This window comes from Muntiacus reevesi, chromosome X (genome assembly GCF_963930625.1).
Source record: "Muntiacus reevesi chromosome X, mMunRee1.1, whole genome shotgun sequence".
In the NCBI taxonomy this organism is placed as follows: domain Eukaryota; kingdom Metazoa; phylum Chordata; class Mammalia; order Artiodactyla; family Cervidae; genus Muntiacus; species Muntiacus reevesi.
This window is the reverse complement of record NC_089271.1, coordinates 1137490-1281668: the sequence shown is the minus strand read 5'-3', so window position 1 is coordinate 1281668 and position 144179 is coordinate 1137490. Positions and strand designations below refer to the sequence as shown.

The following is a 144179-nucleotide window of genomic DNA, read 5'->3' as shown; positions in this document are numbered from 1 at the left end:
GTCGGATACAACTGAGCAACTAACACACACACACACACACACAAACACACACACACACAGGGAAATTAAAGGTGCAGCTTTCTGAGGAAATGCCAGACTCTTTTCTGTGGAGGATGCACAATGTTTTACCACCACTGGGAACACCTAGATGTTCCAAAGTCTCCACACCCCCACCAACACTTGTTATCAACCCTATTTTGATCCTAGTGAGAATAACATCTCACTGTGATTTTGCGATCCATTTCGTGAAGCACTTGGGTTTGCTTTAAACATCTGTCCGTCAGCCACAGCCTCCACAACCCTATCATTGCTGCTGTTTAATCACTCAGACCAACCCTTTTCAACACTATAGGCTGTAGCCTGCCAGGCTCCTCTGTCTGTGGGATTCTCCAGGCCAGAATACTGCAGTGGGTTGCCATGTCCACTTCCAGGGCATCTCCCTGACCCAGGGGTGGAACTCACGTCTCTTGCCCATGCAGGCAGATGCTTCACCATGGAGTATCCTGGGAAGACCCCATAAAACTTAAAAAAACCTCAACTTTTGTTTCTCTAGGTAGATATACTCCTAAGTATTTTATTCTTTTTGTTGCAATGGTGAGTGGTATTTTTTTCTTAATTTCTCTTTCTGTTTTCTCATTCTTAGTGTATAGAAATGCAAGGGATTTCTGTGTGTTAATTTTATATCCTGCAACTTTACTATATTTGTTGATTAGCTCTAGTAATTTTCTGGTAGTCTTTACGGTTTTCTATGTAGAGGATCATGTCATCTGCAAACAGTGAGAGTTTCACTTCTTCTTTTCCTATCTGGATTCCTTTTACTCCTTTTCTGCTCTGATTGCTGAGGCCAAACAAAAGACCTATACATAGAAAACTATAAAACACTGATGAAAGAAATCAAAGAGGCCACAAACAGATGGAGAAATATACCGTATTCATGGATTGGAAGAATCAATATTGTCAAAATGGCTATACCACCCAAAGCAATCTATAGATTCAATGCAATCCCTATGAAGCTACCAACGGTATTTTGCACAGATCTAGAACAAATAATTTCACAATTTGTGTGGAAATACAAAAAACCTCGAATAGCCAAGGTAATATTGAGAAAGGAGAATGGAACTGGAGGAATTAACCTGCCTGACTTCAGACTATACTACAAAGCCACAGGCATTAAGACGGTATGGTCTGGCACAAAGACAGAAATGCAGATCAGTGGAACAGCACAGAAAGCCCAGAGATCAATCCACGAACCTATGGACACCTTATCTTCGACAAAGGAGGCAAGAATATGCAATGGAAAAAAGACAACCTCTTTAACAAGTGGTGCTGGGAAAACTGGTCAACCACTTGTAAAAGAATGAAACTAGAACACTTTCTGACACCATACACAAAAATAAACTCAAAATGGGTTAAATATCTAAATGTAAGACCAGAGACTATAAAACTCCTAGAAGAAAAGATAGGCAAAACACTCTCCAACATAAATCACAGTAGGATCCTCTATGAACCACCTCCTAGAATATTGGAAATAAAAGCAAAAATAAACAAATGGGACCTAGTTAAACTTACAAGCTTTTGCACAACAAAGGAAACTATAAGCAAGGTGAAAAGACAGCCCTCAGATTGGGAGAGAATAATAGCAAACAAAGCAACAGACAAAGGATTAATCTCAAAAATATACAAGCAACTCCTGCAGCTCAATTCCAGAAAAATAAATGACCCAATCAAAAAATAGGCCAAAGAACTAAACAGACATTTCTCCAAAGAAGACATACGGATTGCTAACAAACACATGAAAAGTACTCAACATCACTCATTATCAGAGAAATGCAAATCAAAACCACAATGAGGTACCATCACACGCCAGTCAGAATGGCTGCTATTCAAAAGTGTACAAGCAATAAATGCTGGAGAGGGTGTGCAGAAAAGGGAACCCTCTTAGATTGTTGGTGGGAATGCAAACTAGTACAGCCACTATGGAGAATAGTGTGGAGATTCCTTTAAAAACTGGAATTAGAACTGCTATATGACCCAGCAATCCCACTCCTGGGCATACACACCGAGGAAACCAGATCTGAAAGAGACACGTGCACCTCAATGTTCATCGCAGCACTGTTTATAATAGCCAGGACATGGAAGCAACCTAGATGCCCATCAGCAGACGAATGGATAAGGAAGCTGTGGTACATATACACCATGGAATATTACTCAGTCATTAAAAAGAATTCATTTGAATCAGTTCTAATGAGGTGGATGAAACTGGAGCCCATTATACAGAGTGAAGTAAGCCAGAAAGATAAAGACCAATACAGTATTCTATTGCATATATATGGAATTTAGAAAGATGGTAACGATAACCCTATATGCAAACCAGAAAAAGAGACACAGATGTAAAGAACAGAATTTTGGACTCTGTGGGAGAAGGCGAGGGTGGGATGCTTCGAGATAATAGCATCAAAACATGTATATTATCTAGGTTCAAACAGCTCACCAGGCTAGGCTGGATGCATGAGACAAGTGCTCGGGCTTGGTGCACTGGGAAAGCCCAGAAGAATCGGGTGGAGAAGAAGGTGGGAGGGGGGATCGGGATGGGGAATACATATAAATCCATGGCTGATTCATTTCAATGTATGCCAAAAGCCACTACACCATTGTAAAGTAATTAGCCTCCAAATAATAAAAATAAATGGAAAAAAATAAAAACTCAACTTGTGGTGGGGCAGCCTCATCTCTGCCCACTCACCTGAGTCAGGAAGTCACTCACCTGAGGTTGGCTTCTTGGTGGGCTCTGTGGACAGAGAACATACATGTGATAAGCCCTGAGGGTTTTAGTGTGGCTCAAAAAAACAATCATTAAAGTCCTAATTTTAAAAAATGAAAATCTCAAGGCATTAACAAAGATATGATCAGTGTGGTTCAGTTGCTCAGTCGTGTCCAACTCTTAGCGACCCCATGGAATGCAGCACGCCAGGTACCAACACAAATGTCATTCCATGTTCGAGGGGGTGGGCGTCTCAAAGGACAAAAGGTCCCTTCAAATGCAAGCCCACCAGTGTTCCCTAGAGCAAATGCAAACCCACCAGTGTTTCCTGGAGCTGTGCAGGAGTTGAGGGTTGGAGTAAAGCTTCTCTGAGTTGTCCTTAGGAAGGCATCCTGAACCCACCCCACCTGGACCCGCAAAGAAGCTGACGCGGGCTGCCAGAGGCACTTACCCGTGTTGTTGAGAGCATCCGCCAAATCAAAGTCACCATTCTCACCTATGAGAACACACAGGGCGTCAGTCACAGCGACATGGAACAGGCCACCCGGGTTTCCGTTGCCCCAGCTGCCCAGAAACTCCCCCCAAACCACTCCCAGCACTCTGAGCTCAGCAGCGAAGAAGAGTTCCACTTCCCCTGGGCTGGGTCTGTCCAACGACATCTTATCCCTAGATTTCCCTGCGGGCTCTGCACACAGCAAAAGAAATCCGTGAAGGAAGATAACTGCACCCTCATCCTTTTTTAAATTAAACTATAGTTCATTTCTGGGCTTCCCTGGTAGCTTAGATGGTAAAGAATCTGCCTGCCATGAAGGAGAGACCCCGGTTCAATCCTGACTTGGGAAGATCCGCTGGAGAAGGAAATGGCAACCCACTCCAGTATTCTAACCTGGAGAACCCCATGGACAGAGGAGCCTGGTGGGGTAGAATCCATGGGGTTGCAAAGAGTTGGACATGACTGAGATAAAGGGGCCGGCAGAAGATGACATGATTGGATGGCATCACCGACTAGATGGACATGAGTTAGAGCAAGCTCCAGGATTGGGTGATGGACAGGGAGGCCTGGGGTGCTGTGGTCCATGGGGTCGCAGAGAGTCAGACACGACTGAGCGACTGAATAACATCTGACGATGACTCGAGGTCACGGGGGAAGCGGCCCCTGGTTGTCATGGGTGTGGCGCTCTTTGCAGAGCCCTGAGCGTGACTCAGACCAGGCGAATTCCACCAGGGCCCCGCTCCCCCGCCCGCGTGGCATGGAGCCGATCTTGTCCTGCAGGCCTGGCTGGAGTCTACCAGCCTCACTCTGGTCGCTGGAGGGGCTGCAGCCAACATCCTACCTCCCCTGCTCCCCTGCCACATGCATCACGTTTTAGCCCCGCTCCATCAGATCCTAGACCCGCCCCGTCAGATTCTAGCCCCGCCCCCACATCCTAGCCCCGCTCCATGACGTTCTAGCCCCACCCCCGTAACAGTCTGTCCAAGGTCTAGCCCCGCCCCATTCCTGTCTAGCCCCGCCCCCACCATGGTCTCGTCCCGTCCCCACCACGTGCTAGTCCTGCTCCACTAAGTTTAGCCCCTCCCCAAAATGGTATAGTCCCGCCCCGTCCCGGTATGACCCCACCCAGTTACTGACTAGCCCCGCCCCCTGATGTTCACATCGCTCTGAAGATACCAATTCAGGGGCTCAATATCGGGGGGATGGGGTGTGGGAGACGCAACTCCCCCGGAGCACTTATTTCTACCAGCTTTGTTTTTCCCCTCAGAGCCTAAGGACGGGGCTTGGAACTCAAGGTGTTTCCCATCTGCTTTCTTTAGCAGGCCCGGCAGATTCTGAACAATCCCAAATGTGTTCTGGGTTCGCCACGTGGGTTCCCATGGCTGTCCTCCTGGGAACCTGGGTTGAAAACGACTCAGGCTGGTGGGTGGGAGATCTTAGTGTCAAACCCCAAACCCCCTTGAGAATGAAAGTGAAGTCGCTCAGTGATGTCCGACTCTTCGCAACCCCATGGACTGCAGCCTACCAGGCTCCGTCATCCATGGGACTTTCCAGGCAAGAGTACTGGAGTGGGTTACCACTGCCTTCTCCCAGTGTGTACGAAATGAAGTACTGAAATGACGATTCCATTGGTCTTTAAATGCCAGCTGGATACTTTTGGGTGGGGTACTAGTAGAAAAGAATTTAAGGCAAACCAGTAGCTAAGATATTTCCAACCAAACCTCCTTCCCCTCCAAAAAGAGCTATTTAGGATGGATTTTAAAATATATATATACGTATATATTTGTATTGATGGCTGTGCCAGGTATTTGGCACATGGGATCTAGTTTTCTGACCAGGGATCGAGCTAGGGCCCTCTGCATTGGGAGCTTAGAGTCTCCACCCCTGGAAAACCGGGGAACTCCCGGAGGGATTTTTAAGACAAAACTTGCCTGGGGTCGGGACAATTCACTGGGAAAGGGGGATGGCTCCCCACTTCAGCCTTTTGCCTGGAGAATCACATTGAGAGGAGTCTGGCGGGCTACGGTCCATAGTCCATAGTCTAAAAGAGCCTCGAAAAGTCTCAAGGAGTCAGATACAACTGAGCGACTTAGCGTGCAACAGATGGATAGACAGTCAATGATAACTAGATACATGGATCACAGGGACTAGATGATAATTAGAAAGGCAGATGAGAGATATAGTTAGATGCTAGAAAAATAGATATAGGATTGTAATAATTACATTGAAAAATAGAAGATAGAATATATAAACATAGATGGTAGATACACTGATAGATACACTGATGAACTGACAAATGCATTGACAGACACACGGATAGACACGACAGGTACACAGGGAGATGGCGTCTCTAGTGCTCAGGCAGGATTTCTCAACCTAAGCAGGGTTGACATTTGAACCTGGTTGACAGACAGCCTGTTCTGCAGGGGCGTCCGTGCATCAGAAATCATTCAGCCGCATCCCTGGAAAAGTGAAAGTCACTCAGTCGTTTCCGACTCTTTGCGACCCCGTGGACTATAACAGTCCATGGAATTCTCCAGGCCAGAATACCAGAGTGGGTAGCCTTTCCCTTCTCCACGGGATCTTCCCAACCCAGGAATCAAATCCAGGTCTCCCGCACTGCAGGCCGATTCTTTCCCAGCTGAGCTACCAAGGAAGCCCAAGAATAATGGAGTGGGTAACCTATCCCTTCTCCAGGGGATCTTCCCAACCCAGGAATTGAACCCGGGTCTCCCGCATTGCAGGTGGATTCTTTACCGAATGAGCTATGAGGGCAGCCCAAGGCACAGGGCCATCTGATGATAGCAGTGCCCGCCCAGTGTTGACCACCAAAAATGACTCCAGATGGTGCCAAGTGTCCCCAGGGGGAAACATCACTCATGGCTGAGCATGGCTGGCTGCATGAAGCGACACACGTGCATGTGATTTCTGCATCTCCTGGGTGAGAGACACATCAATACTATGGAACCACAGAGCAGATATTTCCCTGTAGCAGAGATGCTTGAGGCTCAACCCAACGGTTAACCAGATGGCTGGGGGCTCAGACGTCACCTCTCGAAAGAAATCCCAATTCAACGAGCATGGCCAGGATGTTTCCCAGAATTCAGCTCCCTGTTAACGTTTTTCCTAGTAGTCACGGACGGACATGAGGGCTGGACTGTAAAGAAGGCTGAGTGCCAATGAATGGATGCTGTTGAACTATAGTGTTGGACAAGACTCCTGAGAGTCTCTTGGACTGCAAGGAGATCCAACCAGTCCATCCTAAAGGAAATCAACCTGGAATATTCATGGGAAAGACTGATGCTGATGGAAACTCCAATTCTTTGGCCACCTGATGGGAAGAACTGACTCATTGGAAAAGACCCCCATGCTGGGAAACAATGAAGGAAGGAGGAGAAGGGGACGACAGAGGACGAGATGGTTGGATGGCATCACTGACTTGATGGACATGAATTTGAGCAAGCTCCGGGAGATGGTGATGGACAGGGAAGCCTGGTGTGCTACAGTCCACGGGGTCAAAAAAGAGTCAAACATGACTCTGCAACCGAACAGCAACGAATGACATTGAAAGAAAAATTTTTAATTCCTAACCTACAACACATTTCACTCTTAAGCACCTCCCAATCCTCAATGCCTTAGAATTTGAATATCCAAAGGACCAACTATGCATCTCCAATTGCTATTAAATCCTGCCCTCTTTGGGTTAATTATAGTTTTCTGAGCGAGGCCCCTCCCTGCTTCTGTTCCCCAACATGCCAAGATGGGGAAGAGCCCATGTTGGAGTTTCGGATTTAAACAACTCACATGCTTTTAATTTGCCAACCGGAGGGCTGACATCGAGGGAATAAATATCTAAAACAACGTGAACCGAGGCTGTCCTTCCCGCAAAACCGCGTCTGTGGCGACAGGGACCCATCCCGCTGAACCCAGCCGCGTCTCAGCTCCGTGGCCTCCCTACAGAACTCCAAAAGCCACTCAGACTGCTGATAGAAAGCGAGGAAGTACAAAATCTCAACCCGCCCCAGGGACATGGGTCACTTTTTCCGTGCGTGCCAAACCCAGAGATCAAAACCCGAGAACAACAACAACAAAAAAAAAATCAACCCGCAGCTCACTTCTGTTTGTTCCCAGCCTACAGATCTGGGTCCATTCCCCCGGACACACCCCAACGTGGTACCTGATCCTTTTGTTCACTGCTCACCGCCATCAGACCGGGGTCGTCTTTTGCTTTCTACACTCTGGCAGTTTACAGCCATTTCCTGAGCCACTTCGGTCTGAGATGGAGTGGATTATTTTTTTCTCAGCAAGCAGATAGAAAGGCACACCCAAGCACCTCTTCGGGAGCCAGCCCTCCCTTACCTCGGACCCGCAGCAGAAAGCAGAGGAAGGTGAGACAGAAGAGACCCCGCCATGCCTCCATCCTTGGTCTCCGGCAGGTGGGCAGGTGGGCGGGCTGGGCGATCCGGCCACCCCACCTTTGACGGGCAACACCGTTCTGACTCCTGCCGTCTCGCATCGAGAGGGAAAGAGGAAAGAATAAAAAGTTTGAAGCAGTCTACATCCTCTCTGCCGGTAAGTGATGAGCAGGGCGGTGCTGAACTCCCCAGCCTGGAGCCCGCCTGTGGGGACCAGCTCCTACACGCCCACTTCAGGGAAGGCACCTCCCTCAGCTACGCTGGGCCAACCACCTCCGGGAAAGTGGGCAAATTGGCGACCGCCCGGTGCCAGTGGGCACCCTGGGTTGTAGGGTGTTCTGGCTCTGTGCTCCAAACACGTGGGAAGAGCCCCAGAATCAAAGCTGCCAAACTCAGGCCTAAGCAAGAGATTCCTGACCCCAGCAGAGGAGGAGGGGTGTCATTCCCAAGACCCTCGTGCAGGGAGACGCCAGACCCAGAGCCCAGAACAGCCCAGAGACTGAGACATGTGTCTCAGTGTGAGTTGCTAAGCCGTGTCTGATGGTAGCCCACCAGGCTCCTCTGCTGTGGGGATTCCCCAGGCAAGGATACGGGAGTGGGTCTCCATGCCCTCCTGCAGGGGATTCTTTACTGTCTCAGCCACAAGGGAAGCCCACGTTTAATGTCTGCTTTTTTTTCTTTTCTTTTTTTTTTTGCAACTCAGTTATCGTGGTAGGTGGCGGGGCAGTGAGGGTCAGCGGCGGGGATGGTGGGGGCCAGCAAACCCAATTTCACTTGGTCCTCCTGCTCTGACACCTGATTAATGGTAAAGAACGCACCTGCCAAGGCAGGAGACGCGGGTTCAACCCCTGGGTAGGGAAGATCCCCTGGAGGAGGACATGGCCACTCACTTCAGTACTTTTGCCTGGAGCATCCCATGGACAGAGGAGCCTGGTGGGCTGCAGTTCATGGGGTCACAGAGTCGGACACGAGTGAACTACTCGGTTCAGTTCAGATCAGTCGCTCAGTCATATTCCACTCTTCGCGACCCCATGAATCATAGCAGGTCAGGCCCCTCTGTCCATCACCAATTCCGAGAGTTTACTCAAACTCCTGTCCATCGAGTTGGTGATGCCATCCAGCCATCTCATCCTCTGTTGGCCCCTTCTGCTCCTGCCCCCAACCCCTCCCAGCATCAGGGTCTTTTGCAATGAGTTAGCTCTTCGCATGAGGTGACTCAGCTACTAAAGGACACAAAACCCACTTGTGGGCCTTGGAGGTGCTTCTAGACGGGGGCAAATTCCTTCTTTTCCTCAATAGAAGTAAATTTGGGTGACAACGTGATGCTAGTCTCAGGCATGCAGCAACTCATTCAGCTATACACGTATATGTATATTCTTTCCCAGATTGTTTCCCATCCTACATTATTTTACTGAACCTAGTTCCCTGTGTCTACATTAGGACCTTGTCACTGACCTGCAGGGGAAAAAAAAAAAAAAACAGTGCATTCTCTTTGAGAGAGACTCTAGGAACACAAAGCCGGGCAGACCAGTGGTCATGGAGAGGCAGAGAATTTTGAGGATTTTCAAGTCAAAGCGCGGGCATCAGGTGAGATGAACACGGCAGTCACTGTGTTTCTTGACTTGGAAGGCCGACTCTGTGGGTCTCAGAAGACCTGGAAAAGAATTAACTTCTCTGCCCCGCCCGGCTTCCCAGGGGGAAGTGAAGTGAAGTCGCTCAGTCGTGTCCGACTCTTGGCGATGCTGTGGACAGTAGACCACCATGCTCCTCTCTCCATGGGAATATTGCAAGCAAGCATACTGGAGTGCGTTCCCGTTTCCTTCTCCAGGAGATCTCCCCAAACCAGGGATCAAACCCAGGTCTCCCGCCTTGTAGGCAGACGCTGTGCCCTCTGAGCCACCTGCCTGGGAATGCAGGAAACATATAAGAGACGTGGGTTTAATTCCTGGGTGGGGAAGATTTCCCCAGGAGGAGGGCATGGCCACCCACTCGTCTCCTTGCCTGGAGCATCCTCCAGGCTTCAGAAGAATTCCCTTCGAACCAGAGAGAGGCCCTGCTTGCCCAATGCTGGGAAAGTCATCACACCGCAGACCAATGAGCCTGCTCTGGCTTCGAGGATGCTCCTCCGCAGCAAAACCACGTGGGAGGGAGGATCCCCCACCCACGCTCCTACCCACCACCGTCACACCCTGAGGATGTCTGGGGAGGACCCACATCCACCGAGGGATGTGCAGAGCAGCGCTGGGCCCCATGAAGTGGGCTGGAGGGAGAGAAAGCACGTGGAATTAAAAAAAATAAATAAACCAAAATGTGTCTGCCGCAAGCCCCCTCCCAGTTGACCTGGAGGACATGCTGGGTCTCAGATGGGAAAGATATGCTGGGTTAAGGGGGAGGGTGTTGTAAATGCCAGGAGGTTGGGGTACTCCTTGACGTGGTAGCAGCCCTGAGACCTGTCTCGGAAGCCCGCGGGTGGAGACGGGGTGCGTTAGGGAGTTCCCAGGAGCCGCAAGGGTGTGACGTCGGCAGGGGAAACATCCCCAGATTGACTTGCTGCAACTAGAGCTCAGGGCATGCCCAGGAGAAGGTGGGTCATAAGGATGGACACGGGTCTTGGGGGGCATTTGATGACAGCAGGAGACTCAGCAGCAGGTGCCCCTTGGCCCCCGAGAGGGCCTGCCTAAGTCCAGAGCTCAGCTGTCCATGGGATGCTCCAGGCAGGAACTCTGGAGTGGGTTGCCGTTCCCTTCTCCAGGGGATCTTCCTGACCCAGCGATCGAACCCAGGTCTTCTGCACTGCAGGCAGGCTCTTAACCATCGAAGCTGGGGCTTTCCTGGGTGGAAAATCGGTGCAAAAATAGCTACTACTGGTTCCACTATGTTTGAAGCCCTGCATGGTGCAGTTAGAACTACTTTATGTTTTCAAGCGGGTGTTACCAATCCAAGAGGAGAGGAATAAATTAAAAAAATCATTAATTCCCAGGAATGTCCAGGAATTTAGTGGATGCTATAAATTGCTTTTCAGATCTGTGGGGGAAAACATGGATTAGTCAATAAATGGTTTGCCAATAGTGGGATTTTCCCAAGATGGTTTGAAAAAAAAAGAAACAACATGTCAAGGAATCTGTTCCTCATTATCGTGATAAAAATGCATTCCTAGGGGATAAAACAGTCTACTCAAAATATATTTTAATTAAAGAAAGACCATAAAAATTTTATAAAACAACACGAGCAGATTTTTTGTTTTGTTTTTTAAATAATATGAGTATGTGTGCATGCTAAGTTACTTCACTCATGCCCAACACTTTGTGACCCTATGGACTGGAGCCCACCAGGCTTGTCCATCCATGGGATTCTCCAGGCAAGAATACTGGAGTGGGTTGCCATTTCCTCCTCCAGGGGATCTTCCTGACTCAGGAATGGAGCCCAGGTCTCTTATGTCTCCTGCATAGGCAAGTGTGTTCTTTACCACTAGCGCCACCTGGGAAGCCCTAATATCCATATGGCTGATGCTTTTCTAGGTATGAAAACAAGCCCAGGAACCGTTCACTAAGTTCACTACACAAAAATAATAAATGTGAAGGGCGAAAAATATGACTTCAGAGTTAAAAGGTGGAGCATAAAGTGAAAAAGCACATTGGCTACTTATGTCAAGTCATATCTTTAATATGTGAAGAGCTCCTACAAATCAATCAGAAGTAACACATACAGGCAAGCAGCATATTCATTTCCTTCAAACACAGAATGGCAATGGGTCTCCCACACACAGATTCTCAATCTCACTTGTGTTAAGACAAATGTAACATAAACACAGTTGATGGGATATCTTCTTCAACTCAGAGGCTGGCACCGATCGGAAAGTTTGCTCAGCGGTGAGTAGACAGATATGACATCAATGGGGTGTATTGTAAATTTGCAGAACCTCTATAGGGGGTGTTTGGGCAATGTCCATAAAAATTAAATATACACATGCTTTTTTTTTTCCCCCTTCGCAAAGCCACCTTCAGGCATTGATGTAACACATACATTGCACAAAACCGAGCTTCCAAAGCTATTCACTGCAGCATCTCACAGCAAAAACTTCACCAGAGTTTACATGGGCTGATCAAATCTATTATGACCAGGACTTGTAACAAATCTTCTCTGGTATAACTTGACATTGATTTCAAAACCTGTTGGAGTGTGATTTCCTTATACAGGAGTTCCAAAATGATTTTAAAAGCAATCATCAGGCCAAGCATTTACTCATCAAACCACCCAATTGAAACTCAATTTTTCAAAAGGCCCCACCTTTGATAAATTCCTATTCATTTTAATGTCAACAAGAAGTTGAACTGTGTCTACAACCATGTACATACACTGTCCATAATAAAAGCCCAGTTGACTTCTTTCTTACGTGTATAGATTCAGGAATGAGTCACAATTTCCACTACTTAACCTTCTCACTATTCTGTTGCTTAAAGAGACATTTATGCTTATGGTATGATTGTGATGCTTATAAAAATGTCAACAGAGTTACAAAGACTTTACACATTTTTTTCTTTTTATGAAGCAAGTCACAGCAGACTCTGAGGACTCATGGGGGTGAATGTGGACACTCTCTGCTAGCTTTGTAACAGGGTGACCTGAGCTAGTTAGCAAGAGGACATGAGCATATTGATTAATCCAGCCCTCAGCTCTTGACAACTGGTCGACCCCTTCCATTGACTGAAGACATTTATTTGTGTTCTGTCCTGTAGAACCCAGATGTCACATCCACCCCTGCACACACCTGGGCCACAGGCATTCGTCTTATGAAGTGGTGAACGGATATGATAAATACTCAATCTTCATTTTTAAAAATCATTTCATATATGCAAAAACTATCATAGTGTCAAAGAGAGAGCAAGTTCAAGAGACAGATGGTGGTCTCCAGGAATACCTTCAGAAGGAAACTCCCAATGCTTTTCAACAATGATGGGAGGAGGGTTCGTGGAGAGAGGGGGGTTGAGCCTTCAATAGCAGGGGGATGGCTCAGTTGCAAACTGCCCCACAAAACAACTGACAAGAGTGTCTGAGCTTCCAGACAGGAAAGACCCAGAATTCATGACCTATATGGGGTTGGCCAAAAAAATCGATTGCGAGCTTTTCATGAGATGTTTCAGAAAAACCCAAAGGAACTTTTTGATGGAGGAGGAAATGGCAACCCACTCCAGGATTCTTGCCTGGAGAATCTCACGGACTGAGGAGACTGTTGGGCCTACAGTCCGTGGGGTCGCAAAGAGTCGGGACACAACGGAGTGATTAGGCAACACCCTGATGGCCGCCCCTTCCCAGGTCGGCTGGTTTGTGAGGGCAGCCCACACAAGGTCTGCTGACAACATCCCTTTGCATCCACAGTGAGTGCTGTGAGGCACACAATGGTTCTTCACACCATTATCAGTAATGAGATTAAGTCTTCACTCTTAACTGCTGATTCTCTGGATAACTACCCTAAGAGCTTTATGCAAGCAGGCGTGTGCTACGAGAAAATTAGGGAATCAACCTCTTATTTCAGGAGAGGGAAGTCTATGGGTGGGGTTCAGCCCTTCCACAACATCAAGGCTTCCATGCTTTCCGAAATAGACAAAACACCAAGCAAAGCCCTCATATGGGGTTGTCCAAACGCTTCGTTCGATGAACACGTTGCTCAGTACTGTTGTGGCTGTAAACGAACAACATGTCTTTTATTTTTGCTTAAAACCAAGTGAAACGTTTTGGGCAACTCAACACATATAACCTGCATTTTGGAAGCTGTGTGGCATGTGCATTATCGTGAGTGGAGGAACCACTTTTAAAGGCAGAGAGTGAAACGTTTTGGCCAACTCAACACTTAAAAGCGTGCATTTTGGACGTCGTGCAGCGTCTGCATTGTCGTGAGTGGAGGGACTGCTTTTAAAGGCAGAGAAGTCATCGCTGATAGCAAAGAGAAGAGCAAGCACTCAGTCCACACTCTAAGATGCTAGAAAGTATAGGAGACTGTCTCTCACAAAACAGTGTGGCCCTCTAGTTAAACCAAGCTCTCCTGTGGAAGCTGATAAATGTGTAATAAAGATCATAAAATACAGATTCCTGGCATTTACCTACATGGATGATGCAGGAAAGAATCTGATGCAGGGGAGAAGGGCTGCTAATAAATATTTCCTCCACAATGTCATCAACTGGAGAAGGGAATGCAACCCACTCCAGCATCCTTGCCTGCGAAATCCCATGTACAGAGGAGTCAGGCAAGCTACAGTCCCCGGGGTTGCAAAGATTCCACCAAGACTTAGGAAGGAAAGCGCCACCACCAATGTGAGCAAAGAAGGGAAGGAACAGATAAAAGCAAATGCCAGAAATGAAGAGCTAGTGCTTAGGGTGACGTCTCTCTTACAGAAAAGGGATCTGGGAATCCACGTCACTAGTTTCACGAAGTTTCCAACAGGCTTCTTTAAAAGGCACCTCCCAGAAAGACATTTACGTAAATAGGACTTGATTTCTAAATTTCTTTTTATTAATCTGGTGTGAAAAAAAAATTCATGAGAAATGAAAGAACCTTTGAAGAAACTTGTTTGAGGCTTCACGCCCACTCCATTAAAGAGTCAATGGTCAGGAGAGGTTTCAGAAGCATTCCATTTACAGGCAGTTTGTAAACGGTCCAGAGTTTTCGCTTGGGGAACCTTGGTGGCGTTCGAACGATGACGGCTGGGAACTTGGCGACTTGGGTGGGACTTGGCGACTTGGTTGGGGCTTGGCGATTGGTCAGTCGGTCGGACGTTCCCTGCACTCATGGGTAAACCCCCTCAGGGTCGTGGAGAAGGTGAGTGTGATTCCCCCCTCCCCCCGTGGATGGGAAACTGACCACAAATAAGTTTCAATAGCCCAGCATGGTGGAGAGGGACGTGGTGGAGCGGGGGAGTGGGGAGTAAAGCATCCCAGCGTTAAAATGAGGAATCAAACATGAGCGAAGGCACAGACAAACCCGGGCAAGTTCCCGGTGGGTCATAGCTCCTCCAGCCCATCTCTGGAGAGGCTCAGCACGCAAGCTTGCAATCCCACTGCGAGTTACTTGACTGCCAAACGTCTTTATCTCTCCAGTAGAGTCTGTTGAACTGCAGAGAACAAACACACAAGAACAGATGCTTCTTTTTTCTGGTCCAAGGCATGTCCAGGCCCCCCCACCACCATGTGAGCGGGAGGGCAGGGCAGCGGTAGGAGGAAGTGAAATAGCCACGGTGGGGATGCAGCTGGGGGTGACAGCGGGTGATGATGGGAGGGTGACAGGCTCACCCTATCTCACCTGCTGGCTCAGCGATGGTGAAACAGATCTCCATGTTGACCTCGCCTTCTTCACCTGAAAGCAAGAACAAAATGTGCCAGAGGCGGGGACCGGGGGGAGGTGAATACAAAGACCACACACCCCTTCACCATTCTCAGCATCAATCGGCATCGCCCCACTCAGCTTCCTCCCCAGCCCCTCCAGGAAAGCAGAGGAAGCGCCCTGGTCTTCAGGGTGTGAAGGGCCCTCGCTAGGGTCCTTGCTGTTCACTCTTTTGCTTTTCCGAGTTCGTCTTTTTATTTCCAAATTTCTATTCCTCGATTTCTCAAACACACATTGACACCAAGAGGATCAACATACCGCCACCCACCCAAACCGTCCCCAGAAAGGATCTGTGAGCATAGGATCCTTGACTCAGAATTCAAGTGTGAGGAGACAGAATTCAAAATACAGGAGAGGGAGAGGGTGTGCAGAAGGGACGGCCTGGGAGTTTGGGGTCAGCGGATGCCAACTCTTATATACAGGATGCACGAACAGCAAGGTCCTACCACAGAGCCCAGGGGGCATCTATTGACTATCGTGGGATAAGGCAGCACCAAAAAATAAAATATAACAGAGACACGAACAGAATACCGAGTCACTTCGCTGCAGAGCAGAAACCAACACAACACTGTAAATCAACGACGCTTCAATAAAAGCAAATCAAACAGAAAAACACATGATATTCCCCGTCAACACTTCAATAAACTCTAAAGCAGACCAAAAAAAAAAAAAAAAAAAAAACAACCAAAATACACGAGAGATTCCCAGTCAAAACGTGTTTATTCGCATTTGAGTCAGTGCGAATGAGATGGATGAACCTGCTATACAGAGTGAAGTAAGTCAGAAAGAGAAAGGTAACTATCGTATATTAACGCATACAGAGTTAGTCACTCAGTCTAACCCATGGATAGAGGAGCCTGGCGGGCTACAGTCCACTGGGTCACAAAGAGTGGGACATGATGCAATCACAGAGCATGCACTCACGCTAACTGGGATGCAGGCTTTATTTCATCAAAACCAGGAACACTTCCTTCACAGACACAGATGGGAGGAGAGGAGCCAAGATGGAGGAGGAATAGGATGGGGAGACCACTTTATCCCCTACAAATTCATCAAAAGAACATTTGAACGCTGAGCAAACTTCACAAAACAACTTCTGACCGCTAGCAGTAGACATCAGGCACCCAGAAAAGTAGCCCATCATCTTCGAAAGGAGGTAGGACAAAATATAAAAGATAAAAAGAGAGACAAAAGAGCTAGGGATGGAGACCCATCCCGGGAAGGGAGTCATAATAGAGAAAGTTTCCAAACACCAGGAAATGCTCTCACGGGTGGGTCTGGGGTCCAATGGCCAAGACCTGCCCTCCCAATTCAGGGCACCCGGGTTCCATCCCTGACCAGGGAATCAGATCCCATTTGCCAAACTAAGACCTTGTACATCCAAATAAAATAAAAAAGAAATGGAAACAGTGATTCACTTCCATTAAAGCCTTACTCTTTGAAGCTCTTTTTGCTAGATCTAGGAGAAGCAAAATGAAAAAATATATATATACATATATATATATATATATATATATATATATGTATGTATATATATTTGGCTTCTGTTCCACTCCAGCCTCGCCTCAATTCTAATTGTAGATCTTTTACAAGTATCTCCTGGACCTCGGGTCATCTGTCCATTTGGGCACCTCTGGATGCTCAGCCTTCTGCCAGTCTAGCACACCTTCCTGAGAGGGGCCAGATGGAAGGCGCCCACTCCTGCATGGGAAATAAGATGCCATCAGGCAACCCTTACCCTCCTCTGGCAAACAGAGGGCTATAGAAAGAGCTACTTATCTTAGATTTCCGCATCCAAATGCCCATGTTGGACTGTAAATTTCAGGCTACAAACCGTGTCTGTGGATTTGAATCTCTGGAATGCTGGAAGGTGAAGGGTCTAACTCCAACCCTCGGTGATGACTTTGCCTCCATCAGCATCAACTCAAGTCTCCTTGAGAGTTTCCCAAGATCCCTCAGGAAGCAGGCCCTGAGGCAGTCCCAACATCAGTTGGCAGACGACACAGTAAGGACTCAGGACTGTACACGGGATGAGAAGGTCAAATACCTCAAGTCTCCTCCCAAGAAGAGGCGTAGCCACGGCCCACAGGGCCCCCACAAACCATATCACAACCCGCTCCTCTAGTGGTTCTGAAAGCAAGACCTAGACAAGAGCCTTCCAGAGATGTTGGACAGAGGTCAGTTGTGTTCAAAGTAGCAGAGTTCGCTGATGTCAACACAAATCCCAAGTTAACAGGACTTGAGGACAAGTGCCGAAACGCCCAGCGACAGAGCTCCAATCACCATGTGAGATTCTCCACATTCCCCCTACAAACTGTCTATACTGTCCACTGTTTTGAGTACCTCCTGATACTGGGTTCCTGCAAAAAGTGAACCACTTGCCCAGTATTTCCACTGTAATTCCCTTGGGTCAAGAAAACAATATGGCTGTTGTCCTAACGAAGACGAGCTGTGTGAGTCGCTCAGTCGTGTCTGACTCTCTGAGAGCCTATGGACTGGAGCCCTCCAGGCTCCTCTGTCCATAGGATTTTCCAAGCAAGAATACTGGAGTGGGTTGCCATTCCCTTCTCCAGGAGATCTTCCCAACCCAGGGATCGAACCCGGGTCTCCTGCATTGCAGGTGGATTCTTTACCACTGAGCCACCCGGTGGGGATAAAAAATGGATGAGGTTGACTGCAAATTTAAGTAACAACACATGCATCATAACAGATAACGCTCCTTCCGCACTCTCTGCCAGGCAACCTGTCCAGACTCACACACAACCTGACTGGTCATCACCAAAATCTAAAGCACAGACCATCACTTCTCCTCATTACGTAAAAACCACCCAAAGTGGCATGGTTAGTAACTTGAACAAGCTCACAGGGCTAGACACAGAAAGTGCCAAAATCGAAGCTGCCGTGTCAGATCCCGGTTTTCTAGCCATGTCAGGGACCCTCAGCCACCATCCCTGTGATTTGTGCCAAACGGAGCTCTGCTTCTGTTTTAGCTTTTTTTTATATATAAACGGTAGCCAGACTCCCTGGAAGAGAGGTGGCAGTGAGCGCCTCACCGTCCTCTCTGAAGCACAGAAGATTCTGCTGGTAGGCGTAGAAGCTGGAGATGGCTCCTCCCAAGGCCACCACGACAGCACCCACTATCCAGGAGATCACGCCTGGCGATTTGGCTGTGGGGAAAAGCACAGGGCGCTGTGAAGGGGAGGAGGGAACACTCATGGGGGTGACCATGGAGTCGGGGGTGGGATGGGCGGTCTGGTGGCCCCGCCCAGAGGAAGACGACAGGGCTGAGCACTCAGATGTGGCTCCGCAGGGGAGCCACAGAGGGAAACCCGGTGGAGGGGACCCAGCGGGGAGCACTCAGAGGGTGTGTGACCTCCCCCAACCAAACTCCCAGGACTTCAGTTCAGTTCAGCGCTCAGTCGTGTCCAACTCTTTGCCACCCCATGGGCCGCAGAACACAAGGACTCCCTGTTCATAAGCAATTCCCGGAGCTTGCTCAGACTAAAGAGTATCGAGTCAGTGATGCCATCCTACAACCTCATCCTCTGTCGTCCTCTTCTCCTCCCGCCTTCAATCTTTCTGGATTGGAAAATTGGGTTTGTTCCAGTGAGTCACTTCTAAGCATCAGGTGGCCAAAGTAATAGAGTTTCAGCTGCAGCATCAGTCCTTCCAATGGACATTTGGGGTCGATCTCATTTAGGATGGATTGGATGGATCTCCTTGAGTCCCAAAGGACTGTGCATGTTAAAGGGTAGACCAGCCCAAGTGTCATCTGGCCAGTTACCCCTGTAGCCCCCACATACATCACATTCCATACTCTGGCCCCCAAAATTACTACAGTTCCCAGGGGTCCATTCAGTCAAAGCTAGCACAATACCTCTGTCTCCTGTCCTGCCCGACTCCCACACATCTGTAGACTGTGCCTTGGAGATGTCCCCTCCAGGATCACTCATTCCAACTTCCACCCGGCCCCAATCCTGTGTGAGTCCTCTGTCCTGGCCAGAGTGAAAAAGCCTTAGTCGCTTCAGTCGTGTCCGACTCCTTGTAACAACACGGACTCTAGCCCCACCAGGCTCCTCTGTCCATGGGATTCTCCGGGCCAGAAAACTGCAGTGGTGTGCCATTTCCTGCCTCAGGGGATCTTCCCAACCCAGGGATCAAACCCACATCTGCTGCATTGCAGGTGGAGTGTTTATCCGAGGACCACCAGGGAAGGCCCCTCTACTCCAGAATGGGAGACTGAAAGTCAGGCACATCCCGCTCCTTGCGACCCCAGGGGACTCCATGGGATTCTCCAGGCCAGAATACTGGAGTGGCTTGCCATTTCCTTCTGCAGGGGAATCTTCCCAACCCAGGGATGGAACCCAGGGCTCCCGCCTGGCAGGTGGATTCCTTAACAACTGAGCCATCAGGGAAGTCCAAGACGATGGGAGAGGGTAGCCTAGCCCTCCTCCAGCGGATCTTCCCATCTCAGGAATTCAACTGGGGTCTCTTGCATTGCAGGCGGACTCTTCAGCAGCTGAGACATCAGGGAAGACCCTGTCCTGCCAAGGACCCCATGAATCCGTGTGTCACAGCTGATTCTTGTCTGGGGCGAACCTCTCCTCCCTCACCTCCAGTCCACCAGAAGGGAAGCACCCGTGGCCTTCACATACGTCCCTCAAACACCCACATGTCCCGCAAACGGCATGAGGTCCTGCAAACACTCATATGTCTGGCAAACGGCAATACTGCCGCTCTGCCTCGGTCCTGGGCCAGAAGGCTCAGAAGGTCAGGTCTATTGCTTTCTTCTTCCCCATAGCCGTGGGGTGGGCTGGGTGGGTTCACCGTCACCCTGCTCTGGTGTCAGCCGTCAGACTCCCAAGAGGCTGGCCTCTGTCATCCCAGCGACACACGGCCGACTCCCAGTGGCCGCACTCCAGGCCTTCCCTGCGGGCCGTCACGGGTTCGGCGGGGCCCCACTGAAGGCTTCTTGGGGGTGCAGGCTGTGCTTTCTCTGCTGCTCTCTTTCGAGGCTTGAGTCAACAGAAAGGGCGCTGGCGCTGGGGAGCAGAGGCTCCAAGCACCGCAGACAGCTCTCAGAGCCCAAGCATCTTTCAGCTCCAAATCGGTCCCCAGAGCCCCAGGCATCTTCCAGCTCCGAGGCGGTCCCCACATCTCCTTCCCTGATTCCCGTGGGACGGGCCGTGTGAAACGGAGCTTCTGCACGCCCACACAGAGAGAGCAGGTGGTCCCTAAATGCCCTCAACAGAAACAAAACCAGGACTGCCCCGGCCCCTCCGCAGACACATGGGGAGCCCACTTCTCGGAGAACAGTGTGACCCACCCCTGGGCCCTACCTTGTGGGTTGTTCTGTCTGAAGACGTGTGGACCTGGAAGGGGACAAACACATGTCAGACGCGTATTCGAAAGAGCTGGGCCCGGGCTGCCTGCTGCTGGGAGGCGGGCACTGCATCCAAGCGGGGAGGGGACGGGGGTGGAGACCGACGGACTGAGGCTGTCACCTCTCGGCCTAGGGATACTCACAAAGGCGAGCACAAGAGGCACGTGCACACACCCATATACACACATGCACACACCCATATACACACGTGTACACACACAGAACATCCCATATACACACAAACCACATAAACGCATGCACACACAAACTCCTGATATACACTCATATACATACATGCACACACACAGAGCACATATCCATACACACACATGCACACACACAGCAAACACCCATATACACGCATGCATACACACAGCATTCCACATGCACAGACACTCATAAACACACATCCACACACACATCACACAGTCAGGGAGCACACACCCAGATACACACATGCACACATCACACATACACACAGCACACACCCATATTCACACGTGCACACACACACAAATTCCCACATGCAAACACAAACATCCCACAAAAACACATAAACACACAGCCACACACACACATCCCACAAGCCCACATACACACACATCCATGTACACACGTGCACACACACAACATCCCACATATACACATACACAGACACCCATATACACGCAGTTGAGTTCAGTTGCTCAGTCGTGTCCGACTCTTTGCGACCCCATGGGCCGCAGCACGCCAGGCCTCCCTGTCCGTCACCAACTCCCGGAGCTTGCTCAGACTCATGTGATTGAGTCAGTGATGCCATGCGACCATCTCATCCTCTGTCGTCCCCTATTCCCCCCGCTCTCAATGTTTCCCAGCAACAGAGTCTTTTCCAGTGAGTCACTTCTTCGCATCAGGTGGCCTAAGTATTGGCGTTTCAGCTTCAGCATCAGTCCTTCCAATGAATATTCATGGTCAGTCTTCTTAGGATGGACTTGATGGATCTCCCTGCAGTCCAAGGGAGTGTGGTATTCAAGTGCAGACCGAGTCCAGGGGTCACCCGGCCAGTGTCCCCTGTAGCCCCCACATCCATCACATTCCATACTCTGGCCCCACGAATTACGACAGTTCCCGGGGGTCCATTCAGTCAAACCTAGCACAACTCCTCTGTCTCCTGTCCTGCCCGACTCCCACACATCTGTAGACTATGCCTTGGAGATGTCCGCTCCAGGATCACTCATTCCGTCTTCCAGCCCACCCCAATCCTGGGTGAGTCCTCTGTCCTGGCGAGAGTGAAAAAGTCTTAGTCGCTTCAGTCATGTCCGACTCCTTGTGACCCTACGGACTGTAGACCCACCAGGCTCCTCTGTCCATTGGATTCTCCGGGCTAGAGTACTGCAGTGGTTTGCCATTTCCTGCTTCAGGGGATCTTCCCAACCCAGGGATCAAACCCACATCTCCTGCATTGCAGGTGGAGTGTTTATCCGAGGACCACCAGGGTAGGCCCCCTCTCCACTGGAAAGGAAGACTGAATGTCAGTCACGTCTGATTCCTTGTGGCCCTAAGGGACTCCATGGGATTCTCCAGGCCAGAATACTGGTGTGGCTTGCCATGTCCTTCTCCAGGGGAATCTTCCCAACCCAGGGATGGAACCCAGGTCTCCCGCCTTGCAGGTGGATCCCTTACCAACTGAGCCACCAGGGAAGCCCAAGACTACGGGAGTGGGTACCCGAGCCCTCCTCCAGCGGATCTTCCCAACTCAGGAATTGAACAGGGGCCTCCTGCAGTGCAGGCGGATTCTTCAGCAGCTGAGGTATCAGGGAAGACCCTGTTCTGCCAAGGACCCCATGAATCCGTGTGTCACACCTGATTCTTGTCTGGGGCGAGCCTCTCCTCCTCCACCTCCAGTCCACCAGACGAGAAGCACCTGTGGCCTTCACATACGTCCCTCAAACACCCACATGTCCTGCAAACGGCATTACGTCCTGCAAACACCCATACGTCCGGCAAATGGCAATACTGCCGCTCAGGCTCAGTCCTGGGCCAGAAGGCTTAGAAGGTCAGGTCTATCGCTTTCTTCTTCCCCATAGCCGTGGGGTGGGCTGGGTGGGTTCGCCGTCGCCCTGCTCTGGTGTCAGCCTTCAGATTCCCAAGAGGCTGGCCTCCGTCATCCCAGTGACACACGGCCGACTCCCAGTGGCCGCACTCCAGGCCTTCCCTGCGGGCCGTCACGGGTTCGGCGGGGCCCCGCTGACGGCTTCTCGGGGGTGACGCTGTGGTTTCTCTGCTGCTCTCCTTCGAGGCTTGAGTCAGTGAAAGGGGCGCCGGCACTGGGGAGCAGCAGCTCCAAGCACCGCAGACAACTCTCAGAGCCCAAGCATCTTTCAGCTCCCAATCGGTCCCCAGAGCCCCAGGCATCTTTCAGCTCTGAGGCGGCCCCCACATCTCCTTCCCTGATTCCCGTGGGACGGGCCGTGTGAAACGGAGCTTCTGCACGGCCACACAGAGAGAGCAGGTGGTCCCTGAATGCCCTCAACAGAAACAAAACCAGGACTGCCCCGGCCCCTCCGCAGACACATGGGGAGCCCACTCCTCGGAGAACAGTATGAACTACCCCTGGGCCCTACCTTGTGGGTTGTTCTGTCTGAAGACGCGTGGACCTGGAAGGGGACAAACACATGGTCAGACGCGTATTCGAAAGAGCTGGGCCCGGGCTGCCTGCTGCTGGGAGGCGGGCACTGCATCCAAGCGGGGAGGGGACGGGGGTGGAGACTGAGAGGCTGAGGCTGTCACCTCACGGCGTAGGGATGCTCACAAAGGCGAGCACAAGAGGCACGTGCACACACCCATATACACACATGCACACACCCATATACACACGTGTACACACACAGAACATCCCATATACACACAAACCACATAAACGCATGCACACACAAACTTCCGATATACAGTCATATAGACACATGCCCACACATAGAGCACACATCCATATACACACATGCACACACACAGCAAACACCCATATACACACATGCATACACACAGCATTCCACATGCACAGACACTCATAAACACACATCCACACACACATCACACAGTCAGGGAGCACACACCCATATACACACCCGCACACACACACATCACACACAGACACACCCATATGCACACATCACACATACACACAGCAGACACCCCATTCACACGTGCACCCACACACAAATTCCCACATGCACACACAAACATCCCACAAAAACACATAAACACACAGCCACACACACATATCCCACAAACCCACATACACACACATCCATGTACACACGTGCACACACACAACATCCCACATATACACATACACAGACACCCATATACACGCAGTTGAGTTCAGTTGCTCAGTCGTGTCCGACTCTTTGCGACCCCATGGGCCGCAGCACGCCAGGCCTCCCTGTCCGTCACCAACTCCCGGAGCTTGCTCAGACTCATGTGATTGAGTCAGTGATGCCATGTGACCATCTCATCCTCTGTCGTCCCCTATTCCCCCCGCTCTCAATGTTTCCCAGCAACAGAGTCTTTTCCAGTGAGTCACTTCTTCGCATCAGGTGGCCTAAGTATTGGCGTTTCAGCTTCAGCATCAGTCATTCCAATGAATATTCATGGTCAGTCTTCTTAGGATGGACTTGATGGATCTCCCTGCAGTCCAAGGGAGTGTGGTATTCAAGTGCAGACCGAGCCCAGGGGTCACCCGGCCAGTGTCCCCTGTAGTCCCCACATCCATCACATTCCATACTCTGGCCCCACGAATTACGACAGTTCCCGGGGGTCCATTCAGTCAAACCTAGCACAACTCCTCTGTCTCCTGTCCTGCCCGACTCCCACACATCTGTAGACTATGCCTTGGAGATGTCCGCTCCAGGATCACTCATTCCGTCTTCCAGCCCACCCCAATCCTGGGTGAGTCCTCTGTCCTGGCAAGAGTGAAAAAGTCTTAGCCGCTTCAGTCATGTCCGACTCCTTGTGACCCTACGGACTGTAGACCCACCAGGCTCCTCTGTCCATGGGATTCTCCGGGCCAGAGTACTGCAGTGGTTTGCCATTTCCTGCTTCAGGGGATCTTCCCAACCCAGGGATCAAACCCACATCTCCTGCATTGCAGGTGGAGTGTTTATCCGAGGACCACCAGGGTAGGCCCCCTCTCCACTGGAAAGGAAGACTGAATGTCAGTCACGTCTGATTCCTTGTGGCCCTAAGGGACTCCATGAGATTCTCCAGGCCAGAATACTGGTGTGGCTTGCCATTTCCTTCTCCAGGGGAATCTTCCCAACCCAGGGATGGAACCCAGGGCTCCCGCCTTGCAGGTGGATCCCTTACCAACTGAGCCACCGGGGAAGCCCAAGACTACGGGAGTGGGTACCCGAGCCCTCCTCCAGCGGATCTTCCCAACTCAGGAATTGAACAGGGGCCTCCTGCAGTGCAGGCCGATTCTTCAGCAACTGAGACATCAGGGAAGACCCTGTTCTGCCAAGGACCCCATGAATCCGTGTGTCACACCTGATTCTTGTCTGGGGTGAGCCTCTCCTCCCCCACCTCCAGTCCACCAGACGAGAAGCACCTGTGGCCTTCACATACGTCCCTCAAACACCCACATGTCCTGCAAACGGCATTACGTCCTGCAAACACCCATACGTCCGGCAAATGGCAATACTGCCGCTCAGGCTCGGTCCTGGGCCAGAAGGCTTAGAAGGTCAGGTCTATCGCTTTCTTCTTCCCCATAGCCGTGGGGTGGGCTGGGTGGGTTCGCCGTCGCCCTGCTCTGGTGTCAGCCTTCAGATTCCCAAGAGGCTGGCCTCCGTCATCCCAGTGACACACGGCCGACTCCCAGTGGCCGCATTCCAGGCCTTCCCTGCGGGCCGTCACGGGTTTGGCGGGGCCCTGCTGACGGCTTCTCGGGGGTGACGCTGTGGTTTCTCTGCTGCTCTCCTTCGAGGCTTGAGTCAGTGAAAGGGGCGCCGGCACTGGGGAGCAGCAGCTCCAAGCACCGCAGACAGCTCTCAGAGCCCAAGCATCTTTCAGCTCCAAATCGGTCCCCAGAGCCCCAGGCATCTTTCAGCTCTGAGGCGGCCCCCACATCTCCTTCCCTGATTCCCGTGGGACGGGCCGTGTGAAACGGAGCTTCTGCACGGCCACACAGAGAGAGCAGGTGGTCCCTGAATGCCCTCAACAGAAACAAAACCAGGACTGCCCCGGCCCCTCCGCAGACACATGGGGAGCCCACTCCTCAGAGAACAGTATGAACCACCCCTGGGCCCTACCTTGTGGGTTGTTCTGTCTGAAGACGCGTGGACCTGGAAGGGGACAAACACATGGTCAGACGCGTATTCGAAAGAGCTGGGCCCGGGCTGCCTGCTGCTGGGAGGCGGGCGCTGCATCCAAGCGGGGAGGGGACGGGGGTGGAGACCGAGGGACTGAGGCTGTCACCTCTCGGCCTAGGGATACTCACAAAGGCGAGCACAAGAGGCACGTGCACACACCCATATACACACGTGTACACACACAGAACATCCCATATACACACAAACCACATAAACGCATGCACACACAAACTTCTGATATACACTCATATACATACATGCACACACACAGAGCACATATCCATACACACACATGCACACACACAGCAAACACCCATATACACGCATGCATGCACAGAGCATTCCACATGCACAGACACTCATAAACACACATCCACACACACATCACACAGTCAGGGAGCACACACCCATATACACACCCGCACACACACACATCACACAGACACACACACCCATATACACACATCAGACATACACACAGCACACACCCATATTCACACGTGCACACACACACAAATTCCCACATGCACACACAAACATCCCACAAAAACACATAAACACACAGCCACACACACACATCCCACAAGCCCACATACACACACATCCATGTACACACGTGCACACACACAACATCCCACATATACACATACACAGACACCCATATACACGCAGTTGAGTTCAGTTGCTCAGTCGTGTCCGACTCTTTGCGACCCCATGGGCCGAGGCACGCCAGGCCTCCCTGTCCGTCACCAACTCCCGGAGCTTGCTCAGACTCATGTGATTGAGTCAGTGATGCCATGCGACCATCTCATCCTCTGTCGTCCCCTCTTCCCCCCGCTCTCAATGTTTCCCAGCAACAGAGTCTTTTCCAGTGAGTCACTTCTTCGCATCAGGTGGCCTAAGTATTGGCGTTTCAGCTTCAGCATCAGTCCTTCCAATGAATATTCATGGTCAGTCTTCTTAGGATGGACTTGATGGATCTCCCTGCAGTCCAAGGGAGTGTGGTATTCAAGTGCAGACCGAGCCCAGGGGTCACCCGGCCAGTGTCCCCTGTAGCCCCCACATCCATCACATTCCATACTCTGGCCCCACGAATTACGACAGTTCCCGGGGGTCCATTCAGTCAAACCTAGCACAACTCCTCTGTCTCCTGTCCTGCCCGACTCCCACACATCTGTAGACTATGCCTTGGAGATGTCCGCTCCAGGATCACTCATTCCGTCTTCCAGCCCACCCCAATCCTGGGTGAGTCCTCTGTCCTGGCGAGAGTGAAAAAGTCTTAGTCGCTTCAGTCATGTCCGACTCCTTGTGACCCTACGGACTGTAGACCCACCAGGCTCCTCTGTCCATTGGATTCTCCGGGCCAGAGTATTGCAGTGGTTTGCCATTTCCTGCTTCAGGGGATCTTCCCAACCCAGGGATCAAACCCACATCTCCTGCATTGCAGGTGGAGTGTTTAATCCGAGGACCACCAGGGTAGGCCCCCTCTCCACTGGAAAGGAAGACTGAATGTCAGTCACGTCTGGCTCCTTGTGACCCCAAGGGACTCCATGGGGTGCTCCAGGCCAGAATACTGGTGTGGCTTGCCATTTCCTTCTCCAGGGGAATCTTCCCAACCCAGGGATGGAACCCAGGGCTCCCGCCTTGCAGGTGGATCCCTTACCAACTGAGCCACCGGGGAAGCCCAAGACGATGGGAGTGGGTAGCCTAGCCCTCCTCCAGCGGATCTTCCCAACTCAGGAACTGAACAGGGGTCTCCTGCATTGCAGGCGGATTCTTCAGCAGCTGAGGTATCAGGGAAGACCCTGCTCTGCCAAGGACCCCATGAATCCGTGTGTCAGAGCTGATGCATGTCTGGGGCGAACCTCTCCTCCCCCACCTCCGGTGCACGAGAAGGGAGGCACACGTGGCCTGCACACATGTCGCTCAAACACCCACACGTCCCGCAAACGGTATACGTCTCGGAAACGGCATTACGTCCGGCAAACGTCATTACGTCCCGGAAACACCAACACCGCCCACAAAAGGCACTACGTCCCGCAAACGTCATTACGTCCCGCAAACGTCATTACGTCCCGCAAAGGGACATTACGTCCCACAAAACCCATACGTCCGGCAAACGACAATACCGCAGCACTTCCTGGGTCCCGGGCGGAAGGATTAGAAGGTCAGTCTATCGCTCTCTTCTCCCCCAAAGCCCTGGGGTGGGCCGGGTGGGTTCACCGTCGCCCTGCTCTGGTGTCAGCCTCCATGTTCCCAAGAAGCTGGCCTCTGTCATCCCAGCGACACACGGCCGACTCCCAGTGGCCGCACTCCAGGCCTTCCCTGCGGGCCTTCACGGGGTCGGCGGGGCCCCGCCTGGGGGCTTCTCGGGGGTGAAGGCTGTGGTTTCTCAGCTGCTCTCCTTGGAGGCTTGAGTCAGTGAAAGGGGCGCCGGCGCTGGGGAGCAGCAGTTCCAAGCACCGCAGACGGCTCTCAGAGCCCAAGCATCTTTCAGCTCCAAATCGGTCCCCAGAGCCCCAGGCATCTTTCAGCTCTGAGGCGGCCCCCACATCTTCCCTGATTCCCGTGGGACGGGCCGTGTGAAACGGAGCTTGTGCATGCCCACACAGGCAGAGCAGGTGGTCCCTGAACGCCCTCAACAGAAACAAAACCAGGACTGCCCCGGCCCCTCTGCAGACACATGGGGAGCCCACTCCTCGGACAACAGTTTGACCCACCCCTGGGCCCTACCTTGTGGGTTGTTCTGTCTGAAGACGCGTGGACCTGGAAGGGGACAAACACATGGTCAGGCGCGTATTCGAAAGAGCTGGGCCCGGGCTGCCTGCTGCTGGGAGGCGGGCACTGCATCCAAGCGGGGAGGGGACGGGGGTGGAGACTGAGAGGCTGAGGCTGTCACCTCACGGCGTAGGGATGCTCACAAAGGCGAGCACAAGAGGCACGTGCACACACCCATATACACACGTGTACACACACAGAACATCCCATATACACACAAACCACATAAACGCATGCACACACAAACTTCCGATATACACTCATATACATACATGCACACACACACACAGAGCACACATCCATATACACACATGCACACACACAGCAAACACCCATATACACGCATGCATACACACAGCATTCCACATGCACAGACACTCATAAACACACATCCACACACACATCACACAGTCAGGGAGCACACACCCATATACACACACGCACACACACACATCACACAGACACACACACCCATATACACACAATAGACATACACACAGCACACACCCATATTCACACGTGCACACACACACAAATTCCCACATGCAAACACAAACATCCCACAAAAACACATAAACACACAGCCACACACACACATCCCACAAGCCCACATACACACACATCCATGTACACACGTGCACACACACAACATCCCACATATACACATACACAGACACCCACATACACGCAGTTGAGTTCAGTTGCTCAGTCGTGTCCGACTCTTTGCGACCCCATGGGCCGAGGCACTCCAGGCCTCCCTGTCCGTCACCAACTCCCGGAGCTTGCTCAGACTCATGGGATTGAGTCAGTGATGCCATGCGACCATCTCATCCTCTGTCGTCCCCTCTTCCCCCCGCTCTCAATGTTTCCCAGCAACAGAGTCTTTTCCAGTGAGTCACTTCTTCGCATCAGGTGGCCTAAGTATTGGCGTTTCAGCTTCAGCATCAGTCCTTCCAATGAATATTCATGGTCAGTCTTCTTAGGATGGACTTGATGGATCTCCCTGCAGTCCAAGGGAGTGTGGTATTCAAGTGCAGACCGAGCCCAGGGGTCACCCGGCCAGTTTCCCCTGTAGCCCCCACATCCATCACATTCCATACTCTGGCCCCACGAATTACGACAGTTCCCGGGGGTCCATTCAGTCAAATTTAGCACAACTCCTCTGTCTCCTGTCCTGCCCGACTCCCACACATCTGTAAACTATGCCTTGGAGATGTCCGCTCCAGGATCACTCATTCCGTCTTCCAGCCCACCCCAATCCTGGGTGAGTCCTCTGTCCTGGCGAGAGTGAAAAAGTCTTAGTCGCTTCAGTCATGTCCGACTCCTTGTGACCCTACGGACTGTAGACCCACCAGGCTCCTCTGTCCATTGGATTCTCCGGGCCAGAGTATTGCAGTGGTTTGCCATTTCCTGCTTCAGGGGATCTTCCCAACCCAGGGATCAAACCCACATCTCCTGCATTGCAGGTGGAGTGTTTAATCCGAGGACCACCAGGGTAGGCCCCCTCTCCACTGGAAAGGAAGACTGAATGTCAGTCACGTCTGGCTCCTTGTGACCCCAAGGGACTCCATGGGGTTCTCCAGGCCAGAATACTGGTGTGGCTTGCCATTTCCTTCTCCAGGGGAATCTTCCCAACCCAGGGATGGAACCCAGGTCTCCCGCCTTGCAGGTGGATCCCTTACCAACTGAGCCACCAGGGAAGCCCAAGACTACGGGAGTGGGTACCCGAGCCCTCCTCCAGCGGATCTTCCCAACTCAGGAATTGAACAGGGGCCTCCTGCAGTGCAGGCGGATTCTTCAGCAGCTGAGGTATCAGGGAAGACCCTGCTCTGCCAAGGACCCCATGAATCCGTGTGTCACAGCTGATTCTTCTCTGGGGCGAACCTCTCCTCCCCCACCTCTGGTGCACGAGAAGGGAGGCACACGTGGCCTGCACACATGTCGCTCAAACACCCACACGTCCTGCAAACGGTATACGTCCGGCAAACGTCATTACGTCCCGGAAACACCAACACCGCCCACAAAAGGCATTACGTCCCGCAAACATCATTACGTCCCGCAAAGGGACATTACGTCCCACAAAACCCATACGTCCGGCAAACGGCAATACCGCAGCACTTCCTGGGTCCCGGGCGGAAGGATTAGAAGGTCAGTCTATCGCTCTCTTCTCCCCCATAGCCCTGGGGTGGGCCGGGTGGGTTCACCGTCGCCCTGCTCTGGTATCAGCCTCCATGTTCCCAAGAAGCTGGCCTCTGTCATCCCAGCGACACACGGCCGACTCCCAGTGGCCGCACTCCAGGCCTTCCCTGCGGGCCTTCACGGGGTCGGCGGGGCCCCGCCTGGGGGCTTCTCGGGGGTGAAGGCTGTGGTTTCTCAGCTGCTCTCCTTGGAGGCTTGAGTCAGTGAAAGGGGCGCCGGCGCTGGGGAGCAGCAGTTCCAAACACGGCAGACGGCTCTCAGAGCCCAAGCATCTTTCAGCTCCAAATCGGTCCCCAGAGCCCCAGGCATGTTTCAGCTCAGAGTCGGTCCCCACATCTTCCCTGATTCCCGTGGGACGGGCCATGTGAAACGGAGCTTGTGCATGCCCACACAGGCAGAGCAGGTGGTCCCTGAACGCCCTCAACAGAAACAAAACCAGGACAGCCCCGGCCCCTCTGCAGACACATGGGGAGCCCACTCCTCAGAGAACAGTATGAACCACCCCTGGGCCCTACCTTGTGGGTTGTTCTGTCTGAAGACGCGTGGACCTGGAAGGGGACAAACACATGGTCAGGCGCGTATTCGAAAGAGCTGGGCCCGGGCTGCCTGCTGCTGGGAGGCGGGCACTGCATCCAAGCGGGGAGGGGACGGGGGTGGAGACTGAGAGGCTGAGGCTGTCACCTCACGGCGTAGGGATGCTCACAAAGGCGAGCACAAGAGGCACTTGCACACACCCATATACACACATGCACACACCCATATACACACGTGTACACACAGAGAACATCCCATATACATACAAACCACATAAACGCACGCACACACAAACTTCCGATATACACTCATGTACACACATGCACACACACACACAGAGCACACATCCATATGCACACATGCACACACACAGCAAACACCCATATACACACATGCATACACACAGCATTCCACATGCACAGACACCCATAAACACACATGCACACACACATCACACAGTCAGGGAGCACACACCCATATACACACCCGCACACACACACATCACACACAGACACACACACCCATATACACACATCAGACATACACACAGCACACACCCATATTCACACGTGCACACACACACAAATTCCCACATGCACACACAAACATCCCACACAAACACATAAACACACAGCCACACACACACATCCCAAAAACCCACATACACACACATCCATATACACACGTTCACACACAGCCCATATACTCACAGACACACACACCCATATACACACGCACACACACACAACATCCCACATACACAGTACACACACACCCATATACACACAGTTGCCTTCAGTTGCTCAGTCATTTCTGACCCTTTGTGACCCCATGGGCCGCAGAACGCCAGGCCTCCCAGTCCATCACTAATTCCCGGAGCTTGCTCAGACTCATGTCATCGAGTCAGTGCTGCCATCCAACCATCTCATCCTCTGTCGTCCCCTTCTCCTCCCGCCTTCACTCTTTCCCAGCATCAAGGTCTTTTTCAGTGAGTCACTTCTTCGCATCAGGTGGCCAATAATTGGAGTTTCAGCTCCAGCATCAATCCTTCCAATGAATATTCAGGGTCAGTCTCCTTTAGGATGAACTGGTTGGATCCCCTTGCAGTCCAAAGGAGTGAACGTATTGAAGTGCAAACCAGACCCAGGGGTCACCCGGCCTGTTACCCCTGTAGCCGTCACATCCATCGTTTCCATACTCTGGCCCCACGAATTACTACAGTTCCTGGGGGTCCATTCAGTCAAAGCTAGCACAACACCTCTGTCTCCTGTCCTGCCCGACTCCCACACATCTGTAGACTGTGCCTTGGAGATGTCCCCTCCAGGAGCACACATTCCATCTTCCAGCCCACCCCAATCCTGGGTGAGTCCTCTCTCCTGGTGAGAGTGAAAAAGTCTTAGCCGCTTCAGTCATGTCCGACTCCTTTTGACCCCACAGACTGTAGCACCACCAGGCTCCACTGTCCATGGGATTCTCCCGGCCAGAATACTGCAGTGGTTTGCCACATCCTGCTCCAGGGGATCTTCCCAACCCAGGGATCAAACCCACATCTCCTGCATTGCAGGTGGAGTGTTTATTCGAGGACCACCAGGGGAGGCCCCCTGTCCTACCGAAAGTGAAAATGAAAGTCAGTCACGTCTGACTCCCTGCGACCCCATGAGACTTCATGGGATTCTCCAGGCCAGAATATTGGAAAGGCTTGCCATTTCCTTCTCCAGGGGAATCTTCCCAACCCAGGGATGGAACCCAGGGCTCCCGCTTTGCAGATGGATTCTTTAACAACTGAGCCACCAGGGACGCCCAAGACTACGGGAGTGGGTAGCCTAGCCCTCCTCCAGCGGATCTTCCGAACTCAGGAATTGAACAGGGGTCTCCTGCATTGCAGGCGGATTCTTCAGCAACTGAGATATCAGGGAAGACCCTGTTCTGCCAAGGACCCCATGAATCTGTGTCACACCTGATTCTTGTCTGGGGGGAACCTCTCCTGCCCCACCTCCAGTCCACGAGAAGGAAGGCACTCGTGGCCATCACATACATCCCACAAACAACCACATGTCCCGCAAAGGCAATACATCCCGCAAACACACATACGTCTGGCAAACGACAATGCTGTGGTGCTGACTGGGTCCTGGGCCTGAAGCCTTAGAAAGTCAGCTCTATCTCTTTCCTCTCCCTCAAAGCCCTGGGGTCTGCTGGGTGGGTTCACCGTCACCCTGCATTGGTGTCAGCCTTCAGATCCTCAAGAAGCTGGCCGTCATCATCCTAGTGACACACGGCCAATGCCCGCTGCCCGCACTCCAGGCCTTCCCTGCGGGTTGTCACAGGGTGGGTGGGGTCCCACTGGGGGCTTCTCTGAGGGTGAAGGCTGTGGTTTCTCTGCTGCTCTCCTTCGAGGCTTGAGTCAAGGAAATGGGTGCCGGTGGTGAGCAGCAGCAGGTCCAAGCACCGCAGCCAGCTCTCTGAGCCCAAGCATCTATCAGCTCCAAATCGGTCCCCAGAGCCTCAGGCATCTTGCAGCTCCTCACCAGTCCCCAGAGCCCCAGGCATCTTTCAGCTCTGAGTCGGTCCTCACCTCTCCTTCTCTGACCCCTGTGGGATGGAACCTGCCCGAAAGGAGCTTCTGCACGCCCACACAGAGAGAGCAGGTGGTCCCTGAACGCCCTCAGCAGAGAAATACCAGGGCTGCTCTGGCCCCTCTGCAGACACGTGGGGAGACCATCCCTCGGAAGACCAAGCGCCCCGCCCCTGGGCCCTACCTTGCTGGTTGCTATGTGTAGATAAGCCATCTCCACCTGGAAGGGAACAAACACATGGTCATGCGTGTATTCAGAAGAGCTGGGCATGGGCTGCCTGCTGCTGGGAGGCGGGGATTGCATCCAAGTGGGGAGGGGGGCATTGCATCCAAGTGGAGAGGGGACGGGGGTGGAGACCGTGTGGGTGAAGCTGCAACCTTAGGGCTTAGGGATGCACACAAAGGCGTGCACAAGAAGCACATGCAGACACCCATATACACACATGCACACACATCACACATACACACAGCACACACCCATATACACACATGCACACACATCACACATACACAGAGCACACACCCATATACACACATGCACACACATCACACATACACACAGCACACACCCATATGCACACATGCACAAACAACATCCCACATGCTCACACACACCCATATGCACATATGCACATACATTACAGATACACACAGAACACACCCGTATACACATGTGCATGCACACAGAACATCCCACATACACACAGCCGTATTCACACGTGCACAGACAGACCTCAAACAGACACACACACGCACACATATACACACATGCACACACATCACACATACACACATCACACACCCATATACACACGTGCACACACAACATCCCACATACACACAGCACACCCATATACACACATGCACACACATCACACATACACACAGCACACACCCATATTCACACGTGCACACACACACAAATTCCCACATGCACACACAAACATCCCACAAAAACACATAAACACACACCCACATATACACAGCCACACACACACATCCCAAAAACCCACATACACACACATCCATATACACACGTGCACACACATCCCATATACTCACAGACACACACACCCATATACACACGCACACACACACAACATCCCACATACACAGTACACACACACCCATATACACACAGTTGCCTTCAGTTGCTCAGTCATTTCTGACCCTTTGCGACCCCATGGGCCGCAGAACGCCAGGCCTCCCAGTCCATCACTAATTCCCGGAGCTTGCTCAGACTCATGTCATCGAGTCAGTGCTGCCATCCAACCATCTCATCCTCTGTCGTCCCCTTCTCCTCCCGCCTTCACTCTTTCCCAGCATCAAGGTCTTTTTCAGTGAGTCACTTCTTCACATCAGGTGGCCAATAATTGGAGTTTCAGCTCCAGCATCAATCCTTCCAATGAATATTCAGGGTCAGTCTCCTTTAGGATGAACTGGTTGGATCCCCTTGCAGTCCAAAGGAGTGAACGTATTGAAGTGCAAACCAGACCCAGGGGTCACCCGGCCTGTTACCCCTGTAGCCGTCACATCCATCGTTTCCATACTCTGGCCCCACGAATTACTACAGTTCCTGGGGGTCCATTCAGTCAAAGCTAGCACAACACCTCTGTCTCCTGTCCTGCCCGACTCCCACACATCTGTAGACTGTGCCTTGGAGATGTCCCCTCCAGGAGCACACATTCCATCTTCCAGCCCACCCCAATCCTGGGTGAGTCCTCTCTCCTGGTGAGAGTGAAAAAGTCTTAGCCGCTTCAGTCATGTCCGACTCCTTTTGACCCCACAGACTGTAGCACCACCAGGCTCCACTGTCCATGGGATTCTCCCGGCCAGAATACTGCAGTGGTTTGCCACATCCTGCTCCAGGGGATCTTCCCAACCCAGGGATCAAACCCACATCTCCTGCATTGCAGGTGGAGTGTTTATTCGAGGACCACCAGGGAAGGCCCCCTGTCCTACCGAAAGTGAAAATGAAAGTCAGTCACGTCCGACTCCCTGCGACCCCATGAGACTTCATGGGATTCTCCAGGCCAGAATATTGGAATGGCTTGCCATTTCCTTCTCCAGGGGAATCTTCCCAACCCAGGGATGGAGCCCAGGTCTCCCGCTTTGCAGATGGATTCTTTAACAACTGAGCCACCAGGGAAGCCCAAGACTACGGGAGTGGGTAGCCTAGCCCTCCTCCAGCGGATCTTCCGAACTCAGGAATTGAACAGGGGTCTCCTGCATTGCAGGCGTATTCTTCAGCAACTGAGATTTCAGGGAAGACCCTGTTCTGCCAAGGACCCCATGAATCTGTGTCACACCTGATTCTTGTCTGGGGGGAACCTCTCCTGCCCCACCTCCAGTCCACGAGAAGGAAGGCACTCGTGGCCATCACATACATCCCACAAACAACCACACGTCCCGCAAAGGCAATACATCCCGCAAACACACATACGTCTGGCAAATGACAATGCTGTGGTGCTGACTGGGTCCTGGGCCTGAAGCCTTAGAAAGTCAGCTCTATCTCTTTCCTCTCCCTCAAAGCCCTGGGGTCTGCTGGGTGGGTTCACCGTCACCCTGCATTGGTGTCAGCCTTCAGATCCTCAAGAAGCTGGCCGTCATCATCCTAGTGACACACGGCCAATGCCCGCTGCCCGCACTCCAGGCCTTCCCTGCGGGTTGTCACAGGGTGGGTGGGGTCCCACTGGGGGCTTCTCTGAGGGTGAAGGCTGTGGTTTCTCTGCTGCTCTCCTTCGAGGCTTGAGTCAAGGAAATGGGTGCCGGTGGTGGGCAGCAGCAGGTCCAAGCACCGCAGCCAGCTCTCTGAGCCCAAGCATCTATCAGCTCCAAATCGGTCCCCAGAGCCTCAGGCATCTTGCAGCTCCTCACCAGTCCCCAGAGCCCCAGGCATCTTTCAGCTCTGAGTCGGTCCTCACCTCTCCTTCTCTGACCCCTGTGGGATGGAACCTGCCCGAAAGGAGCTTCTGCACGCCCACACAGAGAGAGCAGGTGGTCCCTGAACGCCCTCAGCAGAGAAATACCAGGGCTGCTCTGGCCCCTCTGCAGACACGTGGGGAGACCATCCCTCGGAAGACCGTGCGCCCCGCCCCTGGGCCCTACCTTGCTGGTTGCTATTTGTGGATAAGCCATCTCCACCTGGAAGGGAACAAACACATGGTCATGCGTGTATTCAGAAGAGCTGGGCATGGGCTGCCTGCTGCTGGGAGGCGGGGATTGCATCCAAGTGGAGAGGGGACGGGGGTGGAGACCGTGTGAGTGAAGCTGCAACCTTAGGGCTTAGGGATGCACACAAAGGCGTGCACAAGAAGCACATGCAGACACCCATATACACACATGCACACACATCACACATACACACAGCACACACCCATATACACACATGCACACACATCACACATACACACAGCACACACCCATATACACACATGCACACACATCACACATACACAGAGCACACACCCATATACACACATGCACACAGAACATCCCACATGCTCACACACACCCATATGCACATATGCACATACATTACAGATACACACAGAACACACCCGTATACACATGTACATGCACACAGAACATCCCACATACACACACCCATATGCACACGTGCACATACAAACCTCAAACACACACACACACACGCCCCCATATACACACATGCACATACACAACATCCTACATATAAACAACACAGTGACACACTCATATGCATACATGTACACACATGCAACACAGCACACACCCACATATACAATGCAGCATACAGGAACATAGATACATGCACACACTTGCTACACACTGACAAGCCCATGTCTGTATGTATGCATATAGAGCTCAAGCACACGTCCACAGACACACATCAGCACAGCCACACACACACAGGCAGAGTGCACACAAGTATCACAGGATCTGTGCCCATGTGGACATGAGCACAGACACACACATGCATACCTCCACACGTGTGTGCACAGGACACTCCCACACATGTACATATGAATACACAAGAGCTACACATACATCCACGTGCACACATCCGCCCTGCCCCACACACCCACAGCACACACACACATGCACGTGTCCTTCAAGTTCATATGCATGCATGCACAGACACACAGCACAAAGGCACATGTGAACATCACTCCACATGTATAAACACAAGCACCCGTGCGCCCACCCAGCCACATGCACACAAATGTACATGCAGGGACACAAACATGTCCACACGCGTGTGCACAGGCAGTAACATGCGTGAGCAAGCCTTCATTTCTTGGAAGGATTGTGACCCGCCTGCCATGCAAACCCTTCCCCAGCTTCAGTGCACAGTGAGGACACCGCTCAGAGAGCCAGGCGGTCAGGCAGCGCCCATGCGGGGGTTAGCTCCTCAGCAGCAGAACTTCTCCTGGTTTGGCTTTTACGAAAGTCCTCCTTTACCATGTTTAGAGCCAGGGAAGCTGGGTCTGTTGTGCCCTCCTCGTCCTGCAGGATAGAAAGGCCATGTGAAGAGGAAGATGATGCTCGGAAATGCCGGAAACATCCCCAAAGGAAGCTTCAAGAAAGACAGTACCCCAGAAGAGAGGCTGTGACATCCGGGCCAAAGGCACCAGCCTGATTCTCCCCGAGCCAGAGGAAGAGACAAATGCGCCCCAGTACATTCCCTGGCCGCACCGAGTCGGGCTGAGCTCACCTTGCAAGTTCAACAGGTCTGCAAATGCCAGGGGCATGCTGACCCCCAGCCACAGAGAAAGGGGGCTTGCCTGAGCTCAAAACCCCACTTCTAAGTGCATCCAGGGAAAAGTCCAAAGCCAGGCAGCAAACAGTCATCTCAGCGAGTGAGGAATGAAGGAGCTTTCTCCACACCTTGTTATGTTCCCAGGTCAAATTTTTTTCCTGTTTTTGACTGCATGCAGGATATGCAGGATTTTAATCCCCTGACCAGGCACTGATCTCAGGTCCTGCCAGTGAAAGCCAACAGTCCTTATGGTTGGACTACCAGGGAAGTCCCCGGGGAGTAATTTTGAAAAGAGATTCCATGGGGGCTCAGCATGGTATAGAATCCGCCTGCAGTGCAGGAGACCCCGGATTGATCTCTAGGTCGGGAAGATTCCCCTGCAGGAGGCCATGGCAACCCACTCCAATATTCTTGCCTGGAGGCTCCCATGGACAGAGGAGTCTGGAGGGCTACAGTCCATGGTGTCGCAAAGAGTCAGAGATGACTGAGCGACTAAAGAGCACCAACAACTAAATTTACGAAGTGTCACATGACTACTTGGTACGCCCGAAGCTAAGCGAATGTTTCATGCAGATTCTATCTCAGCTGAGAAACATGAATCCCATGCATTTTGCTTTTCTGGCTCAATTTTCTCCCAAGTTCACTTACAGCAACAGAGACCCTCTGGAGATTTCAGGATCTATCCCTCGCTTTGAGGAAAGCTCAATATAGACAAGAATGGAGTTTATTTCTCCTGGGGTAAATTCCTTTTGTTCTTGGCATACTGCACTATCCACATAAAGAATCCGCAATTCCTGGGGCTGTTCTCTCCCTAATGAAGCTTGCAGCCCGGGGCTCTGTGTCTTGTTACCTGGACAGAGGGGTGTGGGGTCAGCCCCTGGACACCTGGAGGACTGTAGGAAGCCAAGTTGAGGGCCAGCAGTGAAGTGGCCGACACCCGAGACCCAGGAGGACACTCTAATGGGAGCCCCGGAAAAGCCCACCCAGCCCCGCCACCCCACGGGCCCCAGCGTTGCGTGTAGCGGGCCTGTTACCGTAGCTGTAGTGACCCGGCTGGTATCCGCCTCTACTGCCGCCTCCTGCAGGAGAGAAGAGGGATGTGATGGCCATTCGGAGCAAGAACCTTGGGGTCCAGCAGGCATCCACCCAGTTGGCACCAAAGCCAGACCCAAGAGTCACCCCGTAAAGAGCGCTGGATGTTGTTCAGTCGCTCAGTCGTGTCTGACTCCTTGTGACCTCACAGACCACAGCACGCCAGGCCTCCCCGCCTACCACCAACTCCTGGAGCTTGGTCAAACTCATGTCCATTGAGTCGGTGATGCCATCCAACCATCTCATCCTCTGTCGTCCCTTTCTCCTCCTGCCCTCAACCTTCCCCAGCATCAAGGTCTTTTCCACTGAGTCGTCTGGAGCCCTATGTGGGGGGAAAGCTCAGGACCCTACAGAAGATGCTCTAGGGAGTCCCTCCCCCAGAATCGTGGCTTCTGGATTGAAAAACTCATGCCACAAACAGCCCTTCAGAAAGCTGTGTGTCTTCAGAGATTATACATGCCAACACTCTCACGCCAATCCAGAGCTTCAAAGTAACACAGGCGTACTCCCCACCTCCAGGGACCCACTTGTATCATGTTATATGTCAACTGTAACACACTAAAAATACATTGTGGGGGGAAGATACAGAGACACACTTGCAAAAGTTTGTACCGACACAGTATCTGTCTAAAGATGGGTGTGTGCCTATGTGTTCAGTTGCTCATTCGTGTCCAACTCTCTGATCCCGTAGACTGTAGCCCATCACACACACACACACCCCAGGCTCCTCTGTCCATGGGATTCTCCAGGCAAGAATACAAGAGTGGCTTGCCATGCCCTCCTTCAGGGGATCTTCCTGACTCAGGGATGGAACCCAGGTGTCCTGCATTTCAGGCAGATTCTCTACTCCTGAGCCACCTGGGAAGCCCACAGAGAGAAACTTAGGAGTACAGATAGATATACACCTAGAAATAGATAAACATACAGTTATAGATGTACGTATAGGTTTGGATAGATAGAAATAGCTACAGGTATTTGTATAGATATAGATATAGATATAGATAGATGTAGACATAAATGTACAGGTGGGTTTCCTTGATAGCTCAGCTGGTAAAGAATCTGCCTGCAATGCAGGAGACCCAGATTCAACTCCTGGGTCATGAAGATCTTCTGGAGAAGGGATAGGTTACCCACTCCACTATTATTGGGCTTCCCTGGTGCCTCAGATGCGAAAGAATCTGCCTGCAATGAAGGAGACCTGGGTTCAATCCCTGGGTTGGGAAGCTCCCCTGGAGGAGGGCATGGTAAACCATTTCAATATTCTTGCCTGGACAAGAATTCTTGCCTCTGATGCTCTGTCCAATGTCAAATTGATAGAGGGGCCTGGCAGGGTATAGTCCAACGGGTCACAAAGAGTCTGACACGACTGAGCAACTAACACACACACACACACACACACACACACACACACAGTTGCTTCACAGCGTTGTGTTCCTTTCTGCTGTACGGCAAAATGAATCTACTAAGCATTCGTATAAGTCGCTTCAGGCCTGTCTGACTCTTTGCAATCCTGTGGACTGTAACCCGCCAGGCTCCCTGTTCATGCGACCCTCCAGGCAAGAATACTGGAGTGGGTTGCCGTTCCCTTCTCCACGGGATCTTCCCCGACCCAGGGATCAAACCTACGTCTATTAAGTCTCCTGCATTCTGTACCAGGCTGGGAAACCCACATAAGTCCCAGCAAATAGAAATTCATTATTCAGGGCCACCACCACCATTTCAAAGGCACTAGATTCTAGCAGAGTTGAAAAACAAAAGCCAGAAAGTAATCTTCCTCTGTCCCTAAATGCATCAGCCGCTGGAGTCGGGAGTCACACACAGTCCCCTCCCAAGCCTGAGGCTGGCCCCGCGAGCTGCCGGGTGCATGAGTCTCCCAGGACCTGAATAGTGACTCATGTTACAGGACGGCTAGCATCTTAGATTCTCCTGGTTCCACAGGAGGGAAGCCCATGAAAATATGCTCAAGTTTCAAAAAAAAAAAAAAAAAAAACAACTATGCAAGAAACAGCCCCCATTAGACCAGCAGAAACATCACTTTGCCCAGAAAGGTCTGTATACTCAAAGCTCTGGTTTTCCTAATGGTCATGTAAGGGTGAGAGAGCTGGACCATAAGGAAGGCTGAGCACCAAAGCATTGATGCTTTTGAACTGTGGTGTTGGAGAAGACTCTTGAGAGTCTCTTGGACTGCAAGGAGATCCAACCAGTCCATCCTAAAGGAGATCAGTCCTGAATATTCATTGGAAGGACTGATGATTAAGCTGAAGCTCCAATCCTTTGGCCACCTGATGGGAAGAACTGACTCATTGGAAAAGACCTGGATCCTGGGAAAGATTGAAAGCAAGAGGACAAGGGTTCGACAGAGGACAAGATGCTCGGATGGCATCACTGACTCTACGGACACGAGTTTGAGTAAGCTCCGGGAGTTGGAAAAGGACAGGGAGGGCTGGCATGCTGCGGTCCATGGGGTCTCAAAGAGTCAGACATGACTTAGCAACAGAACAACAACAAAGGCTTCATTTGGCCTCCATGACCTTCCCCGAGTTCCAGTGGGCAGGGTCAAAGCCGTTCTGAAATGAATGAACATTCTTACTTCCACTGTTGTAGGGATTTCCAGGCGGTGGGGGTTGCAAGGGCCTCAGGTTGGTGTGGTTACCTGTGGGGAAAACCACATTGCTAGTTTAGAACAGAAAAATGTCCTTCCATTGGAATCAGCTTATAAAACAAGAATATAAGCTTGACAGTAGATTTTATATTTCATTCACCGTTGGTGCTCATGAAATATAGATTGTCGCTGATTAGCTTATAACTACTTAGACGCTAGAAGCAGAACCTGAAAACTTAGACCTTGAAAAGACTACATACACACAGTTACAAAGCTGCTTGGCATTTGTAAAGGATGTAAGAAGCAAACAAAAACTGTTTACTCCTTGAAGGCGTGGGTTTGACCCCTGAGTTGGCAAGATCCCCTGGAGGAGAATACGGCATCCCACTCCAGTATTCTTGCCTGGAGAATCCACATGGACAGAGGAGCCTGGCGGGCTACAGTCCCTGGGGTCACAAAGTATCGGACACAACTAAGCAACTGACACACACACACACACAGGGAAATTCTCTGTGCAGATTTCTGAGGCAACGCCAGACTCCTTTCTGTGGAGGCTGCACAATTTTCCACCCCTACCTGGAACACATAAACGTTCCAAGTCTCCACACCTCTGCCGACACTTTTTATCATCCTTATTTCGATTTTAGCCATGCTAGTGAGAATAACATCTCACTGTGATTTTGTGATCCATTTCGTGAAGCACTTGGGTTTGCTTTAAACATCTGTCTGTCAGTCACAGCACCACAACCCTATCATTGCTGTTCTTTAGCCCACCAGGCACCTCTGTGGGATTCTCCAGGCCAGAATACTGCAGTGGGTTGCCATATCCTCGCCCAGGGCATCTTCTTGACCCGGGGGTGGAACTCATGTCTCCTGCACTGGCAAGTGGATTTTTCACCACAGAGCATCCTGAGAAGACTCCATAAAACTTCAAAAACCACAGCTTTTGGTGGGGCATCCTCATCTCTGCCCACTCACCTGAGTCAGGAAGTCACTCACCTGAGCTTGGCTTCTTGGTAGGCTCTGTGGACAGAGAACATATGTGCGATAAGACCTGAGACTTTTTGTGTGCTTCAAAAAACAATCATTAAAGTCCTAATTTAAAAAAATGAAAATGTCAAGGCACTAACAAAGATACAATCAGTGCGGTTCAGTCACTCAGTCGTGTCACACTCTTTGCAACCCCATGGACTGCAGCCCACCAGGTACCAACACAAATGCCATTCTCTGTTTGAGGGGGCAGGCTTCTCAAAGGACAAAGGTTCCTTCAAATGCAAGCCGACCAGAGGCCCCTGGAGCAAATGCAAGCCCACCAGTGTTCCCTGGAGCTGTGCGGAGGTTGAGGGGTGGAGTAAAGCTTCTCTGAGTTGTCCCTAGGAAGGAATCTTGAACCCACCCCACTTGGAGCCGCAGAGTAGCAGACGCGGGCTGCCAGAGGTACTTACCCATGTTGTTGAGAGCTTCCGCCAAATCAAAGTCACCATTCTCACCTATGAGAACACACAGGGTGTCAGTCACAGCAACATGGAACAGGCCACCCAGGTTTCCTTTGCCTCAGCTGCCCAGATAGCTCCCCCCAAACCCATTCCCAGTACTCTGACCTCAGCAGAGAAGAAGAGTTCCACCCCTCGCTCCAGCTCACCTGGGCTGGGTCTGTCCAACCAACATCTTATTCCTAGCTTTCCCCGCAGGCTCTGCCCACAGCCAAAGAGATCCATGAAGGAAGATAACTGCACCCTCATCCTTTTTTAAATTAAACTATAGTTCATTTCTGGGCTTCCCTGGTAGCTTAGATGGTAAAGAATCTGCCTGCCATGAAGGAGAGACCCCGGTTCAATCCCTGACTTGGGAAGATCCGCTGGAGAAGGAAATGGCAACCCACTCCAGTATTCCAGCCTGGAGAACCCCCTGGGTAGAGGACCTGGTGGGCTACAGTCCACGGGGTCGCAAAGATTCGGATACAACTGAGCAACTAACACACACACACACACACACACACACACACACACACACACACAAACACAGGGAAATTACAGGTGCAGCTTTCTGAGGAAATGCAAGACTCTTTTCTGTGGAGGATGCACAATTTTTAACCCTCACTGGGAACATCTAGATGTTCCAAAGTCTCCACACCCCGACCAACACTTGTTATCATCCCTATCTTGATCCTAGTGAGAATAACATCTCACTGTGATTTTGCGATCCATTTCGTGAAGGACTTGGGTTTACTTTAAACATTTGTCCATCAGTCACAGCCTCCACAGTCCTATCATTGTTGCTGTTTAATCACTCAGACCAACCCTTTTCAACACTATAGGCTGTAGCCTGCCAGGTTCCTCTGTCTGTGGGATTCTCCAGGCCAGAATACTGCAGTGGGTTGCCATGTCCACTTCCAGGGCATCTCCCTGACCCAGGGGTGGAACTCACGTCTCCTGCACATGCAAGCAGATGCTTCACCATGGAGTATCCTGGGAAGACCCCATAAAACTTAAAAAAACCTCAACTTTTATTACTTTAGGTAGATATACTCCTAAGTATTTTATTCTTTTTGTTGCAATGGTGAGTGGTATTTTTTTCTTAATTTCTCTTTCTGTTTTCTCATTCTTAGTGTATAGGAATGCAAGGGATTTCTGTGTGTTAATTTTATATCCTGCAACTTTACTATATTTGTTGATTAGCTCTAGTAATTTTCTGGTAGTCTTTAGGGTTTTCTATGTAGAGGATCATGTCATCTGCAAACAGTGAGAGTTTCACTTCTTCTTTTCCTATCTGGATTCCTTTTACTCCTTTTCTGCTCTGATTGCTGAGGCCAAACAAAAGACCTATACATAGAAAATTATAAAACACTGATGAAAGAAATCAAAGAGGCCACAAACAGATGGAGAAACATACTGTATTCATGGATTGGAAGAATCAATATTGTCAAAATGGCTATACCACCCAAAGCAATCTACAGATTCAATGCAATCCCTATCAAGCTACCAACGGTATTTTGCACAGATCTAGAACAAATAATTTCACAATTTGTGAGGGAATACAAAAAACCTCGAATAGCCAAAGTAATCTTGAGAAAGGAGAATGGAACCGGAGGAATCAACCTGCCTGACTTCAGACTATACTACAAAGCCACAGTCATCAAGACAGTATGGTACTGGCACAAAGACAGAAATATAGATCAGTGAAACAGAATAGAAAGCCCAGAGATCAATCTACGAACCTGTGGACACCTTATCTTCGACAAAGGAGGCAAGAATATACAATGGAAAAAAGACAACCTCCTTAACAAGTGGTGCTGGGAAAACTGGTCAACCACTTGTAAAAGAATGAAACTAGAACCCTTTCTAACACCATACACAAAAATAAACTCAAAATTGGTTAAAGATCTAAATGTAAGACCAGAGACTATAAAACTCCTAGAAGAAAAGATAGGCAAAACACTCTCCAACATAAATCACAGCAGGATCCTCTATGATCCACCACCGAGAATATTGGAAATAAATGCAAAAATAAACGAATGGGACCTAGTTAAACTTACAAGCTTTTGCACAACAAAGGAAACTATAAGCAAGGTGAAAAGACAGCCCTCAGATTGGGAGAAAATAATAGCAAACAAAGCAACAGGCAAAGGATTAATCTCAAAAATATACAAGCAACTCCTACAGCTCAATTCCAGAAAAATAAATGACCCAATCAAAAAATGGACCAAAGAACTAAACAGACATTTCTCCAAGAAGACATACGGATTGCTAACAAACACATGAAAAGTACTCAACATCACTCATTATCAGAGAAATGCAAATCAAAACCACAATGAGGTACCATTACACGCCAGTCAGAATGGCTGCTATCCAAATGTCTACAAGCAGTAAATGCTGGAGAGGGTGTGGAGAAAAGGGAACCCTCTTAAATTGTTGCTTGGAATGCAAACCAGTACAGCCACTATGGAGAACAGTGTGGAGATTCCTTTAAAAACTGGAATTAGAGCTGCTGTATGACCCAGCAATCCCACTCCTGGGCATATACACCGAGGAAACCAGATCTGAAAGAGACACGTGCACCCCAATGTTCATCACAGCACTGTTTATAATAGCCAGGACATGCACGCAACCTAGATGCCCATCAGCAGACGAATGGATAAGGAAGCTGTGGTACATATACACCATGGAATATTACTCAGTCATTAAAAAGAATTCATTTGAATCAGTTCCAATGAGGTGGATGAAACTGGAGCCCATTATACAGAGTGAAGTAAGCCAGAAAGATAAAGACCAATAAAGTATTCTAACGCATATATATGGAATTTAGAAAGATGGTAACTATAACCCTGTATGCAAACCAGAAAAAGAGACACAGATGTAAAGAACAGAATTTTGGACTCTGTGGGAGAAGGCGAGGGTGGGATGCTTCGAGAAAACAGCATCAAAACATGTATATGATCTAGGGAGAAACCGCTCACCAGGCCAGGCTGGATGCATGAGACAAGTGCTCGGGCCTGGTGCACTGGGAAAACCCAGAGGAATCGGGTGGAGAGGGAGATGGGAGGGGGGATTGGGATGGGGAATACATATAAATCCATGGCTGAATCATTTCAATGTATGCCAAAAGCCACTACACCATTGTAAAATAATTAGCCTCCAAATAATAAAAATAAATGGAAAAAAATAAAAACTCAACTTGTGGTGGGGCAGCCTCATCTCTGCCCACTCACCTGAGTCAGGAAGTCACTCACCTGAGGTTGGCTTCTTGGTGGGCTCTGTGGACAGAGAACATACATGTGATAAGCCCTGAGGGTTTTTGTGTGGCTCAAAAAAACAATCATTAAAGTCCTAATTTTAAAAAGTGAAAATCTCAAGGCATTAACAAAGATATGATCAGTGTGGTTCAGTCGCTCAGTCGTGTCCGACTCTTTGCGACCCCATGGAATGCAGCACGCCAGGTACCAACACAAATGTCATTCCATGTTCGAGGGCCGGGCTTCTCAAAGGACAAAAAGTCCCTTTAAATGGAAGCCCACCAGTGTTCCCTAGAGCAAATGCAAGCCCACCAGTGTTCCCTGGAGCTGTGCATGGGTTGAGGGTTGGAGTAAAGCTTCTCTGAGTTGTCCTTAGGAAGGCATCCTGAACCCACCCCACCTGGACCCGCAAAGAAGCTGACGCGGGCTGCCAGAGGCACTTACCCGTGTTGTTGAGAGCATCCGCCAAATCAAAGTCACCATTCTCACCTATGAGAACACACAGGGCGTCAGTCACAGCGACATGGAACAGGCCACCCAGGTTTCCTTTGCCCCAGCTTCCCAGAAGTTCCCCCCCAAACCACTCTCAGCACCCTGAGCTCAGCAGAGAAGAAGAGTCCCAGTTCCCCTGGGCTGGGTCTGTCCAACCACATCTTATTCCTAGATTTCCCCACGGGCTCTGCACACAGCAAAAGAGATCCATGAAGGAAGACAACTGCACCCTCATCCTTTTTTAAATTAAGCTACAGTTGATTTCTTGGCTTCCCTGGTAGCTCAGTTGGTCAAGTCTGCCTGCCTTGGAGAGACCCCGGTTCAATCCCTGACTTGGGAAGATCCGCTGGAGAAGGAAATTTCAACCCACTCCAGTATTCTAACCTGGAGAACCCCATGGACAGAGGAGCCTGGTGGGGTAGAATCCATGGGGTTGCAAAGAGTTGGACATGACTGAGATAAAGGGGCCGGCAGAAGATGACATGATTGGATGGCATCACCGACTAGATGGACATGAGTTAGAGCAAGCTCCAGGAGTGGGTGATGGACAGGGAGGCCTGGCGTGCTGTGGTCCATGGGGTCGCAGGGAGTCGGACACAACTGGGTGACTGAATAACATCTGACAATGACTAAAGGTCACGGGGCCCCTGGTTGTCACGGGTGTGGTGGTCTTTGCAGAGCCCTGAGTCTGACTCACAGACCAGGCGAATTCTACCCAGGGCCCCCCCGCCCGCTTGGCATGGAGCCGATCGTGTCCTGCAGTCCCTGACTGGAGTATACCGGCCTCACTCTGGTCTCTGTAGGGGCTGCAGCCAACATCCTACCTCCACCGCCCCCTGCCACATGCATCACGTTCTAGCCCCGCTCCATCAGATCCTAGACCCGCCCCGTCAGATTCTAGCACCGCCCCCACATCCTAGCCCCGCCCCATCACGTTCTAGCCCCACCCCCGTAACAGTCTGTCCTCGGTCTAGCCCCGCCCCGTTCCTGTCTAGCCCCGCCCCCACCATGGTCTCGCCCCGTCCCCGCCACGTGCTAGCCCCACTCCACTAAGTTTAGCCCCTTCCCAATACGGTATAGTCCCGCCCCGTCCCGGTATGACCCCGCCCAGTTACTGTCTAGCCCCGCCCCGACTGTCTAGCCCCGCCCCCTGACGTTCACATCGCTCCCAAGATACCAGTTCAGGGGCTCAATATCGGGGGGATGGGGTGTGGGAGACGCAACTCCCCCAGAGCAATTACTTCCACCAGCTTTGTTTTTCCCCTCAGAGCCCAAGGATGGGGCTTGGAACTCAAGGTCTGTTTCCCATCTGCTTCCTTTAGCAGGCCCAGCAGTTTCTGATCAATCCCACATGGGTTCTGGGCTCACCACGCGGGTTCCCATGGCTGTCCTCCTGGGAACCTGGGTTGAAAACGACTCAGGCTGGTGGGTGGGAGATCTTAGCGTCAAACCCCAAACCCCCTTGACAGTGAAAGTGAAGTCGCTCAGTGATGTCCGACTCTTCACGACCCCATGGACTGCAGCCTACCAGGCTCCTTCGTCCATGGGACTTTCCAGGCAAGAGTACTGGAGTGGGTTACCACTGCCTTCTCCCAGTGTGTACTAAATGAAGTACTAAAATGAAGACTCCATTGGTCTCTAAATGCCAGCTGGATACTTTCGGGTGGGGTACTAGTAGAAAAGAATTTAAGGCAAGCCAGTAGCTAAGATATTTCCAACCAAACCTCCTTCCCCTCCAAAAAGAGCTATTTAGGATGGATTTTAAAATATATATATATGTATATATTTGTATTTATGGCTGTGCCAGGTATTTAGCACATGGGGTCCAGTTCTCTGACCAGGGATCGAGCTAGGGCCTCCTGCATTGGGACTTAGAGTCTCCACCCTTGGACCACCGGGGAACCCCCGGAGGGATTTTCAAGACAAAACTTGCCTGGGGTGGGGACAGTCCCCTGGGAAAGGGGGATGGCTCCCCACTTCAGTCTTTTTGCCTGGAGAATCACACTGAGAGGAGTCTGGTGGGCTGTGGTCCATAGCCCTTAGTGTCAAAGAGCCTCAAAAAGTCTCAAAGAGTCAGATATAACTGAGCGACTTAGCGTGCAACAGAGGGATAGACAGTCAATGATAATTAGTACTTGGATCACAGGGACTAGATGATAATTAGAAAGGCAGATGAGAGATATAGTTAGATGTTAGAAAAATAGATATAGGGTTGATAATAATTACATAGAAAAATAGAAGATAGGATATATAAACATAGATGGTAGATACACTGATAGATACACTGATGAACTGACAAATGCATTGACAGACACATGGATAGATATGACAGGTGCACAGGGAGATGGTGTCTCTAGTGCTCAGGTGGGATTTCTCAACCTCAGCAGTGTTGACATTTGAACCTGAATGATGGACAGCCTGCACTGCGGGGTGTCTTGTGCATCAGAAAACTTTCAGCCGCAACCCTGGAAAAGTGAAAGTCACTCAGTCGTGTCCGACTCTTTGCGACCCCGTGGACTATAACAGTCCATGGAATTCTCCAGGCCAGAATACCACAGATGATAGCCTTTTCTTTCTCCAGGGGATCTTCCCAACCCAGGGATCAAACCCAGGTCTCCCGCACTGCAGGCCGATTCTTTCCCAGCTGAGACACCAAGGAAGCCCAAAAATAATGGAGTGGGTAACCTATCCCTTCTCCAGGGAATCTTCCCAGCCCAGGAATTGAACCCGGGTCTCCCACATTGCAGGTGGATTCTTTACTGAATGAGCTATGAGGGCAGCCCAAGGCCCTGGCCCATCTGATGATATCAGTGCCCTCCCAGTGTTGACCACCAAAAATGACTCCAGATGGTGCCAAGTGTCCCCAGGGGGCAACGTCACCCATGGCTGAGCATGGCTGGCTGAGTGAAGCGACACACGTGCGTGTGATCGCTGCACCTCCTGGGTGAGAGACACATCAATACTACGGAACCACAGAGCAGATATTTCCCTGAAGCAGAGGCGCTTGAGGCTCAATCCAACGGTTAACCAGATGGCTGAGGGCACAGACATAACCTCTCGAAGGAAATCCCAATTCCACGAGCATGGCCAGGATGTTTCCCAGAATTCAGCTCCCTATTAACGTTTTTCCTAGTAGTCGTGGACGGACATGAGGGCTGGACTGTAAAGAAGGCTGAGTGCCAAAGAATGGATGCTGTTGAACTGTAGTGTTGGACAAGACTCCTGAGAGTCCCTTGGACTGCAAGGAGATCCAACCAGTCCATCCTAAAGGAAATCAACCTGGAATATTCATGGGAAAGACTGATGCTGACTGAACCTCCAATCCTTTGGCCACCTGAGCGGAGGAACTGACTCATTGGAAAAGACCCTGATGCTGGGAAAGTTTGAAGGAAGGAGGAGAAGGGGACGACAGAGGATTAGATGGTTGGATGGCATCACTGACTTGATGGACATGAATTTGAGCAAGCTCCGGGAGATGGTGATGGACAGGGAAGCCTGGGGTGCTACAGTCCACGGGGTCAAAAAAGTCAGACATGACTCTGCAACCGAACAGCAACGAATGACATTGAAAGAAAAATTTTTAATTCCTAACCTACAACACATCTCACTCTTAAGCCCCTCCCAATCCTCAATGCCTTAGAATTTGAATATCCAAAGGATCAACTATGCATCTCCAATTGCTATTAAATCCTGCCCTTTGTGGGTTAATTATAGTTTTCTGAGCAAGGCCCCTCCCCGCCTCTGTTCCCCAACATGCCAAGATGGGGAAGAGCCCATGTTAGAGTTTCAGACTTCAACAACTCACATGCTTTTAATTTGCCATCCGGAGGGTTGATATTGAGGGAATAAATATCTAAAACAACGTGAACCGAGGCTGTGCTTCCTGCAAAACCCCGTCTCTGGCGACAGGGACCATTCCCGCTGAAGCCAGCCGCGTCTCAGCTCCGTGGCCTCCCTACAGAACTACACAAACCACTCAGACTGCTGATAGAAAGCGAGGAAGTACAAAACCTCAACCCACCCCAGGGACACGGTCACTTTTTCTGTGTGTGCCACACCCAGAGATCAAAACCTGAGAACAACAACAACAACAAAAAACCCACAGCTCACTCCTAAGTGTGTTCCCAGCCTGCAGATCTGGGTCCATTCCCCCGGACACCCCTCATCGTGGTACCCGATCCCCTTGTTCACTGCTCACCGCCATCAGACCGGGGTTTCTTTTGCTTTCTACACTCTGGCAGTTTATAGCCATTTCCTGAGCCACTTCGGTTTGAGATGGAGTGCTTATTTTTATCTCACAAGCAGATAGAAAGGCACACCCAAGCACCTCTTCAGGAGCCAGCCCTCCCTTACCTCGGACGTGCAGCAGAAAGCAGAGGAAGGTGAGACAGAAGAGACCCCGCCATGCCTCCATCCTTGGTCCCCGGCAGGTGGGCGAGTGGGTGGGCTGGGCGATCCGGCCACCCCACCTTTGACGGGCAACACCGTTCTGACTCCTGCCGTCTCGCATCGAGAGGGAAAGAGGAAAGAATAAAAAGTTTGAAGCAGTCTACATCCTCTCTGCCGGTAAGTGATGAGCAGGGCGGTGCTGAACTCCCCAGCCTGGAGCCCGCCTGTGGGGACCAGCTCCTACACGCCCACTTCAGGGAAGGCACCTCCCTCAGCTACGCTGGGCCAACCACCTCCGGGAAAGTGGGCAAATTGGCGACCGCCCGGTGCCAGTGGGCATCCTGGGTTGTAGGGTGTTCTGGCTCTGTGCTCCAAACACGTGGGAAGAGCCCCAGAATCAAAGCTGCCAAACTCAGGCCTAAGCAAGAGATTCCTGACCCCAGCAGAGGAGGAGGGGTGTCATTCCCAAGACCCTCGTGCAGGGAGACGCCAGACCCAGAGCCCAGAGCAGCCCAGAGATTGACACGTGTGTCTCAGTGTAAGTTGCTAAGCCGTGTCTGACAGTAGCCCACCAGGCTCCTCTGCTGTGGGGGTTCTCCAGGCAAGGATGCGGGAGTGGGTCGCCATTACCTCCTGCAGGGGATTCTTTACTGTCTCAGCCACAAGGGAAGCCCACGTTTAATGTCTGCTTTTTTTTTTTTTTTGGCAACTCAGTTATCGTGGGAGGTGGCGGGGCAGTGAGGGTCAGCAGCGGGGATGGTGGGGGCCAGAAAACCCGCTTTCACTTGGTCCTCCTGCTCTGTCACCTGATTAGTGGTAAAGAACGCACCTGCCAAGGCAGGAGACGCGGGTTCAATCCCTGGGTCAGGAAAATCCCCTGGAGGAGGACATGGCAACTCACTCCAGTACTCTTGCGTGGAGCATCCCATGGACAGAGGAGCCTGGTGGGCTGCAGTTCATGGGGTCACAGAGTTGGATATGAGTGAACTACTCGGTTCAGTTCAGTTCAGTCGCTCAGTCATATCCGACTCTTTGCGACCCCATGAATCACAGCATGTCAGTCCCCCCTGTCCATCACCAGCTCCCGGAGTTTACCCAAACTCATGTCCATCGAGTCGGTGATGCCATCCAACCATCTCATCCTCTGTCGTCCCCTTCTCCTCCTGCCCCCAATCCCTCCTAGCATCAGAGTCTTTTCCAATGAGTCAGCTCTTCGCCTGAGATGACTTAGCTATTAAGGAAAAACAAAACCCACTGTGGGCTTTGGAGGTGCTTATAGACGGGGGCAAATTCCTTCTTTTCTTCAATAGAAGTAAATTTGGGTGACAACGCGATGTCAGTCTCAGGCATGCAGCAAGTGATTCAGCTATACACGTACATGTATATTCTTTCCCAGATTCTTTCCCATCCTACATTATTTTACTGAACCTAGTTCCCTGTGTCTACATTAGGACCTTGTCACTGACCTGCAGGAAAAAAAAAAAAAAGAGTGCATTCTCTTTGAGAGAGACTCTAGGAACACAAAGCCGGGCAGGCCAGTGGTCATGGAGAGGCAGAGAATTTTGAGGACTTTCAAGTCAAAGCGCGGGCATCAGATGAGATGAACACGGGAGTCACTGTGTTTCTTGACTTGGAAGGCCGACTCCGTGGGTCCCAGAAGTGATTTGGAAAAGAATTAACTTCACTCTCCCGCTCGGCTTCCCAGGTTCAAGTGTAGTGAAGTCGCTCAGTCGTGTCCAACTCTTTTCGACCCTGTGGACTGTAGACCACCATGCTCCTCTCTCCATGGGATTATTCCAAGCAAGCATACTGGAGTGCGTTCCCGTTTCCTTCTCCAGGAGATCTCCCCGAACCAGGGAACAAACCCAAGTCTCCCGCCTTGTAGGCAGACGCTGTGCCCTCTGAGCAACCCGCCTGGGAATACAGGAAACATATAAGAGACGTGGGTTCAATTCCTGGGTGGGGAAGGTTTCCCCTGGAGGAGGGCATGGCCACCCACTCCAGTCTCCTTGCCTGGAGCGTCCTCCAGGCTTCAGAAGAATTCCCTTCAAACCAGAAAGAGGCCCTGCTTGCCCAATGCTGTGAGAGCCATCACACCGGATACCAATGAGCCTGCTCTGGCTTCGAGGATGCACCTCCGCAGCAAAACCACGTGGGAGGGAGGATTTCCCCCCGCCACGCTCCTACCCACCACCGTCCCACCCTGAGGATGTCTGGGGAGGACCCACATCCACCGAGGGATGTGCAGAGCAGCGCTGGGGCCCATGAAGTGGGCTGGAAGGAGAGAAAGCACGTGGAATTAAAAAAATAAATAAACCCAAATGTGTCTGCTGCAAGCCCCCTCCCGGTTGACCCGGAGGACATGCTGGGTCTCAGATGGGAAAGATATGCTGGGTTAAGGGGGAGGGTGCAGTGAATGTCAGGAGGTTGGGGGACTCCTTGACGTGGTAGCACCCCTGAGACGTGTCTCGGAAGCCCGCGGGTGGAGACAGGATGCGTTAGGGAGCTCCCAGGAGCTGCGAGGGTGTGGCGTGGAAGGGAAAACATCCCGACTGACTTGCGGCAACTAGAGCTCGGGGCTTGCCTGGGAGGTGGGTCATAAGGATGGACACGGGCCTCGGGGGGCATTTGATGAGAGCAGGAGACTCAGCAGCAGGTGGCCCTTGGCCCCCGAGAGGGCCTGCCTAAGTCCACAGCTCAGCTGTCCATGGGATGCTCCAGGCAGGAACACTGGAGTGCGTTGCCGTTCCCTTCTCCAGGGAATCTTCCTGACCCAGCGATCGAACCCAGGTCTTCTGCACTGCAGGCAGGCTCTTAACCATCGAAGCTGGTGGCTTTCCTGGGTGGAAAATCGGTGCAAGAATAGCTACTGCTGGTTCCACTATGCCTGAATCCCTGCACGGCGCAGTTAGAACTATTTTATATTTTCAAGCGGATGTTATCAATCTTTTTCTTAAAGGATTCAAGAGGAGAGCAACAAATTAAAAAAAAAAAATCATTCCTTCCCAAGAAGTTCCAGGAATTTAATGGATGCTGCAAATTGCATTTCAGATTCATGGGGGGAAACATGGCTTAGTCAATAAATGGTTTGCAAATACTGGGATTTTCCCAAGATGGTTTGAGAAAAAAAGAAAGAACATGTCAAGGAATCTGTTCCTCATTATCGTGATAAAAATGCATTCCTAGGGGATAAAACATTCTACTCAAAATATATTTTAATTAAAAAAAGACCATAAAAATTTTATAAGACAACACGAGCAGATTTTTTGTTTTGTTTTTTTTAAATAATATGAGTATGTGTGCATGCTAAGTCACTTCACTCATGCCCAACTCTTTGTGACCCTATGGACTGTAGCCCACCAGGCTCGTCCATCCATGGGATTCTCCAGGCAAGAATACTGGAGTGGGTTGCCATTTCCTCCTCCAGGGAATCTTCCGGACCCAAGGATGGAACCCAGGTCTCTTAGGTCTCCTGCATCGGCAAGTGGGTTCTTTACCACTAGCACCACCTGGGGAGCCCTAATATCTGTATGGTTAATGCTTTTCTAGGTATGAAAACAAGCCCAGGAACCGTTCACTAAGTTCACTACACAAAAATAATAAATGTGAAGGGCGAAAAATATGACTTCAGAGTTAAAAGGTGGAGCATCAAGTGAAAAAGCACATTGGCTACTTATGTCAAGTCATATCTTTAATATGTGAAGAGTTCCTACAAATCAATCAGAAAAGGACCAGGAACACATACAGGCAAACAGCATATTCATTTCCTTCAAAACCAGAATGGCAATGGGTTTCCCACACACAGATTCTCAATCTCACTTGTGTTAAGACAAATGTAACATAAACACAGTTGATGGGATATCTTCTTCAACTCAGAGACTGGCACCGATCAGAAAGTTTGCTCAGCGGTGAGGAGACAAATCTGACATCATTGGGGTGTATCGTGAATTTGCAGAACCTCTATAGGGGGTGTTTGGGCAATGTCCATAAAAATTAAATATACACATGCTTTTGTTTCCCCCTCACAAAGCCAGCTTCAGGCATTGATGCAACACATACATTGCACTTGCATGGAGCCACAAAACCATGCTTCCAATGCTATTCACTGCAGCATCTCACAGCAAAAACTTGACCACAGTTTACATGGGTTGATCAAATCTATTATGACCAAGACTTGTAACAAATCCTCTGCTGGTATAAATTGACATTGATTTCAAAACCTGTTGCAGTGTGATTTCCTTATACAGGAATTCCAAAATGATTTTAAAAGCAATCATTATGCCAAGCATTTACTCATCAAACCACCCAATTGAAACTCAGTTTTTCAAAAGGCCCCACTTTTGATAAAGTCCTATTCATTTTAATGTCAACAAGAAATTGAGCTGAGACTACAACCATGTACATACATTGTCCATAATAAAAGCCCAGTTGACTTCTTTCTTACATGTATAGATTCAGGAATGAGTCACAATTTCCACTACTTAACCCACTCACTATTCTGTTGATTAAAGAGACATTTATGCTTATGGTATGATTGTGATGCTTATAAAAATGTCAACATTATTCACAGAGTTACAAAAAGACTTTACACATTTTTTTTTCTTTTTTTAAAGGAAGTCACAGCAGACTCTGAGGACTCATGGGGGTGAATGTGGACACTCTCTGCTAGCTTTGTAACTGGGTGACCTGAGCTAGTTAGCAAGAGGACATGAGCATATTGATTAATCCAGCCTTCAGCTCTTGCCAACTGGTCGACCCCTTCCACTGACTGAAGACATTTATTTGTGTTCTGTCCTGTAGGACCCAGATGTCACATCCACCCCTGCACACACCTGGGCCACAGGCATTCATCATATGAAGCGATGAGTGGATATGAGAAATACTCAGTCTTCATTTTTAAAAATCCTTTCATATATGCAAAAACTATCATAGTGTCACAGACAGAGCAAGCTCAATAGATAGATGGTGGTCTCCAGGAATACCTTGAGAAGGAAACTCCCAATGCTTTTCAACAATGATGGGAGGAGGGTTCGTGGAGAGAGGGGGCTTGAGCCTTCAATAGCAGGGGGATGGCTCAGTTGCAAACCGCCCCACAAAACAACTGACAAGAGTGTCTGAGCTTCCGGGCAGGAAAGACCCAGAATTCATGACCAATATGGGGTTGGCCAAAAAAATCGATTGTGAGGTTTTCATGAGATGTTTCAGAAAAACCCAAAGGAACTTTTTGATGGAGGAGGAAATGACAACCCACTCCAGGATTCTTGCCTGGAGAATCTCACGGACTGAGGAGCCTAGTGGGGCTACAGTCCGTGGGGTCGCAAAGAGTCGGGACACAACGGAGTGATTAGACAACACCCTGATGGCCGCCCCTTCCCAGGTCGGCTGGTTTGTGAGGGCAGCCCACACAGGTGTGCTGACAACATCCCTTTGCATCCACAGTGAGTGCTGTGAGGCACACAATGCTTCTTCAAACCATTATCAGTAACGAGATTAAGTCTTCACTCGGGTAAATGCTGATTCTCTGGATAACTACCCTAAGAGCTTTATGCAAGCAGGCATGTGCTATTAGAAAATTAGGGAAACAACCTCTTATTTCAGGAGAGGGAAGTCTATGAGTGGGGTCCAGCCCTTCCGCAACATCAAGGCTTCCGTGCTTTCTGAAATAAACAAAAAACCAAGAAAAGCCCTCATATGGGGTTGTCCAAAAGCTTCGTTCGATGAACACATTGCTCAGTACTGTTGTGGCTGAAAACAAACAACGTGTCTTTTATTTTTACTTAAAACCAAATGAAACGTTTTGGGCAACTCAACACATATAACCTGCATTTTGGAAGCTGTGCGGCATGTGCATTGTTGTGAGTGGAGGAACCGCTTTTAAAGGCAGAGAAGTCATTGCTGATAGCAAAGAGAAGAGGAAGCACTCAGTCCACACTCTAAGATGTTAGAAAATATAGGAGACTGTCTCTCACAAAACAGTGTGGCCCCCAAGTTAAACCAAGCTCTCCCATGGAAGCTGATAAATGTGTCATAAAGATCAGAAAAAACAAATTCCTGGCATTTACCTACGTGGAAGATGCAGGAAAGAATCTGATGCATGGGAGAAGGGCTGCTAACAAATATTTCCCCCACAATGTCATCAACTGGAGAAGGAAATGGCAACCCACTCCGGGATCCTTTCCTGCGAAATCCCATGGACAGAGGAGCCTGGTGGGCTACAGTCCCCGGGGTTGCAAAGAGTCCGCCAAGACTTAAGAAGGAAAGCGCCACCACCGATGTGAGCAAAGAAGGGAAGGAACAGATAAAAGCAAATGCCAGAAATGAAGAGCTAGTGCTTAGGGTGACGTCTCTCTTACACAAAAGGGATCTGGGAATCCACGTCACTAGTTTCACGAAGTTTCCAACAGGCTTCTTTAAAAGGCACCTCCCAGAAAAACATTTACGTAAATAGGACTTGATTTCTAAATTTCTTTTTATTAATCTGGTGTTAAGAAAAAAATTCATGAGAAATGAAAGAACCTTTGAGGAAACTTGTTTGAGGCTTCACGCCCACTCCATTAAAGAGTCAATGGTCAGGAGAGGTTTCAGAAGCATTCCATTTACAGGCAGTTTGTAAACGGTCCAGAGTTTTCGCTTGGGGAACCTTGGTGGCGTTCGAACGATGATGGCTGGGAACTTGGCGACTTCGGTGGGACTTGGCGACTTGGTTGGGGCTTGGCGATTGGTTGGTCGGTCGGACGTTCCCTGCACTCACGGGTAAACCCCCTCAGGGTCGTGGAGAAGGTGAGTGTGATCTCCCCTCCATGGATGGAAATCTCACCACCAGTCAGTTTCACCCACCCAGCATGGCGGAGAGGGACGTGGTGGAGCGGGGGAGTGGGGAGTAAGGCATACCGGCGTTAAAACGAGGAATCCAATTTGAGTGAAGGCACGGACAAGCCGGGGCGAGGGCACAGCAGGTCGTCTCTGCTCCTCCAGCCCATCTCTGGAGAGGCTCAGCACGCAAGCTTGCAATCCTGCTGCGAGTTACTCGGCTGTCAAACATCTTTATTTCTCCAGAAGAGTCTGTTGAACTGCAGAGAACAAACACACAAGAACAGATGCTTCTTTTTTCTTTTCCAAGGCACGACCAGGCCCCCCCACCACCATGTGAGCGGGAGGGCAAGGCAGCGGTGGGAGGAGGTGACATAGCCATGGTGGGGATGCAGCTGGGGGTGACAGCTGGCAATGATGCGAGGGTGACAGGCCCACCCTATCTCACCTGGTGGCTCAGCATTGGTGCGATGGTTCTCCATGTTGACCTCGCCTTCTTCGGCTGAAAGCAAGAACAAAACGCATCGGAGGCGGGGTGGGGGTGAGGTGAATACAAAGACTATGAGCCCCGTCACCATTCTCCGCGTGAATCGGCATCGCCCCACTCAGCGTCCCCCCCCCAGCCCCTCCAGGAAAGCAGAGGAAACGCCCGGGTCATCAGGGTGTGAAGGGCCCCTCGCTGGGGTCCTGTCTGTTCGCTTCTTTGCGTTTCCGACTCCATCTTTTTATTTCCAAATTTCTACTCCTCGATTTCTCAAACACACATTGACACCAAGAGGATCAACATACTGCCACCCGCCCCAACCGTCCCCAGAAAGGATCTGTGAGCATAGGATCCTTTGCTCAGAATTCAAGTGTGAGGAGACAGAATTCAAAATACAGGAGAGGGAGAGGGTTTTGAGAAGGGACAGCCTGGGAGTTTGGGGTCAGCGGATGCCGACTCTTATATACACGATGCATGAAGAACAAGGTCCTACCATAGAGCCCAGGGGGCATCTATTGACTATCGTGGGATAAGGCAGCACCAAAAAATAAAATATAACAGAGGAACAAACAGATGACCAAGTCACTTTGCTGCAGAGCAGAAACCAACGCAACACTGTAAATCAACGACGCTTCAATAAAAGCAAAGCAAACATAAAAACATATGATATTCCCCGTCAACGCTTCAATAAACCGCAAAGCAAACAAACAAACAAAAAACCACAAGAGAGATTCCCGTCAAAACGCGTTTATTCGCATCTGCGTCGGTTCGAATGAGGTGGATGAACCTGCTATACAGAGTGGAGTAAGTCAGAAAGAGAAAGGTAACTATCCTATGTTAACGCATACATAACATATCGTATGTTAGTCGCTCAGGCGAGTCCGACTCCTTGCGACCCTATGGACTGTAACCCGACAGGCTCCTCTGTTCCATGACATTCTCCAGGCAAGAATACTGCAGTGGGTTGCCATGTCCTTCTCCAGGGGATCTTCCCGACCCAGGGATGGAACCCAGGTCTCCCGCATTGCAGGTGGATTCTTTACCAGCTGAGCCGCCAGGGCGGCCCATTAATGCATACATATGGAATCTAGAAAGGTGTAACTGGTCAACCTATTTGCAGGGCCGCAGTGGAAACTCAGACATAGAGAACAGACTCATGGACGTGGTGAGGGAGGGAGAATGGACACAGTAGCATGGAAACATATTCATCACCACAGGTAAAACAGACAGCAAGTGAGGATTTTCTGTGTGACTCGGGGAGCTCAAACCAGGGCTCTGTGACCACCTACAGGGTGGGGCGGGGTGGGAGATGGGAGGGAGGATCCAGACGGCGGGGACATGTGTACACCTATGGCTGATTCATGTCAACGTATGTGAAAGTTGCTCAGTCGCCTCCGACTCTTTGCGACCCCGCGGACCATACAGTCCATGGGATTCTCCGGGCCAGAATACAGCAGAGGGCAGCCTTTCCCTTCTCCAGGGGGATCTTCCCAACCCAGAGATCGAACCCAGGTCTCCTGCATTGCAGGCGGATTCTTTACCAGCTGAGCCACCAGGGAAGCCCTTGTTGATGTACGGCAGAGAGCTACACAATATTTACTGAAAGGCAATTATCCTCCAACTAAAAATAAATTTTAAAAAAAAGTTAAGGTGGAAGAAAGTGAATTAAAATAATAACAATAGAGCTTGTTTTAAAAAGGAATGCAATGCAAGAGATGTGGTTTGATCCCAGCGTCATGACGATCCCCTGGAGGAGGACATGGAAACCCACTCCAGTGTTCTTGCCTGGAGAATCCCATGGACAGAGCAGCCTGGCGGGCTACAGCCCATGCGGTCACAAAGAGTGGGACACGATGCAATCACAGAGCATGCACTCACAGTAACTGGGACGCAGGCTTTATTTCACTGGGAACACTCCCTTCAGAGACACAGACGGCCGCAGAAGTGATCGGGGTCATGGCCATCAGGGTGACCAGTGGAGGGTGACAGGCCCACGAGAAGAGCGTTGAGACAACCCCCATTGGGGGGTTCTCAAGCCTCCTCCCGATACTAACCCCAAATCCTGCGACTCAGCCTCCAGACCAGTACTGGCTGTACCACCCTGGGAAGGGGACACGGCCCTGACCCTCATTCAGCACGAGGCTGGAGAAAGAAAACTTTTATTTACACGCAAGAAGGTGGTCTGATGCAAAAAAGGGAAAGAAAGATCCGGCGTTGACTTCCGTGTTGATGGAGAGATGTGAGCATGCATGAATTCTAGGCGGTCACAGACCCTGTCTGTCATTGACTTCTGCACCGACATTTCAGAAATTTTAAGTCGGGGTGGGGAAGGAGGTTAAGGGGAGGATGTGAGGGAGTCTCAAGAGGGAGGCGATATATGTAGACATATGGCTGATTCATGCTGCTGTACGCAGAACCTAACATCTCTTTGTAAAGCAATTATCTTCCAATTGAAAATAATTTTTTAAAAAAGCAACTGACGATGGTGAGATTTTCAGGTTATTCCTAAACATGTGGGTTCTCGTTTTTCGCAGAGAACTGTGAAATTCACGTAATTGGCAAAAATCAATTAGAGAAAGAGTTAGGAAAAAAAAAAACACTTCATGGAAATGGGCTGTGAAAATCCAGGAGCTATGGAGTCAGAAGGTTACAAATTCCATCATTCAGTGTGAAAGGTCATATCCTATGGCTTAGGGCTGGCTTTGACCTGGGATCAGGAGGGGGTCTCTGCAGACAGGATGGATGGCCCACCCAACGGGCAAGGATGGAGGGTGGCTGACAAAGCTGCTTTGTTCACGGAAGCCCCCAGGCCCCATTTGTGCGTGTCGGATTCCACTTTAAAAGGGATGGTTCTGCATTTGTCTTCACTTCTCTCAAGGCAAACTGCGCCTTCGAATATAGCATCCCAAGCTTCTGTGCTTTGACGAGGCAGAAAACCTAAGAGAATTCACAGTACAGCCTGCGGGGTCGGGGAGAAATGTCCTTGGGGAAACGTCTTAGTACCAAGGTGAAAAAAAAAAAACAGACAACAAGGTTTGCTTTTCGAGACAGGCGCAGATCAGAAAGGATCATCTCTGCGCTCCTGCCCAGGGTTCTCCGCGCATCCCCCCTTAGATCTTCGACTCATCTGCAAAGGAAGGACAGAGAAGGACCATGAAAAGAAAAGAAAAAGAAAACCAAAATCAACCAGAAATAAATGTCTCAGAGCTCTGGCTTCGGATGCGAGAGCCCACGGGTGCAGGCAGCGGCAAGCTGTTACGAGATACGTCCGCCTTTTGGGCTCAGAAGTTAAGGAGACGGGTTGAGACGGCCAGAGCATCCCTGGAGTGGATGCTGTGGGGGGTAAAGGGGGAAGGGGGTGGGGGGGTGGTGGGGGGAGGGGGACGGTGGGGAGGGGTGGTGGGGGGAGGGGTGGGGGAGGGGTGGGGGTGGTGGGGGGAGGGGGTGGGGGGGGAGGGGTGGGGGAGGCAGGAAAAGAAAGAAAGAAGAAGGTAGACCAAGAGGAGGGAAGACAGGGAGAGACAGAAAAAAAGGAAGACAAAGAGGAAAGGACGGATCAGGAGGGAGGCAGACAGAGGCAGGCTGGAAGAAGGAGGCCATGAAAAGAGGGGAGAAGCGGAGGGCACGTGCTCGTGGCTCACTGTCACCCAAGCCTCCAGAATCCGCTGCCACCACGGGGGCACCAAGGGAGCAGCCAGGAGACGCGCCGCGAGCAAGCAAGCCGTCAGCCACCCACCACGTCCAGCGACGAAACAGCCACACACCAGGGCCCGCCGTGGCCACATCCTCCCGAAACCGATGCTCCACAAACTCACAGCTCTACGTGGGTTCCTCACGTCTCACAAGGAACACCCCAGGAAAGAAAACTCTCATAGAACATCCCCCGTGTGCAGAGGACGCCAAATAAGGGTTCCCTGGGGTCTTCCGACGCCCGATGGACCAGGTTTCGACGTTTCCATGCCACCTCCGCTCATCAAAACGTGTAACCTGACAACAGACCCTAATCTCGTGTGGTGAGGCCTGTCTTCAAAGCTGAGCATCTTACCCACTGAGTCAGAAACATGCTCACGGCTCTGCATTCGACTCTGGTGTTTATATGGGAATGTGTGTGTGCTAATTGCTCACACACGTTCCAGTTTTTCAGAAAATCCTGGGGCCGGTACCCCGGTGCTCACGTTCCTATCGAGCGCCTTCCTCGTCTCCAGGCTTGAGCACCAAGCTCTGATTCTGAGCATCTTTCAGACAAGGGGGAAATGTAACTGAAGGAGAAATACTGGGACTTCCCTCGTGGTCCTGTGGCCAAGCCCCTGGCCTCCCAATGCAGGGCACCCGGGTTCCATCCCTGACCAGGGAATTAGATCCCATGTGCCAAACTAAGACCTTGTACAGCCAAATAAAACAAAAAAGAATAGGAAACACTGATTCACTTCCATTGAAGGCTTATTCTTTGAAGCTCTTTTGGCTAGATCTAGGAGAAGCAAAAGAAAAAATATTTATATATATATATTTCGCTTCTGTTCCCCTCCAGCCTTGCCTCAATTCTAATTGTAGATCTTTTACAAGTATCTCCTGGACCTCGGGTCAACTGTCCATTTGGGCACCTCTGGATGCTCAGCCTTCTGCCAGTCTAGCACACCTTTCTGAGAGGGCCCAGATGGAAGGTGCCCCCTCCTGCATGGGAAATAAGATGCCATCAGGCAACCCTTACCCTCCTCTGTCAAACAGAGGGCTATAAAAAGACCCGCTTATTTTAGATTTCTGCATCCAAACGCCCATGTCGGACTGTAAATTTCAGGCTATAAACCCTGTCTGTGGACCTGAATCTCTGGAATGCTGGAAGGCGAAGGGTCAAACTCCAACCCTCGGGGGTGACTTTGCCTCCGTCAGCATCAGCTCAAGTCTCCTTGGGAGTTTCCCAAGATCCCTCAGGAAGCAGGCCCTGAGGCAGTCCCAACATCAGTTGGCAGACGACACAGTAAGGACTCAGGACTGTACACGGGATGAGAAGTTCAAATACCTCAAGTCTCCTCCCAGGAAGAGGGGTAGCCACGGCCCACGGGGCCCCCACAAACCATATCACAACCCGCTCCTCTAGTGGTTCTGATAGCAGGACCTAGACAAGAGCCTTCCAGAGATGCTGGACAGAGGTCAGTTGTGTTCAAAGTAGCAGAGTTCGCTGATGTCAACACAAATCCCAAGTTAACAGGACTTGAGGACAAGTGCTGAAACGCCCAGCGACAGAGTTCCAATCACCACGTGAGATTCTCCACATTCCCCCTACAATCTGTCTATACTGTCCACTGTTTTGAGTACCTCCTGATACTGGGTTCCTGCAAAAAGTGAACCACTTGCCAGTGTTTCCACCGTAATTCCCTTGGGTCAAGATAACAATATCCATGGCTATGGCTTTTGTCCTAACGAAGACGAGGTGTGTGAGTCACTCAGTCACATCCGACTCGCTGTGAGCCCATGGACTGGAGCCCGCCAGGCTCCTCTGTCCATATGATTCTCCAGGCAAGAGTACTGGAGTGCGTTGCTATTTCCTTCTCCAGGAGATCTTCCCGACCCAGGGATCAAACCCAGGTCCTCCACATTGCAGGTGGATTCTTTACCACTGAGCCACCAGGTGGGGCTAGAAAGTGCATGAGGGTGGCTTCAAATCTAAGTAACAACGCATGCATCGTAAGAGATAACGTTCCTTCCGCACTCTCTGCCAGGCAACCTGTCCAGACTCACACACACAACCTCACTGATGGTCACCAAAAGTCTAAAGCACAGACCATTGCCTCTCCTCGCTACATAAAAACCTTCCAAAGCGGCATGGTTAGTAACTTGCACAAGCTCACAGGGCTAGACGCAGGAAGCGCCGAAATCGAAGCGGCAAAGTCAGATCCCGGTTTTCTAGGCATGTTAGGGACCCTCAGCCAACGTTCCCGAGTTTCATGCCAATCGGAGCTCTGCTCCTGTTTTAGATTTTTTTTTATATATATAAGGTAGCCAGACTCCCCTGAAAAGGAGGTGGCGGTGAGCGCCTCACCGTTCTCTTTGAAGCACAGCTTCTTCTTCTGGTAGGCGATGAAGCTGGAGATGGCTCCTCCCAAGGCCACCACGACGGCACCCACGATCCCGGGGATCACGCCTGGCGATTCGCCTGTGGGGAGAAGCACAGTGCGCCGTGATGGGCAGAAGGGAACACTCACGGGGGAGACCACGGAGTCGGGGGTGGGAGGGGCGGGCTGGTGGTCCTGCCCAGAGGATACAAATACCCAGTGGAGCGGACCCAGTAGGGACCACTCAGAGGCTGTGTGACCTCACCCAACCAGACTCCCAGGTCTTTAGTTCAGTTGCTCTGTTGTATCTGACTCTTTGTGACCCCATGGACTGCAGCACGCCAGGCCTCCCTGTCCATCACCAACTCCCCGAGTTTACTCAAACTCATGCCCATCCAGCCAGTGATGCCATCCAACCATCTCATTCTCTGTCATCCCCTTCTCCTCCTGCCTTTAATCTTCCCCATCACCAGGGTCTTTTCAAATGAGTCAACACTTCACATCAGGTAGCCAAAGGATTAGAGCTTCAGCTTCAACATCTGTCCTTCCAATGAATACTCAGGACTGATTTCCTTTAGGAGGGACTGGTTGCATCTCCTTGCAGTCCAAGGGACTCTCAACAGTCGTCTCCAACACCACAGTTCAAAAGCATCAATTATTCAGCACTCAGCTTTCTTTATAGTCCAACTCTCACATCCATACATGACCACTGGAAAAACCATAGCCTTGACTAGATGGACCTTGGTTGGCAGAGTAATGTCTCTGCTTTTCAATATGTGTCCTAGGTCGGTCATAGCTTTTCTTCCAAGGAGTAAGTGTCTTTTAATTCCATGGCTGCAGTCACCATCTGTAGTGATTTTGGAGCCCCCCAAAAAAATAAAGTCTGACACTGTTTCCACTGTTTCCCCATCTATTTGCCATGAAGTGATAGGACCGGATGCCATGACCTTAGTTTTCTGAACATTGAGCTTTAAGCCCAGATGTTCATGTCCTGTCTTAAAAAACCCAAACCCAATGACTTCTTCGTTGTTCTTATTTGCTGGACTGTGACAGTGTTCGATCTGCAAGGAGACCCGACAAGTCCATCCTGAAGAAATCAGTCCTGAATATTCATTGGAAGGACTGATGTTGAAGCTGAAGCTCTAATACTTTGGCCACTTGATGCGAAGAGCTGACTCCTTGGAAAAGACCCTGACGCTGGGAAAGATTGAGGGCAGGAGAAGGGGACGACAGAGGATGAGATGGTTGGATGGCATCACCAACTCGATGGACATGGGTTTGGGTGGACTCCAGGAGTTGGTGATGGGCAGGGAGGCCTGGCGTGCTGCAGTTCAGGGGGTCGCAAAGAGTCGGACACAGCTGAGCAAGTGAACAACAGCAATCTGATCCATGAGGTCTGATGTTAGCTCTTGAAGGCTCACAAGATGGTGAGCATTTTCAATGCACATTTTATAAATTCAGGCCTGAACGTGGTTTTTAGAGACATAATGCTGCTTCACACTACATGTGTGGTTAAGTCGCTTCGGTCGTGTCCAGCTTTCTGTGACCCCATGGACTGTACCCCACCAGGCTCTTCTGTCCATGAGATTCTCCAGGCAAGAATACTGGAGCGGGTAGCCTAGCCCTTCTCCAGGGGATCTTCCTGACCCAGGGATGGAACCCAGGTCTCCTGCATTGCAGGCAGATTCTCTACCAGCTGAGCCACCAGGGAAGCCCAAAGACTCAAGACAAGTACCAAATTCCTGACTGTTTTCATCTCACTCTCCTCTTCAAGGAAAAGAACAAAGCCAAACCAAAACAGTGAAAGTTTATTTATAAATCAGTTAGGCCCCAAGGACTGAGCCAGAACATCAGCTTCGGCCTGCAGATCACTCTTTGCCTCTGACTGTCCAGTGTATAACCAGCCTCTTACCAAACTGCCGACAACTTCCACGATGTGGATCTTGCAAACCCCGTTGGGCTGGACAGAAACGAGGTGACCACTGCTGGTGGTTTCAGAGGCTGCCCTCTTCGTGTTAAGGACGCTTTCTCAAGTTCCAGTGACAGCTAGGGAGCTTGCGCATCCACCCAGCATGCTAGCGTGAGTCCCTCGTGGGAAACATTCTTGGTGCCCCCATTTGTGACGGTACAAATTCCATTGCTCGATTTATCCGGCATCCTCTGGGCACGCTGCCCAGAGCAGAGGGATTCCAGGACTGAACCATGCAGGGTTTCGGTGGGAAAGTGGGGAATACGGAACAACCCATGGTCAAGGCTCTCTGGAGGGCTGCCACCAACAGCCACAGACTTGACTGTCACATGCAGGTTTTTCCAGCTAATTGGTGTATGCACGCTCATGTGTGTGTGTGTGTGTGTACAGATACGCATGTGCACATGTTCATGTGTATATTCGTGTGCCTGTATGCGTCCCAGAGCATGCACGCTGCATAGGGACACACTGCACCGGTGTCCACAGGTACGTGAGTACACACACGTTCACACGCGCTAGTGCATGAGCGATGCGGGCACGCGCTCACGGGTGCACACGTGTGTGTCTGCGTGCACGAATATGTACTGAACAAGCTCTGCGTGTGTACGTGGGCGCGTGTGCCTTGTATCTGGGCATGAGCACGTGTGTGCACACACACGTGTCTTTCTGCCTGCTTTGCAGATCTGTGTGCGGGTACCTTCGCAGCCTGGTTGATTCTCCCCCATCACGTGGGCTCTTCAGCAGTGCCAACCTCCCCCCACCCCACCCCACCCCACACTCCTAAGAGGTCACCTCCTACCCCCATGCTGACCCCCTGGGACCCACATTCTAAACTGTCATAAACTAACAGACCCGTCATTCCACACAATCAGAAGATTCATACCATCTTCAAAATAAGGCTTTAGGTGTGATCAGATATAACTGCCAAGAAAACTCATACGATTAAAACTTGTAAATAACTTCAGAAAATGCTTCTGGAATCCTAGCTAGGGAAAAGTTTGACATTATGGAAGGAAGGCTGTGACCAGCCTAAACAGCATATTAAAAAGCAAACACATCACTTTGCTGACAAAGATCTGTGTACTCAAAGCTATGGTTATTCCAGTAGTCATGTATGGCTGTGACAGTCGGACCATCAAGAAGACTGATGCAGCAAAACAGTTGATGCTTTTGAACTGTGGTGTTGTAGAAGGCTCTTGAGAGTCCCCTGGACTGCAAGGATATCCGACCATTCCATCCTAAATGAAATCAGGCCTGAATATTCACTGGAAGGACTGATGGTGAAGCTGAAACTCCAATCCTTTGGCCACCTGATGCAAAGAACTGACTCATTTGAAAAGACCCTGATGCTGGGAAAGATTGAGGGCAGGAGGAGAAGGGGGCGACAGAGGATGAGAAGGTTGGATGGCATCACCGCCTCGATGTACATGAACTGGGGCAAACTCCAGGAGTTGGTCATGGATAGGAGGGCCTGGCATGCTGCAGTCCATGGGGTCACAGAGAGTCAGGCACGACTTGGCAACTGAACAACAGCGTTATGACATAGTATGAATAAAAAGACTGACAGTTACTTAACATTGGTTGCGTTTAAACTGATATAAAATACTAGAGAGAATAATGACCTTCACTGTTAGAAGACGGACACTATTCCTATTTTTCCATGTTAAAAGTTTGAGAAGTAAATCAGTTTAGCCAGTCACTCAGTAGTGACTGACTCTCTGCGACCCCATGGACCGCAGCACGCCAGGCCTCCCTGTCCATCACCATCTCCGGGAGCTTGCTCAGACTCACGCCCATTGAGTCGGTGATGCCATCCAACAAACACATAAACATACAAAATATACAAACAAATAACATATATCAATGAACAAAAAAAAGTCCACTCAAAATGGGAAGTTTCAACAGCTACTCAACTCAGAAAACTGATGGTAGTCAACTCTGAGAACAGGATGTCGGGTGAGAAAAAGCAAAAAGCATCAATAAAAAAACAAAAGAGCTTTTGCTCAAGCTCATATGTTTCTCCATGTTGATTCTCTATATTAAAAACCACATTGAATACTTCTGAGCTTTCATGAAAACCTGTCAAGGAAAGTCAGCAAACTAAACATCGAATCCAGAACAAGAAAATATCTTTTGGAATACTGTTTTCCACGACTGGAAAATTGGAATTCCCTTGCAGACAGAGTTCACTGTAAGATGGCGCTAACTCTGGAAGGACCTCCTTTGAGCGGACACAGAGGTCATCGAAGCCTAAAACACACACAGAAGGAATCAGGGGAGCTACAGGGTCTCACCGGAAGAGTCAGGCTGCTTGGGGTCTGGCTGAGGTTTTGGCTTTGGTGAGTCGGGTGACGCTCCGCCATCTGTGAAAGAGGACAGTTGCAGCTATGAGCACTTTGAGGTCAAGAAAGCAAAACACGCGTTGGCACGTGGGGGTGTGAAGCCACTTCAGTCGTGTCCGACTCTTCTGCGACCCCATGGACTGCAGCCCCGCCAGGCTCCTCTGTCCAGGGGATTCTCCAGGCAAGAATACTGGAGCGGGTTGCCACGCCCTCCTCCAGGGGATCTTGCAGACCCGAGGGATCAAGCCCATATCTCTTACATCTGCTGACTTAGCGGGCAGGGTTTTGTTTTTTTTTTTTTCTTTTTTAACCACTAGCACTACCTGGGAAGCATTTGCTTACAGATGGTTAACAGGACTGTGGGAAATGGAAATGTGCCCTTTGTCACGGCTGGGGACACCGTGTCATGGTGGGGATACCCATACACACTGTGGATTTCTGCCTGTCGGCAACCAGCTATAATACTTCACTTCGTGTATCTCCCATAGAAAATAAAGCAGATGGCTGGGCCAGCTACAGAACCTGTGGGGTGCAGTGCAAAGTGAAAATACATTTGCATGTCCTCGCTCCAGACTGTACCAGGAATTTCAATACAGGTGCCCATGCTGAACCGTGAGAAATGCAAGTGTGCACTTTGTTCAACCAAAAATGAAAACCCTTGTGAGCGTGGGGTTCCTGTGTGTTCCCACAGGCCTGTGAGGCCAGTCCTACCAGTGGTATTCAAAGTGCCTTACACACCCCAGACTCCAAGAGTTCAAAAACAAAAGTCGGCGTACAGATACAAGCCAAAAACTCAGCCACACAAACCATACACCTATTCCTTAGGGCTTCCTGGCCAAAACTGATTGGACGTCTTTAAGAAAGACACGCTCCTTTGAAATGATAAATAATCAAGTCAGACACGTAGGAGATTTAAAGACAGCTTACTTACCATTTCCTCCACCACCAAGGGCGTCACTTAAATCCCAGTTATCGTTACCTAAAGGAGAAAGATAGTGCGTACTGAAGTTCTATGAGAAATGAAGAACAGAAATGGCTTTCTACGCAGACAGTATCAAGTATCAGTCTGACCAATGACTCAACAGGAAAACCAAACTCCTGACCGTTTTCACATTCCTCTTCTCTTCAAGAAGAATAAAAGGTCAAGAAGAAGAATAAAAGGAAAAACTAAATCAAAATGATGAAAGCAATTTATAAATCAATTACGCCCCATAAGCCGAGTTGGAATTCCAAATTCTGCCTGCACACAATTCTTTCCCGTTGATTGTCCAGCTTATAACCAACCCTCCCAAGTTGCGAATGACGTCCGCAATACAGACTCTTTCTCAAGTCTCCCAGAGACATCCGGGAGAGTTTGTGCATCCACCGAACACGACTTGGCGAGCTATCATGAGACGCCAGTGGGAAACATCGTTCCCGCCCCAGGGAGCCCGTGATGATACGAATCCCATTGTTCAATTTATCCACCATCCTCTGGGCTAGCTGCCCAAAACAGAGGGTGTTTTCCAAGACTGGACCACGCAGAGTTTCCGTGGGAAAGGGGGATATGGAAAGAACACGTGGAGAAAGGCTCTCTGGAATGCTGCCAGCCAACAGCAACAAATTTGATCATCAGACGCAGGTTTTTCCATCTCTGTGTGTGCATGCTCATGTGTGTGTATGTACGGATAAGTGGATCCTCCATCCACAGGAGTCTCCAGGCAAAATACTAGAGTGGGTTGCCATGTCCTCCTCCAGGGGATCTTCCCAACCCAGGGACGGAACCCAGATCTCCCTCATTGCAGACAGATTCTTTACCGTCTGAGCCACCACGGAAGCCCAAGAATCCTGGAGGTGGGTAGTCTATCCCTTCCTTCTCCAGGGGCTCTTCCTGACCCAGGAATCACACTAGGGTCTCCTGCATTGCAGGCGGATTCTTTACCAGCTGAGCTCCCAGGGAAGCCCATGTTTCCCCATGTTAATTCTCTATATTTAAAATCTTACACAGTTTGTTTTTTTTTTTCCAATCTCCATTACAATCTTGAAGTAAAATCAGCAAACTAAATATCAAATCCAAAAAAAAAATAAATAAATAAATCTCTCTGAATACTGCTTTCCAGGACTGGAAAATTGGAATCCCCTTGCATAGAGCGTTCACTGCAGGATCACAGGGTCTCACCAGAAGTGCCAGGCTGCTTGGGATTTGGCTGAGGTTTTGGCTTCGGTGGGTTGGGTGATACTCGGTCATCTGTGAAAGAGAACAGTTACACTTATGAGCACACTGAGGCTGAGAAAACAGAACATGCGTTTGCACGTCTTTACGCCAAGTCGCTTCAGTCGTGTCCGACTCTTTGTGACCCCGTGGAGTGTAGCCCGCCAGGCCCCTCTGTCCGTGGGATTCTCCAGCCAAGAATGAAGACTGGAGTGGGTTGCCATGCCCTCCTCCAGGGGATCTTCCCGACCCGGGGATCAAACCCACGTCTGCGGCGCTGGCAGGCAGGTTCCTTACCCCTGAGTGCCATCTGGGGGGCATTTGCTTTCAGATGGGTAACTGGACGGTGAGAAATGGAAATGTGCCCTTTGTCACGGCCGGGTACCTTGTCATGGTTGGGGATACCCGTACACACAGCCACCGGTGGACTTTTGTCCGTCGGCATCCAGCTATAATACTTAACTCCCAACAGCAAATAAAGCAGATGGCTGGGCCCGCTACAGAATTTGTGGGGTCCAGCGCAAAGTGAGAACGCATGTTGCATTTCCTTGCTCAAACGGTACTAGCGTTTTTAATGTGGCGGCCACACAGCATTCATTCAACCAAGGCTGGAAGCCCTACCGGGCGTGACCCCACGAACCCACGAGGCCAGCCCTGCCAAGGGTGTTTCCATTTTGTCTCATATCGCCTCAGACACCCTAAGAGTTCTAAATCAAAAGCAGACACACAGGGGAAAAGCCCAAAGCTCAAAAACAACAAACAATAACACCCTGTTTCCTTGGGTTTTTCCGGGTGCAAACTCATCTGATTTAGTCAAAAGAGAAAAAAGCCTCTTTGAAATGATAAAATAACCAGGTCAGACCCACAGGAGATTTAAGGCAAGACTACTTACCGTTTCCTCCACCACCAAGGGCATCGGTTAAATCGAAGTAGTCATTCCCTAAAGGAGAGAAAACAGTGAACAGTGAAGTTCTGTGTGAAATGAAGGACAGAAGTGACTTTGCATGCAGACAGTACACAGTATCCGTCTGTATCATCCGCAATGCCAAACTCCCAACCGTTTTCACGCCCTTCTTCTCTCCAAGGCAAAGAACAAAAGGAAAAATCACAATCACGAAAGGTTATCTATAAATCGATTGTGGCCCCCATGGACCAAGCTGGAATTCCAACTTGTGTCTGCAGACTATTCTTTCCCTGTTGACTGTCCACCCTCAAACCAGCTCTCCCAAGTTGCCCGTGATTTTGGCAACATAGATGCTATAATACAAGAACAGAAACCTGTGGCCAGATTCGGGTTCCCGCCCAGTGAAAAAGTGATTTGGCTGACCCAGGCGTGCTCGATAAAATGATGTGACGTTTTAGAGGGTTGGAGGTTTTCGAGGTGGCCTTCTATGTCTTAAGGACTCTTTCCAAGCCCCAGAGACACCCAGGAGAGCTTCTATATTCACCCAACACAAGGTTCTGAGCCATCCTGAGTCATAACCGGGAAGCAGCATCCATGCCCCCGGGAGCTCGGGACGGCACACATTTCCGTGATTCAACAGTGACTCAGCCAGCACGCTCTGCACACACGGGTAGGTCAAACACATTGCTATGAGCAACGCTATCCCTCCCTCACAATGCTTCCCTGGGGGCTCAGACAGTCAAGAGATGGCCTGCCATGCAAAAGACCCGGGTTCCTCGATCCCTGGGTTGGGAAGACCCCCTGGAGAAGGCAATGGCAAGCCACTCCAGCGCTCTTGCCTGGAGAGTCGCGTGGACAGAGGAGCCTGGCGCGCTACACAGTTCACGGGGCTGCAGAGAGTCGGAACATGACTGAGCAATTTACACTGTCACCTTTCCAGATGAGAAATCCAATAATTAAACTGAGCTCTTAAATATACATATATATGTATTAAAATAAGTGATAAGAGCTCGGTGACTTTGGGCATTGATTGCATGCTGGGCGTGTGCATGCTAAGTCACTTCAGTCGTATCCAACTCCCTGCAACCCTCATGGACTGTACCCCTACCAGGCTCCTCTCTTTGTGGGATTCTCCAGGCAAGAAGACTGGAGTGGGTTGCCATGCCCTCTTCCAGCGGATCTTCCTGACCCAGGGCTCGAAGCCGCGCCTCTTACGTCTCCTGCATCAGCAGGTGGGTTCTTTATCACTAGCACCCCTTGGGAAGCCGCCCCCACGCCCCGGTGAATCTGATCCTTCAGCGATTCCATCATCGGTCTCTGAATCTCGAGTTTTTTTCAGAGAGGGTGAGTGACATCAGGTACGATCCTCGTAGACACCGAGATCGGACTCTGCTCACAGGTCATAAGAGGGTCCCAGCTTCTAAAATTGCTCCTCCCAAGAGATGAGTAAGGCATTCCAGTAACAGACGCTCAGCGTCAAGAGACGCTTCCCACGGGACCCCCAGAGCATCCCGCCAGCGGGTCAGCGTCTGCTGGACGTGAGACATCACAGCACCGTTCAAACATTAACCAGGCCGTATCTGTTGCGGGCATCTAGCCGTCTGCATCTCCCCCAGCTCCTGGGGAAAGTGGGGTGCACGACAGCTTCTGTGCTGTGTTTTTGGACGCTGAGCACCCGTGCTTCTTACCGGGCGCCGGCTTTGGTGGAAGAGAAGTGGGTTTCTTGTCATCTGAGAAAGAGAAAAGACATTTCAGCCAGGAAATCTGGCGGCTGGGAAACAGTCAACCCTCCACGCTCTCCTGTTTCCTTAAAAAGAATCAGAAAGGCGGGGTCTTCCCTTGGTGTCTCCGGGGGTTTAACATCCCCCTGGTAACGCAGGGGACACGGATTCAACCCCTGATCTGGGAAGATCCCACCAGGCAAGTAAGCCCACGCTCTGACAGCTCTTGAGTCCTGCGTGGCCTAGAGCCCCTGCTCTGCAGCAAGAGAAGGCCCCACAATGAGAAGCCTGTGTACTCCAATTAGAGACTATCCCCCGCTTGCCAAAACTAGAGGAGAGCCCACGCTCAGCCACAAAGGCCCAGCAGAGCCAAACAAATACACTTAAGAGAGGAAAAAAAAGAGAGAATGTTTGAAGCATCATGTTCTCCAGACAGCTCATCCAGTGGCCAAGGAGCGAAAGAGGAAGCCTGGAGAACAGGTGTTTAGCACAAGGACACGGGGCAGAGCTCGGGGCCTTTGCAGGAGTGGGGGCCGGGGTGGGGGGGACCCTTGGCCGAAAGGCTGTTCAGGTTTCTTGAGCGGAGCGCCCTTTTTGCCATCTGGGACTCCCACTGCGGCTGACCCTCTGGGCACCAAGGCAGAGTGGGGCTGAGATCATCTGGACCACGGACACCTTCAGGGCATCGCTTCCCAGCAGCCAAGCAGAAGAAGAGGTTCACCGTCAAAAATAATGCGTCTCCCCGCTCCCCTGCCCCCATTGGCTTTTGGGAACCCAGCTGTTCTCGTGGGTTTCACAGATGCCTCCGCATCGCACCCCAGGAGTTATGGATCCTGGGCCCCCCCAATTCAACGGGAGCCTCAGCATGTGACCTTCTTTAGGAAAGCGGGTCTTTGCAAGTAATGTTGGTGAAGGTGGGGGAGTCACAGTGGATTAGCAGAGACCCTTACAGGCGACGGCCCTTACGAGAAGGCGATTAGGAGATAGAGGGGTGCTGACGTCAAGTGGCCATGTGAAACAGGACGCGGAGATCGGGGAGATGCAGCCGCAAGATAAGGGATGGAATCGGAGTGACCCCGGGGGAGCAGCCCTCGGGAGACCAGGCCACGGGAAACCAGCCCACGAGGGACCAACAGACAGGGAATCAGCCCATGAGAGCTCATCAGCCCATGAGAGCTCAGTCCACAGGAAATCAGCTCACCTAGGACCACCCACTTCTCCTAGCGCCTGGCAATCCTGTGAGGCCTCCTGACCGCCACAGGTTACGGAAGTTACTCCACCAAAAAAAAAGGATTAACATATCCCCATGAGAGCATCTCAGTTGTCCTCAACAAATATGAGCCTAGTGATTGCCGTTAAGAGGTGTTTCAAAAGATTTACTGTATTCCAAGTCTATAAAATGCCTGCAACATTACTTACCGTCAAGGGCGAGCGATAAATCGAAATCATCTGAAAAAAAAAAAAAGTGCCCAGGTGGTTACAAAAAAATTAAATTCGGAAGGCAAGAGAACAATAAAAAGGGGGCATGGTTTTGGAAGGAGGATCACGTGTTGAATTCTCTTTTGCAATAGTCACTCGCAAGCCTAAACGTTAAGAACATATCAGCTGATGTTTTAGACTGTCGACGATCTCAGGGTTGAGCGGCAATTAAACTGGCGGGAAGCCAGGGTCTTTCTGCACGTGAGTTACTCTCAAAAAAAGCAGGTCTTTTCAAAATCGGCAAGGAACAACTTCCAGCACTGGCGCGGGTGGCCATTCCCTTCTCCAGGGGGTTCTTCACGCCCCAGGTATCCAATCCCCGTGTCCCGCATGGGCAGATGGATCCTTCACCGTCTGAGTTACCAGAGAAGCCCCATTTCCAACACACGATGGAGAAAATACGGAGAGGAAAACCCTTGGAATAGCAACCTGTCTGTAACTATACAACCCAAACACACTCCCTGTAGAAACACCAGATGACCCAGAAAAGGGTAACTTTTCCTTTTTTTTCCTTAACTGCTGCCAAGAAGGGGGAAACGGCCTCTATTCCGCTCTTCTCCTATCTGGTTGCTGACTGCCTTATTGAAACGATGTCAATACTATTTCTCTTTCTAGCCGATTAATGGTGCATTGAAGAAAAGCAAAGGGGATTCTGCCGAGTGTCCGGTCAGCAGAAAGGAGAATGGTGGCCGACAGAAGGATCACTGTTCAGCTCAATTCAGTCGAGTCTGACTCTCTGCGACCCCGTGGACTGCAGCCAGGCGTCCCTGTCCATCACCAACTCCTGGACTTTACCCAAACTCATGTCCGTCGAGTCAGTGATGCCATCCAACCACCTCATCCTCTGTCACCCCCTTCTCCTCCGGCCTTCAACCTTTCCCAGCATCAGGGTCTTTGCCAATGTGCACAAATCAACGATGACACACACACCCCCACCTCAGGAAGCGCCGGGCATCTAACAGGCCGCCTTCATCCCCGGGAAGCTCGGGACGGTCACGATATGTTCTGTCCTGCGGAACGTCACACACACAGACGGGAACTCTCTCCCTCTCTCTTCCTCTCACTGTACATGTGATTGAGTGTGTGTGTATGTGTCTGTATCCATTTACAGAGTGGCTTGGGCTTCCCCGGTGGGTCAGACGGCAGAGAACCTGCGTGCAATGCGGGAGAGCTGGGTTCAGTTTCCAGATTGGGAAGATCCCCTGGAGGAGGGCATGGCAACCCACTCCAGCATCCTTGCCTGGAGAATCCCATGGACAGAGGAGCCTGGCGGGGCTACAGTCCAGGGAGTCGCGAAGAGTCAGACATGCCTGAGCGACTTTCACTCACTTGGGATCCACGCGGGGTTGGCGTGTAGGTGTGTGGTTTGGGGGCGTTTGCATGCGTGCATCCGAATAGGTATGTGGGCTTGCTTTGTACATGTGTGTGCAAAGGTGTGTCTAAGTGCAGCGTGGATGTGTGGATTTGTGGTATGTGCACACGCGGGGTTTCCTATGCCGATGTGTCTAGGTTGGGTGTGCGCCCACGTGTGAGGGTTGGCGTGTAGGTGTGTGGTTTGGGGCGTTTGCATGCGTGCATCCGAATAGGTATGTGGGCTTGCTTTGTACATGTGTGTGCAAAGGTGTGTCTAAGTGCAGCGTGGATGTGTGGATTTGTGGTATGTGCACACGCGGGGTTTCCTATGCCGATGTGTCTAGGTTGCGTGTGCGCCCACATGTGAGTGTAGACTTCGGAGCAGTGTGTCTGTGTGTGTGTGATTTTTCCCCATGTGTGTATTAAGAACAGGCAGGCAGATATTATTTTAAAAAAAGAATGCAATCACACCATTTGTGGCCAGATGGGTGGACCTGCAGAGGATTATACTCAGTGAAGTCAGCCAGCCGGAGACAGACAGATATCATATATCACTGACCATGCACAAAGTAAAAAAACTGTACCAGCGCGGCTATTTATAAAACCAAAACAGCCTCACAGACACAGAAAACACAACTTGCGGTTCCCAAAGGCAGAAGTGGTGGTGGGGCGATGAATAAGGAGTTTAAGACTCGGACGTACACACTCCTACATCTGGGGCTTCCCAGGTGTTTCAGATGGCAAAGAACCCGCCTGGCAACGTAAGAGGTGGAGGCTCCATCCCTGTGGTGGGGAAGATCCCCTGGAGGAGGGCATGGCCACCCACTCCAGTATTCTTGCCTGGAGAATCCCGGGGACAGAGGAGCCTGGCGGGCTGCAGTCCACAGGGTCGCAGAGAGCAGGACACGACTGAGTGACAAACACGCTCACCCCAGTGCATGTGTGTGTTGGAGGTACGCACTCACACGTGCATATGCGTGCGTGTGTGTGTGAGAATACATACTGAACAAGTGCTATGCGTGTGTGTTCGTGTGAATACGTACTGAACAAGTGCTATGCCCAGCCTTGACAGTCCTCCACCATCACTTGGGCGGGTTCTCCATACCGACCCGGCCCCCGATCTCCCAAGAGGCTGCTCTCCTGTCTCCCCACCCCGACTTCCAGAGGCTGACAGTTCCCGAGTGCCACCCACCCCGGCGCGGGTGGAGGGAGGCCCACACACAGACCCTCCCTAGCCCCGCCCCGGCGATCCTGGAGGCGGGACGGACTGTCCACTCGGCCAGAAGCTGAGTGCCCGGGGCAGAAACATTCAAGGCGGTTCGCCCGCTGCAGAGCTTGGCAGGACCCAGCCCGGAAGCCTGCAGCGCATCTGAGGTTTGCAGGCGCTGCCCCCTCAAGACTCCGGATGTGCTGGAGGCGGGGGCGGGGGGCACCCCGTGACTCAGACCGGGCGAGGCGGGCCCCGGAGGGGACGGGGGGCCATGATTCATCACTCAGCATCCTCCCCGCCCCATGGCCAGCTGGTCTTCCTTCCTTCCGTCATCCCATCCTCCCGACACCCTGGGCGTCCCCAAGGGCTGGGCGCTGGGCTCCTTGTGGGGGGGACCGTCTGGGGCTTCACCTGCCGCAGAATCCACGAGTCTGTGCCCCTGACAACCACTGAGCCCGCGGGTGCCCAGGCTTCCCATTTCCCCGGAGTCCCGCCAGGGTGACAGCTGACACACCCCAAGGGGAGGACGTGGAGACCCCGAACAGCAAGTCACAGCAATGATCAGTCGCCCCGTGGATACGGGGCACCGAACCACATCCACGGCGGCATCTCCCAACTGTCCGGGGGACCCCTCTCAGAGAGCCCTTCTCCAGCTCAGCCCTCTTCCAACACGGTGTGGACGCTGCGGGCGCAATTACAATGGATTAGATCCATCAGCGGTTACAGAGGGGAAGCGTAAGCTGGAGAGAGGTTTTGGGGGGGCGGGGTGGGATCTCGGGGGAGGCCAGCATCAGCCTCGGCAGAGGCGGATAGGAAAGCCGCTTTCCTGCAGCCAGACAGAGTGCGTAGTCCACACCCCGGCCGACACGCGCCTTCCTCCCCAGGCCTGAGTCCCTCATTTTTCAGGAATGCAGAGATGATAACTCACATTCTGGTGATAAGATTATAAGCAGTCTAGCCGGTCTATTCACCTTATCTATAATTTATGTACCATTTATCCGTGATCATTCATCTAAGATCTATACCCCGCAGAAAGAAAAGGCTACCCGCTCCAGGATTCTGGCCTGGAGACTTCCTTGGATTGTATAGTCCATGGGAGTCGCAAAGAGGTGGACATGACTGAGCGACTTTCACTTTCAAGATCTCAGTTCAGTTCAGTTCAGTTGCTCAGTATTTGGGTCCAACTCTCTGTGACCCCATGGACTGCAGCACGCCAGGCTTCCCTGTCCATCACCAACTCCCGGAGTTTACTCAAACTCAAGTCCATTGAGTCGGTGATGCCATCCAGCCATCTCATCCTCTGTCGTCCCCTTCTCCTCCTGCCTTCAATCTGTCCCAGCATCAGAATCTTTTCCAATGAGTCAGCTCTTCGCATCACATGACCAAAGTACTGGAGCTTTAGCTTCAGCATCAAGTCCTTCCAATGAACATTCAGGACTGATTTCCTTTAGGATGGACTGGTGGGATCTCCTTGCAGCTCGAGGGACTCTCGAGAGTCTTCTCCAACACCACAGCTCACAAGCATCCATTCTCCAGCGCTCAGCCTTCTTTATGGTCCAGCTCTCACATCCATACATGACTACTAGAAAACTTCAAGATCTATCCATCTATATTCATCCATCCATCTAACTGTGTAATCATGACATCTATTTGCCTTATCTATTATCTATCATGTCTCTAGCTATGCCTGTATCCTGTCCATCATCTATAAATCTATAACCCATCATCCATCCATCAATCATCAATCCCATCTACCAAGGGCTGCCTCAGTCCAGCCAGGCCCTGCATGCTGTGCTAGATCACTTCAGTCGTGTCTGATTTTTTGCGACCCCGTGGACTGTAGCCCGCCAGGCTCCTCTGCCAACAGGGATTCTCCAGGCAAGAATACTGGAGTGGGTTGCCATTCCCTTCTCCAGGGGAATCTTCCCGACCCAGGGACCAAACCCGCGTCTCCTGCATTGCAGGCGGATTCTTTACCAGCTGAGCCAGCAGGGAAGCCCCAACCTGGCCAGCGGTCCTGAAGTCAGTCCTCAGCACAGAGGCAGGGGGGAGGACCGCCCTCATGGGTCAGGGAACACCCCATCCCTGGGACCTCACGCCCCACGACTCCCTGCCTGCTCTCACACCCACCCAGGCCCTTTTTCTTCTTCCTACGCGCTGTGACTCCTCGTTCAAGCACTGAAGAATTCAATCTCCCTGGCTTCCTTTGTCCGGCAAGGCTTCATCCCATGCCCAAGATGAGGGCATCTTAATCCTCCATGGAGCACGGACCTCCTGCCCTTTCCTAAGACAAGATACCCCGCCAACAGCAGATGGTGACGGGCAACATGTGAAATCTCGCCCTGCAGAGAGAAATCTACACGCCTCCACGCCCGCCCCAGAGGCAGCATCGTCTGCCTGCTGTCTGTCTAACCCTAATGCGCGTGGTCCACCGCATCCCTGCGGTCACACCACTGTGAAGCTTCTGGGCGGTTTGCAAACGGGGCAGAGCGCAATCAGACAAGGCTGGTGGGGGGTGGGGGGGTTGCGGGTGGCGAGTGGGAGAAGGGCGGGGACGCTGAGAAAAAGAAGTGGTCACAGTGTTCTGGCTACGCGGTCTGGGGATGACTAATGCCTTCCAAGCTCTGGAATGCAGCCCTCTTGACTTTAGCCGCATGCTCACGGAAGGGCGGTGAACAAACGGGAATTCACCCTAACTCTCGGCAGACACTTAAAAAGCAGTGATGGACATATGTCTGTTCCTCCTGGCGTCTTCTTCATCGCTTTGGGCTGGGTTTTTCTGTAGGTCTTTTCTTCCTCCTGTGGGTACTGCCCTACGGAAAGGCCTTTAGTATTTGCTGGAAAGCTGGTTTGCTGGTGTTAAACTGTCTTCAACGCTTGCTTATCTGTAAACCTTTTGACTTCCCTATCAACGTTGAATGAGATCCTTGTCGGGTAATCTTGGTTGTAGATTACTTTTTTTTTTCCTTTCAGTACTTTAAAGATATCCTGCCATTCCCTTCTGGCCTGCAGAGTTTCTGCTGAAAGATTAGCTGCTAGATGAACATGGAGGTGGGCTTCAGTACGCAGGGAACATACTTATGTGTGTGCACGCTCAGTCGTGTCTGGCTCTTTGCGACCCCATGGACTGTAGCCCGCCAGGCTCCCCTGTCCATGGGATTCTCCAGGCTAGGATGCTGGAGTGGGTTGCCATGCCCTCCTCCAGGGGATCTTCCCCACCCAGGGATGGAACCCTTGTCTCTTAACATCTGGCAGGCGGGTTTTCTTTTTTTTTAACCACTAGCACCACCTGGGGAATCCCAGACATATGTACGCTTATAGGGACGACAGAGGATGAGATGGTTGGATGGCATCACCGACTCGATGGACATGGGTTTGAGTAAACTCTGGGAGTTGGTGATGGATGGGGAGGCCTGGCGTGCTGCAGTCCACGGGGTCGCAAAGAGTCGGATACGACTGAGCGACTGAACTGAACTGAACTGAATTGATGGATAATTCATGTTGGTGTATGACAGAAATCAAGCCAATATTGTAAAGCAATCATCAATCAATTAAAAACATTTTTTTTAAAAACGTTATCCTTTTCTTTTTTTTTTTTTTTTTCTCAAAAACACCCTAAGGAGTCATTACTCGGCTGTTTGAAAAGTCACTTACGTCCTGACTGGCTCTTCTGCAAAAATAAAGAGATTCTATCAAAAACTTTCACAGGCAGAAGGCAGAGCGAAGGGAAAAGAGGCTTCAGACTTGCAAAGGCATGTCAAAGTCCCCAACCTGCGACCCTCAGGAACAAAGAGGTTTCACTACCAAGCCAGGCCCACCCAGAGGCAGGAATCAGCACCGAAATCACACCGGCGCTTACTTAGCAAAGCGTGGGCAGAAGCAAGCTGGCGTCTGCTCCCCTGACCTGTCTGATGATTTCCTTCTTTGAATGCACTAAATTCACAGCACGTCGGAGGTCTCGAGCCCCCCACCCCCCACCCCATGGCGAAACACTGGGGAATTAAAGAAAAAAAAAGGAAGGAAGTCTCTGGTCTCCTGTTTACGGGAGTTTTTTAAAAAATAATCTGAGCTAGCCGAATGGTGGCCGGCGCCGAGTCATTCGGAGACAAAGCTGAAACTAACACACCCATAAGCCACCTCCCAAAACTGCTATAAGAACTCGGTAAAGCGTACGAACAGGAAATCAAAAAAAAAAAAAAAACAAGAAAAGGAACTGCCGTTTCCTTACGTGAACAGATACAACTGGAGCTGTGAAAGCCACGGGCAGACCTGGTTTTCCTGTCTTTTGCTTTACAGGTTTTTATTTTTTTACAAACCAAAGGTTGGTGGCAACCCCGATCCAACGCCACCAGATTTACAGGCTCCGTTTTCACTAGAACATGGGCTCACTTCCTGTCTGTGTCATATTTTGGTGATTCTTGCAACCTTTCAAACTTTTCATTATGATTAAATGTGCAGCCATGTCAACTGGTCCCAACCCTTCATGGCAAATAGATGGGGAAAAATGGAAACGGTGTCAGACTTTATTTTTGGGGGGGCTCCAAAATCACGGCAGACGGTGACTGCAGCCATGAAATTAAAAGACACTTGCTTCTTGTGAGAAAAGCTATGACCAACCTAGACAGCATATTAAAAACCAGAGACATTACTTTGTCAACAAAGGTCCATCTAGTCAAGGCTAGGGTTTTCTCAGCAGTCATGTATGGATGAGAGAGTTGGACTATAAAGAAAGCTGAGCATAGAATTGATGCTTTTGAATGGTGGTGTTGGAGAAGACCCTTGAGAGTCCCTTGGACTGCAAGGAGATCCAACCAGTCCATCCTAAAGGAAATCAGTCCTGGGTGTTCACTGGAAGAGCTGATGCTGAAGCTGAAACTCCAATACTTTGGCCACCTCATGCGAAGAGTTGCCTCATTGGAAAAGACCCTGATGCTGGGAAAGATTGAAGGCAGGAGGAGAAGGGGACGACAGAGGATGAGATGGCTGGATGGCATCACCGACTCGACGGCCATGAGTCTGAGCAAATTCCGGGAGCTGGTGATGGACAGGGAGGCCTGGCGTGCTGCGGTCCATGGGGTCGCAGAGAGTCAGACACAACACACTAACCGCGTGTCCCACACAAGCAGGCCGTTCTCCCAGGAGGACACGAACATAAGAAAATACTCACAACTGTTGAGTGTGGTAGAAGGGTGTGTGATGTGTGTCCTTGTCCCATACGGTTGTAAGGGTGATTATAAATTAGGACTGGGACTTCCCCGGTGGTCCAGTGGTTAAGAACCCGCCTGCCAATGCAGAACGCAGGTTTGATCCCCGGTCCGGGAAGGTCCCAAACGCATCAGAGCAACCAAGTCCAGGCGCTACAGCTACCAAGCCTGGACTCCAGGGTCCGGGAGCTGCAGTGACTGAAGCTCCGCGCCCAGACCCCATGCTCTGCGACTGCAGAGTCACCCACACTCGCCACAACGAGAGCCAGACCCTCTGCGTGCGTGCTCAGTCCTGTCTGACTCTTTGCGACCCTGTGGACTGCGGCCCAGCAGGCTCCTCTGTCCCTGGGATTCTCCAGGCAAGAAGACTGGAGTGGGTCGCCAGGCCCTCCTCCAGGGGATCTTCCCGACCCAGGGATCAAACCCACGACTCTCGCGTCTCTTGCATTGGCAGCGGGATTCTTTACTGCTAAGTCACCAGGGAAGTCTAACAGAGCCCCAGTGCAGCCAAAAATAAATTAAAAAAAAAAAAAGAATCCACAAACGCTCTGTTGGAAACAGGTGTAGACTTCTCTTCCCTCTCCCTTTTCATTATGATTATACATGCAGTCATGTCATCCGGCCCCAACCCTTCATAGCAAATAGCTGGGTGAAAATGGAAACAGTGACGGACTTCATTTTCTTGGGCTCCAAAATCACGGCAGACGGTGACTGCAGCCATGAAATTAAAAGACACTTGCTCCTTGGAAGAAAAGCTATGACCAACCTAGACAGCATATTGAAAAGCAGAGACATTACTTTTCCAACAGAGGTCTGTCTAGTCAAGGCCAAAGTCCTTTCCCTGCCCTTTTCAAAGCTGGGTAAATATTCGGCATGGCTAAAGGAACCTGTTTTGACAACCTGTACAGAGGGGGTGGCATTTACTTAGCTGCTTTTACTTTTTTTATATTTTTATTTGGCTGCACCAGGTGCTATTTGGGGCTTCCCCAGTGACTCAGACGGTAAAGACTTTGCCTGCAGTTCAGGAGACCCGGGTTCGGTCCCCGGGTCTTCGTTGCAGCATATGGAAATGATTCCCCGACTAGGAATTGAAACCATGCCTCCTGTATTGGCAGCTCAGAGTCTTAGCCACTGGGTCACTAGGTAAGTCCATGAAGGGTTAGTTGCTCAGTCGTGTCCGACTCTTCTGTGACCCCATAGACTGAAGCCCTCCAGGCTCCTCCGTCCACGGGATTCTCCAGGCAAGAACTCTGGAGTGGGTTGCCATGCCCTCCTCCAGGGGATTGTCCCCACCCAGAGATTGAACCCCTTTCTCCTGCATTGGCAGGCGGATTCTTTACCATCTGAGTCACCAGGGAAACCCGTTATGTATCCACAGAAGGACTTCTGGAGATCCATAAACACACAGTGCCTTATTAATCATAAGAACTGGTGGAGGAAGACTTCGCTGGCCATCCGGGGGTTAAGACTCTACTTCCGTATTTGCAGAATCTAGAAAAAAATGGTTGAGACGCACCTCTCTGCAGGGCAGGAATAGAGAGGCAGATGCAGAGGGTGGGTGAGGCGGACAGAACCTGGGGAAGGAGAAGGTGGGATGAATTAACAGAATAGCTGGGATACACTACCATCTGTACGAGAGATGGCTGGTGGGCAGCCGCCGTATACGGGGCTTCCCTGGGGGCTCACTCAGCCCCTGTGGGGGCTAGAAAAACTCTCGTGAGCAGGTGGGACTCACACACAGGAACAGACACACAACAGAACGCTCTCGTGAAGAACTTGGTGGTGGAGCAAACCACGCAGGTTTTAAGGCAGGAAAGAGAGAAACAGGAAACCCGATCCGGGCCCTCCCCACCAAGCTATAAAGTATTCCAAGAAGTCCCCGTGGATCAGGCTGAATGTCTTCTAAAGCCTCCCCCCCCCCCAAAAAAAAACCCCAAATCGCACAAGTTCTTGAACGTGTTTTCAACTGAAAGCCGCTTTTGCAACCCCTCTGGACTTCAGCCCACCAGGCTCCTCCGTCCATGGGATTCTCCAGGACAGAATACCGGAGTGGGAGGCCATCCCCTTCTCCAGGGGAATCTTCCCGACCCAGGGATCCAGACGGGGGTCTCCTGCATGGCAGGCGGATTCTTTACCAGCTGAGCCACCAGGAAAGGCTCACAGTTTAAAAGTTCACACATTAATTAGCAAACCCTCCCTAAGACAAGCAAGCAGGCGGGAGCCAGGGCTTAAAAAGTAAAACTTTCATAGCAGCGCAGAGCTGGAAATTTCCAGATCAACATTTTTTTAGGTCCTCGGGGTCCTGCATTCTGGTTCTAAAACATGACTACCACCGAGCCAACCAATCCCGAAAGCTGGACACAGCTCCAGTCGCTGGCTCCTTAAAAAACAACCATATATAAAGGAGAGAAAGAGACCGTTAATTGGAGAAACCGGTTTTTTTTTTTTTAAGCCACACCCAGTAACTTTCCTTTTAAAAGGACACAGAAGACAGGGAACCAGGATCTCAACTTCCATTTTAAAAGGAGAAAGAAAACTCAGGCAACAGACAGGCAGGCTGGGTGTGGAGGGTGGCCGGCCGGGGCGTCCTTTATTTTATTTATTTTTTTTTTCCTAGGGTTTTTCCCCAATTATCTCCTGGGCCACATGGCTGATCATTACGCGTCTCTTGGATGAGGAGCCCTGCACCCGAGCGGCGCGCTCACCAAGTCCCCGCGGCCCTAACACACACACACACACACACAAAACGCTTGATGGTTTCCAGGCCTCCGAGTTTTTCCTGCCTCCCTCCCCGTCTCCCGGGTTTCAGGCTCCGGGGCCAAGTCCAAATTTAGGCCGGGGCCGTAGGGCGTGGCTCCGGGGAGGCTGCCGTCACCAGGCCCGGCCCGCGCGCAGCCGGGACCGGGGGCCGCCGCAGGGGCGCACGGGTGCGCCCGGGAACGAAAGGGGAACCCGGATGGGGCGGGAGGTGGGGTCTCCGGAGGGGTCTGAGGCCGCCGCCAATGCCCATTGAGTGCCTCCAACTGGAACACTTTGCGGATTTGAAAGCAAACAAACGACAACAAAAAAACTTTGAGAGGGTCCGCCTCCAAAGGCGCACGGGGAGGAAGCGAGCTGAGAGAGGGAGCCCGCCTCCTTGGGGCGTCGGCCCCCGGCTGGCACAGCGGGTCCTTGTCGTGGGCAGGGGGGCCCCGGGGGTCCCCGGCGCCGTCCCGCCCCGCGCGCCCCGGCTCCAGCCACACAGAGTAAGCCTCCCACCCGGGCCCGTCTCCCGGCATCGTGCGCCCCCACCAGGCAGGTGAGCTCCGACACCGCCCGCCCCCAGGTAACCCTCCCCAAGTGCGCCCCCCAGAGTGCGTCCCAAAGGATGCCAACTCCCCCCCATGGACCGGCCCCTAAGGTTCGCCGCCCCCCTTTCCTGGCGTCCCAACGCGGGTCGCCAAGTCCGATCCGCGCGCCGCCCCCTCTTTCCTGGGGTCCCAACGCGGGTCGCCAAGTCCGATCCGCGCACCGCCCCCCACTTTCCTAGGGTCCCAACGCGGGTCGCCAAGTCCGATCTGCGCGCCGCCCCCCCTTTCCTGGGGTCCCAACGCGGGTCGCCAAGTCCGATCCGCGCGCCGCCCCCCCTTTCCTGGGGTCCCAACGCGGGTCGCCAAGTCCGATCCGCGCGCCGCCCCCCCTTTCCTGGGGTCCCAACGCGGGTCGCCAAGTCCGATCCGCGCGCCGCCCCCCACTTTCCTAGGGTCCCAACGCGGGTCGCCAAGTCCGATCCGCGCGCCGCCCCCCCTTTCCTGGGGTCCCAACGCGGGTCGCCAAGTCCGATCCGCGCGCCGCCCCCCCTTTCCTAGGGTCCCAACGCGGGTCGCCAAGTCCGACCCGCGCGCCCCAGGTCGTGGTCGGGTAGGGGGGTTCCCACCGGCCGGCGCTCACTCACCCTGGGTGGACACCAGGCTTCCAAGCAGGCCGAACAGCAGCAGCGCCAGGGCGGCCCGACGCGCCATGGTGCGCCCCTAGCCGCGCAGGGAGCGTCCCGGGAGTGGGGCGCGCGGGCTGCAGCGGCGGCGGCGGCGGCGGCCGGCGGGCAGGACTACCCCACCCAGCCCCACCCCGGGGCGGGGCAGGCAGGAGGGCGGAACCCGGGTGGGGCGCGGCGCGCTCGGCCCGCCCCCGCCTGCGCTCTTCCCCGCCCGCGGCCGCCACCCCAACCCCTGAGCCCCCGGGGAGCGAGCCGCCGGGGAGGGGCGCGCGGGCTGGAACCCAACCCTCTCCGGCTCGGGCCGCGTCTCCACGCCCCGCTTCCACTCCTCTCTTCTTGGGAATCCCTAAACAGACTCTCTTCCCCTCCCCTTGTCTGTTAAGCGTGCTCCCCTCTGCCTGGGACGCCGCAGTCCGCGGGCCCCAGAGTCCAGCCTGGACCAGCACAGCGCAGAGCGTGGGTGAGGCTTTTAGGGGCGCAGGGCGGACGCCCCTGGGGTTTCCCAGGTGGCCTTAGCGGTAAAGAACCCGCCTGCCGCTGCAGCAGACGTGGATTCGATCCCTGGGTTGGGAAGATCCCCAGGAGCAGGAAATGGCAACCCACTCCGGTATCCTTGCCTGGAGAGTCCCAGGGACAGAGGAGCCTGGTGGGCTACAGTCTGTGGGGTCGCAGAGAGTCGGACACGCCTCGATCCTTACTTCTCAGGCTGGCCAAGAACCTCCTTTGCAGATTCTTTGGAATCCCTAAGCGTCTGCCCCCCAAAGACAGGAATGGGGAGGTGCAGGCCACCGTCTCTTCTTACCCATTCGAGGCAGCTGGCGCCCAGGTTGGGGGTGGGGAGTGACCTTTCTGGGGACAGCCGCCAGCCACAGCTGCAGCGTGGCCCTTTGGCCCCTGGCCCAGGCTCAGCTGGGTGCTGAGTCGCTTTAGTCTTATCGGACTCTCTGCGACCCCGTGGACTGTAGCCCCGCCAGGCTCCTCTGTCCATGAGATGCTCCAGGCAAGGAGACTGGAGTGGGTGGCCATGCCCTCCTCCAGGGGAAATCTTCCCGACCCAGGGATCAAACCCACGTCTCCTGCATTGACAGGTTCCTTACCACCCAGGAAGTGAATCTCTGGGCTTCAAATGCTCTCTGCCTGCCTTCAGGGCCCTGGAACAGCGGGTTAGACCGAGAAATAGCCCTTAGTCACGGTTCCATCATTCCACCCTGACCCCCCCGGCTCAGACCCTTCCCATCACACACCTTTCCTCTCGGGATGACTCAGAACCCTCCTCCCATTCCACCCCACCCCCTGCACACACACACACACACACACACACACACACACACCCCGATGTCCTGCCGCTAACTTCTGTCAGACACGTGCTCCCCTGGGTGGGGCACACACCTGGCGGGAGAGATGGCAGGACCCCCCCCCACACACACACACACACACACACACACACACACGCCACGGCTCCTTGACAGCTGAACAAACACACTGCGGAGGCGGGGAGAACGGTGGTTCTTTTTCTTGGCCGAGGGAAACCCCAACACACAGGACTGCAGTTACATAATGTAATCATGCCTGGGGGGAGGGAACAGAAAAACGGCCTGTGAAAGTGTTAACTTTTTAATAGTTAACGTGGAATGATTGCTCAGTCAGGGAGCCCCCCACCTACCCTGCCCTGCAATGCATGAATGCTAAGTCCCTTCATTAGTGTCTGACTCTTGGCCACCCCCAGGGACTGGAGCCGCCAGACTTCTCTGTCCTTGGGATTCTCCAGGCAAGAATCCTGGAGTGGGCTGCCATTCCCTTCTCCAGGGCATCTTCCCGACCCAGGCCTGTTTCATCTGCATTGGCAGGCGGCTTCTTTACCACTAGCACCTGGGAAGAGAATCCCACACCCAGAGAGACCCACACCTCCTTGCAAACTTCTCTCTGCATCTTTTTCTGCCTCTCACTTTTCAGGCTTTTCACTCTGCCAGTTACTGCAATCTTGAGGCCTATAGGCAGTGTGGACCTTGGGCAAGTTGTAAACAAGAGGACTTCTGGGACCCTTCTTAGGGATGAAAGGGATGCTGGAGCTGCTGCAGCCCTTTTGGCACCCTGAGGTAAGTCAGCCTCTCAATGAAGAAGCCATGTGCTTCCTGCCAAATTCCAAAGACCCTTCCCTGGGAACTTCCCACTTCATCCCAAGTACCTTCAAAAGGAAGACCCTACCTGGCAAATCTCTAGCCTCTGACAACTGCACTGCACCATGGCTGACACGTTTCTCTTTTTAGAAGCTTCTGGAAGCTGGGTGCATTTGACCACTGAGAGACTGAGTCCCCATCATCAGCCATCATCCCTGGCACCACTGGTCTCTGAACGGCAGGCTTGGAGGTTTTTTTTTTCTTTATGTCTCTCCAGAGAGATGTTTTGAAGACTTCTCTGATTCATTATGATGACTTTGCTTTTTTTTTTTTCTTTTTTTTTTCCCAGTGCAGCTTTCCTTGGTTCAAAACAAAAAAATTTCCATAGCATCACGCAGATGCTTTGGCTCCAAGAGACCCTTAACGTCCAGAATGAAAATTAAGTTAGTTGAAAAGTCTTCCTGCCTTGTATCCAAACACCACAGAACTGGAGTGAAGTTCATTAGCCAGACCAGGAGTGGGACCGAGCCCATTTGGGAACAGGCAAGCGATGGGGCTCATCAGGTCAATGCATTCAACTAACGTTCTTATTCAGTCGCCAAGTCTTTCACTACCTGTGTTGCTTGAAGCTTCAGCTTCAGCAATAGTCCTTCCAATGAATATTCAGGACTGATGTCCTTTAGGATGGACTGGTTGGATCTCCCTGCAGTCCAAGGGACTCTCAAGAGTCTTCTCCAGCACCACAGTTCAAAAGCATCAATTCTTCAGTGCTCAGCTTTCTTTACAGTCCAGCTCTTGTGAATAAGCTCTTTCTCTACTGCATATCTCAGCATTGCAGTGTTTGCTTTTGCTGATTGTGTTCAGTTCTTTGCCACCTCATGGACTGTAGCCTGTGAGGGTCATCTGTCCTTCACTTTCTCCCAGAGTTTGCTCCGATTCATGTCCACTGAGTCAGTGATGCCATCCATCTCATCCTCTGTCGTCCCCTTCTCCTCCCGCCCTCAATCTTTCCCAGTATCAGTGTTTTTTTTTTTTTTTCCATTGAGTCAGCTCTTTGCATCAGCTGCCCAAAGTATTGGCGCTTCAGCTTCAGTCCTTCCAGTGAGTATTCAGGGTTGATTTCCTTTAGGATTGACTGCTTGCCGGGTGTCAGGCAAATGAACCTACTCCGGTAACAGGTGCGATATGTGCGTACCGGTTGAACCACAGGACGTGACCAAGGTTGGACCATTCTTGATGGATGCAAGAGGCAATTCTACGTTTTACTGTTACCCTCGGTGTCTCCCAGTCTTATTCTGGGACCTAATCTATTTCTTCAGTTTTTAACAGCTGGTTCATCTGACTTTGGTCCACTTGTAATCTGCCCTCCCAGCCAGACTTTTGTGTACATGTATGCGTGTTAAGTGACTTCAGTCGTGTCTGATTCTTTGCGACCCCATGGACTATAGCCTGCCAGGCTCCTCTGTCCATGAGATTCTCCAGGCAACAATACTGGGGTGGGTTGCCATGCCCTCCTCCACGGGATCTTTGCAACCCAGGGATGAAACCTGAGTCTCTTTTGTCTCCTGCATTGGCAGGCGGGTTCTTTACCACTAGCGCCACCAGGGAAGCCTATATATATATACTGTAAAACAGGTGTGTGCACACAGTTTAAACAACAGATCCTTGTTCCAACAGTCCTGGAGGCTGGGAGTCTGAGATCCCGCGGTGGGCAGATTCTGTGTCTGCTGGGGTCGGCTTCTGGCGTGCGGGTGACCACCTTCCCTCTGCGTCCTCACCTGTTGGAGAGACAGCTGTGCTATCTCTTCCTCTTCAGTTCTGTTCAGTCGCTCAGTCGTGTCTGACTCTTTGCGACCCCATGGACCACAGCACGCCAGGCCTCCCTGTCCATCACCAACTCCTGGAGTCTGCTCAAACTCATGTCCATCGAGTTGGTGATGCCATCCAACCATCTCATCCTCTGTCGTCACTTTCACCTCCTGCCCCCAATCCCTCCCAGCATCAGGGTCTTTTCAAATGAGGCAGCTCTTCGCATCAGGTGGCCAAAGTATTGGAGTTTCTGCTTCAGCATCAGTCTTTCCAGTGAATATTCAGGACTGATCCCCTTTAGGATGGGCTGGTTGGATTTCCTTGCAGTCCAAGGGACTCTCAAGAGTTTTCTCCAACACCACAGTTCAAAAGCATCAATTTTTCAGTGCTCAGCTTTCTTTATAGTCCAACTCTCACATCCATACATGACTCATGGAAAACCAACCTTGACTAGGTGGACCTTTTTTGGCAAATTAACATCTCTGCTTTTTAATATGCTGTCTAGGTTGGTCATAACTTTTCTCCCAAGGAGTAAGCATCTTTTAATTTCATGGCTGCAGTCACCATCTGCAGTGATTTTGGAGCCCAAGAAAATGAATTCAGCCACTGTTTCCACTGTTTCCCCATCTATTTCCCATGAAGTGATGGGACTGGACCAGATGCCATATTCTTTGTTTTCTGAATGTTGAGCTTTAAGCCAATTTTTTCACTCCTATTTGACTTTTATCAAGAGGCTCTTTAGTTCTTCTTCACTTTCTGCCATAAGGGTGGTGTCATCTGCATGTCTGAGGTTATTGATATTTCTCCTGGCAATCTTGATTCCAGTTTGTGCTTCTTCCAGCCCAGCATTTCTCATGATGTACTCTGCATATAAGTTAAATAAACAGGGTGACAATATACAGCCTTGACGTACTCCTTTTCCTATTTGGAACCAGTCTGTTGTTCTATGTCCAGTTCTAACTGTTGCTTCCTGACCTGCATACAGGTTTCTCAAGAGGCAGGTCAGTTGATCTGGTATTCCCATCTCTTTCAGAATTTTTCAGTTTCCTGTGATCCACACAAAGTCCACTCTTCCTTTTATAAGGACAGTAATCCTATTCCGGGACCTGGCCTATAATCTCCTAAAACCCAACCTTCTGGTCTAACCCCGCCTCCTGGTCTAACCCCGCCTCCTGGCCTAACCCCGCCTCCTGGCCTAACCCCGCCTCCTGGCCTAACCCCGCCTCCTGGTCTAACCCCGCCTCCTGGTCTACCCCCTCCTTCTGGTCTAACCCCGCCTCCTGGTCTAACCCCGCCTCCTGGTCTAACCCCGCCTCCTGGTCTAACCCCTCCTTCTGGTCTAACCCCGCCTCCTGGTCTAACCCCGCCCCCTGGCCTAACCCCACCTCCTGGTCTAACCCCGCCTCCTGGTATACCCCCTCCTTCTGGTCTAACCCCGCCTCCTGGTCTACCCCCTCCTTCTGGTCTAACCCCGCCTCCTGGTCTAACCCCGCCTCCTGGCCTAACCCCGCCTCCTGGTCTAACCCCGCCTCCTGGTATACCCCCTCCTTCTGGTCTAACCCCGCCTCCTGGTCTACCCCCTCCTTCTGGTCTAACCCCGCCTCCTGGTCTAACCCCGCCCCCTGGCCTAACCCCGCCTCCTGGTCTAACCCCGCCTCCTCGTCGAAACCCCGCCTCCTAATCTAACCACACCTCCTGGTCTAACCCCGCCTCCTGGTATACCCCCTCCTTCTGGTCTAACCCCGCCTCCTGGTCTACCCCCTCCTTCTGGTCTAACCCCGCCTCCTGGTCTAACCCCGCCTCCTGGCCTAACCCCGCCTCCTGGTCTAACCCCGCCTCCTGGTATACCCCCTCCTTCTGGTCTAACCCCGCCTCCTGGTCTACCCCCTCCTTCTGGTCTAACCCCGCCTCCTGGTCTAACCCCGCCCCCTGGCCTAACCCCGCCTCCTGGTCTAACCCCGCCTCCTCGTCGAAACCCCGCCTCCTAATCTAACCACACCTCCTAATACGGTCACCTTTGGAATCAGCGCTTCCATATGTGCACCCTGGGAAAGACACACACTCACTCACTCCATGACAACCTCCACCTATCAAGAGTATTCTTTACAGCAGCAGAATAGGAAAAAAGAAACAGACACACACACAATGGAACTGCAGGAAATCTCTCCTTGGAAACTGCGGCCGTTTGAAAGCTTCTCAGAAGATCGTTTAACGGTTTGCAAATACTCGTAACTCCTAAAGGCACAGCCTAAGCCAATGCATATTCTACAGAAACTCTCCTGAGAGGGCAGAGAGGAAATAGCAGAAGGCACACGAAAGCTTTCGTAGGGATTGATTGGTCCGTATGTCCTGAGGGAGGTTTTGGCATCTGCTTTCTAAATTTTCTGCACTCTGTTATTTTTGAACAGGAGGTAAACATATTATGGGCTTCCCTCATAGCTCAGTAGGAAAAGAATCTGCCTGCAAATGCAGGAGACCTGGGTTTGATCTTAGGCCGGGAAGATCCCCTGGAGGAGGGCATGGCAACCCGCCCCCGTATTGTTGCCTGGAGAATCCCATGGACGGAGGAGCCTGGTGGGCCAGTGTCTGTGGGGTCAAAAGAGTCAGACACAACTTGGCAACTAAGCCACCATTATGGTGATGCTGGAGAAAACTTTTGAGAATCTCATGGACCGCAAGGCGATCAAACCAGTCAATCCTAAAGGAAACCAGTCCTGAATATACATTGGAAGGACCGATGCTCAAGCTGAAGCTCCAATCCTTTGGTCACCTGATGCGAAGAGCTGACTCATTGGAAAAGACCCTGATGCTGGGAAAGATTGAAGGCAGGAGGAGAAGGGGACGACAGAGGATGAGATGGTTGAATGGCATCACCGATGCGATGGACATGAGTTTGAGTAAACTCTGAAAGTTGGCGATGGACAGGGAGGCCTGGCGTGCTGCGGTCCACGGGGGTCACAAAGAGTGGGACATGACTTAGCAACTGAACAATAACAAAATGTATTTTTAAATTATAAGAATGGAAATTTGGGGGAATGCCCTACAGTGTTACTTAGTTCAGAAAGGGGTTCCTTTATGATGGTAATATGATGATATGATGATATAAATATGATGCTAATTTAATAAGATGAAGTCTGGCCTCCCCTCTCACCTCTGGACATGGAAACGGTGAGAACAGACAGAAGGACTGGGGGAGGTTTGAAGTTCATGAAATATACAAGCAGAGTGCACTCCTGAAGCTGGCAGAAATTAGGGATTGATTATTGGTGATGAGAAGGAAGAGGCTCCAGTGGGCTGAGATGGGGATTCTCGTGCCGATGGGTAACGGGGGGAGAGTCCCGGGAGATAAAAATTCAAGGCTGGGCGAGGAGGAGTGTCCGCTGGGGCTGATGCTTGACCTGGCCCTGCTGGGCACTCTGGGGGCGTGGATCGTACCTCCTGAGGGCAAGACGGGCTCCCGTCCACCAAGACAGACAGTGATTGCCCAGGGGTCTGCCTCTCACCCCAGGAAGGGCACGTATGGGCATAATCATCAGGCCAGGACCGTCCGGTGAAGAACAGACAGCTGTGCGCTGCTAACAGCCAAGAGTCATAATCATAAGAGCTGGCAGTCGGGTGCCCAGGCTTGGTGACAATCAACAAGGGCCACGACATCTGCACCCGCAATAAGATCAAAGCTCCTTATCGTGGGAGAAGGGGGTAAAGGATGGGCTATGTGAAGTCTCACTCATACACAGAAGGAGAGGAAGGAAGGATGGGAGAAAGGAAGGAAGGAAGGATATATGGAGAGATGGTGGGTGGTTGGATAGATGGATGGGTGGGTGGGTGGGTAGATGGGTGGATTGATTGATGGATGGATAGATGGGCGGATGGATGGATGGATGGATGGATGGATGGATGGGTGGGTGGGTGGATAGGCACATTGATGGATAGATGGATGAATGGATGGATGGATAGATGGGTGGATGGATGGATGGGTGGGTGGGTAGATGGGTGGATTGATTGATGGATGGATGGATGGATGGATGGATGGATGGATGGTTGGGTGGGTGAGTGGATAAGCACATTGATGGATAGATGGATGAATGGATGGATGGATAGATGGGTGGATGGATGGATGGGTGGGTGGATGGGTGTATTGATTGATAGATGGATGAATGGGTAGATGGATGGACGGGTGGGTGGGTGGATGGGAGGATTGATGGATGGATAGATGGATGAATGGATGGATAGATGGGTGGGTGGATGGATGGGTGGGTGGGTGGATGGGAGGATTGATGGATGGATAGATGGGTGGGTGGATGGATGGTTGGGTGGATTGACTGATGGGCAGATGGATGGATGGATGGGTGATTGGATGGGAGGATTGATGGATGGATAGATGATTGAATGGATGGATAGATGGGTGGGTGGATGGATGGGTGGGTGGGTGGATGGGTGTATTGATTGATGGGTAGATGGATGGATGGATGGATGGATGATGGATGGATGGATGGGTGGGTGAATGGGTGTGTTGATGGATGGATGGATGGATGGATGGATGGGTGGGTGGATGGGAGGATTGATGGATGGATGACTCTTATTAGCCCCCGACCACATATAATCATGTCCACATGGCTTTCTTTTGATGTTTAAATAATTCTTGGATAGTCAGCCAAAATAAAATACATAGGAATAAAATAAATAAGAGTAAATAATAGTGAAATAAAAAAAATAAAGTACAATAGAATGCAAAGATAAATAGAACGAAAATAAAATAGAATTAAATAAATAAAATATTAATAGAATAGAAAAAAATTTTTAAATACTACTCTGTGCACGTGGCACAGTGGTCGAGAATGGCCCTTCCAATGCAGGGGACACGAGTTCAATCCCTGGGTCTGGAAGATCCCCTGGTGAAGGAAATGACAACCCAGTCCAGTATTCTTGCCTGGAGAATCCCATGGACAGAGGAGCCTGGCGGGCTATAGTCCATGGGGTCGCAAAGAGTCAGACACGCCATAGTGACCAAAGAACAACAGAAAAGCATAGAATTAAATAAAATAGAGTTAAATACAGCATTAATAGAACAACAGAATAGAATAGAATTAAATAAAACAGAGTACAACACAGCATGAATAGAAGAGAAACGTTAAAAATGAGAAACACAAAGTGCATAAAATAGGTTTCTTATTTCCCAGGACAGAGTGAACCTGCTCACTCAATGTTTGCAGCAGACAGCCGGCTGGGAAGCTTTCCTTCATAGTCACACATGGAGATGGCTCCCGCTGCCCTTCTCATTTGCCCCCAAATTCCTTTTCCCAACTCAACACCCCCTGGCCTGAGAACCATCAGGGGCCTCCCACACATCTTTCAAGGGTCCCCAAGTTGCAACCAAGTGATGACTTAAGAAAGCAAACCCCACGGAAACTAGAATGACACTGTACACTTTTTCATTTTCCAAGGGATGGATTAGATTTAAAAAACAAAAACGGGTCGTTCAGCATCTGGAAGACATTTGGTGTCACCAGTCACGTCAAAATCACGAGTCCTTCGTTCTCTGGAACTAGGCTATCGACTCTGATCAGGCTGTGATTCCCCCGAGGGAGAAAAAGAAAAAAAAAAACCACCACCAGCCAAGTTGAGGACTTGGAGGGCACGGGGCTGGGGGACTTTGAGATTTAATTTATCCCCGGTGAGGGCAAAGGTGGAGAAGGACATGGCAACCCACTGCAGTATTCTTGCCTGGAGAATTCCACGGACTGTAGAGTCCATGGGGTCCCAAGGAGTCGGACACGACCGAGCGACTGAACTGAACAGCTAGGAGGGGTCTCAGGAAACTCGAATGCAGTAACTGCTGAGTCGGAAGCTCCGGCGTCCACGGGGACTCGGGCTGAGATCAGGAGTTGGGGGACTGTCTTGCGGGACCCGGCCGACCATCCGCTTGGCTCCTGCAGCTCTCCTGGGCTCCCTTCCACATTTTCCAGCTCCGTCGTCCTCGTGTCTGGGTGCTCCAACTAGGAGACACTGGCGGCCGCTCCCAGGGGCTGGCGTTGCTGGAACGCTGTGTCCTTTCGGGCAGTCAGCTGGACAGGCCTGGACGCCCTGCGACCTGCTGCCGCCTGGGCGGCCGTGGGCGTGTGTGGTGACCCCCCCAGGACTGACTCATCGCCCAGAAGTTCCCGGCCGGCCAATCCTAAGCCCACAGGGAGTCCTCCCTGGAGACCAAGCCTCGGTGTCTGCCTCTGGGGAGGTGGGCGGTGGGGTGCGACCCCACACAGCCCCTGTCTTCCTCGCTTGGAGAAACCTGACGTTTTTCTTCTACATTAATGCAAATATTTGTTGACATCTCAGATGGTGTTAGGGACGGTATTTGTTTTAACTAGTTTTCTTTCAATTTGTTTTTAATTGGAGTCTAATTGCTTTACAGGATCATGCTGGTTTCTGCTGCTGTGGCTTTTAAATCGCTCAGCTGTGTCCGGCTCTTTGTGACCCCGTGGACTGTAGCCCGCCAGGCTCCTCTGTCCATGGGATTCTCCAGGCAAGGATATTGGAGTGGGTTGCCATTTCCTCCTCCAGGGGATCTTCCTGACTCAGGGATCGAACCCCGGTATCCCACATCGCAGGCGGATTCTTTACCAGCTGAGCCACGAGGGAAGCCCGTCCTTCGCTATATATATATATATAAAATAATCAATAAGGACTTACTGTGGGTGTCCCAGGTGGCGCTAGTGATAAAGAACCTGCCTGTCAACTGAGGAGACTTAAGAGACTCGGGTTCGGTCCCTGAGTCAGGAAGATCCCCCGGAGGAGGGCACGGCAGCCCACTCCAGCATTCTTGCCTGGAGAATCCCACGGACGGAGGAGCCTGGCGGGCTGCAGTCCACGGGGTCTCAGAGAGTCAGACACGGCTGAAGCGACTTGGCAAGACGCACACAAGGACCTACTGTGTATCAGAGGGACGTCTAGCCAATGATCTGTAATAAGCGACTTGGTAAAAGAATCTAAAAAAAAAAAAAACAGATTCACGTGTACGTATAAGTCAGTCACTTTTTGCACTGCATAAACTAACACAGCCTGTTCAATCAGCTACACTCCAGTTTACTATAAAGTTTGTTTTTTAAATTTTAAACCATAAATTAAGTCAGTGTGTCTCAGGGGAAACTGGTCATTTCCTCACTCTGATCCTGGCGTGAAAATAACAGATTTATTGCTCTAAGAGGAACGCCCTTCTCTTCGGGTCGGGATAAAGGAAGGTTATAGAGCGGGGCTTGCTTTGTTTGCTTCAGAACCAAGTGGAAACCAAAACAGACCTTACGAAAGCAGCAGAGAAAGAAAACAAGCAAAAAGAAGAAAAGAAAAAAGAACGCCCAGCGGCCTCCCCACCGCCCCCACCCCGGCGGACGCCCCGTCTCCGTGTGGCTCAGTGCCGAGGCCGCCTGCTGACTCCTCTGGTTTCTGCTGTTTTTGTTTTCGCCTTCTCCATGGAGACGTCCTGCGGCCCTAAACCTGACTTCTCTGTAACCGCAAAGAGCGAAGTGTTGAAGATGAGTTAAGATTTCCTGCACTGCGGCGGGTTTTCTAAGTGAGGGGATGGCACTCAAACAGATTAGACCCGGTAGCAGATGCGAAAGCTACCTGTCATTGCCGTGGATATTCCGGAAAAAAGAAAAAACACGCCACACACCTTGGAGGTGAAAAATAAGGGCTCTCAAGGGTCTCCTCCAACACCATAGTTCAAAAGCCTCACTTCTTCGGCGCTCAGCTTTCTTTATAGTCCAACTCTCACATCCACACGTGACTACTGGAAAAACCGTCTCTTTGAGTCTGCAGACCTTGGTCGGCAAAGTGATGTCTCTGCTTTTGAATCCGCTCTCTAGCTCGGTCACAGCTTTCCTTCCAAGGAGCAAGCAATCTGTGGTTATAACTGCTGACCCGTCTACAAGCAAACTCAATAATACTGTGTTCTGTGGCTTGTGTCTCTAAGTTAACGGGCGCCCTGGGGGAAAAAAGAATACACACGCTTGTCCGAAAAACTGGGTCCCTTGGCCTGTGGACTGTCTCTCTCAGTTCGTGCTGGGGTGATGCCCTGGGAACCCGCTAGAGGCAAACACACTCCTGTGCCCACTGGATGATGGAGAAAATAGAGCTGAGACGCTCCAGAGCTGTGGCATGAAGATGCAGTTTCCTGGGGCAGGGTGATGCCATCCCAGCCCCTCCCGTTCCCAGCCCCCCAGAGCCTCCTGGCATTGGTGGCCCGTTCAGCTGCCCTGCCAGCCAGCCGGCAAACTCAGCGGGCGTGGCTCCGAATGCCCGGCTTCTAGGAAACGCCAAACCCTTTGACCCCTCTTTCCCGAACAGTTAGGGCATGTCTGTGGGCAGCGTAGACAGCCAGCTCTCCCCCCATCCACCCCAGTTCGGCAATCAAGGGGTGAGAAGTCGTGTGCCCAGTAGCTGGGTGGGCGGGGGAGCGAATGTGCAAGTGTGTGTTTGCAGACAGGAATGTAAACGCCCAGGAATTTGAGTGATTCGTGCAAAAATGTCATGCGGTGGGCTGAGCCCGGCAGGGTGGAGGGGTCGCGGGGGAACCCCACTCAGGAGATAGCGCCTCGTCAGCAAGACGAGGGTCTGTGTCTCAGGAGCTGGCTGCAGCTGGCAGGGATGACTCACTGGCAGGAAGAAGAGAATGCAACGAGCGATGACCAGGGCGGGGCGTTTGCGTGGTGGTTTGGCTTCCCTGGTGCCTCAGCTGCTTAAGAATCCGCCTGCAGTGCGGGAGATCTGGGTTCCATCCCTGAGTCGGGAAGATCCCCTGAAGAAGGAAATGGCAACCCACCCCTGTATTCTTGGCTGGAGAATCCCACGGACAGAGGAGCCTGGTGGCCTGCAGACCACGGCATCGCAGAGAGTCAGAGATGACTGAGCGGCCAACAGTTCCACCTCCAGTTCTTCCAAGGACCTTTTAATTTGTGTGGGGGTGGGGAGCTGCCATTCTGGAATTTTTTGGTGTCCCCCAAAGAGGCAGAGCGGGGCCGCAGGCAGGAAGGGGCTCCCAGGGAGACTCAGGCTGTCCCAGTGGACGCCGACGGGACACAGAGGAGGGGCACCCCGCAAGCTGCTGACTGATGAAGGGAAGGGAGGTAGGACTGGGACCGTTCAAGGACCTGGGGAAGGTCACCCCGCAGAAGAGACTGCTACGGTCAGCCTCCAGGGCTGTTGAGGTGTTGGGGGCTCTGTATGTCTCCTGGGGGCTCTGGCAGTGACTGAGGTGGCGATCCGAGGCGTTCCCCAGAGGGGAAGTGATGGTTTGCGTTGACCACTGAAGAGGAAGCAGGATTCACGGCTCAAAGAGGATGCGTGTGTGTTAGTGGATCGGTCGTGTCTGACTCTCTGCGACCCCACGGGCTGCAGCCCGCCAGGCTCCTCTGTCCACGGGATTCTCCAGGCAAGAACACTGGAGTGGGTTGCCATGCCCTCCTCCAGAAGGGTCTTTCCGACCCAGAGATGGAACCCAGGTCTCCTGCGTTGCAGGCGGATTCGTTACCAGCTGAGCCGCCAGGGAAGCCCGCAAGAGGATGAGGTGTGCGATGCTGTGTGTTGTGACCGGCTTGGGGGGTGAGAAGAAGAGGAAATGAGGTCTTGGGTGCGGCCCCTCGAGCAGAGTGAGCTCATGGGTGGTCCCCTGGTCCCGAAAACGGCCCTGGAGTGTCCCCAGGCGCCACGTTCCCGTTCTCATCTCCTGGCGACCCACTCCACGGGTAGTTCCTTTGCAATATTTTTTTTAATATAAAATCTATTTATTTTTAATCAGAGGACAGGTCCTTTACAAAAAAATTAAAAAAAAAATTGTTAATTTGTAATCAGAGGATGGTTCCTTTACGATATTTGTTTTTATAAATCTGTTTACTTTTAATCAGAGGCTACTTCCTTTATCATATTGCTTTTTTTAAATAAATCTGTTTGTTTTGAATCACAGGCTACTTCTTTTATCATATTGTTTTTTTAAATAAATCTATTTATTTTTAATCAGAGGATCGTTCCTTTATTATATTGCTTTTTTTAAAATAAATCTGTTTATTTTTAATCAGAGGATCGTTCCTTTATTATATTGCTTTTTTAAAAACAAATCTCCTTATTTTGAATCAGAGGATACTTCCGTTATCATATTGTTTTTTTAAATAAATGTGTCTGTTTTTCATGAGAGGATACCGCCTTTACAATACCGTGTTGGTTCCCGCCGTACCTCCACACGAGCGGGCCGCAGGTATACACCCGTGCCCTCCCTCCTGATCCTCCCTCCCACCTCCCGACCGATTGCACCCCTCAGGGTTGTGGCAATGCTATGCGATCACTCGCTCAGTCCTCTCCGACTCTTTGCAGCCCCACCATGTACCCCACAGGCTCCTCTGTCCGTGGGATTCTCCAGGCAGGCGTATTGGAGTGGGTTGCCATGCCCTCCTCCAGGGGATCTTCCCGACCCAGGGATCGAACCCAGGTCTCCCGCACTGCGGGCAAGGTTCCTTTCCGTCTGAGCCGCAAGGGAAAGCCCCGCTGGGTTGTGGCAGGCAGTGTCTTCTCCTCTGGACCACACGGGAAGTCCCAGCCTGTGTCTCTTAAGCTGCCTCTATTGGGGTCACCTTACTAACGGCCTTCCGGCAGGCATCAAGGTGGAAAATTCTTTTCTCCATCTTGAAATCAGTCTGCTCATTACAGCCAGGAAAAGTATGACAATACAGTAAAAGGAAAAGAAAACACAGTTGGCCTTGAAGGAAGGCAGAGGTGTTCCTTGCAGTCATCTTCTCGGGCCTCAACTTCTGCCTGCACGCAGGTTGCTTAGACAGGATCCTACTGTCATCAAGAGATTTGCATCGAGTGTCTCGGCTGGAGCGGACTTGCTGGATAGCTTGTCCTTCCTCTGGCTTCCCTGGGGGCTCAGCTGGTAAAGAATCTGCCTGCAATGCAGGAGACCTGGGTTTGGTCCCTGGGATGGGAAGATCCCCTGGAGAAGGGAACTGGCTACCCACTCCGGTATTCTTGCCTGGAGAATCCCCTGGACAGAGGAGCCTGGCAGGCTACAGTCCATGGAATCGCAAAGAGTTGGACACGACTGAAGTGACAGTATGACTTCCCTGAATTTTTCGTCTGTTCCGGGATCTCAAGCCTTCTGCTATCTTGATGCCTCGGACAGTTGTCAACATACTGATCACAGTGAGGTTGCTGACCTTTTCCTGTTAAGGAGGAGAGAAAAAGAACTTCCCTGGGGTTTCAGCGGTTGAGACGTCACCTTCTCACACGCAGGTTTGATCCCCGGTCAGGGAACTAAGAGTGAAAAAGCTGGCTTAAAACGCAACATTCAAAAAACTAAGATCACAGCATCTGGTCCCACCCCTTCATGACAAATAGATGGGGAAACAATGTAAACAGTGGCTGAGATTATTCTCTTGGGGCCTGAAACCACTGTGGACGCTGACTGCAGCCATGAAATTAAAAGATGCTTGCTCCTTGGAAGAAAAGTTATGACCAACCTAGACAGCATATTAAAAACCAGAGACATTCCTTTGCCAACAAAGGTCCATCTAGTTAAAGTTATGCTTTTTCCAGTGGTCATGTATGGATGGGAGAGTTGGACTATAAAGAAAGCGGAGCGCCGAAGAATGGATGCTTTTGAACTGTGGTGTTGGAAAAAACTCCTGAGAGTCCCTTGAACTGCAAGGAGATCCAACCAGTCCATCCTAGAGGAAATCAGTTGTTAATATTCACTGGACTGATGCTGAAGCTGATGCTACAATCCTTTGGCCACCTGATGCGAAGAACTGACTCATTTGAAAAGAGCCTGATGCTGGGAAAGACTGAAGGCAGGAGGAGAAGGGGACGACAGAGGATGAGATGGCTGGATGGCATCACCGACTCAGTGGACATGAGTTTGATCAAACTCCAGGAGTCGGTGATGGACAGGAAGGCCTGGCGTCCTGCAGTCCATGGGGTTGCAAAGTGTCAGACACTCACTAACTAAACAACAGCAGGAACCAGATGCCACGTGACTAGGAGCTCGCATGCCAGAACTAAGACCTGGTGCAGTCTGATAAATACATAAATGAATAATTTTTTTAAAAGATGCTGCAGCACATTGAACAAAAAAGTCCCCCTAGTCTGACCCCCGGACTAGGGTAAGCACCCACCCTTCATTTTTGCACGATGCACGCAAACCCTGTTCTGGGCAAGCCCATGGGATCCACGCGTCTATGAGGAAAAACAAACAGCAGTGTGTCTGCAAACGCCGCCGGCCTGAGGCTGGCCCGGCTGGAGGCAGAGAGCACAGTCATCGCCCAGGGCACACGCCGTTCTGCGAGCCCAGGCGCGGCAGATCGGAGCAGAGTCTGGACACGCCAGAGATCTGTCTTCAAAGGGCGATGCCACGCCAAGCCACTTGGGGAAGTCAAGTTCAATGCCGGCAACAAATTAAAAGCCACCGACAGACCATGTCTCCATTCCTCAAGCGGACCGAAAATGCGCGCTCATTTTCTGTCGTGTCTGACTCTCTGCGACCCCCTGGACTGCAGCCCTCCAGGCTCCTCTGTCCGTGGGGATTCTCCAGGCAAGGACTCTGGAGTGGGTTGCCAGTCCCTCCTCCAGGGGATCCTCCCGACCCAGGGGAGGAACCCAGGTCTCCTGCGTGGCAGGCGGGTCTGTTACTCCTAGGACCACCCCAGCCGTTCCCCAAGAGCCCTAATAAAAGCTGGCCGCTCCGTCTCCACGGCCCGCCTGTCAGTCTGCCTTCCTTCAAGAATCCACCTGCCCTCAGCGGCGCTCGGCAGCCCCTGGGCTGGGCTGACATCCTGAGTTTACTCGAATGCGGTCTTCCGCTCTCCTATCCCCGTGAGATGCTGGTCACCATCCACTGGCGTCCTTTCCGGGCTGGGAACGCTGCCGCCTGGGGCCCCGACCGTCAGAGGTCACTGCTCCCCAGCTAAGGCGTCCTCAGGGGACAAGTGCAAACCACCTCCGCGGCAGGCTTGGGACTGTCTGCCCGGGAACTTCCGGGGGGCTCAGCTGGTGAGGAACCCGCCTGCGATGCGGGAGACGTGGGTTCGATCCCTGGGTTGGGAGGATCCCCCTGGAGGAGGGGAAGGCCACCCACTCCAGGATTCTGGCCTGGAGAATCCCATGGACTACACAGCCTACGGGGCTGCAAAGAGTCGGACACGACCGGGCGACTTTAACACACACACACACCTGGGAACGACCTGCCCGGGTGGGAACGACCCGCGTCCTGACTCAACAGGCAGGCCAGGCTCTGAGTCCCAGAGCAGAGGATGGCTTATCCCGCCCCAAGAGGCAGCGGGTCTCAGGTTTCGTCCAGAGTAAGTTGTCAGCATGCAAAGAACCGGAGCGTTTTCGACAGCCAGAAGGGCTCTCCCCGCCCCTTGGGCAGAAACCTTCCTACGTATACGGGTGTGTGCCCCCACTCGTGTGGGCAGAAGAAAAGCACACGAAATCGCTGGACAATTAAAAGAAGGTGGATTCCTCTTGGCCAAAGGCAGACCTTACCCAGGAGATCGAGAGCCAGGTCCAGCCAACCTCACACCCGACCGTGAACAGCATCCGAGGTGCTAGACGGCGATCCTTAAGGTGATATTGAAAGCTGTCAGCCTCTGCATTTTTACTTTTAAGGAAGCCAAACAATTGTCCCAAAATGAACACCTCTCAGAAACAGGCCTCTGGGAGAACACTATGGAGAGTCCTTAAAAAAAAAAAAAAAAAAGAAAGAAAGAAAAAAAACCAGGAATAAAATGACTGAGTCAATACAACAAATACCCCAGAATCTGCTACCAAAAAAAAAAAAAAAAGCTAACTAATCTTTATGAGGATCAATTAAATGAACGTCTTTGTGAGTAAAATCACATCCCAACAGGAACTATTTCCATTCAAGGATCCACATAATCCTCTGACTCCTTGGTGGGTTTGTTTTTTTATAATGGGTGAATTTCCTTTTTTTTTTTTTTATGAACGTGTTAAGGATAAGTGGAAACTATCACTCAAGCAGAATTTCCAAAAGATGAAATTTGAGATAGTGTCCCATGTTAAATACGGCAGTGTGTCCATGTCCATCCCAGACTCCCTGACTATCCCTTCCCCCATCCTTCCCCCTGGGGACCATCAGGTTATTACAGAGTATTGAGCAGAGTTCCCTGGGCTGTCCAGCAGGTCCTTGCTGGTTCTCCATGTTAAACACAGCAGGGTGTCCATGTCCATCCCAGACTCCCTGACTATCCCTTCCCCCATCCTTCCCCCTGGTGACCATCAGGTTATTACAGAGTATTGAGCAGAGTTCCCCGTGCTGTCCAGCAGGTCCTTGCTGGTTCTCCATGGTAAACACAGCCGTGTGTCCATGTCCATCCCAGACTCCCTGACTATCCTTCCCCCATCCTTCCCCCTGGTGACCATAAGGCTATTACAGAGTATTGGGCAGAGTTCCCTGTGCTGTCCAGCAGGTCCTTGCTGGTTCTCCATGATAAACACAACCGTGTGTCCATGTCCATCCCAGACTCCCTGACTATCCCTTCCCCCATCCTTCCCCCTGGGAACCATCAGGTTATTACAGAGTATTGAGCAGAGTTCCCCGTGCTGTCCAGCAGGTCCTTGCTGGTTCTCCATGTTAAACACAGCCGTGTGTCCATGTCCATCCCAGACTCCCTGACTACCCCTTCCCCCATCCTTCCCCCTGGGAACCATCAGGTTATTACAGAGTATTGAGCAGAGTTCCCCGTGCTGTCCAGCAGGTCCTTGCTGGTTCTCCATGTTAAACACAGCCGTGTGTCCATGTCCATCCCAGACTCCCTGACTACCCCTTCCCCCATCCTTCCCCCTGGGAACCATCAGGTTATTACAGAGTATTGAGCAGAGTTCCCCGTGCTGTCCAGCAGGTCCTTGCTGGTTCTCCATGTTAAACACAGCCGTGTGTCCATGTCCATCCCAGACTCCCTGACTACCCCTTCCCCCATCCTTCCCCCTGGGAACCATCAGGTTATTACAGAGTATTGAGCAGAGTTCCCCGTGCTGTCCAGCAGGTCCTTGCTGGTTCTCCATGTTAAACACAGCCGTGTGTCCATGTCCATCCCAGACTCCCTGACTATCCCTTCCCCCATCCTTCCCCCTGGGAACCATCAGGTTATTACAGAGTATTGAGCAGAGTTCCCCGTGCTGTCCAGCGGGTCCTTGCTGGTTCTCCATGGTAAACACAGCAGTGTGTCCATGTCCATCCCAGACTCCCTGACTATCCCTTCCCCCATCCTTCCCCCTGGGAACCATCAGGTTATTACAGAGTATTGAGCAGAGTTCCCCGTGCTGTCCAGCGGGTCCTTGCTGGTTCTCCATGGTAAACACAGCAGTGTGTCCATGTCCATCCCAGACTCCCTGACCATCCCTTCTCCCATCCTTCCCCCTGGTGACCATCAGGTTATTACAGAGTATTGGGCAGAGTTCCCTGTGCTGTCCAGCAGGTCCTTGCTGGTTCTCCATGATAAACACAGCCGTGTGTCCATGTCCATCCCAGACTCCCTGACTATCCCTTTCCCCATCCTTCCCCCTGGTGACCATCAGGTTATCACAGAGTATTGAGCAGAGTTCCCTGCGTTATACAATAGGCCCTGATGGGAAGAACTGACTCATTGGAAAAGACCCTGATGCCAGGAAAGGTTGAAGGCGGGAGGAGAAGGGGACGACAGAGGATGAGATGGTTGGATGGCATCACCGACTCAGTGACATGAGTTTCAGCAAGCTCCGGGAGCTGGTGATGGACAGGGAGGCCTGGTGTGCTGCAGTCCATGGGGTCGCAGAGAGTCGGACACGACTGAGCGAATAACACTTGAGTTTACTTTAGACTCCAAGCTTGAGTTTTCAACCTGAACTAAATGATTTTTTTTGAGGGGGGGGGAATTGCCCCCAAACATCAGCTGGTTCCCTGTCCACCTGTTCCCCGCTTCCTGCAAGCCCCAGGGCTAAGCGTGCACACACACGCACACACGCAGAGACACACACCCAGGGTAACAGAGCGCTGCTTCCGTCTGTCCCTCCACACTCAGACTCCAGGCGCCCTCACCTCCACACTCAGACTCCGGGCGCCGTTACCATGACAAAGGCCGGCTTTCTCTGCAGCCAGAGCCCCGCTGGCCACACCCAGCCTCAGATGTACTGGCTTCTTCGTTCCCCTAAGAGGCTCCCCAGAGAAGGAACCAGCAGGGGGAAGCCATCTGTTCAAGTCATCGTTGGCCTTGTCACAGGAACCCCAGGGAGGCTTCCCTCCAAACCCCGCTGCCTGCGATGAGCTGCCTCATCAAGCAAGTGTCCACACGAACCATCTGGAGAGAATTCAGAGACCAGCAGAAACCCAGCTATGTTAGGCAACACGGAACTGAACACCATTTTGCATATAAAGTTAAAAGCACATCGTATTTCCTTCCTGACCACCTGCCCAGTCCCCATGTCTTGGAAAGAGATACGCTTCAACTGAATTATTTCATCTGATTGATGACTCGCAGTCATGACTTTATTGCTACTTTTCTCTCAGATCTTTCTTTGGAAAAGGGGTGTTGCACTCATGTATTCTAATGCACTGTTTACAGATTATAAGATAAAGTCAGGCATGTACCTGCTGATCCTTCCTCACCTCATACTTAGAAATGTCTCTTCAGTTCAGTTCAGTTGCTCAGTCGTGTCCGAATCTTTGCGACCCCATAGACTTCAGCACGCCAGGCCTCCCTGTCCATCACCAATGCCCGGAGTTTACCCAAACTCATGTCCATCGAGTCGGTGATGCCATCCAGCCATCTCATCCTCTGTCATCCCTGTTTCCTCCCGCCTTCAATCTTTCCCAGCATCAGCGTCTTTTCCAATGAGTCAGTTCTTTACATCAGGTGGCTGACGTATTGGAGCTTCAGCTTCAGGAATTTAGCAAAAGATGCAGCATTCTGTCTACCCAATCCACCATAGCATCAGAGATCCCAGCCATGAAAGGTGGGGAAGGCTCTTTCTGCAATTAGGAGTAGCTTACAAGCATTCATTCCAATCCTGTGGCCATCTGATGCAAAGACCTGACTCATTTGAAAAGACCCTGATGCTGGGAAAGATCGAAGGCGGGAGGAGAAGGGGACGGCAGAGGAGGAGATGGTTGGATGGCATCACCGACTCAACGGACGTGAGTTTCAGCAAGGTCCTGGAGTTGGTGATGGACAGGGAGGCCTGGCGTGCTGTGGTTCATGGGTTCGCAGACAGTCGGACATGACTGAGCGACTGAGCTGAACTGAACCGAACTGAAGAAGCATTCATTAATTTCCCCGGTGTCTCAGACCATAAAGAATCCGCCTGCGAAGGCAGGAGACTGGGGTTCGATCCCTGGGTCGGGAAACTCCCCTGGAGGAGGGCATGGCCACCCACTCCAGTGTTCTTGCCTGGAGAATCACATGGACAGAGGAGCCTGGAGGGCTACGGTCCACGGGGTCACAAGAGTCGGACCCGACTCAGCACGCAGGCAGTCCTGTGAGGCCAGTCAGCTTAGGCCACTGCGTATAGCCAAGAGCTTCATTTCCAAGTTTCACACGTCCCAGCCCCGAGCTTGCGATGGAGAGGCTGTTGCAGTGAAAAGGAGGGGAAAAAAAAAAAAAGGAATGAGCTTTGTTTTTTTTTTCTTCCATTTCCTAAGAAGAAAGAAATTCAAGAGAAGAGTGAGCAGGCCTGGACATTTCTAGTTTGGGGGTATTTTGTTTTTGTTTTTGTTTTTTGCTGTTGTTGTTACTAAACTGCTCCTGACTCTGCACGTTTATAACTGAGTTTCCGTTTATGACCTCTGACTGCAGCGGCTACACCTCACATATAGTTTTCCTTTGGCTCTGCGCTAAATCCTTCCTGTATCTGCTGTTTACCCTGAAAACACCCTTCCCTTGGTAGTTAGAAAGGAGACGGCAGGGTCAGCGGACTGCCAGAGTCAATTACGGGGTTACTGACGCCAGCTTGTGATTGAATTGGCAAGAATGCAAGAGGAAGAAATGAGGATCGTATCACCTTTGTTCCTCATCACGGACTCCAGACTGCAAGCCCTCATCTTGCGGAAGCCCCTAGACTCCTCATCTGTCCTAAAGGAAATCAGTCCTGAACATTCACGGGGAGGACCGATGCTGAAGCTCCAATCCTTTGGCCACCTGATGCGAAGAGCTGACTCACTGGAAAAGACCCTGATGCTGGGAAAGATTGAAGGCAAGAGGAGAAGGGGATGACAGAGGATGAGATGGTTGGATGGCATCACCGACTCGATGGACATGACTTTGAGCAAGCTCTGGGAGCTGGTGATGGACAGGGAGGCCTGGCGTGCTGCAGGCCAAGGGGTCACAAAGAATCAAGACACGAAGGTGATTTAACAAGACTCCCCGTCAAGGGGGCGGGGAACAGTCCTTGAGGCCCGAGTTGACTGGCTGGGTTTCCCTCTCCACCAGTTGAGAATAAAAGCCACCTTTCTCTTTCCTCCAACCCCTGTCTCTGTATTTTTCACTTGACTTTGGTGGGCAGAGAAAGTGAAGATTCTGGCCAGCAGTAAGGCTTGTCCAAGACCCCCCCCCCCCGCCCACCCGATACACCAGAATTTCAGGGCAGGAGTTTGGTGTCTGGTTTTGCTTCCCTTTTTTCAGATCCCCAGATCACGGAGGCAGCGCTGAGGGAGACCACGGCCAGGGTGAGTCCTCAAAATCACTCTCAAGTTTGCAAGATGAATGGAAGCGGGGTGGAGCGCTCAGCTGCGCCTTGCAGACACGCCCTGTTCCTTCCCAGATATGCGCGTGTCTGATTTGGTCTTTAGGAAAGCAGAAGACTCCCCGGGTGCCCCGCCCAGAGTGTTCTGGTTTCCTTGGGAGCGACCTGACAATTCAATCACTGCAGACTGTGTGTCCATGTCCGTCCCAAGCTCCCTGGCTATCCCTTCCCCCATCCTTCCCCCTGGGGACCATCAGGTTATCACAGAGTATTGAGCAGAGTTCCCTGTGCTGTCCAGCAGGTCCTTGCTGGTGCTCCATGTTAAACACAGCTGTGTGTCCATGTCCATCCCAGACTCCCTGACTGTCCCTTCCCCCATCCTTCCCCCTGGTGACCATCAGGTTATTACAGAGTATTGAGCAGAGCTCCCTGTGCTGTCCAGCAGGTCCTTGCTGGTTCTCCATGTTAAACAGAGCAGTGTGTCCATGTCCATCCCAGACTCCCTGACTGTCCCTTCCCCCATCCTTCCCCCTGGTGACCATCAGGTTATTACAGAGTATTGAGCAGAGTTCCCTGGGCTGTCCAGCAGGTCCTCGCTGGTTCTCCATGGTAAATCCAGCAGACTGTCCATGGTCATTGCAAGCTATCTAACTATCCCTTCCCCCCAGTAACCCTAATTTCCTTCTCTAAGTCTGTGAGTCTCTGCGTTTTGCAACTAAGTTCATCTGTATCATTTATTTTTAAATTCCACTTATAAAGGGAACATGAAAGCGGAAGTCGCTCAGTCACGTCTGACTCTCTGCAACCCCATGGACTGTAGCCCGCCAGGCTCCTCTGTCCATGGGATTCTCCAGGCAGGAATACTGGAGTGGGTTGCCATGCCCTCTTCCAGGGGATCTTCCCCACCCAGGGATCGAACCCACATCTCCTGCATTGCAAGGGGATTCTCCTTAAGCCATCAGGGAAACCCAGATTCCACATATAAGCCATGTTCTACAGTATTTTTCTTAGAAGAGCATTTTTAAAGCCCTTAAATGAGCGTGCGGTCTTTTGCCCAGCGCTCTCCACACACTTGAAGCGTCCGTGTCAAAATTTAGTTCTACATTAACCGAACAGGGAAGCTCTCTTTGGGTTTTCAGGTACCCCTGGGTAGAGAGGTGCCCTGTTTCAATTGCATACTTCAGCGGTGAGAGAAAACTTTCTGAAACATTTCAGTGCCCCTGAAGCCACCGCTGAATCTGAGTCTTAGCATTTAGTTAAAAGTATGCTGTGAAGAATTAAAAAATAAAACGCGATCAATAGCCAGCCATCCGGGCCGCAGGTAAGCTAAGCCTCTCTCCTCTGCCTCTCTCTGCTCCCTGACCATCCATGTGTCTTCCAAGTTTGCATTTTTAATACCAGAGAAATCACCGCGATATTTTCAAGGGGCTAATGAGAAGTCAGTTCAGTCCAGTCGCTCAGTCATGTCCGACTCTTGATGACAAGTCAAGAGGTTCTTTATATGTTTAATAGAAAAGAGAGCTTCAGTCTGCCTCCCCCGGGAACGTAATTAGCAGGAACACGGGCAAATTAGAGAGTCACCTTTTCTTTTCCTTCGGATTCTCCTGCTTGGGTGGAGCACTGACTGATTAAAATATTTAAAGCCCTGGTCATGGAGAGATTCACCTTCCTGGGGGAGAAATAAAAATTGTCAAAAAGTCTAACAATAAACCAGGGGAGGAAGGCTGCTCTTGTCCACATACCCAGAGAATAAGGACTTTCCTGGTGATCCAAGGGCTAAGACTCCGAGCTCTGAACGCAGGGCGCCTGGGTTCCAGCTCTGGTCTGGGATGTAGTTCCCATGGGCCGCAACTAACACCTGCTGCAGGGAAATGATTACATACACATTTAACAGCACACGAGCATGAACGTTGTGAGATTCCGCCAACCTCTTCTGGGGACCCCGTCGCTGATTCACGCGGCTCTCCGGAGCCCACCTCTTGGAAGCATCTCAGAGAAAAGTTAGTCGCTCAGTCATGTCGGACTCTTTGCAACCCCATGGACTGTAGCCCGACAGGCTCCTCTGTCCGTGGGATTCTCCGGGCAAGGATACTGGAGTGGGTTGCCATTCCCTTCTCCAGGGGATCTTCCCCACCCAGGGATCAAAGCCAGGCCTCCTGCAATGGCAGGTGGATTCGTTACCACTGAGCCACCAGGGAAGCCTCCTTTTTAGGGGTTTGGGGAAGCTTACACTGGAAAACACGTGCTAGATCCTCAGCGATCCTAGACGGATCCAGGCAACAGCCAGCATGGCTGAAGGCATTCTGGGTTTTGATAGGGGCACCATTTCCTTCCCTGGGACCCTAGAAATAAAGGCAGAGACTCCTCACCCTGCAGTTGGAGGTAGGCAAAGGCCACGGTGTAGGACTAAAGTGGTCCTGTTGACAAAGCTCCACCACATTCTTCTCACAATGCGCTCGCTTCCTGCCACCGTTGCTGTTGTTCAGGCGCTAAGTCATGAGTATCCGCTCTTTGCAAAGCTGTCCATTCACCCATCCATCTGTCCATCCACAAACTCTTCCATCCATCTCTACACCCATCCACCATCATCCATCCATCAACCATCATCCATCTATCCATTCATCCATCCATCCATCATCCATCCACCCATCCATCATCCATCCACCCATGCACCATCCATCCATCATCCATCCACCCATCCATCATCCACCATCCATGTATCCATCCATCCATCCATCCAACATCCATCCATCATTCATCCATTCATCCACCCATCCATCCATCCCCCATCCATCCATCCATCTATCCATCATCCATCCACACATCATCCATCCATCCACCCATCCATCATCCTCCCACCCACTTATCCATCCACCTATCCATCCATCATCCATCATCCATCTATCCATTCATCTATCCATCCATCCATCCACCCATCCATCATCCATCCATCATCCATCCACCCATCCATCATCCATGTATCCATCCATCCACCCATCCATCCATCCATCTATCCATCATCCATCCATTCATCATCCATCCATCCACCCATCCATCATTCACCCACCCACTCATCCATCCACCTATCCATCCATCATTCATCCATCCATCATCCATCATTCATCTATCAATCATCTATCATCCATCCATCATCCATCCATACATCATCCATCCACCCATCCATCATCCACCCACCCACTCATCCATCCACCTATCCATCCATCATCCATCACTCCATCATCCATCCACCCATCCACCATCCAACATCCATGTATCCATTCATCCATCCATCCAACATCCATTCATCATCCATCCACTCATCATCCATCCATCCATCTATCCATCACCCATCCATCCATCCACCTATCCATCATCCATCCATCAGTCCATCTATCCATCATCCATCCATCAATCATCCATCCATCCACCCATCCATCATCCACCCACCCACTCATCCATCCACCTATCCATCCATCATCCATCCCTCCATCATCCATCATCCATCTATCATCCATCCATCCATCATCCATCCATCCACCCATCCATCCATCCATCACCCACCCACCCATCATCCATCCACCATCCATCCACCATCCATGGACGCTTGGATTGTCTCCACATTTGTGGTGGTTGCCCACCCTGCTGCTATGAACACCATGCATGCCAGTACACACGTCTTCACGTGGACACGTTTTCACGGCTCCTGTGTGTCTGCAGCTAGGAGAGGCGTTGCCGGGCCACACGGTAAGCCTAGCTGAATCTTCCGAGGAGCCGCCAAGCTGCTGTATACCGGCCCCCGTTTCGCTTCAACTTCAGTGCCCTTAAATCCCACTCCTGGACTCGGCCACCCTGGGAAGGGTAACCCCGCCAATCACCGTGGTACCCTCACTCCCGGGAGGCTCTCCAGAATGTGGGTCACGCTCTGCTTTCGGACGACTTGAAAAGTGGGCGGTCTGAGCGTCACCCTCCCCCGCCCCCTCCACCCGCTGCCAGCATCCCTGGTGATGTGCGTGGGATGCTGGAAATCTGTGCCAAGACCGGGAACCAGGGAGACCCAGAGGCCAGTCTCTCCAGACGTGTGCCGGGACATGGCCCCTGGGGGCCTTCCCAGGCGGCGCTAGTGGTGAAGACCCTGCTTCCCAGTGCAGGAGACGTGAAAGACGCAGGTTCGATCCCTGGGTCCTGGAAGATCCCCTGGAGAAGGCAGCAGCTACCCACTCCAGTATCCTTGCCTGGAGAATCCCATGGACGGAGGAGCCTGGCGGGCTACAGCCCACGGGGTCACAAAGAGTCGGACACGACTGAGCTACTAAACAATAGCAAGACGAGCAATCTGAAAAACTCTAAAATAATGGGCACATCCTGCACTGCAGCCTCCCAGGGCTCCCAGGACGGCGGATGCCCAGCATCCCAGTGCCAGGTCATCACGTGGACCCCGGGGCTGGACCAGCCTTTGGGCGACTGTGGGTGGAAACCGACCAGGAGGGACGTGCAATGCCGCGAGTGACCATTAGGTGGCGCCATAAGACCATGTCATTATTGTGGTCCAGTCCTAGGTCGTGTCCGACTCTTTGCGACCCCACGGACTGCACCACGAGAGGCCTCCCTGTCCATCACCAGCTCCCGGAGTTTGCTCAAACTCACATACACGGAGTCGGTGAGGCCATCCAGCCATGTCCTCCTCTGTCGTCCCCTTCTCCTCCCGCCCTCAATCTTTCCCAGCATCGGGGTCTTTTCCAAGGAGTCAGCGCTTCCCATCAGGTGGCCAACGGATTGGAGTTTCAGCTTCAGTATCCATCCTTCCAGGGAATGTTCAGGACTGATTTCCTGTAAGGTTCATAATCTGACACAACCATCCTCCCAGGACCACTGCTGTCCCCAAAGGAAATCTAGCCAGGCTGTCAAAAGCCAGCCTGAGCCAAACCCTGGGAGGCGGATGTCCCACAAAGTCAGAGGTCAATTAAACAACAAAATATCTGAAATAGACCCCCAGACGTGGAAAGCGGCAAAGTGGAGGAGGTATACATTAAGAGTCTGGGATTAACATGTACACGCCACTGGCAGTGCAGTGGCAAAGAATCCATCGGCAATGCAAGAGATGCAGGAGATGTGGCATCCCTGGGTGTGGAAGATCCCCTGGAGGAAGGCGTGGCCACCCACCCCAGAATTCTGCCCTGGAGAATCCCATGGGCAGAGGAGCCTGGTGGGCTACAGTCCACGGGGTCGCAGAGAGTCAGAAACAACTGAGCAACTAAACCACCCCCACCAGGATCCCCCCGTGTGTGCTCAGACCATCTCTTAGCCAAGCTGATTTTACCAAAGAGGCCTGTGGGTAGCCTGGCATTAATTCTTCATCACTCCCCATTGACCTCCAAGAAGCCTTTTCTGTGGACATGTGGTCAGAGGGGAGTCTCCTGACTTAAGGGAAGGAGAAATAAGTCACCTGGCCGGGGCCCCGCCTCCTGCCTTAATTGTTCTGATGGTCTCATCTTGGAGTTAATATCCACAGGCCGTGGGTCTCCAACTGCTTTACCCTGGGATGGGGGCGGAGGGTCCCGTCTGTTTCCGCCTCCCAGGCCAGGGATCGAACCCGCATGCCCTGCATCGGAAGACAAAGTCTTCACCCCTGGACAGGCAGGGAAGTACCGAGACCATCAATTTTTATCAAGCCCCACCATGCAGAGAGCAAGGACTTCCGCCTCTACACAAAGGGCATAAATACAGATTGAACTCGGGTCTCAGCATCTCCTAGCTGAGGAGGGTTTCAAACGTTAGTTGGAAGCCTCAGGTCTGCAAGCCATTTATCAAAGAGTCCATGGAAAGAGTTCATGGAATAGGTGAAATTTTTCATCCACCTGATCAACTTTTATTTATATTTTTTTTAGTAGAGACTTATAAACTGAACCATTCAAAAATACAATATTCCTTTTCCTGCGGTTTCTGTAATCTTCTCACCCACTGACAGTTGTTGCCACAAAGGTTTTTAAAAGTGCAAAAGTCTCAACTCCTCCTGAAAGCCGTGTTTGTTACTTTATTGCGTGATGATCTTTCCGAAGCGCTGAGGTGAACGCGCGCCTGTCTTCTGGAACAAAGAAGGTATCCCAGTAATGTCAGCAATGTTTCCTTGTAAAGCGACCCCCTTCTAAGAGGCAGGCAGACCGCAGCTTCTGACCGTTACATGCAAGCCTGTTAATAGCAGTGCTTCTGTTCACAGACAGAAATGCAGTCTGCCGTGTGCTTAGTCGCCCAGTGGTGTCTGACTTTTTGTGACCCCATGGACTGTAGCCTCTCAGGCTCCTCTGTCCATGGGGATTCTCCAAGCAAGATGACCGGAGTGGGTTGCCATGCCCTCCTCCAGGGGATCTTCCCCACCCAGGTCTCCGCATTGCAGGCGGATACTTGACCGTCTGAGCCACCAGACAAGCCCAGAAATTCAGTACATGTAAAATATTAGTTTAAAATTATTAGGATCATCCACAAGGAAACCTTAGCTGTTTTCCACTAAGCTGATCCATACGAAACTTTGAAAGGATCTGGGCAAATTAGAAAAAGGCACACCCTAAATATAAGAACCAGGCAATCCTAGAGAAAATCAACCCTGAATATTCACGGGAAGGACTGAAGCTGAAGCTCCGATACTTTGGCCACCTGATTTGAAGAACTGCCTCATTGGAAAAGACCCTGATGCTGGGAAAAATTGAGGGCGGGGGGAGAAGGGGACGACAGAGGATGAGACGGTTGGATGGCATCACCGACTTGATGGACACGAATCTGAGCAAGCTCCGGGAGATGGTGAAGGACAGAGAAGCCCGGCGTGCTGCAGTCCACGGGGTCGAAAGGGTCAGACACGGCTGAGTGACTGAACAGCCCCAAAGATAAGAAAGCTGAGAAAGCAAAGCCAGAAACCACGTGCTGAAAAGACGAAATGCCAGCCCGGTCCTAAGGTGACATCTCGCTACTATGGAAACTTCCCGTTTTAGTTCACTGGTTCTTCTTGATTTTTACCATTTGCTTTTATCTTTTTTTTTTTTTTGGACCCCCAAATGAGCAAATCTGTTTTTGCGTAGACCAACGTGTAGGCTCAACCTATAATCAGAGAGGAGGATATCAAGGCGGATACCGACCCGAACTTCAACATCACCCGAAGACAAAAACACGCTGAAAAACTCACGCAACCCGCAGCCACAGATCCAGACCGCAAACTGACCGTTTTTCAGATCGGCTTTTCTGAGCCAGAATTCTGGAATCCAGGAACGGGGCCCCTGACCAAGCTTCAAGGCTGATGAACACTGGTGACTTCACACGCAGCTCCAGGAGACGGGGCCCCCAGATCCATCATCGTCCACAGGAGATGGACGTGGTCGGGGGGAGAGGGGATGCGTTCGGGCAAGCTCCCTGTGATAAAAACGCACATTCGGGCGTTTTAAGGGATGACAAGGGGGAGGCAGTGAGTGTTGAAATCATTCAGGCAGCTGAGTCAAGCTAGAGAAAGACAGCATCCAAAAACTCCCAAGAAGGATGCTCTGTCTTGTATTATGAATTGCTGGATGGCTTCCAGCTTGCTCTAGGATTACAACCGCCCCCCTCCGCCACCCTGAAGACCTGCAGCCTGTTTAGAGAGACACAGACACACACACTTGTTCCACAAGCCCACGTAGACACCGAGCGATTTGCCAGGGTATCCACAGCATCTCTGGTTGGACCACGGCCAAATGCTTTTTGCTCAGACACGTGAAGGCAGACGACCAGGAAGGAGGGATTTGGGTGCTTGATTCTGCTGGTCTCCTGGGAGCCCTGGATCACAGGGTGGGGGAGGGACCCTTCCTGGTCTCAGCCGCCTGCCCCAAGCCCCTGGGGGTGTCCTCACCCCTGACTTCCCAAATGCTACCGCCAGCTCCAGTGAGAACCCACTCAGGGGCCGCGCCTGTCGCTTAAACGATGTCCCCTCATGACTTTGCTTGTCAGGAACCTTTGGAAGGATGTAGTGGGGATCTGGAGTTTGCACATGCAAATTAGTATATGCACGCGTGCTAAGTCGCTTCAGTTGTGTCTGACTCTTTGCGACCCCATGGACTGTATACTGCCAGGCTCCTCTGTCCATGGGATTCTCCAGGCAAGAATACAGGGGTGGGTTGCCAGTCCCTTCTCCAGGGGATCTTCCCCACCCAGGGACTGAACCCACGTCTCTTACATCTCCTGCACTGGCAGGCGGGTTCTTCACTAGTAGAAGCTCAAACTAATCAATTTAGCATGCGTAAACAAGGTCCTACTGCAGAGGAAAGGAAACTATATTCAGTACCCTGTGGTCAACCATCATGGGAGGGAATATGAAAAACCAGATAGACGTATAATTGCATCATTTTTCTCTACAGCGGAAATGAACATGATATTGTAAATCAACTATATTGCAATAACAGTAAAAAAAAAATTTTTTTTTTCTTAACTTTGCATCTAAACTCCTCAGCTAGTCATTTTAGCATCTTTCAGTGCCCCCACCCAGAGGGTGAAAATGTGAATGTGTTAGCCGATCAGTCGGGCCTGACTCTTTGAGACCCCATAGACTGCAGCCCGCCAGGCTCCTCTGTACGTGGGATTCTCCAGGCAAGGATACTGGAGTGGGTTGCCATGCCCTTCTCCAGGGGATCTTCCCCTCCCAGGGATTGAACCTGGGTGTCTTGCATTGGAAGGTGGATTCTTTACCATCTGAGCCTCTAGCCCCTTTGGCATATAATCTGCCTCACCAGCCAGCATGTGCGTGCACACACACGCACACACACACACATGCACGCACCTCAGAGTCTCCTCCCAAGGTTGCCGATCACCGCAGGCGGTGCCTTCTGCCGTTATTATAACCCACCGGATTTCTTAAACATGCCCATCGCATCCACCCAGTCGAACCCAGGACCGTGTCAGCAGTGGCAACCCGCAGTTTGAAAAGCATCGCACCAAACCCAGGCAGAAGGCATGTCCGTCCACCCACGATTTCCTCCTGAACTTCAAGTTTCCCTCCAGGGAGGCTCTGGCCAGGACTTCCAGATTGGTTTTTACACTCGGGGGCAAGAGAAGCTGTCAGGCAAACGTACACAGGTGATGGTCGGATGGCCTCACCGACTTGATGGATGTGAGCTTGAGCGAGCTCCGGGAGTTGGTGATGGACGGGGGGCCTGCTGTGCTGCGGTCCACGGGGGCGCAGAGAGTCGGACACGACTGAGCGAGTGAACGACAACAAATTCCTGCTCGCCAGATCCTTCCTGGGGGCGACTGTGTGTGCAGATACTTAGCATTCCTCCCTCCAGGAGAGCCTGAGACGTCCCCCTACTTGCCAATCCTGCCCGCCCAGGTGCCTTCAGTCCCTGCCTCCTTCGCAGGCCACGGGCCCATCGTGGCCACCCGAGGGCTCCCTGTTCAGCCCCAGCAGGCACCCTCCGCCCCACCTTAACCATCCTGACGGGGGCGGGGGGACCACAGTGGCGGAGGCAGCGCTTCAGCACGGGGTCCAGGGTCTGTGTGCAGTCCACCGCTGAGTCTCCCCTGCCCTGGGCTCACAGCAGACCGGAGCCTCGCCCGGCAGTCACCGCACGCGTCCTGCCTGCATGCCCACTCAGTTCTCATCACCGGCGGCGCTGCTCCCGGAGAGGTCCTGCGCCCTGCCCGCCAGACCCTGGAGGCCACGGCTGCCCTGTCGCTTCAGTCGGGTCCGCCTCTTTGTGACCCCATGGACCGCAGCACGCCAGGCCTCCCCGTCCATCACCAGCTCCCGGAGTTTACCCAAACTCAGGTCCATCAAGTCGGTGATGCCACCCAACCATCTCATCCTCTGCCCTCCCCCTCTCCTCCCGCCTTAGCGAATTGTCCTTTCCCTGGGTCTGCCCCTTGGGGCCTAAAGGTCGAAGGAAAGGGGTGTGTGTGTGTGTGTGTGTGTGTGTGTGTGTGTGTGTTTGGGGACAGTATCTGGTTCCTCACTCACAAGGCGAGTCCAGGCCTAAAGGTCGAAGGAAAGGTGTGTGTGTGTGTGTGTGTGTGTGTGTGGACAGTATCCGGTTCCTCACTCACAAGGCGAGTCCAGGAGGGTGGGAGACACGTCTATGGAGGGAGGTTTCCCACTGGGCGGGCAGCGCAAAACCCACATGCTGTTCCCAGCGCTGCAGCCCCCGCGGGGCGCGCCCCACCCCATCACCCGCTGTGTAAGGACGCTCTGGTTGAACCCAAAGCCCCCCACCCCAGTTCAACCACAGGCGGGAAAAGAGGAGGAACGGGCATGGTCCTTCTCCACCAGCTGACCCCGCAATCCTGAATCCCACATCCCGGGGTCATTACAGCTCAGGACACCGCTGTGGGCGTCGGATGGGGCCCGGGGCCCGGTGGCGAGGTACGGGCTGGGGGCACAGAGAATTAAGGAGGGGGGGGGTCACGCGGAGAGGTGGGGAAAGACAGAAGGAAAGACGCGGGCGGGGGGAGGCCACGCGGAGACGCAGGATGGGGAGACGGCCAAGGCTCAGACCGCGCCAGGAGACCAGGGCGCTCAGGCGCAAGGGGCGCGCGGGGGCGCGTGTGCCGCGGCGGGGGGCGAGATTAGCCGGACGCGGCCCCGCATCTCCGGGTCTGCGGCGGGCGCTCCCCCCCAGCGCGTCACCCCCCGCTGCGGAGAGGCCCGAAGCGGGAGGTCGCCAAGGCTGAGAGCGCCAGTGAGAGGTGACCCGGGCGCACAGGAGCCAGGGGCGCGCGGGGGCGCGCGCGGGGGCGCGGGGCGCGGCGGGCGTCTCCACCCCGACCGCCCCCCACCCCGGCCCGCAGCCCCTCCCCCGCGCGCGCCCCCGCGCCCCGCACGGCCGCGCGCTGCGCCCCGCGAGGGGCCGGGCTTCCATCCACCTGTCAGTGCGCGCCCGCCGCCGCCGCCGCCGCCCAACTTTGCGGGGACTTGCCGGGGCGCGCCGCCTCCTCGCGGCCGTCCGCGTCCTCGCCCATCCATGGCCGCGGCGCCCGCCCAGCCCCGTGGCCGCCGGGCGCGGTGAGCGCAGGACCGAGCCCGGGGTGGCCGCTGGGGGGTGGGGGTCTCCCCGCGCGCAGCCGCCCCGGGAGCAGCCGCGGCCGAGCGGCGGGGGCCCTGCCTCGCTGCCGCCGGCCGCCCCCCCGCGCCGGGAGCCCCGGCACGGAGCATTGCGGATGCGGCGCGGGGCCGGCGCGGGGCTCCGGGCGCGCTCGGGGGTCGTGAGCGCCGCGCCCCGCGCGCCCCCCGCCCGCGCGCCCCGCCGGGGCCATGCAGTCGTTCATCTCGCCCGTCACCAAGGCCATCCTGGTGGCGCTCTTCATCTTCGCCATCCTGCTCATCTTGTACGTGATCCTCTGGTACATCTGCCGCGATGTGGACTGCGACCACGGCATCTGAGCGCCGCGGGCCCCGCGCCCCGCCGCGCTGAAGGGCGCCCGGGCGTCCGGCATGGGGGCCGCGGGGCCGGCCGGGGCGCCCCGCCATCCCGGCCCCGCGCCCCGCCGCGCGGCGCCCGCCGCCCGCGCCCCCTGCCCGTGACCTTCACGACGGACCGGACGGAGCGGGTGAGCGCGCTCGGGCGGCCGCCCTGCGGGGCCAGCCGGGGGCGGGGGGTGCTGGCGGCGGAGGTGTTGGGGGGGGGGTACGGAGAGAGCCACAACTTCGCGCAGGGCGCGGGAGCCTGGCGCGGGACCGGCCCCGGTGGGGCGCTGCTCCCCGCGACTCGCCGGCCAGCGGGAGGCGCTGGGGGGGGGACGCTCTGGGGGCCCCGCGCCCGCCTGGGGCGCCTTGGGTCCCTCCGAGAGGCTGGGCACTCTGGCCATCGGTCACCCCCTGCGCAGCGGCCCGGGGTTCCCCCACACACACACCAGCCCGGGCTCGCGGGAAAACCGATCGAGAGCGCCCCGTGCGCCCTCCTCGCGTTCCCCGGCAAGGTGGAGGGGTGGGTTCCAACCCGCTGGCAGGGGGCTTCCTCCGCGCGTCCACCTCACTCCACCGGAGGAGACGCAGAGAAGGGAAAGCTTTGCGCCACACCAGTGCTCCGGGAGCAAGTTTGTGACTTAAATAAAGATCTTGTTAGCAAGAACATTCCAAAAAAAAAAAAAAAAAGCATCCCTCCGGAGCGTTCCTTTACAGAAAGAACGTGTGAGCAAAAACACTCAGCTGAAATAGGCTGCCAATTTATGCATCCGCAGATAGCTAGGTCGTCGTCCTGGGGTAATCAGGGCACGCATGGGGGCGGTGGCGGCGGCGGGGAGCGGGGGGAGATGTTTTGCGTCCCGGCGGTCATGTGCGAGCCGCCTCGAGCCTCGACCAGCCCTGCCGTGTGCGGTTCGCGCTCCGGTGTATTCTCTCCCGCTAAGCCGTTTCCAGCCCCCCCAGAGGGTTACGGAGACCGAAAGGGCAGACACTGTCTCCTGCTCAGCAGGAATGGTTGGAGAACCTCCCCCGAGGGGAGCCGGAGCGTCTGGTCTGGGGCGGTCAGCGCTCTGCGGTGCGCTGTCTCCTGGGTCGTCTGGGTTTTCTCCTGTGGTTGAAATCGGTGTCACCCCAGTCCAGCGACTGGCGCTCTGCGTCTTTTTGCGCTGTGTATCCGCCAAGATCCAGTGTCTGGGCCCCAGGAGGGAGAGGAAGGGAGACCCATTTTTAAATGAACAAAAACACTGTTGGTTTGTCAGGGAGGGGGGTCGGAAATCAAGAAAGATCCCAGGAAACCCAGCCTCCCCTCCCCAAACACACACATACACACACACACCCCTTGTAAAGGCGTCCTGAAGGCGTTCCGTGGAGCTGGCTGGGGGAACCTGTCTCCTAAGATGTCACTGTTTCTCCTACACCCCTAGAGGGCCTGCCCCAGCTTCCCGAGACCCCAGCTCCTTCCCCTGCACCCCCCACCACCTCCCCAGCTCAAGAAGGAAAGCCTGGGACTGACTCTAAACAGACCCTGCTAATACTTGTGAATTTCTGAAGCACCATGTAAATTTTTGAAGCGGCATGTCAGTTTCTGAAGCTCCCCCGTGCTCTAGGTATCAGGTGACAGGAGCTGGGCAGAAGCAGGATGAAAAGGTGTCCGCATACCTTGAAAAACCATCCCCACCCCCCACCACCCCCACCATCATCATCAGAAAAAGGACCTCACACGTCCGCGTCTCACACACAGCACGCGGCTCATAACACACACATGCTCTGTGGGAGGGTGCAGTGGGGACAGAGACACTCCAGCATCTAAGCGTTGTTCAGATGCCTAAATTCTAAAATCTAAATCTAAAGAAAAGAAAAAAAAAGCTTTAGATGCCTGAATCTGAGATGAGCCTGGAGAAGGATGCTGGGATGGAGGGGTATTAATCGTGGGACCCCCCCTTTCTGGTAGGAAAACACAGCTGACGAGGGAAAAGAGCCCAGATTATGTAACCACGACCATCCTCGGGGGGTTTTCCTGCCGGTGGAGGGTCGGTCCCCGTGGCCTCGCGTGTACCCCGGAGCCCCGGGGCCCCCTTCCCATCTGGCTGGTACACCGTCGGCCTCCCTGTGGGTTCTTTTCCTCTCGGGCCATTTCAATCCCAGCCGATGGCTGTCCCTTCCGTTTCCCAGAGAGGCCTTCCTGTCCACCTGCATGTCATCTCCACGACCCGGGAGACGTGTTTCTCCTGCATGGCCGTCCCTGAGTGTCTGCAGAGCAGGTCACGGCAAAAATCAGGGCAGAAGCGCAGGATTCAGACGCGCTGGCGGGTATAAAGGCGGCTGCCTGGTGGGGGCTCGGCGGGTGACAGGGAGGTCAGAGAGGAAGGGGGTTTGTGCAGAGGGACAGCTCATTCCATTTGTGGTGCAGCAGAAACTAACATGCTTTGGTAAAGCCACGCTACCCCTGACAAAATAAATGCTCTTGCTGTCAGATAGGAATTGTCACAGTATATAAACACCTCTCCCTTCCAAATAATGATAATCATAGACCAGGGTAGAAGCCTTGCACTTTGGACAAAATGAAACTCTGGCCCTCATGATCGCAGTGGCCTCTCTGATCTACAGAAGACCTTCCCAAATGGGCTTCGGGATCACTGCCAAGAGCCCCATTTCAGGTACAGAAAGCAAGGTGGTTTGCTGCCCAAGGTCACGGGGCCGGGAAGTTCTGAGGAGTCCCTGGCAAAGGACAGAGTCAGCCTGGCTGCAGAGGGGCCCGCTCGGGAGACCCGTCCCCTGTGACATCCGTCAGTATATCTGTCCACCCCTCCATCCCTTCTCCATAGAAGCCCTGAGACCTGGAGGGGGAAGTCTGGAGCCTTGGGGACCCTGTGGCTGTAATCTGTCTAAAGAAAACACAGCTTCCGCCAAGGATCGTTCTCCGGGGGTCCAGACAGATGAATCACAAGCCCTCCCGGGGCCGCTGGTCCACAAGGGCTGGGGAGAGAGTGTGACAAGGTGCTCTGTCACCTTCTGAACTTTCTATGGGTGGGCAAGGAATGCAGAGTGCTTGCCAGAAGGAAAGAAAAAAAAAATAAAAGAATGTGGATTCCTATAAATAACACTTGCATCCAATAGTCCCCGAGAGCGTGTTACAAAGTTCCAGACAGTGAAAAAGGATTAGTATTTACATCGCGTTTTATGCTCCTGACAGCAACATGAGTCCAATGATTATCTCAATTATATAGAACAGAAGGAAAAAAAAAAAAAAACAGGCTAAAAAGAAAATGGTTACGTAACTTTCCTAAGATCACAAGGAAAACAAGATCCGTCAGCAACAGTCTCCAAGCTCTCCTCCCCGCGGGCCTGCCTGCACGCTCACCTGTGTTTGTAAACAAAAGCTATATTCTGAGTGAAGGAAGTGACACGGAGAAGGAGACATGTCCTGTGACGTCCTCACATGCAGAATCTAAAAGGGGAAGATGCGCACGAACTTATTTGCAAAGCAGAAAGAGACTCACAGACTTAGAGAACGAGCTTATGGGAGGGATAATCAGGGAGTCTGGGATGGACATGGACACACTGCTGTATTTCACATGGAGAACCAGCAAGGACCTGCTGGACAGCACGGGGAACTCTGCTCAATACTCTGTAATAACCTGATGGTCACCAGGGGGAAGGATGGGGAAGGGATAGTCAGGGAGTCTGGGATGGACATGGACACACTGCTGTGTTTAACATGGAGAACCAGCAAGGACCTGCTGGACAGCTCAGGGAACTCTGCTCAATGTCACGTGGCAGCCTGGATGGGAGGGGAGTTTGGGGGAGAAAGGATGCATGTACACGTCTGGCTGAGGCCCTTCACTGTCCACCAGAAACCATCACAACATTATTAATCAGCTATACCCGAATACAAAGTGTTTTTGTTGTTTAAAAAAAGCCAAAACCCGTACTGGTTGCGTTTCCATTCAAAGCAGTTTTAAATTGTGTTTCTATCTTCACCTTTTCCTTATGGTTTAAGAATAATGTTCTGTTAAGGTTTTTCTTTTTTTTCTTTTTGGATACACTACAAATTAACTGCTTAATGGATATTTCCAGGTGCTGCTGTTTGCTCTCGTAAGTCGTGTCCGACTCTCTGCGACCCCATGGACTGTAGCCCCGCCAGGCTCCTCTTGTCCTTGGGATTCTCCTGGCAAGAATCCTGGAGTGGGTTCCGTTTCCTCCTTCAGGGTGTCTGCCCGACCCAGGGATCGAACCTAGCTTTCCCGCACTGCAGACAAGATTCTTATCGGTTTTGATCCACCAGAGACTGTAAAGACAACTCCAGCCTTCCCACCTGCAGCTTCTCCCCCACGTTCCTCAAACTGGAGGGTCTCCAGAGAGGCACAGAGAAATCTCAGCTCCTTTCAAAGATCAGCTGGTTGATGGAAGTGAGCTCCAGGAGCCTGCAGATCGGCGTCACAGAAAACAGAGAACCGGAGCCTGCAGAACTTAGAAGCAGGGAATGTGGATGACACGTATAAGGAGGCTGTTTGTCAGTCAGAGAAGAAAGGACTTTCTGTGACTTCCCCACAGGCTCAGATGGTGAAGAATCTGCTTGACAAGGCAGGAGACCGCGGTTCGATCCCTCGCCGGGGAAGATCCCCTGGAGGAGGGCATGACAAACCACTCCAGTATTCTTGCCTGGAGAATCCCATGGACAGAGGAGCCTGGCGGGGCTGCAGTCCATGGGGTCGCAAAGGGTCAGACATGACTGAGCATCTAACACACTCCTGGGACTTCCCTGGGGGTCCAGAGGCGAAGAATCGGCCTGCCAAGGCAAGGGTCATGTGTTCAATCCTGGGTCTGACCAGAGAACTAAGATCCCGTATGCCAAGGGGCTCTGAAGCTGCCAAATATAAAAATAAATAAATCTTTAAGAAAAAGAAAGAGCTTCCTCACACTTCCACTCAAGCAGCGTGAGAGCAGACAGGCCCAGAAGTGGCTAGAGGTGTTTGCTTCATTGTGGCCGTTCAGTCGCTAAATTATGCTCAGCTCTTTTGCTGTTTTTTTCTTTTTTTTCTGGGCAGTTCTCTTTGCTCAGGATGTGTGACCCAGCGTGGGGAGTGGAGGCCGGTGCTCAGCTAAATATTTTGGGTTCAGGGGTTTCATACCCTGTGAGCTGGTCTATACACCAGCCTCCCTCCCACGCCTCGCCGTATCCCTGAAAAGCTACAGTCTGTGGGAGAAGTAAACATGTCACAATTCCAGATAAGTGACTCCGGGGCAGGAAAGAATCAGATGCAGAATCTGATTGTTAATCCTCAAGCTATTTTCAGCTTTAAAAAAAAAAAAGGAGGCAGAGAATGTTTGTCAAACCATCACCATGCCTCGTACCGTAGCTATGGTTCCCATTTTTGCTTCGCTTCACAGATGTTCACCCTTAAAGTGGTCTGAGTTGCAGATGCCTCTGAAAGACGTGGGCACCAAAATATATTTGACAGGTAATGAAGATACTCAGTCTTAAAGGAAATCTGTCCTGAATATTCATGGGAAGGACTGATGCTGAAGCTGAAGCTCCAATCCTTTGGCCACCTGATGGGAAGAACTGACTCCTTGGAAAAGACCCTGATGCTGGGAAAGATTGAAGGCAGGAGGAGAAGGGGACGGCAGAGGATGAGATGGTTGGATGGCATCACCGACTCGATGGACATGAGTTTGAGTAAACTCCGGGAGTTGGTGATGGACAGGGAGGCCTGGCGTGCTGCGGTTCATGGGGTCGCAAGGAGTCGGATACGACTGAGTGACGAAGATTGAGCATCTCACCCGTTAGTTTCAAGACGCCGTATTCCCTGCGTGTCAGGCTACATCGCGATTGCAGGGTGAAATGCAATCTGGAAGGTGCAGGGGAGAGTCCTAAGTTCTAGTCAGGGGTGGTGGGCCGTGTGGCTGGTGGGGCCCCGAGTCAGTAGCTGAGGCAGAAAGTTCAGGCTTGGATGCTGGGCTGTGTACACAGGGATAAGACAGTTCATTCAAAGAGGTAAGCAGCCTCATGGAATGTCCAAGGACTCCCCTAGTGGCTTGGATGGTAAACAATCCACCTGCAATGCGGGAGACGCGGGTTCAGTCCCTGAGTTGGGAAGATCCCCTGGAGGAGGAAATGGCAACCCACTCCAGTATTCTTGCCTGGAGAATCCCGTGGACAGAGGAGCCTGGCGGGCTACAGTCCACGGGCTCACACAGAGTCAAACACGACTGGACCATCTTAGCATGCATGGAATGTTCTATACCCCTTCTGTGCCTTTGGAATCAATTTGTCTCTAAAAGCCCATGTTCCCATAAGTCACACCCCCCCCCCCACCCCCAACGCCAACACAGTCTGAGTCTGTGCACCACAAATGGAATCTAAAACTTGACCTTCTGGCCACACGGGGTCCACACCATGCCCCCGTTTCTCGCTGGGAGGGGTGCCTCTTCCCCCAAACCCGCGTCCCCACCCTGATTCAACAGACGTGGACCCGCGACCGTTCTTTCCAGCAATGCCCAGCCTGCCCTTGACTCCCCGCCCACAACCGGGACTTTTGGAGAAAAGCTCAGCTTTCTTCCAGAGCCAAGCCAGGCAAATGACTCTGGAAGCCAATTTCGCAAATGTGGCTTTTAGCTCAAAATAGCAAGAGCAGAAGGTGAGGGCTGGGCGGGACCTCGGAGGCAATTCCGTAACGATGCCCAAAATAGCACAAGGCAGACAGGAGCTTTCTCCGCTGGTGGGGCGAGGGGTCAGACGTGTGTGTGGAGAAGCCCCGTACACTGGTGGTTCTCAACGCTGCATTCACACCTCCCCTCCCCAGTTGAAAATTTTTTTTCTTTTTAATTAATGTATCTGCTTATTTCTGGCTGCACTGGGTCTTCGTGGCTGAGCCCACGCTTTGTCTAATTGCGGCGATCGGGGGCTACTCTCTTGAGTTGGAATGTTTGGACGTTCCATTGCGGTGGCTTCTCTGGCTGGGGCGTCTGGAGTCCAGAACGCAGGCCTGGTGGTTTTGGAGCATGGCCTTAGTGGGTCCAGGGCCTATGGGATCTTAGGTGCGACAGAGGATGAGATGGTTGGACGGCATCACCGACCGGATGGGCGTGAGTATGAGCAAGCTCCGGGGAGTTGGTGATGGACAGGAAAGCCTGGCGTGCTGCAGTCCACGGGGTCGCAAAGAGCCGGATACGACTGAGCAACTGAACTGAACTGATACGGGATCTCCCTGGACCAGAGATCGAACCCATGGCATCTGTGTCTGCACTCGTATTCCTAACCACTCAGAAAAGAAAGTGAAGTCGCTCAGTTGTGTTTGACTCTTGGCGACCCCATGGACTGTAGCCTGCCCCAGGATTCTCCATCCATGGGATTCTCCAGGCAAGAATATTGGAGTGGGCTGCCACTTCCTCCTCCAGGGAATCCTCCCCAGCCAGGGATCGAACCTAGTTCTCCCGCGTTGCAGGCAGACGCTTTACCGTCTGAGCCAGCGGTGGATTAACCACTTAGACCACCTGGGAACTACCTCCCCACCACCAGTTGGCTTTTTTAGGGACTGAGAGCAGGGACAAGCATCTCCTGTAGGCTTAAGGTGGGTTCACATGCTCCTTACAAATGCTTACAAATCCCTGGCACGTGTTGGGTTTTCCTCTGCATGGTGAGTCCAGGTACGTGGTCCCCAGGAATCTGAAGGGCAGCCGGCTCTGGCCAGCAGTGGCTGAGGAAGGTCACCTGGGTCTGAGTCTCCATGGGACCCGATGGAACCCCGTCCCGCCCCCCATTTGCCTCCCTGTGATTCCTTAGACGTCTGAGCACGCCAGTAGGTGATGGTGTTTGCGTGAATGTAATGATGGTGGAAGTCATAGGTTGACCAGTCGCCCGGGGTGTCCTTGGCTGGGATAGAGTGATAACATTTATAACAGGTCAGATGCACCCTTGAGTCTACCCATTCAGGACAGTCTGACCAGCTTGCCATGTCACACCTTACGCTCTCTTACGATTTTTACTGAAATACAGTTTGCTCACGGTGTTATAGTAGTTTCAGGCATACGGCAGAATGACTCAGTTATAAACACGTGCGTGCAAGCTAAGTTGCCGCAGCCGTGTCCGACTCTTGGCGGCCCCGTGGACTGTAGCCCGCCAGGCTCCTCTCTCCATGGGGTTCCCCGGGCGAGAATTCCATTCTTCTCTCTCTCTCTCTATCTCTTTTGTTGTCCTTGTTTTTTGATGTGTGCGTGACAAAGCCCTCAAGTGTTACCACTCGAGGTAACCTGATCATCTTGCGATCCCCTGAAATCCTTTGATTTTTACCAGCACCTGGTTTGCCCAGCACCGTGATTTTGAGACACGTGTGTTGCCTCATCGAAGAGCTGACTGTCCTTAAGCCTTCCTTGTTTTTTGTTTGTTTGTTTGTTTTTATTAACTTAAAAAGAAATGTGGCTACATTGCAAGGCACATGGGATCTTTCTTCCCCGACCAGGGATCAAATCCACATACCCTGCCTTGGAAGACAAGGTCTTAACCACTGCACCACCAGGGAAATCCCTTTATTGACTTTTGAAATTTCCTGTGACTTCTTCAGGCAGGTTGGAAAGAGTCTGTGATCCATCTGCTTGTGAAAAGTAAAATTTCACTCTTTTTTTTTTTTTTTTAAAGAAATAAGCATCCTAAAGTTTTACTCTGTCTGAAGTTCATTTTCTTCTTTGTCATCCTTTTCTTTTTTTCCTTCAAATGTTTCTAGGGTGGAAATCTCTGAGTCCTGTCCAACTCTTTGCAACCCCATGGACTGCAGCCCACCAAGCTCCTCTGTCCATGGGATTCTCCAGGCAAGAATCCTGGAGTGGGTAGCCATTTGCTTCTCCAGGGGAATCTTCCCAATCCAGGGATCGAACCCAGGTCTCCTGCATTGACAGGCAGATTCTTTAGTGTCTGAATCACCAGGGAAGACCTGTTTCTTTCTTTAAAAAAGAAAAAAAAAGACAAAGGAATTCTATTTAGGAAATAATTATTCCTCTCCTGGAACGAAAATCTCCCCTCCGTCTCTTGTTGAGCGCTCAGGGCTTTATTTAGTCCGCTGAGCTATAAAGAGCGGCCGCTTGCTGCCAGAGCTGGGTGACCTGTTTCAGGGCCTATATTTGCCCGTCCTCTTTGGCGCGCCCAGTCACCCTCCTCCCTGTAAGAGAATGAGGTCCCACCAGGGGAGGCCCGGCGTTGGCCTGGAAACCAGGATGTCAGCTTCCATCGCCAGCGCAAAGTCCCAGAACGATGGCTTCTGAGCTGCTGCCGTTCAACCGCTCACTCGTGTCCGACTCTGTGCGACCCCATGGACTGCAGCACGCCAGGCCTCCCTGCCCATCAGCAACTCCCGGAGTCCACCCAAATTCATGGCCATCGAGTCGGTGATGCCATCCAACCATCTCACCCTCTGCTGTCCCCTTTTCCTCCCGCCTTCAATCTTTCCCAGCATCAGGGTCTTTTCCTGTGTGTAAGCGCTTCGCATCAGGTGGCCAAAGGATTGGAGTTTCAGCTTCAGCGTCAGTCCTTGCAGTGAATGTGTGTGATTGCTCAGTTGCTAAGTCATGTCTGACTCTCTGTGACCCCATGGACTGCAGCCCGCCAGGCTCCTCTGTCCATGGGATTCTCCAGGCAAGAACACTGGAGTGGGTTACCATGCCCTCCTCCTCCAGGGGATCTTCCCGACCCAGCGATTGAACCCACGTCTCTTGCCCTGCAGGCCAGATTCTTCTGCGTCAGAGCCACAAGGGAAGCTGGCCTGCAGAGTTGTGAATGGGGGAGTGTCTGGTTGCGACTGATGGGCGAGCCTCCTTGCAAAAGCTGAATTAAGTAGTGCTGCGTCTGGGGGAGCGGGGAGCTGAGAACCTCAGCAATGGGGCCCCTTACGGTCCTGGAGGCCGGCCGCCCCAAGGCGTCTTCTGGCAATGAGCTGAATGCGTTGGTGGGAGCGCTGATGACGGCTCCTCCCGGGTCTGCTCGACGGCTGCCCGCTTGTCTCTCCGAGCTCGGGGGTGCACAGCGGCATCGGGCCTCGTCGCCGCTGCCTCCGCCGGGCCCGCAGGCCTGCCTCCTTTGTGGCAGGAGCCTTGCGATGCCTCCGACTGACCCGATGCCCCTGCATCCTCTCCCGGGCGGCAGACCCTTCACTGCCTCCCGTCTCCAGGGTCCCTTCTGGAGGCAGTGGCCGAGGAGTCGGGACCTGACACCACTTCCCGCCCGTGGACCGGGACCCGGGCCGACCACATCCTTCAGGTTCCCTGAGGCTCATATTCATGCCGGACGGCGGGCGGATGCCACGGGGCCGCAGGGCGCAGACGGGCCCCCGACCCGGCCCTGGAACACCCTTGGGGTCTGTCTGTCTCTATCTCTCCCTGTCTGTCTCTCTCCTCTCCCCCTGTCTCTCTCTCTCTTTCTCTGACTTCATCTGCTCCCTTCCATCAGGCCTGAGGCATCGGTGAATTTTCACCAGCTCCCTCCACGACCGTGGTTCTGAACCAGTCCATCCTAAAAGATCAGTCCTGAATACTCCCTGGAAGGACGGATGCTGAAGCTGAAACTCCAGTACTTGGGCCACCTGATGCGAAGAGCTGACTCATTGGAAAAGACCCTGATGCTGGGAAAGATTGAGGGTGGGAGGAGAACGGACGACAGAGGATGAGATGGTTGGATGGTATCACGGACTCGATGGACATGAGTTTGGGTGGATTCCGGGAGTTGGTGATGGACAGGGAGGCCTGGTGTGCTGCGGTTCATGGGGTCGCAGAGTCGGAAACGACTGAGCGACTGAACAATGACGTTCTGAGGCTGGAATCTGAGACCCAGGTGCGGGCAGGGCCGCTTCCTCCTGAGGCCTCGCTCCTGGGCGTGTAGACTGCCATCTCCTCTGCGAGTCCTCACGTGGTCATCCCTGTTTGTGCATCTGTCTCCCCATCTCCTCTTCTTTATGAGGACCCCAGTCCTTCGGGATCAGCACCCAGCCTAGTGACCTCATCTCACCTTCATTCTCTCTTTAAGGACTGTCTGCAAACACAGCCCCATCCCGAGGTCCTTGGGTGAGGGTTTCAACGTCTGAATTTTGGGGAAGATTTAATTCAGCCCAAGCTCTCCAGGTAGACGCAGACGGTAAAGCACCTGCCTGCTAGTGCAGGAGGCGCAGGTTTGATCCCTGGATCGAGAAGATCCCCTGGAGAAAGAAATGGCAAATCCATGCCAGTCTTCTTGCCTGGAGAATCCCCATGGACAGAAACGAGACTGGTGGGCTCCCAAGGGTCGCACAGAGACCCAAGCACGCATGCAACCCATAGTGCTCGGTGAAGACAGCTTCCCGGGCTCCCTCACGGCCCCGCGGGGGCTGCGGTCTTTGCCAGCCGTGGCTGGTACCGGCTCTGAGTGGAAACCCTTGGATGGGGAGACGGCAAGGTGATTGCATGAAGAGACAGTCGGTCCGTGCTGGATCAGACGTCTGGGCACGGAGCCAGGGAACACGTGGTGGACAGGCTCCACGCGCTCTGTGCTGAGGACACACGGACACTCAGACAGGGATGCACGTGGGGCCGCTGTGCGGGGCTGGGGAGGCTTCTCGGGGACCCTCGCCCGGGGCCTCAAGGACAAAGAGGGGTTCTCCGGAGACGGCTGGCGAGACAGAACATACACACACACAGGGTTTCTGGGGTGCCTGACACCCCATTTCTGCATTCTTTTTCTCCCTGGAAAAATGTTTACAGGATCCAGAACAGGGCTGTCGACAGGAAATACAAATACGAGCCACCTAAGGTGGCTGGCAGCCGGTAAGGTACAGACTTCCGGTTGAAAAATAAAGCAGTTGAAACTAAACACGTTGAAAAATAAATGAGGACTAAGGATTTTATGCAAGCATGACAAAGATTATAATATGACATATACGAAGGCCGTTAAGAGGAGATGCTGAGACTTCTCTTCCCAAGAAAGACATTTGTTTCTTTAATTTTGTGTGCATAATGAGATGATGGATGTTGACGAAACGTGTGGCCCTTGTTTCATGATGTATGTAAATCAGATCTTTATTCTGCACATTTTACGCTTACGCAGGCCCCCATGCCAATTGTATCAATAAATGTGGAAGAGAAACATTGGTGTGCCAGGAGAAACATTTGTCTGGTAGCCGCATGAAAAAGAAACTAAAATGGTAATGAGATGAAGTCAATTGGAATAATGTATTTGACCTGATCTCTATCTTGAAGTAGTATCATTTCAACAGAGACACATATATATTCATGTGTGTGTAGGTATACAAAAATGAACATGTCAATTTACATAGTAACAGAGGTACGTGTTTCTATTTTTTAATGCACAACATTTATAGAAGGCAATGGCACCCCACTCCAGTCCTCTTGCCTGGAAAATCCCATGGACCGAGGAGCCTGGTAGGCTGCGGTTCATAGGGGTCGCTAAGACTTGGGCACGACTGAGCGACTTCACGTTCACTTTTCACTCTCACGCATTGGAGAAGGAAATGGCAACCCACTCCAGTGTTCTTGCCTGGAGAATCCCAGGGACAGGGGAGCCTGGTGGGCTGCCGCCTATGGGGTCGCACAGAGTCGGACACGACTGAAGCGACTTAGCTTACTCAACTTATGAAAGCATCTGTATTCTTTGAGTTTCCCAGGTGGCACGGTGGGAAAGAACTCATCTGCCAATGCAGGAGACAGAGGAGACAGGAGGCGTGGATCCGATCCTGGGGTCAGGAAGATTCCCTGGAGAAGGAGATGGCAACCCACTCCAGTGTCCTAGCCTGGAGAATCCCACGGATGGAGGAGCCTGGAGGGCTACAGTCCGTGGGGCCGCACAGAGTCGGACACACACGTAGACTTCATGAAGTATCAATTTTATATTGCATATATGTACCTTCCATGTAATGTACATAGATATGTAACTTACTAAAGCTATATTTTAAAATTCTGTAGTTATGCACATGCACTTAGAATTGCCTCGCCATCATGTATGTAATATCTATACATGTACAATATCCAGACGTATGTGATTTACTAGAGTTATATTTTGAAATTCCATAGTTATGTACATGCACTTAGAATTCTCCGCCTAACCATCAGTAAGAAGCTGAGCATCCTGTCTTCTTTCTTCCTTTTTATATATTTTATCATTGTAAAAAAAAAAAATGTGTCTGGCTGTGTCAGATGTTAGTTGGGGCGCGTGTTAGATGTTAGTTGGTTCCATCATCCGGGGATTGAATGCGTGTCTCCTGCATCGGCAGGCAGCCTCTTTCCCGCTTAGCCACCAGGGAAGCCTTTGCCTCGCGCTTGTTGGGAAGATCCCCTGGAGAAGGAACTGGCAACCCACTCGGGTACTCTTGCCTGGAAAATCTCATGGATGGAGGAGAAGCCTGGTGGGCCACAGTCCATGGGGTCACAAAGAGTTGGACACGACTGAGCGACTTCACTTTTCTCTTCTTTCTTTTCTCTTCACAACCCCTTTAGGGCCCCCGAAGGGATGGAGACACCCTGGTCGCCCTGGACTCTTCCGTTCTTCCTGTCCTCCAAGTAGCGGACAAGATGCCATGAGCAGATTCCCCGGGCGTGGACCACGGGCGTGGCCGCGACTCTGATGTGGCTGGAAGCAAGATCCAATGCCCGCGGGTCCGGCGATGGGCCCTCCTCTGCAAACCGGCATGCCATCCCAGCCCACCGTGGGGGGATGCAGGGTGGGCGGCGGCACCCCCTGCGAGGGTCCAGCCCATCTCCCCGTCACCCGCCTTGCCAACGCCATCAGGAGGTGGTCAGGACCCCCGAGCCAGTGCCAATCTTCTCCGGGGAGCGGGGGGCCATGCCGGCATCTACAACCTCCATCCACCCCCTGCCCCCCGGGGGTCGGGGGGTCCCCATCCCAGCCCCGCCCACCTGGCCTCACTCCTCGTGAGTTTCCATCTGCCTCGCCCTCGCGCGCACAGCGATAACTCACGCGGGCGGGGACCCTGTGGCCCAGCGGGAAGGCTCTCGGCTCATTCCCGGCTTGTCCTCGCCTCCAGAGGACAAGCGGCTTCAGATCGCACCATCCTCGGGAAGGCAGGCGTCCGACCCTCTGTCACGTCTCAGATGCAGCCCCGTTTGTCTTGACATCCGTGACCGCGCGCCCAGAGCGCTGTAGCTTCCTCCCTGTGTGCGTGCGGGAGAAAGATGCCCCAAGGGGTCCCAGCTGCTCTCCTTGCTGACGCCACCCTCTCCAAGGGGTTTTCAGTCCGTCTGCCTCGAGAGGACACCGGGATGGGGAGGAAAAGAGAGTGGCCCTGGGAAATACAAAATGCTGGAGATTGCACGCGGGACAAGAGGGCTCTGGGACCTCCCCCCAAACGCCCCCGGTAGCATCGGTTCTCCCTCTGGGACTCTCAAGGATGCCTCAACGATCTCTCCACGTTGCATCACGGATAAGACTTGTGGGAGCCCTGCCAGGCAGCCACGGAGGACTCTGGGGCATTTACGGTTATTGTTATTATTTTCTTTCTCTGTCTCCTCTGTTTAAACTGAGAGGGATCCAGGTTGAGCGTGGAGGTGGGCCCCCCGCCCGGCGGGGTGCGCGCGTGTGTGCGTGAATGTCCCCGCCGATGCCGGCCCCCAGCGCCCCGCTGACCCGACCCCAAGCCGCTCACGAGCCTTTTCTACATCTCCCCCCACCCCGACCCCCGATCGCTCTGTCTGTCCCGCGGGTGTGGTCTGTGGCGCCTCCGTGTGCTCTCGTCTCGTGGCTTCTGCCTCCCCCGCGCGTGGAGACGGGCAAAAAAGAGAAAAGCTATTCCAGACATTATGGCTATTCCAGAAAATAAAATATTTTTGAAACCGCACATCATGGATCCGGCTCTTTTGTCTCCTGCTGGGCTAGCGGGCCTTGGAAGATGCATGGAGAATTCATTTATCCTGTGGTCGATCAAGGGAAGAGGATTCTTCCCTCCTCCCCAAACTTTAAATTTTTGATTTTGTATTAGGGTTGTTCCTCCTGTTGGGTCGCTCAATCGTGTCTGACTCTTTGTGACCCCACGGACTGCCGCATGCCAGGCTTTCCTGTCCATCACCAACTCCCTGAGTTTGCTCAGACTCGTGTCCATTGAGTCAATGATGCCATCCAACCATTTCATCCTCTCTTGTCCCCTTCTCTTCCTTCCTTCCTTCCATCTTTCCCAGCTTCAGGGTCTTTTCCACTGAGTCAGTTCTTCGAATCCGGTGGCCAAAGGGCTAGGGCTTCAGCAACAGTCCTTCCAAGGAATATCACTAGGGTATAGCCAATTAACAGTCTTGTGATGGTTTCGGGTGAATAGCAAAGCAACTCAGCCATTCCCCCTCAAACACCCCTCCCATCCAGTGAAAGTCGCTCAGTCGTGTCTGACTCCTTGGCACACCATGGATTCTAGCCGCCAGGCTCCTCTGCCCATGGGGTTCTCCAGACAAGAGTACTGGAGTGGGTGACCATGCCCCCCTCCAGGGGATCTTCCCGACCCAGGGATCAAAGCCACGTCTCCTGCATCGCAGGCAGAATCTACTCTCAGAGCACCAGGCTGCCATATAACCTTGAGAATGAACCTTTTTGAAAGAAAAAGGGGCAGGTTTGTCTAATTAAGTCACAGCCTGTCCGTTTATCCTGGAAGGCTACCGAAGAAGATAAGAATTTACACTGTTCTTTCAAACCTCATTATGTTAAAAAAAAAAAAATCTTTCCCCTCATCTGGAGCTCTGCACAGCGACTGTAAAGAGTCGGTTAGAGGTCGGAGTTCTGTATCCTGGGGTGGCTCTGATAAGGCGGCAAGACGGTCATCTTTCACGGTCACATGAAAAGTCTGGATGTGAATAAAAAACACAGGCTCTCAGACCCAACCCAGCCCTTCACAGTTTACCAGGAGACTGGCAGAAACCACGTCTGCATCCACAAACAGCCCCAGTGAGAAACTCTTGTATTTTGGGGACACCCACATCCGCTTGAATCCAGCATCCTCACTATTCTTGCTAAAGGTTTCAGTCCAGACAAAAAAAAATTAATTTCATGAAGATGATTATCGTTAAGGGTTTGGTGCCCATGGTTCAGTTCAGTTCAGGCGCTCAGTTGTGTCCGACTCTTTGCGACCCCGTGAACCACAGTACGCCAGGCCTCCCTGTCCATCACCAACTCCTGGAGCTTGCTCAAAGTCATGTCCATCAAGCCGGTGATGCCATCCAACCATCTCATCCTCTGTCATCCCCTTCTCCTCCTGCCCCCAATCTTTCCCAGCATCAGGGACTTTTCTGGTGAGTTGATTCTTCGCATGAGGTGGCCCATATTGGTAGTTTGGAGACAAAAAGGTGTTAGATCAGGAATATTCATACATTTTGAAAAATCGTGGTGTTGTGGGGAAACATAAGATAAAACATAAGGAATGATAAGGTCCTAATTCAATATCATGTGCTATATGGAAAAGAATACCAAAAAATATATACATTACACACACACACACATATATACATATATATACAATGTAACTGAATTCATTTGCTATATAGCAGAAATGAATACAGCATTGTATTAATCAACTGTACTTCAATTAAAACAATTTCTCACTGTTGGAGGCTTACCAGATGGTCCAGTGGTTAAGATTTCGCCTTCCAGTGCAGGGGCCAAGGGTTCAATCCCTGGTTTGGGAGCTAAGATCTCACAAACATTGTGGCCAGAAAAATAAAACATAAAACAGAAGCGGTATTGTAACAAATTCAATAAAGACCTAAAAAATAAAACAGAAAGAACTTATAAAAAGTATAAACATGATTCTCACTGGTTTAAAAGAAATTCACTATAACCTATGGCATAATTTGGATGTGAAACCTGTATGGATTGTATAGACACGATTATGTCTCTGCCAGTAACAGTAATGGAAGTATTTAAATCAGCTGAGCTAATTGCAAGACAAATACACGTGTATTTATAGACATTCATAGATGGCATCGCCGACTCAATGGACATGAATTTGAGCAAATTCTAGGAGATGGTGATGGACAGGGAGGCCTGGCGTGCTGCAGTCCACGGAGTCGCAAAGAGTCGGACAAGGCTGAAATGCAGACAAGCGTTCATGGTTGCAAGATTATGCCTTTGCATGTAATAATAGCAAACATACTTACGTATCTTCCATTGTACGGTGGGCAGGGAGCAAGACTCAGAAACATAACTCTGAAGGCAGATTCACTCATTTAGAGTTGCTGTTAGCAGAAATGCATACAACATTGTCAATCAACTAACGTCCTTTTTTATTTATTTTTTAAATAAGAAACCTCCACTCTAGTTTCTAGAGTATAGTAAACATCACCTTCTCCTCCCGCCTTCAATCTGTCCCAGCATCAGTGTCTTTTCCAGTGAGTCAGTTCTTCGCATCAGGTGGCCAAAGGATTGGAGCTCCAGCTTCAGCATCAGTCCTTCCAATGAATATTCAGGACTGATCTCCTTTAGGATGGACTGGTTGGATCTCCTTGCAGTCCAAGGGGCTCTCAAGAGTCGTCTCCAGCACCCGTCTAACTCTAGCAGCTGGTGTTTCTTTATGTATTTGGCTGCCTCCGGGTCTTAGTAATTGGACGTGTGATCTTTAGCTGCAGCACGTAGAATCTAGTTTCCAGACCAGGGATCGAACCCTGGGCTCCTCCATTGGGACTTCAGAGTCTTAGCCGCTGGACCACCGGGGAAGTCCCAACTAGACATCAATTAGAAAAAAAAAAACAGTATGAACACGTCGGGAAGGAGATGGAGCCGCTTTCTGGGGTCGATTGTAAGAGAGGAAAACAGGGCATGAATCTGGCACCCACGTTGGCTCTCACCACAGAGTCTGTTGTCAGAGAAAGCGAAAGCAAAAATGTATCGCCCGCAGCACGACACCGGCTCCGGCTGCCAGGGTGGACGTGACCTCATTTAGTCCCGCTCAGCCCTGCCAGCCGGGAAGAGATGCCGCTGATCTTTTATAGACTGGGGAGCTGATAGATGTGCGCTATTTGCTCCAGTTAGCCCAAGCCAGCAGCGGGTCTGGCTCAGGCTCCAAGTGTCCGAATGCTGGGCCCATGCATTAATCCCCAGACACTCTACTTTGCTTTTTGGTTCCCTCTCTTCATCCATCTCAGCAGGGACAGCTCATGGTTCTTCTCCCGTGTGAAACGGGACTATTTATCATCCCCACTGGGGTTCACACAGGGTAGGAAAAGTGTCCATCATGTCAGCACCAGTTTGAGATGGTGCCACGTCCATCGAGTCGGTGATGCCATCCAACCATCTCATCCTCTGTCGTCCCCTTCTCCTCCCGCCTTCAATCTTTCCCAGCATCAGGGTCTTTTCCAGTGAGTCACTTCTTCCCATCAGGTGGCCAACGTCTTGGAGCTTCAGTTTCAGCATCAGTCCTTCCAATGAATATTCAGCACTGATCTCCTTTAGGATGGACTGGTTGGATCTCCTTGCAGTCCCAGGGACTCTCAAGAGTCTTCTCCAGCACCCATCAACTCTAGAAGCTGGAAAAAATACGAGAGTAATGTATATTCCTCCTGCTGTGTTGACAAGTGCTTGGAACGCGGATGGAATGGTTAAAGGTCCACACGTTGCTCATTTCCTAACGCCCGGAAGGTCCACGCCTTTCCCTTCCTCTTTTATTTTTTAAATCAAAGGCACCTCTCCCACACAGAGTGTGTTTTTGCAATCCTCCGCCTCCCTGTATCTCTGAGCAGGGCCAGCTACATAAGTTTAAATAGCCAATTATCCGGGATTAAATGAATCGTTCCGCACCACTGAAGCAGAAAGACAATGAAAGGTGGCCTTTTAGCATCTAGACCCTAGAGAATTCCATCTTCCCCCAGGAGTGTCAGGCAAGTGCACACCTCCGCACTCCCCTTTCTAAAGCAGAGCCCTGAGCACCGCCCAGCCCCCAGAAAAACGCACTTTGCTCAGTGTAGGATCAAGCTCTGAATTCTTCTTTTTTTTTTTTTAACGGAGTCCACAGGGAGCTTCCCCGGTGCAGACTTTAACAGTCTCTGTCCTCTTTAACAGTGAATTCTAAAAGCATCCACGTAGCAAGACTCATTTTTAAAACCTAATGAAAAAAATTTTTTTTCTTTTTTTAAAAAATCACTTTCAATCTTCATTTGCTCTGTATGCAACAAATGACTTTTTAAAACTGGCTGGGGACTTCCCTGCTGGTCCAGTGGCTAAGACTCTGCCCTCCCAGTGCAGGGGGACCCGGGTTTGATCCCTGGTCAGGGAACCTTAAAGAAAGCTGAGCGCCGAAGAATTGACGCTTTTGAACCGTGGTGCTGGAGGAGACTCTTGAGAGTCCCTTGGACTGCAAGGAGATCCAACCAGTCCATCCTAAAGGAAATCAGTCCTGAATATTCAAATATACGCCCCCTCCCTCTTGAACCACCCTCCCACCCCTCTAGGCTGTCCAGAGCTCCCCGCCCACCCCGACTTGAGTTCCCTGGGAAGACAGACTGTGCTGAAACAAAACGCTTGCTCTTTGCAGACCAGAGTTTCTTCTGTGTTTTGATACCCAGAGACCCTGTTCCTGCCCACTGACGCTGCGGCGAGTGTCCTGACTTAAATTTCTCTTGGAAGGAATTGCTTGGCATAGTTGAGAAAACACAAGAATGCAGGGAGAAGAATTTGATGGTTCGTGTGAACAATGAAGCCAGCCTTCTGCTTCTGACGGTGCTTCGGTCTCATGGACCACTAGCCTCGCCCCGACCTCTGTATGGTGAGAAGGCTCCTGCACTTACATTCTATAAATATTTGCTGTTTCATGACCTGACGTTGTCTGCCACCGCTGCCAGATAAATATATGTTAAAACGTTTAATCGGTAAACATCCCTTAAAGAAAAAAATCACCCCTTAGCCTGCATTTCAGCCTGTCTCTCCTTCCCAAGCCCACGACCTGCTTTTCTCAGACCCGTGCAAAAGCGATTTATTTTCTGCATTTATTTCTTTTTTTCTGCAATCTGGCAGTCTCTGAATCTCCCAATCAAAATAAGCGGTCTTTTTTTTTGTTGTTTTTTTAAATCCTTGTCCAAACATTCCCCATGTCTCTACAACAAAAAGCAATTTCTGTTTTGACAGCATCTTCTCACGTAATTAGCTTATTCATCTGGGTGACCAGATAAACACATTATAGACTTTTAATAAAAAATGACATGTTTTCTGCAAGGGAGAAGAGCCTTCCATGGAGCTGCTGCTGACTTGTACGGGGTCCAGGCAGTGAACGCACAGCAGTGGTTATCGATGAAACTTGTCTGTGAGTTCTAACCCAGCACGAGACCAACCAGGGTCCTCAGGCCCTGTTGCTTTAATTTCACTGTTTCAGTGAAATTTCAGTCACTAAGTCACGTCCAACTCTTTCCACCTCCCTGGACTGCATCACCCCAGGCTTCCCTGTCCATCACCACCTCCCGGAGTTTGCTCAAGCTCATGTCCATCACGTCGATGATGCCATCCAAGCATCTCATCCTCTGTTGCCCACTTCTCCTCCTGCCTTCAATCTTTCCCAGCCTCAGGGTCTTTCCCAAAAAGTGAGGTCTTTGCCTCAGGAGGCCAGAGTATTGGAGCTTCAGCATCAGTCCTTTCAACGAATGTTCAGAGTTGATATCCTTCAGGATGGACTAATTTGATCTCAAGAATCTTTTCCAGCACCGCAGTTTGAAAGTGCCAGTTTCACTGAAGTTGGCTCAGGTGGTGAAGAATTCAGCAACTTATGGAGCCAGGTAGGGTACCTTTGCAGTCTTTCCATGGGGTCCCCACATCTCGGCGGGTTTTCAGGGAGGCCAGCCCAGTGCTATCAGCAGACACTCTAGAACCTCAGAGTGCATGCTACATCCAGGCATCTTTCAACAGAGAGCGTTTCCATGCTCGAAAATGTCACGCTGGCTCGGGTGCCAAATATCCCATCTCCGAAAGGCTAGAGAAGTGTTTTGCAAACACCTGAATGCCTTATCAAGCTGGAACACAGCTTTGGCAGTGTGTGGGTTGGTCTATTTCCAAAAGAAAAAGAAAAATTTTTATTTTTGGCCGCCGAAAAGTCTTTCCACTAAAAATGAATGCATTTGGTTAAAACATGCAGAGTAAACGCACAATTTGGATTCCAAAATATTTGGAGGAGGTGGGGGAGGCTGGAGGCATGGACGTTTCACAGATGGTGTATTTAGCGGACGTGAAAGTTGATCAGTTGTGCCCAGATCTTTGTGACCCCACGCACTGTAGCCCCCCAGGCTCCTCTGTGCATGGGATTCTCCAGGAATGGATGCTGGAGTGGGGTTAAGTCTGACACAATGTGGCATCATTGAGTGTTATTAATTTATTTCAAAATGTAGCTTAGGGGATAAAAAAAAGGGGTGAATTAGAAAGAGGCTGGGAGGGTATTTTTAAATGTTGGAAACAGCAAGTACGCTGACTATAAATGTCCATACGCTGAAGTATGGCTCCCGTGGGTTGATTTTTATCGATCCTCTATCTGAAGGAACATGAGGAGGTTGTATAATTAATTGGCGGTGATTAACCACCAATTGGTAAATGGACAGATGTAATAAAATAAACCAGTTTGGGGAACGATCATTCCCCCAGTGAAGCTGTCACTCCAATAAACCCAGAAACATGGGAAAACGTTAGAACTTGGTAGCTTAGAAAGTGCACCACGAGCTGCCCAAGTGGTCCAGTGGCTAAGACGCTGCACTCTCATCGCAGGGGACCTGGGTTCGATCCCTGGTGGGGGAGCGAGATTCCACACGCTGCAGCTAAGAGTTCTCACCCACAGCTGAAAATTCTGTATGCCCCAGTTAAGATCTGACGACAGCCAAGTAAATAAATTTTTAAAAATGAAAGAGGGCCAGTGCACAGAATTATCAGATCACTGCATCGTACAACGAGAACTCACAGTGTTGTTGGTCAATTATACTTCAAAAGCAAACAATAACTTAGGGAAAAAAAACAAAGAAAAGATCAGATTGGCGGGTACAGAGGCAAGGGATGAAGGGGAAGGGGTCATTGCAGGATGGTCGTCCAAAGATGCAAACGTCCAGTTATAAATAAGTGTCAGGGGATACTCCAGTCCTTTGGCCACCTGATGGGAAGAACTGTGTCACTGAGAAAGACCCTGATGCTGGGAGAGAGTGAAGGCAGGAGGAGAAGGGGACGACAGAGGATGAGATGATTGGATGGCATCACCAGCTCGATGGACATGAGTTTGAGCAAGCTCTGGGAGTTGGTGATGGACAGGGAAGCCTGACGTGCTGCAGTCCTTGAGGTTGCAAAGACTCGGACACAACTGAGCGACTGAACTGAACTGAACTGAAGGGCTATTATGTATAACATGATAAAGATAGTTAACACTGCCCTGCATTATATACAAGACTTGTTAAGAGTCTTAGAGTTTTCATCACAGTTTTCACCCTTAGAGTTTTCATCACAGGAAAATTTAAGAAAAAAAAAAATTTTTTTCTATTTCTTTTCTTTGCTATGTATCTGGAATGATGGATGGTCACCCAATGAATCATGGTCATCATTTCATGATCTATGTA

At 51.8% G+C, this 144179-nt stretch overlaps 1 protein-coding gene and 1 long non-coding RNA gene across 3 annotated transcripts; one reads left to right on the top strand and one right to left on the bottom strand.

Annotated features, from left to right (window-relative positions):
* Positions 1-58354: 58354 nt before the first annotated feature.
* Positions 58355-87712, bottom strand: CD99 (CD99 molecule (Xg blood group)). Of its 2 annotated transcripts, XM_065914891.1 has the most exons (10): positions 87555-87712; positions 75794-75823; positions 74342-74383; positions 72642-72689; positions 71717-71785; positions 70490-70537; positions 69511-69579; positions 65235-65348; positions 59162-59215; positions 58355-58973 (listed from the first exon to the last, which is right to left on the bottom strand). In XM_065914891.1, the coding sequence occupies exons 1-10, from the start codon at positions 87619-87621 to the stop codon at positions 58948-58950; spliced, it is 567 nt and encodes a 188-aa protein (XP_065770963.1). In that variant the 5' UTR covers positions 87622-87712; the 3' UTR covers positions 58355-58947. The 2 variants fall into 2 exon arrangements, with proteins under 2 accessions (XP_065770963.1, XP_065770964.1); XM_065914892.1 differs by lacking the exons at positions 58355-58973; positions 59162-59215 and adding an exon at positions 59929-62324.
* Positions 86529-92758, top strand: LOC136153254 (uncharacterized). Its single transcript, XR_010660375.1, has 3 exons — positions 86529-86918; positions 89550-89692; positions 89864-92758. It is a non-coding gene; the product is annotated as an uncharacterized lncRNA (long non-coding RNA).
* The last annotated feature ends 51421 nt before the right edge of the window (positions 92759-144179 follow it).

Excerpts from the sequence above, each read along its gene's own strand:
- CD99 (XM_065914891.1), bottom strand. The coding sequence starts at position 87,621 with ATGGCGCGTCGGGCCGCCCTGGCGCTGCTGCTGTTCGGCCTGCTTGGA. Across the intron at positions 71,786-72,641 it reads CCTTGGTGGTGGAGGAAACG|ATGACCGAGTATCACCCAAC; the intron begins GTAAGTAGTCTT and ends TCTCTTTCACAG. Across the intron at positions 59,216-65,234 it reads GCTGTGCTTCAAAGAGAACG|CCGAAGAAGGCGAGGTCAAC; the intron begins GTGAGGCGCTCA and ends TCTTGCTTTCAG.